Genomic DNA, 144,179 nt, shown 5'->3' on the forward strand with positions numbered 1-144,179 from the left:
CACAATCTACCCTATTATGGAGACAATTCACACAATTCACGTTCAACGTCTGAGAGGGACATTATGACGTAAAACTGTAACAAAAGTTTCGACTATAACATCTACTTAAACTGAAGTTTAATTTCATTAAACGTTATATTCTGAACGAAATTCCCAATGAAAACATTTCTTAAGGCGTGTCAGCCACCATCCGTTTTCCCAGCATCCCTTCCTCGACATGGGAGCAAAGAATAGAATACGCATGTTCTTACGTTAAACCAGAGATAGTGTTGGTCTTTGCCCTGATACACAGATTCCCTCAAAGAAACGTGTAAGGCAACCACTTGGAGGCTGTTAAAACCGCTCACTCCTGGTGTAGCCTTAATTACATTTTCATGCGAAATAACAGTCAACCGAGACGTGTCTTTATGTCGACGATGTCAGAAATCAATCTTGTAAAAGACTTCTTGTTGAAGGCACTGAGTGGACGACAAAGGGTATTAGCACCACACACCCCGGTGTCACATTGATCCAAATTCATGTAAACATACACGTTATCTAATAAAATACATATAAGACGTCAACGCCAGAGACCCACCAGTCTCGATTATCTGCCAAAAATGATTCCATTGGGTGTAAAAGGAAAAATAATGGTGAAATTTATATGAACGGATCACTAAAAATCAGTGATGACACCAGGTATTCGCTAAAAGGGTAAGCATGGCCTGCTCTACCGATCATAGCACTCGCCACTTACACAATTTGCATGAAAAAGTATATGTGTGTTGTCTACCTCCGTACACCAGTACACCTGTCGTACGACAGCGTTCTGTAAACAATCGAGTTCAGGCCAGACAATCCAGCGACAGTGGACGAGATAATCAAGAGACACTACTGCGCGTTTACTGATAATCAAGATTACAAAAATTAATTTGTGATTCACAGCTTCAGTAACTTCGAGATTTAAATATGATTTGCGGCACCAGCGTTGCACCGTCAATCCTCTGCCAGTACAAATCGCTTCAAAAAGGAACATTCTTTTGATTGAACATTTCACCAGGATAAACTTTCTATCAGGTGCAACACACATCATGGAAAAAGGATGGGCTCAATGTTCCCAGGCAATATTTGATGGCGTGTGTGGGTGAGAAATTACCGTTGGGATACTCAACGGGAGGGGTATGATAGCATTCACAATCAAGGGTGCGTCATCATTTTCCAGAACTTTACAACATGTCAATGTAATAATTATAGTATGAACAGATACATTTGATGCTCACCAGGATCTGTTGTAGATCTAATAAAGTATTCTTAAGTACACTCTAGGCAAATCATTACACCGTTCCCATTCATTACAACAAAAATGAAACTATTAAGTGCAAGGCTCTCGGGAAAATTTATGATACTAATCATGATGATATATAGATAAGGCGATACTACATAAGCTCAGTGACAGACGTTTTAAGAGTAGATGAGTTCAAAGCAGCCGTGTTATTGACCTTTTTTGCTTTGGTGAAGCCATATGTTAGGGGAAAGCAGGAAAACATGTTCTAGACGTTTTTTAATCGAAGTAAAGCCAAGTGCCGAGATACTCTGATAAATCAAGGTTTGTAATAAGAGAATCTATAAATCAACCCTCGATTATCATATCCTGGCAGTGAAAGGTCGCAAATTTGCGACGTCTTAGACCTCAGGACCACATCCTTTACTAAGAGAGAGGATAATGCTATAAAAGAGAAGTTCAACGTTGTTGTATTACGTCAGTTATAATTATTGTCACTATGATCTTTACATCTTAGGGCGGTGGTTAAAGCGCTCGCTCGTTACGCCGAATACGATGGGGAGCACGGGTGGCCCAGTCGTCTAAGGCGCCGCGATTCGCTTTGTTGCATCCCTTGTGCACGCAAGAAACATGATTGTTGGTTCGAATCCCGGTTCGCTCCGATTATGTTTCTAGGTTTGTCCTCACCATACCCGGGCTCGTGGGTTTCACCGAAATGCTAAACGTCTGAGACCTGCATCACTTCGGGCTTTCCTCCCACATTAGGCTGACACGCCGCAATATAACTGGAATACTGTTAACGTTAACCCCAACTCACTCACTCACTCATAATACAATGCATAGTGAATGTTTGCTTATTCCTGTACGTTTTTTTCTGAAGTCAGAAATATAGCTTAAGATTACCATAAAGCTTGACATTGAATTAACCAGAAAAAAATCAACGAACTACAAGGAATTATGGGTATTGCGAGGGAAAGACGAGTATTTCCGAGTTCCAAGTAGTTTATTGTTTATTCGTCTTTGCCATATAGAAATACTTAGTAAGAGGAACTTCACTGAAGTTCGCCTGTTGTTCAGAAGACAATTTCTTACATCGCGAACAATGGATGACGTCATCTCTTACTGTTCTAAAAAATGAAGCAGTGTGATAGAACCGTTTGTCGTACTAAGGGCGCAACATATGCAACAAAGCGTTTTTAAATTGACACATTTGCGTAACCATGCCTTCCGGAAACAATGGCATAAACAAATGTAATGCTGATGACTTAGGCAAATACATAAACACATTGTTCCCATGGTAACACACACACACACACACACACACACACACACACACACACACACACACACACACACACACACACACACACACACACACACACACACACACACACACACACACATATATATATATATATACACACATATATATTTACGCTGAACAATACAGTTCAACCTTTCGTATGTACAGCAGATTAATAGGATTGTGTTGACTGTTTGAAACAAACGATTTTCGTTATATTTAAAATTCGCAGTGTACGCTAACGCGAACCATTTCTAACTATGATTTATCATATTGTATTGGATCTCAAACCATTTAAGCCAATAAATGTGAGTACTATAGCAATGCTATAGTGTTGACAACCAATGTTTTGCATAGTTCGATGCTAGTTCGAAAAATGTGAATCAGCCATGTGAAACCAATGGGCACTGGTATGGGATTCGAAAAGGCAATCAGCACATCAAGGTTGAACCTGCCCATTGAGTTGTTGCGTGTTTGACCACTGGACCAACTGTGCCCTCGAGTAGGGGTTTAGTGCTTATACATCAAGGTATATGATTTGGGTGTGTTTGTGACGCAAATACATAATCTCAGCAGCAACTAGACACATCTCACATAGAAAGACCTGACACCCGTTCATACACCTGTGTAGATGTGACTCCACGACAAGCATCTCCAGGTTGTATTGCATGATTTGTATGAGTTATGAGTCAATGAATAGCGACAAATTCCTGCCATCAATATGAGAAATCTGTGTTAAAAGTGCTCTATGTGGGCATGTTATTATGTACTATGCATGTGTTTATGAATCTCAATAAATATAATGATGATGCCAGTTTTTCAGTAACATGTGAGCATATATTATGCCACCGGTCACAAACACATGCAATGGCATATCAAGTGTTTACCTGACCATACTAGGAAACATAATATGGTACTAATGAAAAAAGCAATTGCATCGTACATCATGTTGGTCACTGGCGTGTCAAATTTGGAAATGTCAACATGTCTGCCATAAGACATTACAAAAGCTTGACTGAGGACTACAATGTTGTAACCCTGATCCAATAACTTTTGAGCAAGAGTTGTAGGACACTATTTGAAATCTTCGCAGAAATAGCATGGTCGATTTAACCTCAAAGTTGTGAAATATAGACACCAAGGAGCTGCTGGATATTGATCGACATAAAGAGAACTTTCACAATTAGAAAGTTGCAGTCAACCATCTTAAAACTTAAGGCTTGTCATATCGTCTTGTGGATACTTTTGTGGCTCTCCGAATCTTCATGCATAGATCTAAATACATGTTTCTTTGGGAAAGCTTGGGGCATTCTGGAATAAAACAAGTAATACAAACATCTTTCTGGTTCAATGTATCCCCAAAAGCCTCCTCCCAGTAACTCTCGTACCTGAACACAGACATTGACCAGTCATGATGATGACCCAGCTTTATGGTACAGTTGCTCAGAATACATTTTGGAATATCTTAAGAACAAAAGCGACAAAACCATTTCAAAAATCATAAGAAATCGCTCCTTCGTCCTTTGTGCGTTTCCGACTACATCATAAGCATGTGTTTATGAATCACTATCAAATAGTGTTCGCGAAAGGGGAGTGTATCCTGAACCAGGGGCGCCCGTCACAAAGACATGCAAAGGCAAGGATAAAACGTTTCAACATTAATTTTCACCTACCTTTCGCTGTTTCTTTCGGCGTTCATCCTCTGACATGACAAAGGAGAGGTGCTTCTTCAGAAAAGATCAAACGTTTTTGATCTGAATTATCAATGTCAGAATAAGAAGGTTGTAATGTAACTATTGACGGTAACAAGACAACGTTTACCATCATGTCAACCAATGTTTGTTGTCATTTTATTATTTCGCCTTCCTCAAAGTAGTTGAGCGGGAACCTTTTCCTGTTCGGAATTTGTTTTGGGGCTAGTATATATTTGTTAGTATCATCGACTTTCAATACCGACGATATCACGTTGATCATGAGTCATCACTATTTTTTGCCATGGATGAATGAATTAGTGCAAGCCTTTGATTTTGTTACTTGGGTTTTCTCTTTCTTTTATCGTTTTGTCTCCTTACAGACTAAGAAGATTTACATCTATAAGTAAGATATCAGTATTTCCGGAACACCTAGCTGCAATTGCAATTGCTATTATACAAGTGGCATGCTATCTGGTTTTCTCCCATTTCTGGTGGAACAATGAATCTTTATGACACAATACTACTTCAAAGTTCAGTTTGTTAAAGCTGCAATAATGTAACAAGCCCTACTGTACTGATTTACATGATTATTGCATTTCTGCTTTCCGCTTTAATCCCCCTTGGAATAACAGATGCAAAATGAATGAAACTGACTAATAAATGTAATTTACATTCAGCCCATACACTATTACGATGATTGAGCTTCGCGAATGCGGATATAAACCTGCTTGTCCGTGTTTAACAGAGCAGGGATGACGTGTTCTTAATTATATCAATAATTGATATCACTCATTAGATAATGGCTTGACCTTGGAAAGTAGTTTCTGAATGAGGACCACATACCAAATGCGATACATCGTGATGTCTTTAAAAATACAACGCTTACAAAACGCATGCTTCCTTCAACCAATTATGATAATAGAAACCCTCCCTGAAGCTTTCTATAATTCCAGGTGCTTGCTTTTGTGTTCCGTGTTTTGAAAAAATAAATATAACTTTAACTTTGTTCATGGCAATGTTCAGACACTCATAACTCATGAAGTTAATATGACTGGGAAATGACCATTTAGCCATAATAAGTAGTATACGCTCTCTGTGCAAGTATTCATGCAGGATGCATAATATGCAATCTGTTCTAGAATGGATGATAATTGAAAACAACGTGTAGTCATTTTAAACTTAAAATATTGGTCACTGAGTATCTATTTCCCTTATCCCAAACACCGCTCTTTAACATTAATAATTAATTACTTATAATTGTGGTCATTGGTGGCAACAAACCAAGGCGTGAAAAGCCAGTATGTGTGACTAACGAGTTGACGACTGAATGCTCAACACAGCAACTCGTAAAGCTGAGCTGACACTAAATTTTAAGTATTTATGCACTGGGATTATGTGTAGTGGTATGTCAGCTGGCACGTTCCAGCAAGCCTAAACGTACAAGGGACAAAACCTTTCACATTGTTTGTAGCCTTTCTCTCTTCGATATTTTGTCAGTCAGGCATATAGTACGTCTTTGGTGTCTTCCCTTGAGCATTTTTTCTACGATACTGTTTTAAGATTCCAAGAATACTGTCAAGCTTCGTATATTTCAGCACGAAAAAAGCTCTACTTAATAAAGTTTCCACACACACACAATCATCTAAAACATCGTAAACATATACATATGACGACATCCATCCAGTTCATAGCGCTGCCGTCATCTTAAGGCGTCCCGATTGAAGTGGTGTGTTATCATTTATATCCGTAAGTGTGCTCATGAGACAGGATTTGCATTATCAAACAGATATGCAAATCCACCAGGAAAACTTACACACAGAAGACATTATATAAATGATTGAGAAACATTCAACATTAGATCGAATTTAATGTTATCTTATTAATATGAGTCAATATTCAGATAAATGGCAAAACGTATATACACTGAAATACTAAATTTAAACTAATCTGCCAATGTTGATAGGAGATTCATGTTCAAAGGAAACGAGAGATGGGCAATGTGGGCATGTTATTATTACAGTATATTATTATTAAGGATAGTGAAGCTTTGAATGAGAAAGGGAATAAACACCTTAAAGCGTCTTTAACAAAATGAAAGATAAAGAATAAACAGGACTTTATCTGGAGATCATGAACATTAAATGAAGTCAATATTTAGCACAACAACACATAAACTATTTTAAACATCTATATGTTGATCCTGTGTAATGCAACACCAAATGAAGATAAGATTTATCTTTATCCCGGCGAATGACGCCGAATGTTAGATGTATATGTATACAACATCATTATTTATACGATCCTTGACACGAATCTAACTGTGGAATCAGAAATAGTCGAACGGTGTGTTCTGAATGATTGCATTACAATGTAACTCCAGAAGTAAAAAGGTCCCGCAATGTTTGATAGATTGTGCTCGTGGGAAGTGCATGTCCAGTAGGGAAGTATTTTCCTGACCTAGAAACACTCACGATAAGAATAGCCTTTAAAAAAAATACCTTTTGAGGTTTGTTCAATATATGAAAATGATTTGAAGAAATAATATCTTGGTGTCTCTGGTAATCGGTTGATAGTTGTCATCAGCACAAAATCCTTCAGAAATGGTTGACTTCATATGAGTTAATAGTTGGATTGATATATTGTGCAAGCAATCGGTGATTTTCAACCATATAGGTACCATGGAAGAAAACAAGAATTTAGTATGTATTGGTTCTATACTTCTAGTGTCTAAACAACATGACTACCCCCACAAAAAAGCCGAGATAAAAACACATGAACAATTTCTAACATTGAATTAAGAATCCTTTACAAATGTTCGTCGATTGAGGTGTTACTATTATCATAATGTTAAAAATATAAAACGCAGGGAAGTGCACTTTTGGACGCATGAAGTGAACAAATTATATGTTTTTCAAGCATTCAAATTTCAATCGTAATGTAAAAGACTTCAAATGTTGTAACAATATGTGCATTTCGAATTACAGTTTGGAAGATTTTCAACAAATAGGCCTTGAAAGTTAGAAATTACCTTTTCGCGAACTCCTGGTATCATCACTATTTGATAGTGATTCATAAGCACATGCTCACAGTATAATCGGAATCGTACAATTGGCTCTGATTTGGGCAGACATTCCTTATGAATATGGAAAGGGCTTTGTAGCTTTATTAATAATGTCTACTATTTATTTCAAGATCATTGATACATGTTTTGGAATTGACGCGTGATGATAAAATGGTTTAAATGAAAAGCAGTGTTTTACACCATTATGCATTTTCATGATATACTTCCTTTCCCATTTAGAAGGAATTGAAAACATACCAAAATATCTACAAATTAGAGTTAATTGGTATCATACACCATCACTGCTTGGCAAAATCCGATAGGACTTTTCGATAACAATACGTGCATTAAAACATAAACATATATATTACATTTTTCGTTCCCCTGAAATCCAATGACCAGGTTTTATGAAAATGCATAAGTACATTGGCCCGAGGACACTATAACGTATTGAACAAATTTGGTACACTGACAAATCATGTAATCAAAACTTGTACACTTTTTGCAAGTGTAGCAGATATCTAAAAGCAAAACACTGAAGACTTAAATAACAAGAGATTAGAATCATTCGTGTGATTTTTAGAATAGGAATACGACATAGTTTCTGATTTTCGGTTTAGTAAATGCCTTATTATTGAGGTTCAGAATAATTCTTAAGAACATTACCCATTAATAAATATTTGATTTAGGTGTTATTGTAAAACATTGATGCCACATGTTATGCGGGAGTACACATATAATTATATTTCTGATGATTGTGTGTGGCAGCAATCTAAAAGAAGCGCTTATAAAATGTGTTCTGTTGACAGTCCGTACCACAGAGTGAACTCCCTTTGTGATTACAGTCCAAATTCCGACCAAGATCGTGACACCTTCCTTACCCTAAAGAGCCCCGCTGTGAGGAGTTTACATGTTTGTTTGTTGACGGTGTACATGGTCAGAAAAGCTCGCGAAAAGTCTAGAAGGCAGGCTGTATCTAATTACAAGACGGAGGCGATTCGAGGCCTTCCTTCTACGACCTGACTTGCAGGTTCCCTACTTGCCTTGTTGCCAGACGGGGTACAGACTTTTCAACCTGTTTCCAATACTAATTCCTTGGTTAAAGAACGAAGCATGAGCCTCATTCAGTCGTTGCAAATGTTCAGTTTCATGAGTACAGGTTACATTACCATTTAATGAAAATCAAACTAGGCTAATACTTCTTCTCATTCAGACATGTATTCATCACATGTATGAACTATATTTTGTTATTGGGATATCGCTTATTCCCGTCTCCTTCAAGAAGAAGACATCTTAATGCGTAACTCCCCAACCTACCCTGATGGGACATAACGAATACACCTACCACGACTATAGAAGGCCTTAGTCAACGTCTAAAAACTTAACTAAAACTTTCTCCCAAATTCTTAACTCAAATACTTTTGAGTAATTCGGAAATAAATCTCAATGAAAATACTTCTTAAGCCCTACCAGCGAGCATCCGTTTCTTTGCATCACAGTAATGCATTTGCACCGACACAAAGAAGTGTGGACAGAACATGTGTGTAATATATCCCTCCGTGCACATGGCATGTAAGTAAAGAGCAGAATACACGCAGGTTTCTATGTTCAAAGGAAATTAAACATCCGTAGTGTTGATCTTTGCCCTAATACACAGAACCCCTCAAAGAAACGGATACGGAAACCACTTAGAGGTCGTTAAAACCGATCAGTCTCCGCGTAACCTTTGTTACATTTTAATGAGAAATAACAGTGAGTCGAGACATGGCTTTATGTCAACGATGTCAGAAATCAATCTGATTAAATAGTGGATGGAAAGGTGGTCTCCACGGCACCTCACTCCGGTTGATACAGATCCGAATGCATGAATCTGCAAACATTCATGTTATCTATTAGTTAAGGTTGCATAATGGATGTGTACATGTGAATTTAGAAGAGCTTGAAAGTCATCAAACTGCTAATGTATCTTCGTGACATGACTTGACAAAAACACGCTGCTCTGTCAGTCCTGTGTAATGTACTCCAGTTGTCAACTGACAATCATAAATACACAACTAAAATTAAAATATAATATTGTATAGTAATTGGACATTTCCGTGTGTCCGCAGAGGTAGCTTTCTTTCTGGATGTAAACCTCATTCTGGTTTAATAGGATTGGCTAAACATGTTCCGTAACCAAACAGAATGTTTCAGTACGTGTGTGGGTGTGTATTCAGATCAAGTGGTAGGAACAACTATAGAAGAATAGCATGAAAGTATTCACAGTTTCAGGGTGTGCCATTATTATCCAACACTATACAGCATGTAGTAATTAAACTTTGAAAGGCTGCCTAACAGATACATTTGGTTAAAGTATGAGCTATTGCTGTGCTAGGAAATCACGTGTACGCGAACCCTTACAAAAACATTACGCCTCACATTCTTTATCATCAAAAAGGAAACTATTAAGTGCAAGGCTCTCAAGAAACGTAAGAAGGTTAGAATTTAATGATGCCGGTGACGTGAAAGAAAACCTCTTGATAGAGAAAGAATGCACCAATTATTGAGGATTCTTCACTCAAGTGGATTAGGTTAAAGCGACCTCTACATCAGGGACCTCTGTTGATTTAGTGACTTTTTATTGCGCAGACATTATTATCGGAAGTCGAAAAGCAGGAAATTGCTTAGGTAGAAGTCGTTCGGGAATTTAGAGAAACCCGATTGTCCAAAAACGAAGGTTCATAATAGGAGAGATATCTCCGAGTCGAACCACAGAATAGCGGATCCTGGCATTGAAAGAACGCAGGGAGATTTGTGACGCCTAACACCAGTGGGAACCCCTTACCTTTGAGACTTGCCAAGTTTTGAGAATGGTGCCTGGCGTTTTCCTGTACACTATGACGTTTGTAAATATTGTTTTGCTGCCAGTTTTATCTCAACCTCACGGACGGAACCGTTCCGCGAACATCTTGTGTCATCATTTTCATTTTATATGGATAAGTGAGTGTAATTTTGTCGAATTTCTCCTTCATTCGTGTTTTTACTGTTTCATCTCTTGCACCAGAGGGTCAGTAGGGTAGCCTATGAATAGAACTGAAAGAAAACTATTTATCTCCCTAGACAACAATAACTACGATTTGCCGTAAGAAGGGCTCAACAGAGCCCTCATCAATCTGAATATGGTCACAAAGGGTTTTGTTACAGCGATAAGAGACTCTTTTGATTCTGTTAACATGTTTGCGAAACCTGCCATCCCGGAAACACTGGCAACAGTGCTGATGACTAAAGTGAAGAAAACATGAAACACATGATTGATGTACCTCCATGTTCGACTGATGCACACAGCTGGATGGGTCGTACGATTGAAGTACCCAAGAGTGAAATTATGTTTCCGTATACCCCGGAGCGTATTAGCCTGTTCTGAATGCTGTGCAATTGTACGTACATGTATGTGCAGCACATCACTCGGAGTGCATACTGTATTGTGACCAGATCTTGCGACACAGACATGGAACTGAAGAGCGATTTGCAGTGGGTGTCTAAGGCCACTGCACCAACCATGGCTATATGGTTTGTTTTTTTGTATGTTTGTTTGTTGTTAAATATTCCATCTCTATGGCGGTGGTCTTAAATAGTGGAGTCTGGACCAGACAATCCAGTGGTTGACATCCTGAGCATCGATCTACGCTATTTGGATACAATGACATGCATCAACCAAGTCAGCGAGCTTGACCACCCGACCCCTTTAGTCGCCTTTTTACGACAAGCATAGTCGCCTTTTACGGCAAGCATGGGTTGCTGAAGACCTGTTCTCTACCCGGATCTTTACGGGTCCATAGCTATATGAATACCACGAGTATGGATATGGTTCTGACACTGGTAGGATCACTATCAGGTTGAATAAGTGATTCTCAAGCCCACAATCAGCTGAGTGAGTTTCAGATAAGTGAGTGAGTGAATGAGTAAAACTGTAGACACATCGGCAATTTTTCAGCCATAGTGTGACTAAAACAAGTTAGACATTAATAATATACAGTAAACTGACGAACTGACGGATATAACAAACTGATTTTTGGTCCCGGCCATTTGCTGTATATATACGGTATATATTGCTTATAACGAACTACGGTTATAACAATCTAACATTTGTGGTCCCTTTGAGTTCGTTATAACCGTAGTTGGCTGTATACATTTAGACTACATTAAAACCTGCCAACAATGGACAATAAAACAACAAGAGTATCACAGAATTGTATTAGAAACTGGTAGTGGGTGACTTAGTGTGTGAATCGGATTTAATGCCGCTTTTAACAGTATTCCAGTTATATCACGGCGTGGTAGCTTAATGTGGGAGGAAAACCCAAAATGATGCAGGTCTCAGACGTTTACCACTTTGATGAAACCCCACTGAAACCAAGACACATAATCGGGGCGAACCGAGATTCGAACCCAAAATGATAGTTTTCTGGCGTGCCAAAAGGACACAACTCTGCACAGCGAGCAGCAGCGCCTAAGACGACTGGGCCACTTGTCTAAAACTAGTATACAGCCATAACAAGATATCACTACACAAAGCAAGACATTATGCTTTACAGATCGCCAACAACCAACCTGGAAGCTGAGGCATACAGTTCTGCATAAAGTGATCGGACGCGTTTACATCGCGGGGCCACCAGTATACATGGCCCTACTATACACCTATAGTTTGAATGTCGTTATCTGTTTTTGATTCTAGCAGTATATATCTTTGTTGTATGAAACAGATAAAATTGGGATTGGGTGGTCAGGCACTGTGTCATCGTACCCCGATGTCATGGATCGTGTCTTGCACTGATTATTCCCTCACTTAAAAAAACACGTTGTTGATTAACAGTATTTGCAGACCACCGTGGCATAGCTGGACTATCGCCGACTGCCCCGTCACGCACTATTTCAGTCCTCTCAGTGTTTGTTACCCCGTGGCAATTCCGGTTCAGAATAGGTTCCCGACAATCCATGTTGGTCGTTAAAGGCGACCGAATGGATCGAGTAATCAGGCTTGGTGACTTGGTTGGCTGCGTCTCATCTCACCCCGACGGCGTGGATCGTTGCTCGCAATACCAACCACTTGATTGTCTGTTTAAACTCCATTATTCCTTTCAAATCTGTCTGTAACACATGAACCTGCCGACGTCAATATGCTAGTTCGTAGTCTAAGGTTGGTCGTCTAATGTGCTCAATCATCAAAGTATATCCTCACTCGTGAGGCCAGATCAAACATTAAATCGCCTCATACAAGCACTGATTACTGTAAGCCTTGTCTTAAGTGGGTGAACAATTACCTTGTAAATACCCCAGCAGCTGCAACACTGCGGTGTACATATAGCCAATTCCCCAGCGGGGATACAAATGTCTTTGCTGTCCTACAGATAAACATAGGCGATATGTAACAACATAGCCTGGTGATGTAGTGAGACGGTTGAGAAAGGTAAGAATAAGATAGAACGATGTAATAAGCTCTCTGTCAGAGGAGACCCCTGAAGATCCGGGTTAGAATTCACCTTCGGCAATTGGATTAATTGATCCAGATTCGGTTGTTAACAGAAAAACCTTCCGATACATGTAAATGCCACCACTATCATGTCTTGCAAAACGTCACCCACTACCACTCTCTATGCAACAAATATTAACTTCTTCCCATTAAACACATTGTTTAAACTAAATGTTTAACATTTCCAAAGAATCTGTCAGATGTATCCCTCAGACACTCAGAATTCGAATATCCCAATCACATGTTTAGTGATTTATTTATTCTATACTAAAATATACTGAACAGCATTGAAAACGAACCAGCAATAAATCTTGAAATATTACAAAAACAACTTGAGCAATGATCGATTTTGATTAGAACAGACATAGACTATTATCAGGAAAGGATTATTAAGAAAGACGACAAAGGAAACAGGAATACCACACAGTAATTACATTTACGTCATCAGTGTGAGGAAGAGACATAGGGTTAAAATGAAAAGTCAATATCTGGTATGTCCGCCATTGGCAGCAACACAGGCCATGCAACGTCTTATCATTGATCGAATAAGTCTGCGAATAGTGTTCTGTGGGATAGCATTCCACTCTTGACGTAGTGTATCTTCAAGTTCTCTCAGGTTCCGTACTTGCGGATGACTTGAGAGGCGTTGACCCAGGTAATCCCATAGATGTTCAATTGGCGATAGATGGGTAACAGGGCTGGCCATGGAAGCAGAGGCACAATATTGTTCGCTAGAAACTGTGTTGAAACACGTGCCGTGTGCGCTCTTGCATTATCTTGCTGGAAGGTGTGCATATCCTGGTGCTGATGAAAGAGTGAGATGACGTGATTTGCCAATATGTTATTCCTGTAGTAAAGGGCATTAACTCTTCCACGACAAACATGGAGCTCTGTTCGATGGTTATGACTGATGCCGCCCTCCCCCCCCCCCCCCCCCCCCCCCCCATCGATCTGACTGTACAACGCAGTCATTGTGGTAAAGTTCTCCACGTCGACGCCACACTCGCAGTCGACCGTCAGCATTCCGTAAATGAAAACGGGACTAATCAGAGAACAGCACACCATGCCACTGCCGCAATCTCCAATGACGATGCCTTTCGGCCCAACGCAGACGTTCATTTCGATGTCCATCAGTGAGTATGGGTCCAACATATGGACGTCGAGCACGTAGCCCAGCTGAGCGGAGACGTCGATGTACGGTGTCAGCGCTGATCAAACCCCGTCGGCCTTGTACGGTTGCTGCAGTCCTGGTAGCCGGAAGTGTACGATCACGAAGATGCCGAGGAACAATATGGCGATCCTGACGTGGTGTAGTTACACGACGTTGACCCGGACGTGTTTGGTCGATCTCTGGTGGTTCCTGTCTGTTGGTATCTGCTCAGTAGCCTGAGGACTGTTGAATGATGGCATTGAAACCGTTGTGCAACGACTCTACTTGACGTACCAAGTGAAGCATGCCCAAGGCACGTTCATGTTCCTCTGCTGTTAATCTTGGCATTTCCTGTGTCAGTACCCTTTACGTCTGCAGCAACAAGGGATGTGGCTTTTAAAAGTCTGTCTTTTATAGCCCTATTCTGCATGTTTCCCGTGAAACAAAACACGTTTTCCATGATGCGCACGCAATTTGTTGCGTTTTGGCGTTGTCGCTCACAAAAAAATTAGGAATGTGTTTTGACGAGCTGTTCTTCTTCATGCTTCGTCCAGAACGTCGTATATTACTCATTCAATTATATATTTTCATATGACATAAGCCCGGATAAAAATACATCCATTTTCAGGGTGGTGCGTTTTCAATGCTGTTCATGATCAGTATATATGAAAATGCGAGTAATTATGCACAATTTTTAACAAATTCTAAATATATTGTCTATGCAATGATTGTCGATGGTTGGGGTATTTGTGAAGTTGACGGATGTTCCTGGTACCTGGATGACGGAATTCCCGAGGCCTTTGAGAAGAAAACAAATCGTGGACACACCAATAAGGATATGTGATGATGGCGACCAGTGCAGCTGGTGATGACTTAAGAGAGACACTTGTCTGACCACGAACGTCTTGATATTGATTAGCTTGCTTAGTTCGTGATGCTCTTTTTTAACTTTGGTTATTCTTGGAAACAACCTGCAGCCTGGTGTGAATAAAAGAAGAGTTTAGGACATTGTTTCTCTTCACATTTTGGTTTCAGTACTATCTAGATTGAGAATTGCAACTCAAAGATCTTAATAGTCTACTCGTTGATACTGACTCGCCTTGTAACAATCTTCATTTTGTTTGGAGGCCGATTTGCCCCCATCATATCAATTACTGTCAGCAAAGTAAGTATCCGTGCTCGTCGGCATTCGTCTTTACACAAAGCTCACGCACCCTGGGGACGATTTATTGTTGTTTAGAATATAGTGAGTGAGTGAGTGAGTTAACATCTAACGTCACATCGGCAATATTTCAACCATTTGGTGACGAGTTTAGAATATATATATATATATATATATATATATATATATATATATATATATATATATATATATATATATATATATATATACACAAGTGATTTCATTAGGTGTATAAGTATTAAATATAGAAAAAACAGAGTCCAGATATTCGTGCTTGTCAAAACTCCTTTATCCACACAACGGCTCTTCAGGTGTAATGGAAATATACGCGAATCATAGAAGCATAGGTATATGTACGTTAAGAAGAGATGTTTCCAATGTGTACCAATTAATGACAAAACTAACAACCAGTGAAGTGTTAGCACACAGTGACTTTAAACTTATCACGATATGTGACGCCTTCATGAGCGTCGGTTCACACAACATACCAGTATGTTCGTTTGTGCTTCGAACCAATCTATATATTCAGTGAGTCTACTTGAACTGTTTGATACTTGAAAAGGCCTGTGTTCTAGACTGAAAAGTACATGCAGGCGACATGATGTCCTGTAAGAGGTACTTGATCCACACTGTGCATCCACTGGATCTGAGGATTATGTTAATGACTATATTTACCACAATACCTTGATACGGAGTAGGATACCTTCATTTTAACAATCAGAAAAAATAAAGAGCTGACAATCAAGAATATTGTGAAAGACAATTATCACACAAATATTGTCTTCGGTGCGGTCTGGCCAATAAGAGTAATAACAGAGATGTTTACGCTTACGTTCACTAATTGGATCAGTAAACTGAAATATGACAAAAAATGCATTTTTTCCCTGAGAACCTCTTGAGTATGTTTACAAAAACGTTGATGTGAATCATACAAAAACGATGGGATCGGCTACGCGTTATTATATTTCTTGGCACAAACCCATGAAGAAAACCGCACAAATTACAGTGTTGGTGCCTGAAAGAATACACAAAGAACATGGTGATTCCACATGATGTACACGTAGTACGTATAATATGTGTATGATTGATACAACACGTACGTTATGATTGAAAGCAAGGATAAAGGGTTTGCCTAAAAGACTGATCGACCAAAGCTATTTAGCTGTTATTCCACGTAACGACCGTGCAAACAACCAACTGTTGTATCCTATGCCTATTACATGTCTCAACACTCGTGTTCACTCCATGCGTAGTTTATGAATAGATTGTTGTTTTGTCAATGAGGCAGACTGCCCCAAACGGACACGGTTATTAATAGGTGCTTATTTCTATACATTGAAATGATATAAGTGGATGGGTGGTGTTGCAGCTATATCAAAAGGACATTGTAGTGTTTGGACCAGACAGATCAGAGTTTGAGATTAATGAGGATTTATCCACGGTGTCGGGGCGTGCTGACATCAGCCAATTCACAAATTGTGACCAATAAACACGCGATATTAGCAACCTTATCTCAATAATTACAGTCTGATTTGTACCGGCCTATAAACTTCACAGTGGGCACGGGTGGCCCAGTCGTCTGAGGCGCCTCAATTCGCTGTGCAGAGTTGCGTCCCTTGGGCATACCAGAAACCTATAGGAACCTTGTGGGTTCAAATCCGGTTCGCCCAGGTTATGTTTCTAGGTTTGTCAGCACCATACCGGTACACGTGGGTTTCACCAAAGTGGTAAACGTGTGAGACCTCCATCACTTTGGGCTTTCCTCCCACATTAAGCTGCGACGCCAGGCTATAACTGCAATACTGTTTAAAGCGTCGTTAAACCAAACTCACTCACTCACGCGCTCCAACATCACAGCAAAAGATCCCGTTATCTTATTTATTATGTGAACGTAGCATGCTTCAAACCATAAAGAATCAGCATCATACATCCGCCACGAAAGTCCCAATGGTCTAGGATGAAGAGCGAAGAGTGACATCCCGTTGCTGTCAAACACCGCCTAAGTTGTGACCCTGGTTTGTCGGTGAAAGGTTTCACTAAGAGATAAACTTGAGTCCTGAGTCACTATTGGCTCCCCTGTTAGATAAAGCATCCATAAACCCTTTCTTACTCTCTCATGGCATGTGAGTTGGGGTATGTCACCACACTTAATACCAGCACGTCAGTACCATGGCGGCGCCAGTCCCAACTTCCAATATCAAGACAACAGAGTTTTTGTTGCCGCTATTAGCAACATTTCAGCAATATCACAGCGGACAAAGAAATGGATTTCGCACATTGTACCCATACGGGGAATCGAACCAAGGTCTTCGGCGTGACGACCGAACACTTTAACCATTAGGCTACCCCCCGTTAGCTGAATGTGATCGTGGCCCTACTATACACCTATAGTTTGAATGTCGTTATCTGTTTTTGATTGTAGCAGTATGCCTCTTTGTTGTCGTATGAAACAGATAAAATTGGGATCGGGTGGTCAGGCACTGTGTCATCGTACCCCGATGTCATGGATCGTGTCTTGCACTGATTATTCCCTCACTTAAAAAAACACGTTGTTGATTAACAGTATTTGCAGACCACCGTGGCATAGCTGGACTATCGCCGACTGCCCCGTCACGCACTATTTCAGTCCTCTCAGTGTTTGTTACCCCGTGGCAATTCCGGTTCAGAATAGGTTCCCGACAATCCATGTTGGTCGTTAAAGGCGACCGAATGGATCGAGTAATCAGGCTTGGTGACTTGGTTGGCTGCGTCTCATCTCACCCCGACAGCGTGGATCGTTGCTCGCAATACCAACCACTTGATTGTCTGTTTAAAGTCCATTATTCCTTTCAAATCGGTCTGTAACACATGAACCTGCCGACGTCAATATGCTAGTTCGTAGTCTAAGGTTGGTCGTTTAATGTGCTCAATCATCAAAGTATATCCTCACTCGTGAGGCCAGATCAAGCATTCAATCGCCTCATACAAGCACTGATTACTGTAAGCCTTGTCTTAAGTGGGTGAACAATTACCTTGTAAATACCCCAGCAGCTGCAACACTGCGGTGTATATATAGCCAATTCCCCAGCGGGGATACAAATGTCTTTGCTGACCTACAGATAAACATAGGCGATATGTAACAACATAGCCTGGTGATGTAGTGAGACGTTTGAGAAAGGAAGGATAGAACGATGTAATAAGCTCTCTGTCAGAGGAGACCCCTGAAGATCCGGGTTAGAATTCACCTTCGGCAATTGGATTAATTGATCCAGATTCGGTTGTTAACAGAGAAAAACCTTCCGATACATGTAAATGCCACCACTATCCTGTCTTGCAAACGTCACCCCAACCACTCTCTTTGCGACAAAGATTAACTTCTTCCCATTGAACACACGATGTTTAAACTATCCAATACCTATAGCGATATTGCGAAAATCTTCTTACACTTTGCACACACGCAATCCCATGTTTACTAGTGTCTATTATTACTTAAAATGAAGCTTAACATGCTACAGTTCCATTCCAGTCTTGTATCCTATTCCTAACCCAACATTTCCAAAGGTTCAGTCAGATGTATCCCTCAGACACTCATATCCCTATCACATGTTTTGTGATTTATTTATTCTATACTACAATATATGAAAATGCGAGTAATTATGCACAATTTTTAACAAATTCTAATAAATATTGTCTGTGCAATGATTGTCGATGGTTGAGGTATTCGTGAAGGTGACGGATGTTTCTGGCACCTGGATGACGGAATTCCCGAGGCCTTTGAGAAGAAAACAAGTCGTGGACACACCAATAAGGATGTGTGATGATGGTGACCAGTGCAGCTGGTGATGACTTAAGGGAGACACTTGTCTGACCGCGAACGTCTTGATATTGATTAGCTTGCTTAGTTCGTGATGCTCTTTTTTAACTTTGGTTATTCTTGGAAACAACCTGCAACCTGGTGTGAATAAAAGTAGAGTTTAGGACATAGTTTCTCTTCACATTTTAGTTTGAGTACCATCTAGATTGAGAATTGCAACTCAAAGATCTTAATAGTCTACTTCGTTGATACTGACTCGCCTTGTAACAATCTTCATTTTGTTTGGAGTTTGATTTGCCCCCATCATATCAATTACTGTCAGCAAAGTACCCGTACTCGTCGACATTCGTCTTTGCACAAAACCCACGCACCCTGATGACGATTTGTTGTTGTTTAGAATAGAGTGAGTGAGTTAATATTTAACGTCACATCGTCATATCGGCAATATTTCAGCCATATCGTGACGAGTTTAGAATATATATATATATATATATTCAGATATATATTCAAGATATTCGTGCTTGTCAAAACTCCTTATCTTTCGCCGTTCAGCGGCTCTTCGGGTGTAATGAAAACTTTAACTTATTGCAGTCCTAGGCGAATATGTGTGTACACACACACACACACACACACACACACACCAAGAATAGATGTTTCCAATGTGTACCAATTAATGACAAATCTAACAATCAGTGAAGTGTTAGCACACAGTGACTTGAATGTGACACGATATGTGACGCATTCACGAGCGTCGGTTCACACAACATACCAGTGTGTTCGTTTGTGCTTCGAACCAATCTATACATTCAGTGAGTCTACTTGAACTGTTTGATACCTTGATACGGAGTAGGATACCTTCATTTTAACAATCAGAAAAAATAAAGAGCTGACAATCAAGAATATTGCGAAAGACAATTATCACACAAATATTGTCTTCGGTGCGGTCTGGCCAATAAGAGTAATAACAGAGATGTTTACGCTTACGTTCACTAATTGGATCAGTAAACTGAAATATGACAAAAAATGCATTTTTTCCCTGAGAACCTCTTGAGTATGTTTACAAAAACGTTGATGTGAATCATACAAAAACGATGGGATCGGCTACGCGTTATTATATTTCTTGGCACAAACCCATGAAGAAAACCGCACAAATTACAGTGTTGGTGCCTGAAAGAATACACAAAGAACATGGTGATTCCACATGATGTACACGTAGTACGTATAATATGTGTATGATTGATACAACACGAACGTTATGATTGAAAGCAAGGATTAAGGGTTTGCCTAAAAGACTGATCGACCATAGCTATTTAGCTGTTATTCCACGTAACGACCGTGCAAACAACCAACTGTTGTATCCTATGCCTATTACATGTCTCAACACTCGTGTTCACTCCATGCGTAGTTTATGAATAGATTGTTGTTTTGTCAATGAGGCAGACTGCCCCAAACGGACACGGTTATTAATAGGTGCTGATTTCTATACATTGAAATGATATAAGTGGATGGGTGGTGTTGCAGCTATATCAAAGGGACATTGTAGTGTTTGGACCAGACAGATCAGAGTTTGAGATTAATGAGGATTTATCCACGGTGTCGGGGCGTGCTGACATCAGCCAATTCACAAATTGTGACCAATAAACACGCGATATTAGCAACCTTCTCTCAATAATTACCATCTGATTTGTACCGGCCTATAAACTTCACAGTGGGCACGGGTGGCCCAGTCGTCTGAGGCGCCTCAATTCGCTGTGCAGAGTTGCGTCCCTTGGGCATACCAGAAACCTATAGGAACCTTGTGGGTTCAAATCTGGTTCGCCCAGGTTATGTTTCTAGGTTTGTCAGCACCATACCGGTACACGTGGGTTTCACCAAAGTGGTAAACGTGTGAGACCTCCATCACTTTGGGCTTTCCTCCCACATTAAGCTGCGACGCCGTGCTATAACTGTAATACTGTTTTAAGCGTCGTTAAACCAAACTCACTCACTCACGCACTCCAACATCACAGCAAAAGATCCCGTTATCTTATTTATTATGTGAACGTAGCATGCTTCAAACAATAAAGAATCAGCATCATACATCCGCCACGAAAGTCCCAATGGTCTAAGACAAAGAGCGAAGAGTGACATCCCGTTGCTGTCAAACACCGCCTAAGTTGTGACCCTGGTTTGTCGGTGAAAGGTTTCACTAAGAGATAAACTTGAGTGCTGAGTCACTACTGGCTCCCCTGTTACATTTATCTGACACGTCGTGATACAACTGAAATACAGATAAAGCATCCATAAAACCATTCTTACTCTCTCATGACATATGAGTTGGGGTATGTCACCACACTTAATACCAGCACGTCAGTACCATCGCAGCGCCAGTCCCAACTTCCAATATCAAGACAACTGAGTTTTGTTGCCACTTTTAGCAATATTTCAGCAATATCACAGCGGACAAAGAAATGGATTTCGCACATTGTACCCATGTGGGGAATCGAACCTAGGTCTTCGGCGTGACGACCGAACACTTTAACCATTAGGGTACCCCCCGTCAGCTAAATGTGATCGTCGAGTCAAAATTGACGCAGTTTGTAGGCATTAACACTTTTGTGAGTGAGTGAGTGAGTTAAAATTTAATTTTAAATCGGCATTATTTCAGCCATTTAGCGACGAGACCAAGTAAATATATTTACAATTTAGTTATTTATGCAAAGTTTTATTTAAAAACAAGCTGTGAAACATATTTGAGCATACTATAATTGGAAACAATATATGAAACATATCTGAACATAAAAATATGATGTATACAGTTTTAAAACACGGGCTATAGGCCACCAGTAACCAAAGCTAGGCCACCTCACTGGGGAAATGGGGACTTACAGTACCTCTGCTTCCTGCATGATACCACAGCAGGATTTACGTCATCACTTTAGCTACTGGTGATTGTGCAAAATACTAGCCAATATTAAAAAATACTCAGCAATGAGTTGGCTTAAAAACACTGGTTGATGATAGTAACATCGATTATGAAAGGATAACATGTCACACAGGGGGACAATGAACACTATTGTGAAGCCAACGAGTACAGTATGTCGCTGACAGACAGATAAGCATTATCAGGACGAATCATCGGGTCCTACCATGACTAAGGGACGCAACGGTTTACAACGATTCGTGCGCCATAGTTGTTGAAGGATTCAGTGTCCCATGTCATGAACGTACATATAAAACGTTGGCACCAGAGAATAGTCTCGTGTATATGCCAAATCAGATTCCACTGAACCTAAACAGCAAATAGTGGTGAAAATTATAGGAATGGATTACTGAAAATCAGCAATGATACCAGGCGTTTGCGAAAAGGGTAAACATGTCCTACCCTACCCGGACCAAGATAGCACCCACCACTTCAACAATTTAAAGGAATAATAATTTTAAAAGAAAGAGTTTGTTGCCTCTCGCCGCACAACAGTATTTCTGTCATACGGCGGCATGAAGCAATGGACACGTTGAATCGATCTGAATATCACTTATGCATGTTCGAAATGCGCACATAGCACTTTAAACGAAGCTTTATTTTATCTCTTTTCCAAACGCACTATTTTCCGTGCAAATCATCAATAAATGTAACAAGTGTTTTCTTACATTATTCCAGATTCCATATGTAATAAGTTGGCGGGCCGAACCGACTTTGGGGCAATCCCAGAAATTACTGGCAGCATACTGAAGCGGTTTGCTAGTTAATTCACCATGATTAAAATCAAGGTTTGTTGGCTCGTGTAATCCGCGATGTAAATTGGTTTCATATTAAAAAAGCCAATTTCTCCAAAGATCTCAGCAAACGTTGTTTACTGGATTATTTTGACTTAGTGAATCGATGCGGACACTGTGAGGGTTGCTCAAGCTTTTCCCGACTACCTCAGGATCGGTCATACATAAATAACCAACACACGACGAACATTGATCCAACGACGGAAGAAAATGCTCACGTCAGCAGAATTGGCGAGTATAAAGAGAGACTATTGAAATTTCCTCCATTTCAAATACCGGTGGTTGAGTACAGAACAAGTTGTAAAAAATCAGATGAAGAGGACACAAAACAGGCTTTGACAAACTTTCCCTCGAGATGAGCACCACGAGCAGACTTCGATCATCGGTGAAACCTGAGCCCCGTAATTAGCGCTACGTCGTTGTAATACACGCTTACCTTCGCCATCCAAGGCGGAGCCAACGCACGCGCAGAGGGTGTAAGATTGACAGGTAGGCCAGGCAGACAGCTGTTCAGCATTGAGAGTTTGCAGTGTGCAGAAGGATAAGTAATCAGAGATAGCGGGTTACCTTGTGGAGGATATGCTGTCGGCGTTATTCAGCCCAGGGCGCGATCCGGTTCATGAGAAACTCTCCATACTTCAAACCTTGTTCTGAAACAAGAAGCAGTGCTCGTGGAGCTATTATTTTCTCTCTGCCTCTCTCCGCGTCTGTGTCCGAATATAAAAAAAATACAGTTCCCGACAGAGAGAAAATATTATTCCAGTTTTAAAATTTAATAACGAAAGTCTACATTTGTGAAAAGATCGAAGACTTGAGTCAGACCAACTCACGATGAGGATAAGCCTACGGTCCGTTGACTGGATATATCTTCATTTGATTACAGTGATTGTGGTGTGCGGCTTTGGCATTGTTGGCTCAGTGGACAACAACAAGAAAAGGTGAGTGAGAATATTTTGGAAGACAGCCATGCATGCACACATTGCAGGGTGAAGTAAAGGACACGTGCCAGAAAGGTCTGAGCGTGTGTTGATAGATCCTCACTGGCTCTTTCGGAATTTTGCCTGAACGTATATCAGTTGTAATGTCGAGGCTTAATATATTTGCACTTTATCATTCATACTTCTAACAAAAGTAACACATTGATGTTAATCCTGAAGTTTCATCTCTGTTTGACTAACTTTCACCATGGTACTTATTTATTTCAAAATATGAACCTTAGGTAAGTTAATTATATCTTTTTGTACCGTAACGGAAGATTAAAGGCCTCTATGCAACAGTTAAGTCACAGACCACAGCGACCTTCAATTTTATCTTCATTATTATCAGAATACACAATCTCACCACATCTTTTTTCTACACATGTGACTAATCTCAGATTAATGTTTCATTGTATTATTATCATTTTATTAATGTACTGTTGGTAAACAGTGTCCTATTGTTAGGGTGGCTTGTGTATATTAACCTTAATCGTTTAGTCGAATACAGTGAATGATTCAAATGCAGCAGTTTATATTTTAATATCGTTTATCAGCAATACATATCATGTGTGTTTATTAGTGTAAAGATGGAACAGACGTCTTCTATCACGCATAACTAGACGCACATGGAGTCGAAAGAAAGCGTATACTAAAGCAATGATATATCGATTGTATAAAATGTGTCTACTTGCGTGTGCATCATTGAGAGAAATAAAGTGAACTGACCAGACGCCAGAAATAAGAAGGGTTGTATGTATTATACTCATATCGGAGATCGAACCTGGGTCCTTAGGCTTAACGATTGAACGCTTTAACCACTAGCCCCACATTTCCCAAAGGCTCTAAGATACGAACAGCATTCATTTCAGGCGTGAGAGGATTATTTGTACAAATCAAGTCAATTTGCCTTGCCAATACATGCCAGTTTCACTCGCGTGGGTGGTAACACTGTGAAACAGTTGATCCACATAAATTCATTAAAAAAACTCTTCACAAAACAACTTGAATAAGGCAACCGCTTTCCTATTTTTTTGTTAAATTACTTTTGATTAAATCTTCACTTACGAACACCTGGTATCATTACTATTTGATAGTGATTCATAAACACATGCTCATGATATAGTCGGAATCGTACAATCGACTCTTCTTTGTGCAGAGATTTCTATTGGATATGGAAATGGTTTTGACTCCTTACTTATATAAACATCTTGTAAAATTCTAGCGACATAATGCCACCAGCTATGTTCTATAAGGTTCAGTGAGTGTGTTGCAGAAAACCGGACATACGCGGTAAAATGCTGTTCCTGCCATAACAACGTGCATGCTATTGATTAAATAGTCCCAGTGTTTATCACTTAAGTGAATCTTCCCATACACAACGCGCTTCCTCCTTCCCCAGTAACTTAATTTAATGGCCATCCCCATAATCACGTTCTGCTAATTTTGATAACTCCTCATTATGTGCAAAGTGTTTCCTTTGAAGGTGAATCTAGACACGGAAGTGGCCACGTTCCCCAGTGTAACATAGCCTGGTTCCAGCAAGCTGTGTGCCTGTGTGTGCAGACTATTATTATCGCTCCAATCATCGACTGTGTTTATGACAGTTTTGCTCAGCATAAACCTAGCCAAGCTCTGGCGCGGCCGAACCATCAACCAAATGACCCTAAGAATCCTGCAGTCTTGCCCACAACAAGGAAAGGGAAGATGGTAGACATTTAGTATAAGTGTCTCAGTAATGCTAAAGAAAACATTGCTTTCTGACCCATGCCGATGGAAGAGATTGGAAAGGTGAACCACCTTAGGGATTCCTTCCTAAGATTAAGTCCTAATGAGAACATTACTCGCCGTAAGCCTTGGCTAGGGGCCTGGACCTAGCAGATGCCATTTAACATCATGTCGGTTTGAGATAACGTCTAAGTGTTGAGCGTTATCTAAGGCAATCGGTAGTGTAAGAGACACATATATATTTATGTATCAGTTTCATTGTCACACTTAAATGCCAATTGATACTAACATCCTTCGTGGTCTTCTCCCTTGCAGTTAGCAGCGTAGCTACTTCATCTTGCCACTGGCCATACCAATAACAATAAATAGGTCCCATCATTCTGGCCTATATGAGGCACGGCAACACGCTGGGTGTTAGTTCCAATTCTAGATTCTCCCCATTCAGAATACTTGATCTGTGCAAAGAAATAATGTGCTCGAGGATTGCATCAAATCTTTAAACGTCTACGAGTACATTGATACTACATTTATGTGTGTTTTACACCTCTATTAGCAATATTCCAATAAAATCACGGCGGAGGAATTACTCTTTGAATGTCATTGCTCACTGTTGTAACTGTAGGCGTCATCACGGTCAACGGAGTTCTGTGCGGTTGTTTTAAACGCTGGACTACCACACAATTGCCTAAAACGATTTACGTCACTTGGAGATAACAGACGAGCTAAAAGTACATATTATTCTGAATATAAACATTAACTCCACTCATTTATCCCTAGCATTTGTTTCACAAACTCAAGTTGACATGTCATCACAGATGTTGGCATTAACACTATTGCTCGGAATGACAGAATATGTCCAAAGACGTTGTTTTATATGTGGGAATTTTCCTATTTGAATCTTATATACATTTTAAAAAGTCGCATGTTGAATATTTCTCGTTGTATTGTGAAGCAATATTCATATTAACCATCTTCGCTTCGCAGGAGGATAATGTTTTTATGGACATTGATATTCAGGATTATTTGTTTTTTTTATTTTGTGTTCAGTATTCACATCAAACAGAGCCGCCCGTACCTTTGGGAATACATTTCTTAGAAGACTTATTTAGTGTTATAACACAGACAAAATTGTATTGTATTGTGAGATGCATGTGGGCTATTACAAAGCATCGAGGCTCACTGAAACATTGAATCATTTATCTTCGAGGCTTGTCTGCAGACCGCTCTCTATGGTCTCCATGCCAAAGCTTCAGCTTAGACTGAAGGCCAGAAATATGCATATTCCACGTCTCTGTGGTCTCGTTGTGTATACATGAATATATCAAATGATGACATGATGTAGAAGCATGTGCTTGTTGTTAAGTTTGGAGAAATGCAAATTGCAAAAATATCGACTTTTTTCTTCTCTTTTAAACTCTTTACATTGGTTTGTACTCCCATTAAGGTTCTTGTCCTTAAACAACCCTTAATAGGCCCAAACACCAGCAGAGGATTTACACATAACCTGATGTTTCGTCAAATCTCTATCCCCGTGGTTAGGAGATGAAACTACGGGAATAGAGAGGAATAACAAATAAATTAGTACGTAAAAGAGAAATTGTTATTTAAAAAATAAAAAGTCAAAGACTTTAGGGTGTTCATACTCGTAAGAAAGTCTATAGCTGCAATTTCATAGAATCTTCCACTCTCGAATCATCACATTTTTTATGGGGCCTTTGGGAGATTGCTTAACGGATGAGCAAGCACGACCCTGTCGTTATGATTAAAGGATCAAAGACAAGTCGTCCTAGAACCTCATAAAAATAGATAGAAGACCTGAAGCAAAACAAGTAATTTGGAATAAAGTCAGCTTATCTCAAGGCAGCAGTTTTTGTATGCATAATACATAATACATATACATGTATACAGAATCCGCTCTGCTCATAACAATGCTGTTTGAGTTATCCAGGTTCAAAGCTCTAAAGCAGAATGATCTAATTGTTTTCCTTACTGGAGACTTTGGTGAGATATGAAGCATTAATGAGACTAACGCCAGAAGACACATCGACCTGTGTAGATATGTGCCATGTATGAGTTTACCGGTGGAAAGACGCGTTTGAGAACCTCTGAGTCAACGTGGGATTGAACCGCAATGCTAAAATACTCGACTGCCAATTGCTATAACATTCTGTTTCCTCAAATGGACACGTTCACAATCTTTGATGTTATTGTACAATCATTTGTAATTACATCCAACATGCTCTCCGCATCAGTATGGGTTAAATATGCAAATAATTAATTGACTTTTCTAATATTTGAAGTTTGTAAACGGCATTACTGGAGGGTTTATGGATATCCCATTACTGTTTTTCGTGGTTCATTATAAAGAGATGATCGTCTCAAGTTCGACATATGTGTATATTACAAGTATATGATATATTTTTATAACCTTAATTGAATTTGTATGCCAATCATATTACACACATCGCTGTTATAAGAGTTGTCAGTTCATTGCATGAGAAAAAGATGATAGCCATGAAAACACACTGCATTATGTTTTACTTCTGTGCAAAAAACTATAAGTGGGGTTAGTGCGTGTATTCTTCAAAAACACGTTGAGAGTTGATGTGTCTGTTTAATCATTACACGGGTCTGTTCTTACTTGTATCCTGCATATATGGTCAATAAGTCAAAGGTCTAATTTAATTAGTGCACAATTAATCATTCGACTATGCCTGGTCTTTTCTTATAACAAGAACATGCACGAATTCTAGGCTGGAGGTGCACCAATGTTTCACAAGTTCACACCGTTCATTTTCATTATATGGACATGTAGTCAATGTGCTTTGGTCTTAGAATCGGACAAAGGTTTCACAGAAGGTGCCACGTGGTTACTGTGTTTTAGATGTTGTCAGAACCGCGTGCTTCTGAGTAATTGGTGTTTTTGAAAGCCGGTGGAAATCAGAACCAATCATACCAAGATCGATCAAGTCTCCCATCCATGTTTTAAAAACATTCTTCAACGCTCCGATATTTCTGCATAAGTGCTTGTCAGCTACCAATGATATTATGTCCTTCCGTGTACTCTCATTGCGACTGTATATTCGATATGAATTTCTATGGTGAATCTATCGATCACAAGTAATGTCCTATTTATCACCATTATTATAGCTTTTTCTTCTGCATCTGGAGCGAGTTCGTTTTGAACAAGGCGTGGTCACCTGATCATATATTGAGACGTGGGTGTCCCGGTTGTAAGCAAGAGTCACAGTGCCGTAACTGTGTTGATTCATTTTACTTTGTTGAGTAAATGAGTTCCTCTCATTAATTCCATTCGTAACAAATGGTTTGAATTCCTATTCTAATTTACATTTTGTACATTTTGGTTGGAAAACAATGCATATTATTACCAGTACTGAACATAGCATTTGGTAATTGATGTATTGTTGTATGATTGATGACAGTGTTTTACTCGTGATCAAGACTCAACATGTAATGTTATTATACGAAACAAGACTGTACATGTCGCAGTCATTTAACTCAAACAATAAAGTCAAGTATTATGCTACGATTGTACGTCGGGCATATCGATACATTCTTATGAAAGGGAATACGGTCACAGTGATGTTGGATTTTTCAGCACAGGTGCCAAATTTCGACCATTTTAGACCGAAACAGATTGCCCTGGACATCTTCGTCTACATCGTCTAAAACGAATTAGCGAGGATGATTCACATTCTATGTCATAAGCATATATGGCATTAAAATATATGTATCAATTGATTTTATAATTGTTAGAATTATGTTTATGTTTTATACAATTCACATGTAGTAAATATCATTCCGTCTCCGAAATTTTGAATCCAAAGTTACCTATGTTGTGCCAGAATAGTAAAAGCAAACCGAAAAACAATCTTATCTATAAGAATTCATCGCTGAAAACTACAGGTATTGCCTCGGTGTGAATGTACTCCGAGAGTATGGTTCCCGCGTCTCCCGTGGTAATTATCTGGAGTAACAAACCATAGTGATTGGCCTCATTGAGCTTTAGATCACCATCTGCATGTGTCAAAATATCTCAATAGGTAAGATCCATTACCCAGTGTTAAGCTACACCCACAATTTAACATTCACGATTAGCTCCATTAACCGAGCATCGGAGGCCCACTCTCACAGTCATCCCTGACAACCCCAATTTGTCAATTAGCGTAATCATTGCATCGTTCCATCATGCTTCTCCTTTATAGACACAAGCTTGTCCTTTTCTCATCAACATAACCTCTCCAAGAATTAGATGTATTCATTACAACACCTTCATCCTTCCCTTTATTCACTGTTTTCTGAACGTACACGGGGCACGGGTGGCCCAGTCGTCTAAGGCGCCGCGATTCGCTGTGCAGAGTTGCGTCCCTAGGGCCGCCAGAAACCTACGAGAGTGGGTTCGAATCCTGGTTCGCCCCGATTATGTTTCTAGGTTTGTCAGCACCATACCCATGCTCGTGGGTTTCACCGAAGTGGTAAACGTCTGAGACCTGCATCACTTCGGGCTTTCCTCCCACATTAAGCTGCCACGCTGTGATATAACTGGAATACTGTTAAAAGCGGCGTTAAACCCCACTCACTCACTCACTCACTCACACTGAACGTACACTTTAGTCACAGAGACATTATCTTGTTGTATGTCTCACCGCGTGTTTGCACCGTAGTACCCTCTAACATCACATCTAGGTTGCCCACACAAAAGATGATTAATCTTTATGGATGTATGAACACGCTCGTGCACTGACCCACGTCTAGTTTATCGTCTAGGTTCGAGCATGATCTTGGTACTAATATAATTATGTATCATCTAATGTATCACCTGTTATTTGAGTACCCACCTCACACCTCCACACTCCTTACCCCAACGGGCATTCGTTGTCTATGGTAAAGCTGTGTCATTATAATAAGTAAGGTTGCAGAACAAATGTTGCTTGAAGAATCCGAAAATATGACTTCAGTTGGGTCATCACGCATGTGTTCCTTCCATCCCAGCCTCTTTTCTCTTAGTTCATCTCTATCATTAGAGCTATCTTCCCGCGGCAACAAGGTCTTCCATCTCACTAATCTGTAGTAAGTGCCGAGGGAGTGGGAGGGATGAGGTAAGGTGGTTGAGGTGAAAGGTTAACAGGAAGCGTATGGTGCGCACCTTTCCTCACACGATACACGCTCTCAAGGCTAAGTCCTGTATAGTGTTCCCAGGCTGTGGAGCCAAGTAAATAACAATAGGTACACGAGAACAACATGTGGCATAAGTGGCTGGTTTCAGAGGGAGGAATATTTTCCTGTTATAATCATCGCCATGTTCAAGACGTCATATTTGCTTAAATGTCTCTCATTTCTGGTTAAGCTTACAAGTAGATGCATGACGTAAAAAAATTCAATGGCTATGGAGACAAATGTTAAACTACAATCAAGCATCAAATTATATAGGCAGAAAGTATATATATATAGGGACAGTAATGAAATACAAATACATATTTGCTCATGATGTCAATCACTGGATTGTCTGGTCCAGACTCGATTATTTTACAGACCGCCGTCATATTGCTGGAATATTGCTGAGTGCGGCGCTAAACAACAAACAACCAACAACAACAACAAATACACATTTAATCATCCAGGAGTAAAAACTATTTGTTCGCGACAATTTACTTTTCAATTGAGGTTTGGTAAGCAGTCAATGCCACTCCCCGAATATTATCATATGTATTACCATAACATATTATAAAACTGAATAAATAAAGTCAAATCCGGAGAGTCACTAGTCTTCGATATCCGCCGGGTCCGTGAAGGTCCGGTTTAGAACAACCCATGCTTGCCGTAAGAGGCGACTAGCGGGATCGGGTGGTCAGGCTCGCTGACTTGGTTGATGCATGTCATCGTATCCCGATAGCGTAGATCAATGCTCATGGTGTCAATCACTGCATTGTTTGGTCAAGACTCGATTATTTACAGACCGCCATCAATTAGCAGGAATATTGCTGAGTGTTGCGTTAAACAACAAGCAAGAACACAAAGATATCCGCCGAAATCGATTCAATATGCGAAATTGGCACTACAACGGGGTTGAAAATTATATGAATGGATCACTGTAAATCATTGATGACACCAGGTGCACGCGAAAGGGTAAACATACCCTGTCCTATCGGTAACACCAGCTAAACACACTTTGCATAAAAAGTTAGTTTTTGCTGTTTGACGCCACAGAAATGTCAAAAACGAGAGTTCGGTTTCTGTTAATGTGAACGTTCTCCAGGCCCTCCAGACCGTGAAGGTAATTCGATAAGTTAAAAGGGTATCCTGTCACAAATCGGAAAATCGTCACAAAAAATGACGCAGAAAAAGGAAGACTCCTCCACGAATAAGTTATTCCTTTTTGTGGAAGTTATTACTTTTTTTATGGCCTGGCTTGTGTGTATTTTTCATGCATTGCTCTTCAAGGACCGTTTCTTTTTCCGGAATGACAGTCGGCTGCCATTTTTCCAGCACTACTACTACCAAACAGTACTAACCCTGTATGATAACATCTTGCTGGAATTCATCCGTAGCATTCATCGTTTTATACTTTCACTCTGTTGTTCTTCATATATCAAAGAACGCCATCTTGGACAGGTGTTTGCAGTTCCGTTTATCCATATAATGATTCATAAAGGAATGCTATGGTTTCTTTTCCACTCTTGTCACTTCCCAAAAGATAATATGTAATATATGAGTCGTATCTTTGTTCTTGCATTGTGTCCTGGTACATGTACGTGTTTTTGTTCTCGACATATGATTAGTACATATGGCTCCATGCCATGCTACATGGCTCCATGTTCCATGCTGTGCTACAGCCTACGGCCAACGCTGTTCTCAGGATACGTGCATTCATAGCATGCCATCAACGCGCTGTCTTTTACCCAAACCTACGTTAAAAGAACAGAAGAGACAAATTGTTCCATATATCCCTAATTGTGAATTTATATGCTTCGTATGTTTCCTATTATGTGGGTTGCGGATATCAGATTCTTTTTGCCGGTGTTTTCTGTTATGACAATGTGCAACGTCCATATGGTCTCCGTCAATAGAATGCTTAACATGACAGTCAACGATGGCACAAATATGTATAGCACTCCTGACATTCTATCGTACATTACAGTATGTGTTTCGTGGAAAGAACGAATGAATTGAAGCTGCTCTTTTGCCGCATGCTGACATAGGTTATTCAGTGTACTCTCAAAGTATCAGAACACAGAGATCGAAAAAACAATGTAACTTTATATCTATTAGGGTGTTTGTAAGCAGGACATATATTTTATTAATAAAAGCGACAAAACCCTTCCATGAGAGAACTCTGCTGAAAGCAGAATCGATTACAAGATTCACACTCCATCGTGAGCATGTGTTTATGAATCCCCAACAAACAGTGATGATACCAAATGTTCGCGAAAAGGTGACTTTCTTAATGCATTATTCATTGAGCCCGGTAGACACGTTAGCAATAGGATTTTCCGAAAGGACAGGCTGTCTACAAATGTAAGGGTAATGATTAAGAAGATGTGTTTTTGTAATTAAATGTCCAGTATATGACTACTTCAGATCAAGTCACATGAGTGAGTGAGTGAGTTGGGTTTAACGCCGCTTTTAACATTATGCCAGTTATATCACGGCGTGTCAGCTTAGGTCTTAGACGTTTATCACTTCGATTATGATCACAATCACTCGGTATATACGTTCGTTCACTTGATGCCAGCATAAAATATTACAATCCGGATACACTAAGTAAATATGTACATGTACAACAACTAAATGCCCCACGACTTGCTAAAGGCAGAGTTGAGTGTACGCTTCAGAATGGATCATGAGCATGTGTTTATGAATCACTATCCAATACTGATGGTACCAGGTGTTCGCGAAAAGGTGAGCGTATCCTGTCCCATCGGTGTCACAAACACATGCAAAGGCAAGTTTAGGGTACATGTATGTTTACGTTTGACACGTATGCGTACTGCGTGCTGGGTCGCGATGTTTACACCCATTACTGATACACACGATACGAATTCTACCTTTTACTGTTGAAAAAGCATTTGATGTACCCGATTTTTGTGCGGCTTTTTTGTATCATTATCTCGTTTGCCATGTTCGCAATACACATTTTCTTCACACATCTTTTAAAGTTGCATTTCTCAGTTCGGCCACACCAAATAGTGATGTACAGTGACAAAACAGACTCAACTCAAACCAATCACAGATGGACTTTGAGGCATCGTATGCCTAATACTTGAATCCCCCATTGGTGGTAACAACTAGAATGTTTGCCCATTCTGTACTGCCCATTCTGAGTTCAATCTGGAGGAGTTGGAGTGGGTGATTTATTTCCATTACAAAGCGAGGAATGTGTGTCTAGCAACACATTATGCTTCATGTCAATACAATTGCACACAGGTAATTAGTATTATTGTAGCGTGTGTACTGAAGTCACCATGGCCTCCTTGCAAATATGTGAAGAATAATTTTACGAACAATACCTGTTAGTGCCAATCAATAGAATCTTGGGATCACAGTTTTTAATTACAACTTTGAAATGTTTGGAGAAGCTAATAAGAGTTAAATTCAGAATCCAAATTGACGTGATATCGAAAATCTATGTAATTATCACATCAATCTGTTATGGAACATTCAGAAGTATGCATAATTATGTCCCTGACAAAAATTGTTTGCATAAATCATTTGCATGTGGCGAAGAAGCAGTTCTGACTGGATGCAGATTTCATAAACGTTCTTATGCGTGTGGTTATGTTACCGTTTATAATGATAAACACACATGGAGGACCGTTAAATGAAGAGGGGTAGGGTAGACGTTGATGGAGGTGAGAGGATACTGATGGGGTAGGCGGGATGGAGTAACCAGTTTAAAGGGTTGAGGAGTTCAGCATAACTGTTTTACGTAGTCAAACTTAAATCAATCAAAATTAATTTCACATCACATTAAGAAGCTGAATTTATACTACAAGAAGCTGTCATTAGCATTGGCAGAAGAAAGCGTGTTGAATGCCCCATTATTCCCCTGTTGTTCGTATCATATATTTTCTCTCTTAAGTGATACGTGTTGTAATCATTATACACTCGTAACAAGTAAAGAACCCCACGTTAAAATGTGAAACAGCGAGTAGATAAACATATTGTTTTGTTGTGGTTGATATATATACGACCGTAGTTAAACGTTTATCCTCAACAAAATGAAAGACTGTCTTACCTAGCCCAGCATAAACAACCCACTGCACGAGGAAGAAGCTCTTTACTTTCTTGTGTTATGCGACTCATTTATTGTTTAAGTATTCCTCTTGTAATACGCCAACTTCACACGATCACTTTCTCTCTAGGGAAGGTTGTTCTCGTCACTGATGACTTGTCTCACTTCAAGACAACATGTACTACACAGGCATACAGTGATCCGTCTGTACTTGCTATTAGGAGCGATTTGTTTTGCACAGTGAAACCCCGTTAATCTGTACTGTGCCGTTTAGAACGAAATCGTCCGGATAATCACATTTCTTGATTACCGAAACTTTAATACTGCTCAATGTTACTTTTATATACATCTATATGTACGTGGTCGTTCGTCACATATGGTCGTCTCAGCTTGTTTTCCGGATTAAAGGGGTTCCCTGTTACTTTTCTGTCGTTTACATGTTTACGCCTCAGTGACCAAAATCGTACCCAATGCAAATCCCCATTTTCACTTGTACTATATGCTCGCGTCATTGTTCAGATACAAAACTTGACTTGCCTTTGCATGTGTGAAGGATGAGACCGTTGGGGAAGGATACGCTCGCCTTTCGCGAACACCTGGCACATCACTAGTTCACAGCGATACGTACACATAATCATACTCATGATATTGTCGGCATCGTACAATAGACTCTGCTCTTTTAGATTTTTAATTATTGAAAGGGTTTCGTCGCTTATATTTACAACAATGTCACCTTAACATAAAACGTATATGTGTTGGTTAGTTCCATGCATTCAACCCTAACTCATAAGAAAGTCTAGAGTGTTTAAATGAAATGTGTAAACTCCAAAGATAGGCTGTGACTCACGCAGGCAAACAGATACAAAGTCAAGGACTTCAGACAATCTCCAATGCCTGATACCGTATTCGACATAATAAGCGCCCAGGGCGCTCTCAAACTTAGAAATAGGGGGATCTTATTAGAATAAAATTTTGGTGAAAAACAACAGAGTTGAAAGATCGTAAATTTCGTAGTTTATGCTGACAGCCTGAAATGATACAAAAGAAAAGTCTGTGTGTATTATACACGACAGACACATGTATATTTTGCCCATAATTCAGGGTGCATATAACACACGAGTACTATACACGAATAAATACGTCTTCTGTACATTGATCAATCGGAAGGAATTGGTATTGTTCTATAGCCAATATATTAGCAAATATCGCCGTGGGCGCTTTTGAGAGCGGGGCGCCTATTACGTCGAATACGGTATGTTTTAAAATATCCTTGAAAACAAGCTGGTGCTGATGAGTAAACAGGATCTGTTGATGAGACATCACCATCTTGCCAGATAACAGCTTAGCGTCATAACGCAGGAGGATGTACATGATTAATACACGATATTATCATATTTCTAATCTGTTGATACCATACAACGATATCGTCACTGTATTAGATATCGGCGTATGACTATTGCACCCTTCAACAGAGAGTTTACTGGCTCGTGCAGATCCCTTGGCTTTCCAAGGCTTCTCTGAAACCAACACCTAGATAATGTATATCTTTTGATAGGACATATATTACCACTCTCAGATAGGCTTCTATTTACAAAGCCGTGGGCCCTTTGTCAGGTCTTTTTGGTCACGATATACGAAGAACAATATTCAGTGTAACTACTTTTGAGAATAACATTAATAAGTAATAAAAGCGACAATGCTATTTCCATAATCATAATAAATCTCCATTGTACGATTCTTACTTATCATATATATGTTTATGAATCACTATATTCATTCATATTCATATTTTTTCATGAAATATTGAAACGTCAGCAAAACATCAGTATTACCTTGGTCTGCATGAAGATGGGACTAGTGTCCTAGTGTCCTAGTGTTCTAGTGTCCTAGTGTCCTAGTGTCCTAGTGTTCTAGTGTCCTAGTGTTCTAGTGTCCTAGTGTCCTAGTGTTCTAGTGTCCTAGTGTTCAAGTGTCCTAGTGTCTTGGACGTCGCAACTATCTGAGCAGAGTGGCGTCCTAAAAGCGTACCCTAACCTGATTATGTTTCTAGGTTTGTCAGAACCATGTCAGTGCTCTTTGGTTTAACCAAAGTGGTAAACCTCCAATTCTTGCATCACTTTCGGCTTTCATCCGATATTAAGCTGTCACGACGTGATATAACTGAACTACTTTTCAAAACGCCGTAAAACCAAACTCACTCGCTTTCGTGAAGACCATAACGACATAAAGTTTTCGTGGTCCTTGTCGAAACCATCAATTAAATCTGTCCAGAACACATTTACTGATTGCGAAACATTTCGGCCGAACATAAAGTGAACAATGAAGTACAACATGAGATGATATTATGCAAACATCAGATTCCGGATGGGCGTTCGATTCAAAAGAACCTGTGGCATCTCTGCTCTAGCCATCTGGTAATTCTGACCTGACCCAGGAGTACTGCTGTGCGGTTTTAGGCAAGAGAAAAACAAATTGTGTGAGTGGCGGGTGCTACCTGTAGAGCAGGACATGTTTACCCTTTTCGCGAACACCTGGTGTCATCACTGATTTTCAGTTATCAATTCATACGATATTTAGCATTTCACGCCCAGTGGAATCTGTTTCAGTGAATAATCGAGACTGGTTACTCTCTGGCGTCCACCTTTTATATTACATTTTCCATTGTGTGGCGCGTGTAGAAGAAGTCTTTATTTGTACTAAGGCCACTGGCCCATATACAATACATACATTTGATATAGTGTGGTACATGAAAAAAAGGTATGGTCAGGTACAAATTTACAAATTTACAGGCTTTTCATAATTACGTCTTCTTTCATAGCTGTAATACAGGTATTTACATAGTTTTCCAAGTAATTGTTTACATGAACATGACAGGAGCGTTTTAAATTTATGCATATTTGGATTATGGCAAAAAGTTGTTGGTAAATACAGTTGTCTAATATCGTTGTAATATTCACATTCTAAAGTAAAATGATATTCATTCTCTATACTTGTTTTACATATGGGGCAGAGTCGTAAACGTAAATCAATATTTACGTTATACTTATACGCATAGTCCGTTGACACACGGGGTAAGTTGTTCGGCCAGCTGCGTATGATAGAGGAAATGCTACAGTGATGATGGCCAAGACATTCATATTCTTGTCCTTTTATATTACATTTTCCATTGTGAGACGCGTGTACGTTATACTTATACGCATAGTCCGTTGACACACGGGGAAAGTTGTTCGGAGACATTCATATCTTGTCATTTTGTTGGAGCACGTGAACGGGTATGCTTCGGACTCTATCTGGTCCAACCTACGTCGAACAGATCCTCGTACAACCAAAAGACGCAACTCGGCACAGCGAATTGGGGCATGTTTGGCAATGTGATAAAACAATCATGGCAAGATAGATTAACAAACTAAAATCTTCGTAAACCCAGGTTGATTTAGGGTGCATGGAGTTGATAAATCTGTCAAAACTACTTATGTATAACCATAGTCAAACGTATTGGTTCATCTGGCCAAACGTATTGGTTCATCCGGCATACGACATATTAATACAATATATACATCAATGAATTGAGGTGGCGGTTGTTACTGATATAGTTTCATGTATGTGAAAACAGTCGTTGTTCGGATTTTGTAAAGTAATCACTGTATTGGGACTCGTGTGGATGTGCCTTTAAGACTTTATTTTTTCTTGTTTTCTTTCAACATACTACATATCTCTACCTTCCAGAAGGCACATAACCTCCTTTTGCCCCCTAAATGTGCGATAATACAATGTACATTTCTTAGTGTGTTTTTATTTTTATATAAATGGAACAAAATTAGCGTTCTCTTGCTATTATTTCTGTGAAAGCAGGCCGCGCCCAGATAAAACGACCTGCCCTTCAGTTATAGCATCTACGATTGACACCCTCTATATACACAGTATAATCTTAACGAGAGAGTAAGATGCTAACAAAGTTCTTGCTGCCTTGGCAGAGAGGTCCGAGTTCATTTTGAGGAGATATTAATAGAGATTCCTACATTGTAAACTGGGTTAGCACACTGCGCATACACGCCCGCTAAGATAACACCAGAAGCAGTCGTTATGATAACAGTGTTATAGATGAAACATTACAGATCAATGCTATTAGGACTAATGAGAAACCACAAGCGTGCATTTACAGAAACCCTCGATTCTACTTAATCCTTTAACAAAATAACGCGAGGAAACATTGCGGTCCAGTGTGCTAGAGTTTCCATAGAGCAGTTCCAGATATTCCCCAAATCAGATAGCAATGTTTTTCTTCAAACTTGAGTCTATTCATCTGCTGGTACAGTCAATACTGGAAAATAATAGGAAAACATTGGAACTACAGGCAGTGTTTTATCAACTTTTTAGGGAGGGAAATTGGTTCGTTATTGAATCTTTGTTACCATGTTCAATCTTTCAGGATAAAAGAAACGACTGGACAGTCAGTATACAATAACAATAACCTGGTTTCATTTTGATTAGAACAGCACATTTGAAGTACAATGACCCTAAATTTCAAATGGTACTTTGTGTATCAGTTATGTATATTCTTAACAGCTCATGACCAGACAAACTGGTAAGGCATAAGAGCAAAAAGTCGATATGACACGATGTCAACCAAGTCATTTGTCTTTATCAGTTAATGTTTGTATGTAGAGACCATGTTATATTATCATACATTTAAGTGTGACTGTGTCAAGACCATTAGTTTAATGTGTCATTTTTCTGCAGTTGAATTCGAATGTCAGAATGTTTGTCATATAACACCAGAAATATGCATATATAACAATACGGTACAGATTTCCTTTAATACTTTCCTATCGACACATAACACCTTGTATCTTTTCATTACCGTGCTACGGGTAAAGCAGAACCCTTTTCGCGTACAAATGGGGTCATCACTGATTTTCAGTGATCTCTCCATATATTTTCACCGCTCTTTTGCCTTTTACGCAATGGAATTTGTTTCGGTTGATAATCGAGAATGAATGTTTTCTTACGTTGACGTCGTTAGTTCACTTCATCATAATCATAGATGGCCGATTAGTGACGAATGCTTAAAATGGATCAATAGGTCTGATAAATTTAAGGATTGACCAACCCTGATACTGAACGCCGCACTCAGAAATATTCCAGGTAAAGGATGGTAGACATTAAATAATCTAGTCTCACGCCTTCGAGAACGATGACATATACCAATTCACCGAACCTGACCACCCGATCCACTAAGTACCCTCTCACTACCAGTATATGTTGCTAGGGAACCGTTCTGACCAGAACTTTCCACCGAGTGATGCTGAACCCCGAGAAACGGTTGAAATGTGTTTTAATATGACACATAACATATACATTAGGTTAACTACCACTTTAAAACATGCTAGAGGTGTGCTGATCAAATGAACAGAAACTTTGATGACAGTTACTGTAACGGTAAAAACAGTTTGTATGAAGAAGCACATCATGCCAAAGCATTTGGAATGTTTGGTGATTACCAGGTTTCGGATGTAGGTGAGCGACAGGACCTAGGAAGTCAATGGTGGAAGGGTTGGTATCAGTTTTCAGTATTTTATATATTTGTTGACTGACGTTAGACACTCCTCGGCGGAAGTACCGTCTGAAAATAGTCTTTACGATGTCTTAGGAATACAACCTTTCTCTCACAGACCATCTGTCTATATCTTTCGCCAATAAAAGTTCGTTCTTCAAGGAAAACATACAGCAATAACACAAAAATAATGACTAAACTGTTTTGGATGAATACGATAAGAGTTTGGTTTTTTGGGGGCTGTTTTAAATATCGCCATAACTTCCGTCGACTAGGGCAGATGCTGTCATCGTTTCAGTCAGCAATGTGCATAACATTTTTAACTTATTTGACCTTAAAAGCGCCGGCCTCCTCCCTTTCCGCATATCAGCTTTTCAGGTAAGGTAAGGTACGATACATGTTATAGACTCAATGTTTGAATACCAGAACAAAAACGTTCTGGTACGACTTGAAAACTGAGTTGTGAGGTGAGGTGAAATTGGGTTTAACGTCGCGTCCAAGATTATTGCACTTATATAGCGACGTGCATGCACTTGTATGTGTGTGTGTGGCTGCTTGTACTAGTCCGGACTGATGCCGATTTATAGTGCTAGCACACTGAGATACCATGCCGCAGTTTAACATGGATACCCCACTCAGACACAGTATACTGACTCCGAGCCGACCAGTCCTTGTTTTAGCCCCTTAATGCCGAGCGCCAGACAGGGTAACAAGAAGTACAATCTTTTGACGTCTTTTTGTATGACGCGGCCCGGGATCGAACCCTGGACCTTCCGCTCTCCGGGCGGACGCTCTACCACTAGAACGGAGGCGGTCTGAAAACTGAGTTGTATGTCTTTCCGATAAAGCTGTGACATTTTGATATCCCTCAAGAAAGCACATATTATTCATCAATGAAGCGGTTGCGTGGATAGAATGTCTGGCCGGACAGCGAATCCCATCGCCGCGTCGTAACAATAGACGAACGATGGCAGTCGTCATTGATGTGCCTGGCGCTCGGTGTTAACAGCATGAAACATTGTTGAATAGGCTCGGAGTCGGTATACTGTGTCTGCGTGAGGTATATCCATGTTAAACTGCGGTATGGCATCTTCGTGAGCTAGCGCTATAAAACCGGCATAATTCCGGACAAGTACAAGCAGCCACACACACACACACACACACACACACACACGCACACACACACACACACACACATACATGCACGTCGTTCATAATCTTGAACGCGACGTTAAACCCCATTTCACCCAAATCAATCTTCTCCTCCTAACTTACCAACTCACTTGAGAAGGCCAGATGGTCCAAAAATGTGGAAGATAAGGTAGAATGGACTATAAGCATGCGTGCATACATACAAGAATGAATGAGTTGGGTTTAACGCCGCCCTGAACAATATCCAAGTTACACCACGGCGTGCAAACGTAATAGGAGATTAAAGCCCAATGTGATTTAGCCTCCGACGTTTACTGCTTTGATGAAACGCACGAACTGGCACATCAATGATCGCAATAAAGTGAGTGAGTGAGTTGGGTTTAACGCCGCATTTAACAGTATGCCAGTTACATCACGGCGTGTCAGCTTAATGTGGTAGGAAAGCCCGAAGTGATGCAGGTCTCAGACGTTTACCACTACCGTGAAACCTACGAGCACGGGTATGATGCTGACAAACCTAGAAACATAATCGGGGCGAACCGGGATTGGAACCCACAATCCAAGGTTTCTGGCGTGCGCTAGGGACGCAACTCCGCACAGCGAATCGCGGTGCCTTAGACGACTGGGCCACCCGTGCCCCTTTTATAATAAAGCAGAATGTTGCCTCATTCGAACACACGACCACAAGCTTAAAGCCAGCCTTCGAGATGCAAGTGAGTCCCATGTGCGCCCAATGCGTGCAAAACTGTTCTACTTACAAGTAGATTCCCAGCCGTGATATTGCTGGAATATTGCTAAAAGCGGCGTAAAACCATACTCACTCACTCACTACAAGTAGATTCGAACATGGTCACGTGTGTTGTCATCATCTGGAATCAGTATCTTCATAATAATTTGTAAGTGAAGAGTGTACGGTTTTTTGTAACCTTTTTGCACAGAGAATTTAATAACCATGGTCATAATACCTTTTACCAGATTTGCGCGGCGAAGAACGACGTCGGTAGATACCATTACTGATTGTTGAGGAAGTGTAATGAACTTTGTATCATATCAACGACTTAATGAAAGTATTTAGATGAATTAATTTCCTGCCAATACACATGAGATTTGTATGGTACCACTGAGCTCTTTAGTAGAGAACACAATTATTATTGTAATCTCTTTTTTACAAAATCCATGTCCGTATGTTATTGTTTTAATATTTAAAATTGAAAAATTAATAACATCTGCCAAGTTGTACAAATATTTCAAACTTGAATTATGTGTTTGACTCTTGCTAAAAATTCAAGGCCTCAGTTAAGCTTTGAACAAGTTTTATGGTAGACATGTGGTGGACATTTCAAAATTTGACACATCAGTAACACAAATGAACTCCGATACAATTGCCTATTTTGACTTGTACCATATGTTCGCGTGTTTTGTTCAGCTGAACAATTGCCTTGCCTTTACATGTGTTTGTGACGGGTGCCACCGGTGGTGCAGGAAATGCTCAGCTTTTCGCGTACACCTGGTATTATCGTTATTTGATTCATAAACACATGCTCATGATATTGTCTGAATCTACACGCTACTCTGCTGTGAGCAGATATTTCTTATGAATATGGAAAGGGTTCTGTCGCCTTTATATTTATTGGAATAAAGACACACAAACGCGGGGAAATCCACTGACTGAAGATTAAATTGATTATACGATGCCAGGATTCACAGTGCCAGGAGGAATTCCTAAATCGGCGGCACGTGATTACATGTTACAACAGGTTACAAAAGAAGCATTGCCGAGAAATAATTTCCCCGCAGATCATATATGAATGCAATGGGAATGTTTGTGGGCGACTGACACATTCATGATGGACAATTATAGGCGATAATTTATGCCATAAACTTGTGAATCGATTGAATTGGTGGCAAATTACTTCAAGCTAGCACGGGGGATATCTGTAGAGTTCTAACACAACACTGATCTGCAATGGATAACGACAGTGCTTTTAAAACCATCGGTCGTCATGTGTCTGGTTACTTCGAAAACTCAATAGATTCATACGACTTCCAGTGCCCAGCTTATCTCATAAGGTGGTAGCGTTGCACTAGTGCTAACAGGTGCTAACCTCCCTCTACGCAGTTGGTCAGACACGAAGTGGGTGTGACTCTTCCATGTGCATCTTGCATGACGTAGTGATTATAGCCAATGAAACACCGTAATTTACTTACTAAACAACGTACAGGCTGTACATGTATAAGTGATGTCAGGTACCTGATTGAATCGTTCAGTATACTGTATCGGCACTGCAAGACGATTGGAAATTTGATGAAGCGAAAGAGATAATTGCACTGATTGTGCCTCCAGATGCGATCTCTCGGGAACTCTGCTTTAAGGGATTCTGTGTTACTAAGAAGCTGCAGTAGCGTTCTAACTTCCCCATCCCAAGCACAGATGTGGCGATAATCACACCTGCCAAAGAGGAGTGCTTTTCTTACATACACAATAAATGAATGGGCTTGAGAAGATGCGACTCGATGGCTGAGATATCATCAAGCAGCGTTGTGGTTTCCCCTAGCGGTTTGTGTTTGTATATTGGTTTACGTTCCCGCTAGTTTGCCAGAACAAGTTAAAGCACCAGCGTTGTGAAGCTCTAAGGTTGCCAGTGTATCGTTTGTGATCATTTCAGGTCCTGATGGTTAACCATCACTACAAGAGGGCCTATTTCTCATAACCATCCGCAATCGGATTCTCGCATACTCGCGCACTAAATCTTGAAAGAAGTGCACATCTCAAGTCTGAACGTAGCGATAGCTAGTTCACTTCCACTGTATCACCAGAGCGTGATAACTGAACTGTGAGCTGTACCCAAGGAAGATATTACATCAGCAAGGATGGACATGCACAGACTTGTGGCGTGTGTTGTCCTCGGTGCAATGTTAATCCACGGCGTTGTATCTGTTGAGAAGAGCGTGAAGAGGTAAGTAGTATAGAGATGGTCTCTTTCTTAGTATAGCTCCCTCTACAAATACCTACTCTTTCCCGTTATCTTTGCCTATGTGATACAAAGGCTTTGGATAATTTCCTAGTACTTTTGACTTCCTTGTTAAAGGGCCGTATGGGGCTATACATCACAACTTGATTAGATCACTATTTCGATTATGCATGTAGATTTTGTCTCACCATACCGTGAATTATTTTCCCTGTTTGTTGTTGATTGTGTATGTAACACTTAATCCCTACCAGCTTTTAAGATATGAATAATGCTTCGTGATTTACAGTCTGCTGCTTATCTCATCCTGTTTCAGAAGAATTTTGTTTGTCAGAATTTGAGCTCCATCAACTTATGAGAGCATAAATCTGTGTATACCCAACCGACAGTGTGACATACGTTTCTGTAGTTTCCAATTAGCCCTTGCACTAATGCCAGGCCCCGCTGCAACTGTGCTGTTAGGTTGCTGTAGACTCGCTGCTTTCATGTCACGATGCAAGACTAAGCCTTGCTGAGCCACGTGTAATACCTCGTACAACATCAATTCTTACAGTTATCCATGTACATAACCCACATTAATTGCACTGACAACGTACCTTTTGCATGGTGAACTAACACAGAGCATATTGCTGAGCATGTTGAAATCCTTTTAGTCGGTCCTGTGCTAGTCTTGGATCCGGATCCAGAAACACGATAGCTCGGGATCTCCTTTACATTTGGTCTATGCAAAAGAACTCACCCAGCAAACCCGTTCCGATATCAGCAGCGAAACCAATGACAATACTACAACGGAACTAATAGCCGGGGTAGCGTCTGTACAAAGGTGAAGGTCAATGGAAAAAGCAAATGAGAACGTCGTGTTCAAGATTATTGCAAACGTAGCGACGTACATGTTCGCTTGTACAAGTCCGGACTAATGCCGGTTTTATAGTGCTGCCCCACTAAAATACAATGCCGCTGTTTAAACATGGGTACCCCACTCAGACACTTGATACTGCCTCCGAGCCGATCAGTTCTTGTTTTATGCCTTTCATGCCGAGTGCCAGGCTGCCTAATATCAAGTACTATCTTTTAACGTCATTTAGTATGACGCGACCTTTCGTTCTTCTAGTAGACGCTTTATCCACTAGACCACCAAGGTGGTCCTGGCGACACATTATGTTTTGTCATTCACGTGTTCTTTAAAAATATTATTTCAAAATAACATTTAGGTACATAAAAACTGTACTCAGCAATAATACTGTTACATACGAGTACAATCGTATTGCAGAAACAAGAGTAACCATGCATCATGTGGTAAAATATAGTACGAACATCATCAGGAATTTAGCTAAGGAGAATAAAGAGGCAAACAGATACCAATCCGTCTATTAATTTCAGTCTCTTAAGCACAAACCCTCTACTCTCTTCAAAACAAGAAACGCACAGGTTGTCTGTAGTTCATTGAACCTGACTACACAAAAAGTCCGGTATATAAATTGGATATACGTAAAACACAGCCATTGTTTGAAACGGCATTGTTTTCACACTTGTTCAAAAATGTCATGGAGAAAAACATTGAAGCAAAATGCACGTGCAAGTTATGGCATTCGTAACTTGTGGTAGTGGCTATAAAAAGGCAAGCATAAGCCAGTAATTTGTCATTCAATTGTCAACATTTTTCAATGCCGAGACTTAGCGCTGTCGATCGGAGCATCGCCATAGGACGTATCCAAAGAGGGGAAACGCAGTCTTCTTTTGAACGCCACTTCAACGTCCACCGCAGTACCATTTGCCGCCCTTGTGGCCGATACACACAGTTCAATTCCACTGCAGACCGTCCGAGAACCGGCCGACCAAGAGTTACCACCCCTGCACAGGATCGCTACATTCGACTGTTCCACCTACATCATCGCAATGCAACAGCTACGGAAACTGCAGGACGCATCCTTGGTTTGAGGAGGTTATCGGACCATACTGCCAGGAACCATCTTCGCGAGACTGGAATCCGAACCGGAAGACCAGTTATCGTCCCTGTTTTGCAACAGATCCATCGACAGCGACGCTTGCGTTGGTGCCATACCTTACAGCCTTGGAATTTGAGAAACTGGAGACGAGAGTGGTTCAGCGATGAATCACGATTTCTTCTTCACCGATGAAAGACATCGTGTTTATTGTCGTCGAAATGAGCGTTTTGCCCAACATTGTGCACGTGGATTCGACAATTTCGGTGGCGGTAGTGTCATGGTGTGTGTGTGTGGGGGGGGGGGGGCATATCCTACACGACGAGACCTGATTTGGTTGTGGTTCAGGGAAATTTGACAGCAAATCGCTACATGAATCAAATTCTTCAACCCCCACCTTCTTCCAATCATTGACCGCCAGAGAGAGCCGTTTATACAGATCACCGCTCCACCGCAAAAAGCTCCTGTTACGGTAGACTACCCTCATAATGCCAACATCAACGCTTTGCCCTGGCCGTCGAGAACTCCACATCGAACACCTCTGGGATGAACTTGATCGACGTGAACGTCAACGTCAGAACACGCCGCAGACACCCCCACAACTGGCCAAATCGTTACAAGCAGAATGGCACAGAATTCCGCAGGACAAAATTCGTACACATACCCAGTCAATGCCAAGGAGATGCAGTGCCGTGATTTTTTGCCTGGGGCGGTCATACGAGTTACTAGGTTCAGCGCAATCATGTGGCCTTATGTGACATGACAATGAACAGTTTTCAATGTCTTTGTACAACGACAACATGTGACTATCGAGCTCCAAAATTTCATATTTCATATTAAATTAAATATATCGACTTTATTAGGTACAATAACTTTACTAAAAATATACCTGTGCGTTTCTATTCTTGAAGAGTGTATTTAACTCAACGTAAGGTAATGGGATAATAGTATGTTTCGTATGCAATAGTTTCGAGCCTTCGTCTCCATCTGCAAAAATAGCCTATTAAGAATTTATGTCAATACATTTCTGTTTTAAATCTTTTCCTTCCTTCGAACACGTTCTAGCATTTCTACAAAAAACAGATCGAACAATAATGAATATTTGCATTCCCAGTGCAATGTCTATTTTATTGTGAACCGCAAACCGCCTCTGTAATCTAAATTACAATTTAACCTGTAAATCAATAGCCAATGTTTGTGATCCCCTGTGTTACAAGACAACACCGAGTAGCCTTTGTGGATAAAAGTATGTATCCATCATTTACATCAAGCACACGCAATCATCTGGATCCCATCAGTAAGTTAATTTTGTCATCAATATTTTTCCTGCTCCTTTAGGAAACCACGAGCAAGGAATGCAGTTCTTTCTTAACGTAAAGGTTATATTAACGCAATCTTAGTTGCTCTGGTTGTCTGTTATATTAGAGTGGACTGGAATTGATATGTGAAATCTATTATACTGTTTGAGTGGGTAGTCATATCTGAAAAGCGTCTGTTCAGTAATACTAGTACCACATACATATAGGGAGTCAATGATACAATCCTTATCCGTATCCATATCATTATGTGGTGCGCAGTACATATATAACGTCAATGTCAGAGAATACCCAGCTTCCATACCCTTATCCAACGAAACATATTCCATTGGGTGTAAACGGCAAAAGAAAGGTAAACATTATATGAATGGATCACTGAAAATCAGTGATGTTGCCAGATGTTCGCTTAAAGGGTAGCGATGACCTGCTCTATATCTTGCACCGCTATGAAAAGTTATGTGTCTGTTGCCTGACAACGCACAATAGTACTCATATCAATAGTAAGCAATACTAAGTCACGTAGACAACGGTCGGCAATACATTTCAACATGTGATGCGTGGTACCTGAGGTAATCTAATTTCTATTTCATTTATTAAGATATCCGTGACATTGTCTCCTGGCATACCACACGCTTCCAAGTCGTCATTACAATAGTGGAGCTTATAGCGTATGTCTGGACGTTATAGTTAGTGCCAATGTTAAACGGGGACATAGTGTCTGTGCCATGTGGATATTAATCATTAACTGTGATATTGCTATGCATACACAATGTGTGCGTTAGCATAATAGTAATGTGCTCTAAAACGGCTTTAATGAAAACTTACTGGAACTGCATATAAATTTATTTTTACGACCTAAATGTTATCATTGTGTATCTGTGATAAAAATAAAGAAACGTTGTTATCACTTTCAGTAACCATGGCCCACTTTTGCAAGGACATTATTGTAAAACATAGAAACACAGTATAAAGCTTCTCACAAATGAGCATGTACAGTACCGTTCTATCAACATTATAATGTATTACTTGGCTAGGGCTTAACCCAACTATAAATGATACAGACCGACTGAGTACATAACCCTAACATCTGGTTAAATTAAAATGCATCTACCAGACGTACATTTGCTATTTACGTAGCTTAAAAAGAGAAAAAAGATAAACGAACTTTTAACTACTGGTCCGTCGGATAAATGTGTGCTATCTGCAGTGAGCTGTCTTCTCATTGGCTGCTATCATCTAGACAGAGGGTTATCTGCCCTCTCGTGTTCTTCTCGCGTTAAGGAGGGTCGTTTAAATGACAATCGAGATGATAAGAATATGTTTGCCAGAACACGGTTGCTGATGTTGCTTTGAGGATTATTGGTACGTTCCACATTCCCATCCAAGCTTCCCGTGGACTCCATATTGGGAGCAGATGGGTCAGAAATGCACGCTTGGTTTGAAAATTCCACACAACACACGCTCTGTTAGATTTTGTATTACACGAAGACAGGAAAGATCAGATATGTCAGAACTGTGTTCAGGCATGAATCCGCTCCAGCATTTCTATTTTGGTATGTAGAATGCATTCAAAATATCGCCCTTCTCATTTATCACCTAGCTATCGAACATGGTCACTTTTGGCAGAGCATCATTGCTGTATTTTGTATCAGTTATGTGTTATTTTGTAAAACATAAATACCGATATTTTTGAAATATCAACCTCAACAGCCTAAAATTGGTTTTAGTATGTTATTTAACTTTTTAGACAAGAGTTCCAATTACGAGGAAATATCTGTAGTAGACACTGCTCTCTAACCTATTTACCAACATACCTTTAGAGATCCATTATTAACATTTAACAGTTTTAATACAAACGGTGACACGAGTGACCCAGTCATCTCAGGCAAAAATCGGCCGTGGTCGTGTCAGAATACCCTGATCGTAGACTCAAATATCAGATTCACTCCAATAATGATCCTTGGACTGTAATCACCTGTTCACCAAAATGGTAACCGTTTGCGGCCTGGGTTTCATGAAATTCAGACCCGTGAAGATCGGGGATAGAATAGGTCTTCAGCAACCCATGCTTGTCGTAAGAGGCGACTAACGGGATCAGGTGGTCAGGCTCGCTGACTTGGTTGATGCATGTCATCGTCTCCCAATTGCGTGGATCGATGCTCATGATGTCAATCACTGGATTGTCTGGTCTAGACTCGATTATCTACAGACCGGTGTAAAACAACAACAAACAAAGAAACACGCATCACATTCAGCTGTGATATAACTTAAAAACTGTCAAAATCGGCGTCAATCCCAACACGACCCGTGAAGATCCGGGGTAGAGTAGGTCTTCAGCAACCCATGCTTGCCGTAAAAGGCGACTATGCTTGTCGTAAAAGGCGACTAACGGGATGGGGTGGTCAGGCTCGCTGACTTGGTTGATGCACGGTCATCAATCCCAATTGCGTGGATCGATGCTCATGATATCAATCACTGTATTGTCTGGTCCAGACTCGATTATTTACAGACCGCCGTCATTATAGCTGGAATATTGCGGCGTTAAACAACCAACCAACCAACCAATCCCAACACACTCACTTACCCAATTGCTTTTCTAAATTCTGTTGCTACGGTGAACATCTGACACATCTCAGCGTACAGACAACAACACATGACTCGACATAGGAACACATATCTGTAGCTCGCTGCTGTAGATTCTTCTATCAGCTGTTGATCCCCACGGCTTCATCTGTACAGATATGAACATATGGTTTTCAATATTGGGCAACGGCATATTAGAAAATGATGACCTTCATCTGCGCTACTAATCTTATGCCCGTCTTCTTGACAGAAGGTATGTAAATTACGTTGGTACCATCTTGGTGTTTCTTTCTTGCCTGCACTAGGCTTTGGTTCACATTGGAAGGATTAAATGATCAACAATGGTCCACTGAGATAGGTCTGCACTGTGTTTGCTTTGAGGTGACAGAGTGACTGTAATGTGAGCATTGTAAAATGATGAGAGAGAGAGAGCGCGCGCGTGCGTGCGTTTGTGTGTGTGTGTGTGTGTGTGTGTGTGTGTGTGTGTGTGTGTGTGTGTGTGTGTGTGCTGCAGCCGGATTGTTTTTAAAGAGATGATAGATGGCACTACATTCTGGAAATAATCCCGACTTTTCTTTCCCAATCCCAAATTTGATCAAACATGTTATATGGATTGGCGAAATGGATTCCACATTAATAATAAACATGTATAGCATAACTATGACAGCATTTACTGCAGAAATGCACGTTACGTATTAATGACCTGTCACAATTATACCCATGAGAGGAACATAAATGATATATGTTGGTGAGCGCTGTCCCATTCACGCGAACACTCTTCAATCAAAAGCTACCTCAATTGATTTGATTACAAAAAAGTGCAACTTTCTCCAACAAAGCTACGTTCAGACTCCAGGTCATAAATAAGATGATAGACCTTTATCTCAGACGAGTAAGCATAATACCATACATTATCCCGCACTGGTCTCCCTTGAACCCATCACTGCGCTGAACCCACTATTCCTTATGTAACTTAGTCATCCGACAAATAGTTACTGCAATACACATTCAGACGCATTGACGGCGACGTCTACCATCTACATTGGGCCTCGATGAACGGGATTGCAACAGTGAAATACACGGCAACGGCAGATAATAACAAGTCTCGATTATCCGCCGAAACAGATTCCAGTGCATGTAGCAGTGAAAATAGCAATGGATCACTGCAAATCAATTATGCCCTGCACTTCCCTACCACGACCATGCTCTTGGTTTGGAGAAACAGACAGATAAAGAGGTAGTTTGAAGCAGTGGATATGCAATTAGGTATAGAATCGTGTGCAGTGACTCAGCCAATGCTAACTTTGTCGTTTTAACGAATATATATATATCATAATATGACGTGAGGTGAAATGGGGTTTAACGTCGCGTCCAAGATTATTGCACTTATATAGCGACGTGCATGCACGTGTGTGTGTGTGTGTGTGTGTGGCTGCTTGTACTAGTCCGGACTGATGCCGATTTATAGTGCTAGCACACTGAGATACCATGCCGCAGTTTAACATGGATACCCCACTCAGACACAGTATACAGACTCCGAGCCGACCAGTCCTTGTTTTAGCCCCTTAATGCCGAGCGCCAGACAGGGTAACAACAAGTGCCATCTTTTAACTTCTTTTGGTATGACGCGGCCGGGGATCGAACCCCGGACCTTCCGCTGTCCGGGCGGACGCTCTACCACTAGACCACGGAGGCGGTCTCATAATATGAACCTGCCTACTGAAGAACGAAGAAAGACGAATGTTTGGACAATGAAAATACATGCAATCTATTTTTCAGACATATTAAATTTACAGTAATGGAATTACAATACATCATACACTGAAACACATTGAAACGTTTGACTCTTGATATGTCCAGGTATGACAACGTGAATGAGGATCCAAACTCAGACAACATTATTGCAATGTTGCATGCCTTCAATTCTCACCATCACCTACCAATGTTTTGTTTTCAATCAGTTCGCTGAAAATTGTCTCAGTATTGTAATAAATAATTTCAGCTCATCAGTCAGAGACAACAGAATCATCATGAACACGGAAGGGAGGAAACATGTTAAAACATCACAAAGCTTTTATGACAAACATCCAACAAAACCTCATTGCTTTGTTTATCTTCCTTGTTTACAGGGCAAACAAACACAACGACGAAGGAACAAATGCATAAAACATGACACAAATCCGACAACTGTAACGGGCTCGTGTTTCGTGAAAAGGAACCAGTGTCACGTTGGAATACACAATAAAGTCCCTTTGTATGGCAACGCAGGCAGTAAACGTGAAGCTTGTGGGTCACGTTTCTTTGATGTCTTGTTTGAGCATTAAAAAGCATCAAAGAACCCTGTCACGAGCTGGTTCATGCTGCAGCTCTGAAATAAACATTACAGAGAATTCCAATACCGGCAGGGCAATGTTCGCGCGTCCATATTGCATACTAACAGCTGTATTATACCCTTTGTCGGTACGAATGCTTTGACACTTTACTCTGGTCGTATAATACAAGCCTTACATTCCGCGAGAAACTGGTTTCTTTTTCAGTTTCCGATGAATTATGTTTCCAAAGAGGCCAAAAGAAGAAAAGCCGTCGTATTTCGGTCAGCATCGACAGTAATACTGCAATAATGTAAGGGATCACTGCTATGGACCTTTAAAAAAATTAACAAGATTTTAAGAAAAAAATATACAGTATAAACTTAACATGTGACAAGCAGTGACATGTGACTTTGATAAGCCTCCTTATAAGCTTAACGCCCAATAAACAATCATCACGTTAGTCGGAGATGTGGATATCCATCAAACAGGCTGACAGCTACATCGATTCTAGGGCCATATATCGACTCTGACACTGATGCTAGCTGGCGGGAATGGAAGGCGGTGTCGATTTAGTCCTTTCTTGGGCACAGAAGAAAACTTTAAGCAACACATTATAAGGCTTCTTTTGTTTTTGTTGTATGTTTTTGCTCAAAAGACGTGTCAGTTGCTCGGGGTTTATGGTTCAGGAGAATCTTCGTGCATAGGAGATGGTTTCCGAGCATTTGGTGTCAGTGAAACAGAACTCTGAATTACTTTAAACATGAATTAGATACAGATGAAAAAACTGGATTAACGAACCTTTCACACATTGATAACCTCATGTTTTTATCTGACTGATAGAAAAATCGTTGGAAGAGATTGTTCTGTTGCGTCTACATTCCACAACCTTTGAGGTGCAATTGGGCATGCTCTTTCTACGAAGATTTCAAAGATCGTCATACGACTCTTTCACAAACAGTGTTTGATCAAGGTTACACCAATCAAGGCTTCAGTAAAGCTTTCAAAAAGGTTCATGATAGACGTGGAGGACATTGCCAAATGTGACAAAAATATATCCGATTCAATTCCTCTTTTTTTTGTCTTTCACCATATATTCCCGTGCTTTTATTTTTCAGATAAACAATTGACTTGCCTTTGCATGCATTTGTGACGGGTGCCACCGGTGATTCCACCTGGTATCATCACTTTTTGATAGTCATTCATAAACATGCTCATGATAAGGTTGGAATCGTACAATCGACACTGCTTTCAGCAGAGATTTCTTATGGCCATAGAAAGGGTTTTGTCATTTATTTTATTCACTGTTTATTTCAGGCGTTTGCATGACGAACAGATGACAATTCCTATGATATTAAAATGGTTATGTACAGTACCTTCCACGTTGTATTAAATTATGCATACTATTTACATCTGCATTGAAAATATTTGCTTTACAAAAGTAAATATATTATACAACCAAACCCAATAATCTGGACAGCAATATTCCCGGAATCACTAATTTTGAGGATAAATTCGGGGTACTGCCATTGTATTTACTTTTTATTATTATGTTATACATTTATATACCGTAGTATCTGCTCAAATGCGGTTTTATTTGTTCACCGACCAGTGGATCCATTTGCATTCCAGTTATTCTCAACTCCCGTGGAAGTATACAACCCGATCTGCCTACGGGCGCGAGAGGGTTTTTGCATCCACCTCACGTATCGGGTACCCATTCCCTGCTGGGTGAACAGAAGCACATTTGAACTAAGTCACTTGCCCAGGGTGACACCACATGTTTTGACACTTGTATTTCGGGTGTATGTACGTATTCGTGTGTCCACCATCTGGTCATCTACCATCAGACGAGTGGGTTCTTTTGAGTACAAAGGGTGTATGTATTAAACTACTTAAAACAAGTTAAAGAACACCCAATCCGGTGTTCTTCAATTCCATTTGCGTGGTATGTACATCGGCTTTCACTGCAAAAATCGTTAGGGTGGTTGCGGACTAATGTGGTTCATTGTTCACAAATTGTTATAATATTTTTGCCGTTCAATATGTCATCAGTTCTGTTCTCCGACAGTGTTAGAGCAAAGCACTACAATATGAGAGACAGTATTGATCAACGGAAATAATGGGTTTTTTATTTGTATATAAAAGAATAGTTAATTACAGTGAGTAGATCAAGGAGAATACTTTTGTAATGAAGATTTATATGTAGACTTCTTTCAGATATTGAATCTAATAACCAAAGCCTCAATTCCTAGCACTAACGACCATAACAGAATTACCATGAGAGAACCATTCAGTTGTTATTACGAATGATTATAACAAGCCTCTTGCTAAGGCCGTTGCACGTAGAATCACTCTACCATTACGTATTGTGTGGCCCAAACAAAACGACCTCCTACGTCTTCAGCACCGTGGGCAATAAAACAGTCTCAGATCACTCAGCCAGGTTGAACGTCATATTGTGCAAACATAATCTAATGACCGCGTATTTATTAGCCATCGTTTTTCAACTATCTTGATTCATGCAATTACTCAAATGGTAGTGTTTATTATCGTAATTGATTTGAAGTTTACTACTCGTTTTATGATTTTGCAAGGTTCACGGGTGATCGGTAGAGTGTCAAATCTAATCATTTTTTGATTAACTATTGTAATGTCATTTTAATCCATCAGGTTGGGAAACACTTAAATAATTAGCATCATTACCTTTCTCTATCGTACACCTGATGTCTGGTCCAGAATCGATTCATTACCGGCCGCCGTCCTATATATGACAGGAGTATAAGAACTGCTGTGCGATCAAACACTTACATATTATACAAATTGTGCGGCAATTGAGTGGCGAGTGCTACCGGTAGAACACGACAATCATGCTTTTGACGAACACCTGGTGTCATCATTGATTTTCAGTCATCCATTAATATGATTTCCAGTTCTATTTTGCCATTTACGTCTAATGAAATCTGTTTCGGCAGATAATCGACTGATTATTCTCTTCTTGCACTGATGTGTTATATATGTTTTAGTGTAGTGATCATAATATAACCGTAAAGTTCATGAGTGAATGACATTTATTGCAAATCGGTTAAGAATCGGCTAGAATTAGAACTATGCCGTTTTATTGACGTAAGTTGATGAATATACTGAACCATGAAACCAGAATCGTGATATCTATGGAATACTATTTTTTCATCTACTTGATTTAAGCATTATATCTGAGCATTACAGATGTACAGACCATCCCTTTATTATGGAAGCAAATGTACAACGCATATAAATGAACATGCCATCATCATTCTACACATGATGTTGAAGGTATATATTAAGACCTGGGGCGGTGGGGTAGCCTAGTGGTTAAAGCGTTCGCTCGTCACGCCGAAGTTCCGGGTTCGATTCCCAACATGGGTACAACGTGTGAAGCCCATTTCTGGTGTCCCCCGCCGTGATATTGCTGGAATATTGCTAAAAGCGGCCTAAAACCATATTCACTCACTGTAATATGTCCTGTTTCCATAACCTACCGTTCTGCTCGTTGGTAATCACATAAAAGATGACAATGGCATTTCGAGTCACATATGTTCCAAATAGCTGCCAGATGTTGGTTATCGAAATACTTTTGTGAATTGGAAATAAGGTTCGTTATCGGTAGGGCAGGACACGCTTTCCCTTTTCGCGAACACCTGGTGTCATCACTGACTTTCAATGGTCCATTCATATAATTGCCACAGCCATTTGCCCTTTGCGCCAAATAGAAACTATTTCGACAGAAAAACTAGGCTGGTTACTCTCTTGCATTGACAAATGGTATTTACCTATATGTGTTCTGCTGTCAGCGGTGTCTGCATCGCATATCCGAGATCCCTACTTTCAAAGGCTGTATGTTGGGGCATATCAACGAATGCAATATTATAATTTATTATAATAAGTGTTAAATACACTATTGTAAAACGTTTGCAATTGTATACGGCTTGTGTGATCAACACATCACCTCTATAGAAGTCCTTGCATTATCAGACTTGATACCAAAACCTAACACGTACATGTGTGTCATTACCTAGTTTAGTGAGATGAAATGGGGTTGAACGTCGCGTTCAAGATACTTTCAACTTTATAGAGACGTGCATGCATGTGTGTGGCTGCTTGTACTAGTCCGGACTTTTGCCGGTTTTGTATTGCTAGCCCACTGAGATACCATGCCGCAGTTTAACATGGATACCCCACTCAGACACAGTATACTGACTCCGAGCCGACCAGTCCTTGTTTTACCACCTTAATTCCGAGTGCAAAAACAAGTACCATCTTATAACGTTTTTAGGTATGAGGCGGCCACAGGATCGGACCACCGACCTTCCGCGCTCAGGGCGGACGTTCCATCCACTAGGTCGCGGAGGCGGTCCACGTCAAAAGGACTATCTAGGTTAGTGGAATACTGAGGAAGGTATCAGGAGGTAAAGGTAGGCAGTTCTGATTATTGCCTGATATAAAGTTAATAAACGGCTTCTCAATGTAAAATCACATGTCTCATTACATGAATTATCATTATGGAAAGTAAACATTCTTATTGACATCTTGTTATCGATACTGTCGATAGTGAGCAGTATCAATGTCAATTATTGATATCAAACTTACCATCGATACACACGATCGATTGTCACACCTCAACGTTGCCCAAACGTTTATTCTACGTGAACGCGTAATAACGATGAAAAACAATGTTATTACGTGTACACGTAGCAGAAAAAGTGCCAAAGCCATAATTCATATCAACAATGTCAAATGAGACGGAAGTGAAAAAATCATAAATCTTCATTTTACATGGTTAAGCGTTGTGATAACGGTGAGGACTGTCATGTTTCACTATTTAGATGAAACAAATTTGGAAGATAAAGGCGATGAGATTCCAGTTCGGATCTCAGTCATTTGTAACAGATATATTCCAACAAACAGGGATAGGCGATGACAAACAAATGCACAATCATACAAAACAGTGTGATCGATGACACCATTGGATTCCGAATTGGTCGAAAGACTTGTTTCACATCTTAGCACAAAGACCATCGTTAATCTATGTAAGGGTGTGATGATAGTCGTTTGCTGACATCCCTTCTTGGAATGAGGCGCTGGACACACCTGGTTATGTGGTATTCTTGGTAGCGATTTTTCTGTATTCACAACCTTGAAATTACATAATATTTTGGACAATTTTAAAACGGCAAAACAAGGTTTGCTTAAAAGTGGTATGTGCCATACATCTACTATTTTATAGTTAGGATAATGACCTTCAATGTTAACGACATCTTCACACGGGCCCTTTTTCAATCTCTGTCATTCAGATTAACGTTGTTGCTAAGGTTAGCATAGGTAGCCCTTTAAAGATGTTAACTTACGCCTGCCATACGTCTACCTTCACTACAAAGGGATACACAACCTTCGGCACCAACCATTTAATATATCCGGGGGTAGTGGTGAGGGGAAGGGGCATTCGCTGTTGTTTTCATTTTTTAATACATTTTTTTTCACGCAATTTTTCAGTCTTATATTGTTTTTCTCTGTAATGGAGGCGAGTTAATTTTGCTTTACCATCGACTCATTAAGTGTCAGGACATCGACCACGTCAGGTCTGTCATTGGACTTTTTTTTTAAAAACCCCACCCCACCCCACCCCACCCCACCCAACTCCGCTCCGCTCCACTCCACTCCACTCCACTCCACTCCACTCCACTCCAAACCGCTCCGCCCCACCCCGCCCCGCCCCGCCCCGCTCCACATCACTCCCCTCCACTCCACTCCACTCCGCCCCGCCCCGCCCCGCCCCGCTCCACATCACTCCACTCCACTCCACTCCACTCCACTCCACTCCACTCCACTCCACTCCACTACACCCCACCCCACCCCACCCCACCCCACCCCACCCCACCCCATCCCATCCCACCCCACCCCATCAATTTACCTGCTTTTTGCCTATTATTACAGTTTCAGATGCTGCAAAAAATTAGACTCTATCGTTATTTAATGTGACAGACCTTATCTATCCGATCTCAATGGTTACAATACCTAGTGCTAGACATTGAAATAAATCATCTGTTTTTGCAATTCAAATAGAGCACATGTTTAGGCTTGGATTGACTTGTGGCGAAAACAGGTTAATCTCTGTACCATCATTCAGCCTGGAGATATAAACCATTCTTGCTTAGAGAAGATATATGGGCGACGGTCTTCTGCTGAAATATGATAAACGTTATCAAACATTTTAGAATGTTCTCCAGAGCCTAGCAAATCACTGGTTTGGAGACACGCCATTACTTATTCTTTTAAATGAACAATTAACTCACGTTGTAATTCAACTCGTATATAATATAAGTTAAACGTATCTGTATATAACATAAATGTAAGTATAATATAGATGTATACGTATATATTATTGCAAATTGTTACTAGAATTAATGTGCTGTGTATAAACTTTTCTTAACATTCTTAATAATAGGCCATTCATATTGTGCTGTATTTCCACAACACACAGGGGCATGGCCCAACACCACCAGTACACAGGTCAGTGGATCAGTATGCAAGTGATTTTCATTCTCAGCTCCCTAGGTAGTATACAACTCAAGCTGCCTGTGAGTCGCTTGAGATTTAACGGTCACATAACATATACCATCCCATCCTACCGGGTACCCATTTACTGCTTGGTGAACAGTGGCATATTTTTAACAAAGAATATTGCCCGAGGAATGCGCTACATGTTCGTAAAAAATTGGTTTTGGGACTGAGCATATAGACTCTGAGTTATACATATACCGAGTAATCTGCATATACATTTGACATGAGTGAGTATGCATATGACCTACAATGTTGCACGTAATTACATGGCCTGATGAGTGTGCGTGCATATACAGACGAGTCTTTACCCATCTGTACTCAAGCCTGAATACCAGCGTTACACATGTAATATGTTGAACTGGATTTGGATACTATATATTACTTTGTATAGTGACCGCCTCCGTGGTCTAGTGGTAGAGCGTCCGCCCGGATAGCGAGAAGTCCGGGATTGGATCCCCGGCCGCGCCATACCAAAAGATGGTACTTGTTGTTACCTTGCCTGGTAATCGGCATTAAAGAGCTAAAACAAGGACTTGTCGGCTCGGAGTCAGTATACTGCGTCTGAGTGGGGTATTTATGTATAACTGCGGCATGGTATCTCAGTGGGCTGGCATTATAAAGTCGGCATTAGTCCGGACTAGTACAAGCAGCCACGCACACACACGCTATATAAGTGCAATAATATTGGATGCGACATTAAACCCCATGTCACCTCACCTTGGTATAGTAATGCTACCTAGATGTGATTCTTTAAGTGTTACTCAGTAACGCATGGGCCTATTCTGGGGGTCTCTTGGATGATGCTTACATTCATGCAATGGTTATATACACGTATGGACACACATCAGTGACCATGTTGCAGGTATAAGTTAGTCTCCACTGAAAGAACCTGACAGTTCCATTAGACAGAATAAACAGCCTGTCCCTGGCCTTGCTGGGTCGTCAGCTGGGATCTCTGTAAACACGTGTAGTCAATCTTGACAGCTGTTGTTCCAACTTTGAAGCAAACGTGGGATGTGATTTATCTTGCACCGCTGATCCTACGATAACATTTTTTTCAACGTGGATCAACTTTCTTTTGGTCGTAAAAATACTCTTTCAACTTTGATAACGATAACTCTGATAGCTACCTGAAACTTTCCTGGATACATTCTCAAAATGTTTTTATTTATCATTAGTTAATGTTTTGTGTATGTGTGTGCGCGTGTGTATGTGCGTGTCCGCGTGCGTGTGTATATATGTGTGTGTGCGTTTTTGTTTGTGTTCGTGCGAGTGTCTCTGTGTGTGTATGTATATGCGTCTGTGTATATGTAGGAATGATTTTCAGAAAATTGTTTTCATGTTTGACAGACGTCAGGTAACTGGTTCAGGTTTGAATGAGTTAACTGGGCGTAACTCCATTTTCGTCACGTACACTAGACTTGCACAGTCTCTAAGGCAATAATTGTTAGTTTTAATCATAATTCCTACATTATGTAAATGATAAGAACAAGTTGTCCCTATAAGAGACTTGAGTTCTCAGTACTGTCCACATGTGGCCTGTTTAATAATAAGTTTAATAAACCCAAAGTTAGTGAGTGAGTTTGGTTTTACGCCGCTTTTAGCAATATTCGAGCAATATAACGGCGGGGAACACATTGCACCAATGTCGGGAATCGAACCCGGGTCTTCGGCGGGTCGAGAGAACGCCTTAACCACTTGGCTACCCGACCGCTCCTAATAAACCCAACTCCACACAATACTGATGCTGAATCTAAAAAAACCATTTAAAACATTTGTCAAAACTATGAGACCTGATATGGGTTTAGGTGAGGTGAGGTGAGGTGAAATGGGGTTTAACGTCGCGTCCAAGATTATTGCACTTATATAGCGACGTGCATGTACGTGTGTGTGTGTGGCTGCTTATACTAGTCCGGACTGATGCCGATTTATAGTGCTAGCTTACTGAGATACCATGCTCAGTTTAACATGAATACCCCACTCAGACACAGTATACTGACTCCGAGCCGATCGGTCCTTGTTTTAGCCCCTTAATGCCGAGCGCCAGACAGGGTAACAACAAGTACCATCTTTTAACGTCTTTTTTATATGACGCGGCCGGGGATCGAACCCCGGACCCGGAGCCCGGACCTACCACTAGACCACGGAGGTGGTCTGATATGGTTTAACGACCAATATGAAATCATAGCATGTCAATAAGTGACAGTTACCACGAGTACAGGTGAGATGGTGACAGCCCAAGGGCCACACATGTACACGTAATCGGACCAAAGGGCCAACAACACGACCTTTAAGGAATGAATAACGGAGTCGATACTGTTCAATGTAATTTGATCAGGCAGTTTATCTTCAAGAACGACAAATGTTTGCCGTAAAACAAATGAGGCGGTTCTTGCACTGAGCATTCAGCGACGCACAAGCCATTTGGGACATTGCCGTTGTTTGAATCAGTGGGATATTTCCTGACGGACAGAAAGCTGGATGACAGGCAGGACGGCTAAGCAGCCCTATCACTGATAATTCAAGACACCTTATTTCACTCCTCCGTGGTTAGGAGAGGGGATTGAAGTCTCAAGTAATTGGTTTTCCTAAGTCACTTAATCACGTTGCTAACAGAACCTGTTTGAAATACTGTACGTAATCCAGATCGAAATAAGGTGTCAGGGAAGTATCAGAGTGTGCGAGAGAGGTTTTTAGGTGAAACGTTAAGCAGCCTTGTCCTAAGTTAATCACTAAGATGTGATTTGAATGGGAAATAACCCTCATCTTAAAGAAAGGCTTTTCAGGAGCCGTAAATCTGCTTAAATGTCGGAATTGTGTGAGGGAGGGAGTTTTGTTTAACGCGGTATTGAACAGTATAGCACGGCGTGTCAGCTTGATGTTTGAGGAAATGTAATAATGATGCAGGTATTGCCACTTTGGTGAAACCCACTAACACAGTGTGGTGCTGACAAACCTAAAACATAAATCTAGTAGGAAATACAGGATTTCAACTTGCGATCATAAGTTTCTGGTACATCAAAGGGGCGTAACTCTGCATAGTAAATTGCGGCACCTTGGACAACAACCCTACTTGTCAGAACTGTATTGTCTGTCTGAATGGTGAACACGTTTCACTCCTGAGAGAATGAGTTGGGCATTAGCCCAGTTGTGTCAGTATTATTATGGCGCGTTGGCTTAATTCAAGTCAGAGTACGCAAAACAATTTAAGAACCACCCGATTCTTTCATATTACTATGGTTAATTTATTTGTCATGTTGTGACAGCTTAACTGTAGTTTTAGGAAAAAATCGTGTGGTTCTTAACTTGTTTTGAGTAGTATATTTTGGTGAAACCAATGAGAACGAATATTGTACTGACAGCCCATGTATCATATTCTTGACGAACTCGGTACTCGAACCACAATCGGGGGATCCTGGAGAGATGTTTCTGCTGAGATGTTGTTATCTGTGACATTTATACTCCCAAATGCATCTTGCTGCTGTTGTAGACATACGTGACTTGTTTGCTTCCATGTACCACAGCTGGTTGTTCCTGAGAATATAAAGGTTGATTGGCTGTAGTATGGTACAAGAACTCAGCAAACTGCGGCGGCTTAGATTAAGGAGAAGCTCGTTCTGCCTCCTGAAATAGAAGTTTTAACGTTAGTGAGTGAGTTGAGATTTATGCCACAGTATACAGTTATGTTGAAAAAGGTATAATGCAGGTCGTCATCTGACATTACCTTGCTAAAACCCACGAACACGAAGCCGTATTTAGTAAAAATGAGAGCAAAATATGTTCTTTTCAGGGAATTCCAGAGCCTGCGTCTGATCGGCCATCGTGCCTAAACGCAAAAATTAAACGTCAACGACAGAAAATAACCAGTCTCGATTATCTCCGAAAAAAACTTGTCGTAAAAGGCAAAAAAGCGGTGAAAATAATATGAATGGATCACTGAAAATCAGTGGTAACACCAGGTGTCCTGTCCTGGAATAATATTTAATCCAAAAGACAAAGTGAACTCATCTAAAACTATATATCAAATGAAAATTCAAACGGAGACCAGAACAATGATTAATTTCAGGTAATCTAGACTTGCCAGATCATCCTTGACTTAAGTTGGACTTTCTTAATTTATTCCCTAGGGTCTGGATGACAGACAAGTTCTTCCCCAGCACCCGCTACTGATACAATTTGCGTTGGAAGGAACATCAGTACCACAAAAAGTATTCCTGTGTGCATTAATAAAATAACATCCACACTGGAAGCCACATAAAATGTCATGTTATATTTATTTAATCGCCAAATGCCATGTACCGTTACATATTGGTAAATCTTTGTGTCATGTAAATACTGTAAAATGATATGCTAATTACTATTATTATAATAAACACAGAGACCACCTGAGTGTTCAGTCATACGCTCCATTCTATTATACACTGTTTTTCTTCGGAAGTATGTAATAAATCTCGCAGCACTATGTTTTGACGTTAGTCTTTTGCTTATGTGCAGACGCACCGAATAATGGCAAGTAAAAACAAACTAAAGTACACGAGGCAAATGGCTTGCATGAGCCTAGCAGAAACTCATGGCGTGCTGCCATAGGATTTCCCGCGAGACTCTACATGCAGCTTAGAGCCTGAGGATCCGTGATCTAAACGAAATGGGTAAACCAGCATACCTTAATCTTTGAAATGGCTAGTTACACGATGGCTCCGTGATCTGACCCATTTCAACATGGAAGTCAAAGCGTAAGTACGGTTTTACGCCGCAATATTCCAGCAAGTAATTAACCTTGTTACAGCCTCTTCAAGAGAGCTTTTGACTAGATCAATCATGGTCTAATCGCATTTGAACAGTTTTTAATAGGAAAATGTGTCATACAAATTCTAAATTAAATTAAGTTAAATTTAATTTAATTAAACTATAAAACATTTGCAAACGTGGTCACGTTGCCTAAACGCTACTTATATACTGGATGATGTCAACGAGGAGATTTTGAAAATTAAGTTGAAAAGAAATAGGCTTGCACTGTGACACTGAGGGAAAGAAACACATAGACTTGAATCCATGTGGGAATCGAAACCGGGTCCTCGGCGTGATGTGGGAACATTTTAACCATTAGGCTAGGACACAACCACTAGCATGTGATATATGAACGTAGTTATGTATCCATTGTATGAAGGTATTACCAAATAAACATTGAAACGTTTGCACAGTATTTACAAATTCTGGCGAAGCTCTCTTCTGTGAAGCATTCCCCGAGGACGTGGAGTATGTTATCAATTATTGTGTAGACATGATGGGGTGGGATATAAATATGAACAGTCCTGATCATTAACACGTCTTTTAGCTAAAATGGATAGAATTATCATTAAGCCGCCCGCATGTTATCAGAAATGAGCGGGCCACTGTAACTTGATGATGCCCTCACATTGCTTGACGACGGGCCATTATCACGCCCGTTGTAAGGTGACGTCACTGGGATAGGGAAAGGTGACGTCACGTTCAAAAGAGACGTCATCTGGTTTGTTTTATGACGTTTCCATATTTGGAAAAGTGGGTCAGTGAAATTCGTGTTGATTGCAGTAAATGTTTCAAAACCGATGAAAATTCTATCCATTTTAGCTATAATAACGGTAACGCTATTTTTCAGGGCATTATCATTTGCAGAAGCCCTCAATCTTTTAAACTGCCCTCCTTCGTCGGGTAGTTAATGGAAGGCCTCAGGCCTCTGCAAATGATAATGCCCTGAAAAATAGCGTAACCCTTATAAAAGTTTCTACTTTAGCATACATCTCAAGAAGTTAGTGAAATACTTCAACATTGATGTACATGTACATTTTACACTGAGCTGATTGTAGACTCACGTCATATATAAGAAGGGTAATAAATACTTCAGTATTTTAAAAACAGTATTTTTATTTGTGTGCTATTCGGGTTATATGACGGAGTGTATAGTCATCCACGTGACGTGTGACATGGCAGATGGTGTATTCACCTGGCTACTGATGTGACACGACGGGTGGTATATTCACCTGGCTACTCGTGCGACACTGCTGATGGTGTATTCACCTGGCTACTGATGTGACACGACGGGTGGTATATTCACCTGGCTACTCATGTGACATGGCTGATGGTGTATTCACCTGGCTACTGATGTGACACGACGGGTGGTATATTCACCTGGCTACTCATGCGACACTGCTGATGGTGTATTCACCTGGCTACTGATGTGACACGACGGGTGGTATATTCACCTGGCTACTCATGCGACACTGCTGATGGTGTATTCACCTGGCTACTGATGTGACACGACGGGTGGTATATTCACCTGGCTACTCATGTGACATGGCTGATGGTGTATTCACCTGGCTACTGATGTGACACGACGGGTGGTATATTCACCTGGCTACTCATGCGACACTGCTGATGGTGTATTCACCTGGCTACTGATGTGACACGACGGGTGGTATATTCACCTGGCTACTCATGCGACACTGCTGATGGTGTATTCACCTGGCTACTGATGTGACACGACGGGTGGTATATTCACCTGGCTACTCGTGCGACACTGCTGATGGTGTATTCACCTGGCTAATTTTGCTGGAAAATCATTTGTGAAAATTGTTTGGACAAGGATGGATTGTTGCTGAACAAAACCCCAGTCGTCTAAGACGTGCTAATAATATATGATAGTTGGTTTGAATTCGAGATTCGCCCTGACTTCGGTTCTAGGCTTATCACCACCATATTCATGCTCGTGGGTTTCACCAAAGTAGTAAACGTCTGAGACTGCATCACTTCTGGCTTTGCCCCAACATCGATCTGACACGCCGTGATGTAACTGAAATACTGTTTAAAGCAGCATTAAACCAAAATCACTCACTATTAACCCAAACAAGGTCACCATTATCAATACAAACATTAAGTTATAGATCTCGGTTACACTACTCAAAAGAGTCCATCATTGCAAGATAAAGCTGAATGCATTAACAACATCAATGCTACAAAGAATACCACCCTTGTGCGAAACATATGCAAGTCTTCACTACCTTCCTACACGGGGGATCCCACTTACCAACCATGCCCATGATTGTTCCTGTACAAACCACAAGCTGAAGACCCCCTGGTTTATCTTTATAGCGCTATAATTCACAGCCCGGCTATAAAGATTTACCTTGACTACCGAAGGCAGCTATGGCTGTACAATCACCGCACTGCTGAACATCCCTGGCAGCGTAGCATGATAAGGTTGTTTTCAGCTACTTCTGTGTGTCCCTCTAAGTGCAGCGTCCTCATCTGTTAGATATGTCTGCAGATGGAGCCTGATACCGGCAATACGTCGTACTATAGGAATGGTCAAGAGCCAGGTTCATTGTTCCATTGTGCCATTTCTTGTTCGGATTCCAGGACACAAATACCGACATTCTATACTTCATCAGGGATGATGTGACATAACATTATCTGAACAAATTTCATATTTGCTGTTGATAAAGAATAATAATGATAGGCTGAACATGAATGGAGACATTTTTTCTTATCATCGTGTGATCTGACAAAGATGCTTTGTTCATAGTGGCGCATTATCACAAGATGACATAAACAAGGTATTTGACAAGAAAATGCAACTATTCCATTTATTATCAACGTTTTTTCTTATCGATCTTCACGATCTGACTCTGAACCTCACACTGGGATAGGCAGATTTAAGCTCCAGTAAAACAAATATTTCACACAAGTGAGATTACTATTTATTATTTTGAGATAAATTACATATTTCGTCACTGATTACATAATAAATATCACTCTACGTGCTCTCAAACGTGCGAGAGACGCACATGTGCAACAAAGAGAAGAGACAGATATGATTTCTTACTGTGCAGTCGCTACCTGTAGGATTCAATGGGTGTGAAAAAACAATATATGTCGGGGGCAGGTGTCACATAACGACGAATATTTGTTATACGAATGAAAAATATATGCTTAGCATTGAAATAGAGGATTAAATCACTGATAGATTAGTTCTCTTAAATATTATTCAAATCGGCATTCAAAACACGCCTCCCTCACTAACATTACAAAAGCTCCTGTATTATGGAGGTACTGCTGTCTGATCGCAGACAGTTCAAGCACCGCAGTCACAGTGACCCAGTCTTCCTAGGCGCTGCAATTCGCTGTGCAGAGTTGCGTCCCTCTGGCCAGAATCCTATGATCGTGGGTTCGAATCCACTTTTCGTCCTGATTATGAATCTTGGTTTTCAGTCCGTGGGTTTCATGAAAGTGGAAAACATCTATAAGACCTGCATCGCTTCATGCCTTTGTAATACATGATACAGACACATCAAGATATCAACTAAATACAGTTTAAAGTGGTGTTGAACCCAATTCACTCACTCATTTTCATTGCATTGGGTGTGGGTGTGGGTGTGGGTGTGGGTGTGTGTGTGGGTGTGGGTGTGTGTGTGTGTGTGTGTGTGTGTGTGTGTGTGTGTGTGTGTGTGTGTGTGTGTGTGTGTGTGTGTGTGTGGAGGTGGGGGGATGCACGGATGGCCCAGTCGGCCAAGGCGCCGCTATTCGCTGTGCAGAGTTGCGTCCCTTCGGCATGCCAGAAACCTATGATTGTTGGTTCGAACCCCGGTTCGCCCCGAATATGTTTCTAGGTTTGTCAGCACCATACCCGTGTTCGTGGGTTTCACCGAAGTGGTAAACGTCTGAGACCTGCATCACTTCGGGCTTTCCTCCCACATTAAGCTGACACGCCGTGATATAACTAGAATACTGTTAAAAGCGACGTTAAACCCAACTCACTCACTCACTCATAGCATTGGAATGCGCCTTCTCCAATTTTAAAACAAAATCTTGGTTTCATTTGAAAGAGTAAAATATAGGTCTTCGCCTATTACTCACAGGTTATCATGACCGTTGCATACGATAAGAAATTGAATAACCACGAGGACATTTTTCTGAGCTTTTAACATCCCACACAGGGGTCACTTCAAAGCCATGTATAAAAGTACACATGGCACGGTAAGTAGTCATATGTAGTCTACAAAGTAGATCTATAATGGTGAACTTCGTTGTAAAGGTTGAAAAAATGTTGAACAGAAATAACTAAAGTTGCTGAAGTTGCTCGAGTGATTCTATTCACTCCATTGCCCCTTCAAGTTTCATTCTGTCTAAGTGTACACATCCTCTTCCTGCCCGCCGGAAGCTAATGTTGTTTTTTCGTTTTGTTATTACCAGCGCTGCATGTCTGAATGCACACTGTTCAATAAAGTGTTGTCCTGAAGAGAGCGTCATACAGTCACGCATGCTGATTTCTAGATCTGATAAATGGAATTTCAGTGTTTGTGCTGTTAGATTTGTTCGATGACACATTTACATTTGATTTAATTGGTATTTGTAAAAAATGATGATCAATCCACTTTTTATGTTTAGGGCGTATATATTCGTATATACAAACCCGTGTTTGTTTCTAGTGGCAACGCAATGACATTGTTTGAGTATTGGAATTCCAAAACAGAAACGTTGTCTGGATTCACCTGACTTCATCGAACTGGAAAAAAATGACGGTTCCAAAGGGAAGTAGAATGGTGGTTCCGGAAGACAAGACATCCGGTTTCCAGACTTAATGAGTGATGGATTTAACGCTGCGTTGAATACCAATACAGTTCTAATACGGCGTGTCAGTTTAATGTGAGAATAAAATCCAAAGATATGACACTCGTGTAACCAAAGTAAAGACCAGGTACAGACTTTTCGCAGGTAAAGTGTAAGACTCAAACATGCATTGTAGCAAAGGTATTGTCCTGGTTTTGTGAAAACACTCAAGTTAAAGGATTGACGGTTTACAGTCCAATTCCGTTGTGTCGAACTTTGATTTGTCGAACTTACGGTTGTCTGGAAATAGAAACTTGGTCTCTTCGGTTTCCTTCTTTATTCATTCATCGGTTGTGTCAAACCTCGAAGTATTTACGTAGGTCCCTTTAACTTCGACACATCGGAGTACGACTACAGTGACAAAACATAAAATGTTTGTCAATGAACATACACGTATAAACGAAAATAATAACCACAGCATGCCCTTCATCAGGGAACATATATCAGCCGCTCTCACAGAAACAAGCGTTTATTCTGGGATGTAGACTTTAGGGTAATAAAATGCAGAGGTTTAATTTCATTGCGCTAAGTTAACAACCGCTGATGTTTTAGGAGAACATCGTTCGACGAGAATATTAAACCATAAAGTTTGCTGAGCCTAAAGTATCAATATTCCGCCAGGAGCATTCTGTGTATTACAATAATTTTGTTGCCCTTCATTCGACCCTAAAACACATTAATATTCTTAATGATGAGTCGAATCTGGTAGGATTACAGAAAATCGAAGTGAACAAAAATTTGAATGCCATGGACTCAGAATTTGAAAAATGAGTATCGACCAAAGCTTGGTTAGTAGTTCACATCCATGTCCATCTTGATTATTAAACCAGCCAGGACAAACATACGTATTAATATATCAACACATTATTATTACGACAAAGTGATTTCAGCATCTGCTAGTATATAAACGTTTTATTCAGTTTACAAATGTCTTTCAAATACCTTCTAACCTAATGTCGAATTCCTAATGACATATTTCGGAGAAAGACCACATTGATGTCAATAACTCAATAATATTACCATTAGCACCGGCGCACAACAAAATCAGGATTTAAATCCATTGGTTTCTTTTCTGTAAGTACAGCAAGGTACTAGCTAAGTGATACTTTCAAGCACGTTGATGCCTTAGGTAAACCAACAAGGCCGGACGACAATTTTGAAACTAAGAATTATAACAGAACCGAATCTTTGATTCGCACCCACTGATCCTTGCGGTAACAGAACGCAGCTTATTCATGCGCCTATGCGACATATGTGATAGAATGCCACTGAATGATTGATGGGGTGGGTGTAGCGCCTCTTTGAACTAAACTTCAGCGTGAGGAAAGATGAAAGTGACGCAGGTCGTTGACCACACGGGTTTGATGATGACACATCTGAAAACAATAATTGGAGCTTGGATTCGAACCCACGATCTGCCAACCCGATCCATTTGGTCTTAATAGGCTGCTTGAGACCTTTTCTAACTCGGAGCGCATGCATTGGTAGACATGAACCTATTATTAACATGAAGGTATATAATTCTCATCGACACAGAACCAGAAAAGTGGAAAATGTAGATTTTATTACATTTTAAAATGCTACATCATAAGAGTTAGAAACTATTTTGGGGGTGGCTTAATGAAATATGAACGTCTCATTACTTGTCAAGATCTGTTTGTTAAAGCATGAAGATTTGGCGAGAGACAGTTCTTGTATTACGAAAGTATACCTTTCCCAGTATACTACTGTCTCCTATGTATAGAACACGCTAAACGGCTCGTTGATTTCAATCATATTGAACATACACCCTTCAGCATTTCTATGACATGAACTTTATTAGAGAATGGTACCTGAGAATCATAACTCAAACACATCATAAGTTTGAGTTACTTTTGAGATGAAAATTGTATTTGCAATAACTTTTAGATGACCTTGGATAGTGAGCTGAGACAGTACAAACACATTCCTACATCACGAAAGTCGCCCTTCGACTTGTACACATTTTATCAATTACTGAAAGAAAAGTTCTGACGATGTTGTTCAATCCAGGGGAGAAATCAATGCATGATAATGAACACAGAAAAGACCTTTTGAAGTTGTGTGAGCTAGAATTGACTTAAACAAATTACATTTAGTCCTGGCGTGGAGGACTTCAACTGGAAAGACTGGAAGTAACATTAAGTCAATAGCATAGTTTGTTCATTAGCAAGCTTCAAGAAACAACAACCGGCTTATATCGTCAAACATGTTAAAACGCTTTCGTTGATGCAGAACGAAGTTTCTGAAACAATTATCAGTTAAAAACTTCTTCTACTTGTACATATTATCCTGGCATTTGAGGAGTCTCCGACCTTTGTGATGACATGAAAATGACACTGTTCTTATGCACGGTTCAGAACTAAAACATCCTCATGAAAACTTTACAACCGCTCTAATGGGATGAGATATAAACAAGCCAATAGCTTTCAGTGGAGATGTTTTGCACCAATGGTCATAACTTCAGGATGAAAAGTGCACGTTATTTTTTCAAACCTTTATCATCAAATCCCACAGGAAAATGCTTTCATGGGTCACAGTACACCAACAGTGGATGATATTATCATTAGGATTACTCGGTATACAACAGTTGTTCATATAAGAGTTCCATAATCGATATAAGGCTGCAGCGAGTGTGTGTGCTTGGGCCATGATCACCTGCTGAATTAACTGCCAGATTCGCCGATGAAGCTCCTGTGAAGGTAAAGAGGCATGGACCAGTGAAATTAAGAATGAAATGTGTTCGTGACGTGTGCGTTCAGCTGTCGGCTGGTTGTTTGAGTTGGTGTCTCTTGAACAGATAAGTATGACACAAGTGCATGTGTGATGCCATGATTACCCGCTGCTATCATCAGAGAACATATTTAGCCGGTGGTCTTGTTCTGGGTGACCCAAAGTTGGATCAATATGTGTAGGAGGGTTGCAGGTTGTACCGGGTAGATCAACTAGAAAACACTGTTAAGTTTCCTTTTGACCATATTGTACTGATGGTGAAGTCATGCTGATCCCATATGCGACCACCTGATCACCTGTCATTAAAGCGAGAGAGAGAGAGAGAGAGAGAGAGAGAGAGAGAGGGAGGGAGAGGAGGGAGGAAGAGAGAGATTTTCAGCTTCAAGGTCATGAGTTCATCTACATTTATCAAATTATGAATACCTACTCAGAATAATGACAGAATATATAATTTTATTAATTTTCCTCCATATATAACGGTCCCTATCCAATAAGCTCCACTTCAAACAATATCTTGTTTACTGCTCGTGTTATCCATATTCACAATGTATACATCTTAAACAGCATGTTATATAGATTGAGCATCCCAAATGGGAATAAAACAATGTCTTGCAACCAGTCATTATTATTAGATGACTGTAAGATTCAGTCACTATTTAAAACCCTGTTTGCGGACACGTTATTACCTGCCTCTCTTATTATTTCACTTCAACTTCAAGGCCATCACCTGGTACGTAATGGTTGGTAAATAGACTTGCGTTGATATGCTCTGTTTGGCCATCTTTACCTGACCCGATGTTGACATTATTGAAGAGGTTCTAGAAGAGTACATACATTTTTGTGCATATGTGTTGGTCCAGGTGTGGCCCAGCGCAAGCTGCTGTACAGAGTTACGTCCCTTCGCCGTGATAGGATCTGGTGATCGTGGGTTCGAATCCTAGATTCATCCTGATTTGATTATGTTTCGTGATATTTCAGCACAAAAAATCGGTACAGTGATAAACGTCTACGACCCGCGTTGTTAAAATTAAAGCTCATTTTATGATATGATATTAAATTTCGCCACTCTGTATATACACGTCGATTATGACTTACTCTACTATGACGTCCTAATTTATTGATCAGATAGCAACGAACACTACTTAATAAAGCAGATGGCAAAGCTAAAAGTCTCACTCCCAAATACAATGATTATGGTTAAAGCAATTTTTAATTTGTAATGTTCTGTAACTATTTAGACCAATATTAAAGTGTGGGAATAAGTCAGACGCATCTCCGAGATGAAAACCATAATTGCAAAAATTACACTGCCTTTACCCCACATTTGCATGTTTTATGAGTTAACGGGAATGAAACCACGGTTATAACTCCTCGTCAGAACCCAATGAAGTAGGAAAATGCACGTAATAAAGGGTAATGTTACACATCGTGCTTTTGAATTTCCATTCTGGCCAAGATCCAACATGTACATAAAAGCCTACTTGTTACCTAACGCAGTACAAGCGATACTTGAAGGCTGTGACGTCTTCTTCTGGTTCTCCTATTATTGCCACTGGGAGCCATCAGGCCGGTGATGACGGACCTGGCATAGCTCATAATTGCTCATACACTGAGGGGAGCCAATGTCCTCCAAAAGGATTTGGCCCGTTTGCGATGTGATCTCATTATCGCGTTGCTATTGTAGACATTTTTCAGTTGTTGCAGAGAATGAAGTATCTTTATCCGTTTGTTTAGCAGTTATCAGCTATTCATCTGTTACCATCATATTGAGTATATGCTCTTTGGCATCAGGTGCTTACGGAGCAGCCTAGTGGTATAAGTAGTCGTTCATCACGCCGAACAAAAATTGGTAGTGTTTTCGGGGGGCCGCCATCCTGTTTTCCAAAACCCGTACCGGATTTTGTTTACGATATGGGATCCTTATTCAAAGTTCTCGTTCAATTAGTAAAAGCATTTGTACTTTAAGAGAGATTTGTATGTAGATTTTAAAAATAGTTGAATTTTTTTATATATTTGTAGTCAATCCACGATGTATATGTGATCTGTTAATTCTACAGCACACACTGGCAGACTTTTCAAACGGGACGTTCCGTTTCCCACAGGAGTGACATTTAGAAAAAATAGATATTAAGTTAACAACAGATGGATGAAGTGATACCATAACCAGTTAGTGGAAGACACAGGTCGCTGAACCACATGGGTACAGTGTGATGGGTACGATGATGAAGCCCATTATTAGTGTTCCCTAAAATGGTATTGCCAAACTCACTTAGTCTTCATCATCAAAATACTGACTTATTGATACTTAAATGCAAGGCAAATCGTGAGTTCAATTCCCCGTGACACTTATCTTAACTGTCTTATCTTTAAGATAACCTTAACGCCTATTTTCTTTTGCGGTTTCCGGGATTTAATAGGTCCACAGTATACCGTGCTTAAGTACCGTTTGAGATGGGTATCGGGTGGATATAATGGCTGCTTGGTATGAACGGAACAGGATGGGTGATGACCCTCAACAATGACTTCGCTCAATGTGTATTATCCTACCCCGGTTACGTGGACCCCTGTTCACACCATGAAGCACCGATCTGGCTACTCCAGTGTCGGTTATTTCATGACGCGCCATGATTTAGCCGAAAATTTCGGACTTCACTCATTGCTTGAGCTGTTGATCTCATGGTCATTTGTAAAATCATAATGAATTCTACTTCGTGGCTTTCGAACATAATACTATTTTTGCCGCTTACAGTTTTAATGACATAAAGACTATAAACCACACAACTGCTTTAAACATTTGGATAAAATTGGATTTGACCAAAACATTACAAACGTTCAAAATACTGAATACAGTCACCGAAACACTGCAAAAGTAAAGCATAAAATGCAACTATGACACCCGTTTCACATACATCATCATCGAATAGCCATTTCTTGTTTGTTCAAGTTCTAGCCACCATCAAACAGGGGCGTATACTTTGTTAATTTTCAGATATGTTTATGATTGTACTTCTGTTTACGAATTCAGGCTTCCTTTTTGGATAACTTAAGATTTAAGTAGTACTCGTGGTATATTCTAGAAATCTACTCAGGAGATGGTCGTGTTATTTTATATTCAGTCAATCTTGTCAAATCACACAGTTTTTAATCCCAATCATGATTTCAATACTTATGATGATAACACTGTAATATTTTTACAGCCAGACATTCGTCGAACAAACATTGGTAGTGTTTTCGGGGGGCCGCCATCCTGTTTTCCAAAACCCGTACCGGATTTTGTTTACGATATGGGATCCTTATTAAAAGTTCGCGGTCAATTAAATAAAGTAAAAGCGTTTGTACATTTAGAGAGATTGGTATGTAGATTTTTAAAATAGTTTTAAAATTTTTGATTTGTAGTCAATCCACGATGTATATGTGATCTGTTAATTCTACAGCACACATTTTTTCAATAGTTATGATGATAACACTGTAATATGTTTACAGCCAGACATTCGTCGAAGAGGTGATGTTTTAAAATAGAATGTTGTACATGTTCTTTACACACAACCATGCGTAAATGAAGCTGATATCCCGCATGAAAATGAACCTGAATATCATCAGTCGTCGGAAGTGATAAAAATGAACGTTGAAATATGTGTAATCTTATTTTACACCGAGGATAAAAATGTGTCTTGGAGCATGATATTCAATTAAATAAGCGCAACCGAACGTTTCATACATTTCCTTATCACGAAGCAGGGAGCTCAAGAGTACTGAAATGCTCTGGGATTTCTTGTCGCTACACTAGTAATAGCGTTACTCCGTATCACATCACGTCAAAACGGGATCCTCACCGCTTCAGTCCCTGTCCTGTCGGCTTCACAATGGCTGAGTATGTAGTAATTCCGGGGTTCAGACAGATCGAGCCACAGACCCTTGGACATCAATCAAAGAGTTTGAGTGTCACAGACCGAGTCGACAGCCTAGGGTGGAATTTCCTCTCTTAGTCTATTGCTAATGGCTGTATGTAACCTACGACTTCTCGATGGTTGGAACTGAATCACGTTTTGTTTGCAGTTGACTTTATCGGAACACTATCTAAAATAATCGAAATTCACTGAAATTCAATTTACATTTATACATATATATTTGATCTCATTAAGATATTTCAAAATAATCCTATAAACATATTTTAAAATGTATTTTGTTTCAATTCTCGAAGGTTCACTTAAATATAACATTTAATTTAAAACTTGTGGTTGTAATTAAACCGCGTAGCCTTAGGATCCATGGAACATATTTATCGTGGCCAGTAAAGCATAGGTGTTAGACCGTAATGCCAAAGGGATTGAACCTGGGCCATAGAGTGACATGACAATATACCAAGATATGTCAGTCAACAATGTTTCACCATATATATCAATATATACTTGTGTTACTTTCAAGCCATCTCTTTTGGATTATTCCAATGGTGAAGAACAGCGGGAATGAACACCAACGCTACACAAACAGTTCTAAAACTAAACGAAGACCTTGCACTACTTCAAGCTACGTAACTGAGACATATGCAATAATCGAAACCATTACCCTACTGATGTTTCCACTTAAGTGTTCGGAGGGTGACTGGTGACCATTCTCCTTGTACATGTTTAAGAGGCTCTACCCACAGCTAGCGGTATCCTTTTGGTTTATGAGACTGGTAGACGGCATATGGAGTTCCAGTTTTAGGTACGTTGCTAAAATAGACTCCACTTTAACAAATTTAGGTGATTGTATTTTAAGTGAGAAACATGCTGGTCCAAGGATTTCAAGACCCCTGCTGCAGGATGGGTTCTGTGGCTAGGAAATCAAGTGTGGGAGAAGCCGTCGAGATATTTACAGAGGCTCTGACGTATTTGCTGCCAGATAATATAATATGGAACATCTTTTGAAATGCGAAAACGTTACTGCAGTCACGCTCCCCACTGGTAAAGCAGATAACACCCACCTATGAATGCGGAATTCTTCACGTCTGTCGTTTGGCGTTTAAATCTGATTTTGTTTGGCTTTTTGTGGATTTATGGTAATTTCGGAGAGGGAAATGCAGAAAGGGGCCCAGTATCGATTAGAGATACTGCTACCAACCTGTTGGTCATATGGTCACAGGCAACTTCTCTAATATTGACCAATACAACCTTCGTCAGTTATTACCATTCAAATCTGACGCAGAATGGATGTTCTCCAAGCATATGTCGAAACGTGGGTCAGTAGAGAAGATGACGTGAGGTGAAAAGGGGTTTAACTTCTCGTCAAAGATTATTGCACTAATAACACTATTGTGTGTGTGTGTGTGTGTGTGTGTGTGTGGCTGCTTGTACTAGTCCCGACTGATGCCGATTTATAGTGCTAGCACACTGAGATACCATGCCGCAGTTTAACATGAATACCCCACTCAGACACAGTATACTGATTTCGAGCCGTCCAGTCCTTGTTTTAGCCCCTTAATGCCGAGCGTCAGACAGGGTAACAACAAGTACCATATTTTAATATCTTTTGGTATGACGCGGCCGGGGATCGAACCCCGGACCTTCCGCTCTCCGGGCGGACGCTCTACCACAAGGCCACGGAGGCGATCAGTAGAGAAGTCAGCCAGTAATGTTGTCATTGGTAGAATGAAAAAGAGGAAACAGAAAATTGGAACAAACCTATTCTGTCCGAACCAGCTGTCATCCAAATTCTGTGTGCACAACATGAAGTGTTTTGAGTTGTTTCCACAGACAAGGCCTCACATAGCATAACCATTATATGTTAGCATCACTGCATTAATTGTCTGATCAAAGAACGTAGTGTAAGTGACATATCAAATAATGCCACATACAATGACAGTATATTAACTGAGGAAGAATTCTGAAATCACGGCGACTGTTGACTTAAATATTCCGTGCCGATCAACTAGTTTTACCATAAGAACAGTTACATGTTTGTATCAGGTTATTGCGTATTTGTTTCCGCTTCATACACAATCTCATTACACATGTACATACGCGTATTATTCACATGTGGCTCAGTTCATGCCTTTTTGAACTAACTATCTCGCAAAAAAAACACACACACATTCAGTTAGATGTAATTTTACATTTTCTGTGTACTGTATTCACTTTAAAACATATTTCAACTTCTATTCCAAGGTCCACATCATGTGTAAAAAACAGAAAACGTATCATGGCCACATCTGGTGTTTAGTTTTAGATTATAGCGTTGGGACCAAATATCCTCTACACAATAACATAATGAGATATAAGTCTGTTCAATCTTCAAACACACAGTGCTCGTCACAAAAATAAACTTTTTTTTCTATTTAATTCCACTGGAGGCTTCCAGTATCATGGACAGCATGATTACCTTGTTACTGACGAGCACAGATGGCCCAAATGTCTCAGGACCCGCAATTCTCTGTACGGAGTCGCCTTCTTTACGCAAGCCAGAAACCTATGACGGTGGTTTTAAATCAAAGATTCGCCCTTATTTTGTTTATAGGTTTTTGAGCGACATACCCGTGACTTCTTTGAGTGGCATTTAGAAGTTTGAATGGTAACTAAGACAAAATTGTTATGGATGAGCAACTTCTTTATTACAATTGGGCGAAGTTTCGGTGTAGATTCTAACACCGTTATCAAGCAAATGATGTACAAACTAGGTATGAGCATGATATATATACATAACAATAGATAGATGTTTATATAACAGATAAGGTTGATGTACACTGATTGATTAGGTAGTTTTGATAAGACAAATTTATGCAAGAGAATTATCTGTTTACATCTATCCATTGTTATGTATATATATCACGCTCATACCTAGTTTGTACATCATTTGCTTGATAACGGTGTTAGAATCTACACCGAAACGTCGCCCAATTGTAATAAAGAAGTTGCTCATCCATAACAATGTTGTCCTAGTGACATACCCGTGCTTGTGAGTTTCAGCAACCATCAAATAACTCCATCACTTCGGGCTTTCCTCCGACATGAAGTTGACACGCCGCGATATGACTGAAGTACTGTTCCACACGGCAATGCACAATAACTCCCATTGCTAGCTGTGTCTTAAGCCGACGGCTTCTCAAATACTTTCAGCAGTAAAAGATGTCGATTTGATGTGACAAATGCCCCATCCAGTCATGAGTTACAGCTCACGATAAAGGCCTCATCACTGTCCGGGGGAAGATCTAAGACCTGACCTGGATCCCGGAAGGCATTCGCTCCTACTTCCCATCTTCTATATTATAATGCCCGTCTACCGTGTGTGGATTTAGGGGAAAATAGTGCCAAGGGTTTTGTCCAAAGGGTTTCTTGTTTACCCTTCCCTATTTTCTCATCTAGACTCGATAGCTCGTTTAACATAGGTTGTTTATTTAATACCCGACATGGTGTACTTTATGTTTGTAGTCGACCGCCTCCGTGGTCTTGTGGTAGAGCGTCCGCCCGGAGAGCGGAAGGTCCAGGGTTCGATCCCGGGCCGCTTCATACAAAAAGACGTTAAAAGATTGTACTTGTTGTTACCCTGTCTGGCGCTCGGCATTTAGGGGCTAAAACAAGGACTGGTCGGCTCGGAGTCAGTATACTGTGTCTGAGTGGGGTATTCATGTTAAACTGCAGCATGGTATCTCAGTGAGCTAGCACTATAAATCGGCATCAGTCCGGACTAGTACAAGCAGCCACACACACACATACACGTGCATGCACGTCGCTATATAAGTGCAATAATCTTGGACGCGACGTTAAACCCAATTTCACCTCACCTCACCTCACCTCACCTCACCTTATGTTTGTATTACAATTTTACCGACCAGGTCTTTCTATTGACTTAAAATACGCCATCAAAGTAACAAAAGACTGTGTAATCAGGTTTAAAATAGAACCTGACAGTTACATAGATCAATAAATAAATGAAAAAACTCGTCGTACCGCAGGTGCATTTTGTGCGGTTTTGATCGTTTTAGCCAGTACATTCGTAATGCACGTGCTTAGAATTAATGCGTGGGCATAACATTTGTCTTGCAGAATGGAGGTCGGTAAACAGTGAATTGGTAAATAATCCACAGTTCAAACAACGGAGTGAAACGTCATGGCTGTATTTTAATATTTGTGATGAGTGGTAATTGTGTCGATATTTTGTAATGCCATGAGGTCCTTGTCAGGATCAGTGACATTTGCGTTTTGAAAATGATTGGTAACGACACGAGTTAGCCCTAGTTATTCACATGTTTACAGAAATGAAAAAATATTACAATGACAGGAGGTCCTATTTAGAGCCATTTGTACAGATATGGAAAAAAAGATTGCTAACGGTATGTTTGTTGTTAGTGTCAGCGACTGTTACAAGTATATAGAAATGCAAAATTATATTTGTGATTATATGAGGTCTTACTTAGTGACAGTTATTTTTGCACTGATGTAGGGACGAACATGGACGTGTGTGTGTGCGCGCGCGCACATGTGTGTGTGTGTGACTCTGTGTGTGTGTGTGAGTGTGTGTGACTCTCTCTCTCTCTCTCTGTGTGTGTGTGTGTGTGTGTGTGTGTGTGTGTGTGTGTGTGTGTGTGTGTGTGTGTGTGTGTGTGTGTGTGTGTGTGTGTGTGTGTGTGTGTGTGTGCTAGAGATACCATGCGGCAGTTGATCATGAATACCCTACTCAGTCATAATCATCTGATTCCGAGTCAACAAGTCCTCCTTGTATCCCCTTAAAACCGAGCACCAGCAGGGTAACAACAAGTACCAACTATAAACGTCTTTTGGTATGACTCAACCGGACATCGAACCACCGACCACTGCCTTATTAAACGTCGACGTTAAAACGTCGCAATTCTTGTACACCTATCCCGTCTAAATCAAATCATTTCACCTCTTCCTTTTATGGGCTTACGCATCATTTCCCCTTTCACGAGCATACCTTATCTGTCCATTGCTAGTGACATCGTAGTCTCTACGGTCTCACGATGAGTAATGAGTTCAATAAGGTCAGTCTGAAGGCCGTTTGCAGATGGCGTGATTACGTTCTCGCGAGGCTCAGCTTTATCAAAAGCATTCATACCATATTAATGATCGACCAGATACACTCGGCATTTGATCAAGTGCATCCAGTGTCTACAACATTTGTCATTTTTTCAATCGAGACGACGTTACACGTTCTAATCGCCTTCTCTGCAAGTGACGTTGTGCCGACGTCAGTTTCCATGACAAGTAACTATTTGAAAGAAATGTTTATTTATCTATTTTTAATGTGAGGGTGTCAATAATTAGTATTTATTTTCTAAATAAACAGATCATTTAATTCCCTCCACCATGAATATATCATCATATATATTAAATATATATGACGCATTTTAAACATGAATGTGTGTTGAATAACACTTTTTGCAGAAAGTGTCAAACGGTTATTGAAGTTACATTTCGGCGAGCCTTGCTGATTAGAAATTGAGTGGCTGAGTGGGGTTTTATGCCTCTTATATTCCTCGTTACGGCGGGGGAGCTCTTGAATGAAGTTCACACATTGCACCCAGGTGGGGAATTGAACACGAATCTGAGCATGACGAGTGAACGCGTTAACCACTAGGCTACCCACAGCCGCAGTTAATGGGAAATCAACGTCACTTCCCCCTAACCTATACAAACACATGTGTCGCATATAATGGCAGGCTAGATTAGAGTGTGTGACCAGGTTGGAGTGGGTGAGTTGGTTTAATACCGCTTTAAACGGTATTCTAGTTTTATCACGGCGTGTCAGTTTGATGTGGGGGGAAAGTCCACACTGGAGTATGCTGGTGGGACGCTTCTGAAGACCTTGATGCTTGACTGTCGTATATCAGCAACACTTAATAAAACACATTTCTATTTTTCAGATCTCAACTTTTGGAACTACTTCTAAATACGGCCAAAACAGGTGACCAGGATGTCAAGAACACGCCCCCAAACTATAACTCAGGTAACCGCCTGTTGCGTTCAACACGAGCAGCCATCTGTCTCTAACACTAGGCTCTGCTAGTTCTTCTCGTGCTATCTTTGCGTTGATGTTATCAACGTGCCTGAAAGGTTGCAGTGTGCGGGAACACGGCGATAACACCTATCGTTACTGGGCTGGCATAATCCCTCCAAATCAAGTCCAAAATAGATTTAACAAGTACCAGGGCAGAGGGTTCTGATGTTTCCAAGGCAATAACTCTTCTTCGCATTGCACTCCTTCGTACCCTTAGGCCTTAACATTACAACTACGTCACATGCAAATTATTTAACGGATTGTATGTATAAGAGTTTCATACAATCTAGCTTCACCACTTAACCATTGAACGGCTAACCTCAAATATATATGCATGTATATAAGTCGAGCCTTCTTGGAGCTGGTGCAAAAACAGAAGGAAGTTCAGTTATAAATCGATGTTAGGTTACCATCGTACTGTTGGTTATACAACACAAGGAACGTATTTTCTCCACTTTCTTTAATGAACGAAGATATCAGTACAGTAAACAACGGTTATAACGAACACGCTTAAAACGAACTGACCGATATAACGAACTTATTTTTTAGTCCCGGCCGTGTGTTGCATACATGCTGTATATATGCTTATAACGAACTACGGTTATTACGAACTACAATTAGTGGTACCTTTGAGTTCGTTATAACCGTAGTTCACTGTATGTCCTCGTTGTCGCATGTGTTTTTTTTCCAAATGGGTGGAACTCTTTCCCCTGAAGTCAATGAGATAAAACTGAAGTGGCGATAATCTTGTACAATAAAGTATGTTGTCGATTCGGCTAGCCCCGCGAAGTAAAACACAGTTGTATCAATGTAAAACCAATTAATTCATATTTCTAACATATTTATCACAACGATATTACTTTCAAACTAACTAACAAAACACAAAGCGCAGATATAATGAATTTATTGCTCAAACTGTCAGGCGATATTCCAAATCGGTCACTGATGAGACCATGACTGAAGTCTTTAATGTTGAGAGCCATGGAAATGCAATCCACAGCGAGTCGGTGTTCTGGAGCCGCGTGATAATATTGTGCTTGGACGATAATTACAGAGTGTTGCCTTAACTTATTACTGGCGTAAGCTCTGGTATTAGTATTTGGTGCATGCCCAAGGGCACCCGGGGTCACTGTCGATGAGTAAATAACAGACATGCAACACTGCCAGGAAGTGAAGTTGCGAAGTACACCAAATGTTTGAAATTGATTTTATTCTCGGGTTTCATTCCGACCAGCTGTGGCCGTGTTTAACTCTCTCACCTATAAAATAAGCTCATCCCCACACTTTAGTTCTCTGGGCATGCAAGGATCACGCTGTTCAATTTATCTCGATAAATCACCTAAATACGGAATGTTTTCTTAAGGGTTTTGGAATTAGGGTAAAATACAACGATGATTAATCAATGCCATAAACGATGTTTTTGTGATTATTTATTAACGTTAAAAAAATCATGTTATTGGTAATTCTAATTTATTTTGAAAAGTCCTCAGTAAAATTGAATGTTGAAAATATTTTATGTACACAGCTGTTTATAAAGCCAGATCTAGGAATATCTTAAAGGTGAGGCGTAAGGAAAGTGGGGTGTAGATCCGACAAAAAGAGGAGGGCAAGTGATAATAATAAATTCGTCTATTTACAGTTATAATATATAGATATAATTTCCTTCCTTGTGATTTAGAGTGACAAAGAAATATCTGTATGACAAGAGGGATGACTTTCAATTAGACAACTTTCCCTTCACGTCGAGCTTTATTCCACTCTTTGATGTCGACATTTTACAACTTTCGAAGTACATTCGAGCATGCTCGGTGCGGGAAGATTTCAACGAGCGTCATAGGGCAAAAGTTGTATGATCGGGATAAAAGCATTCCAATGCTTTCAAAAAGTTTATGTCAGACATATGGAGGTCATTTACACATTTGACGCATCAATGACCAAATTTCTGTCCGATGAAATACCCTATTTTGACCTTGTACATATGTTCACGATTTTGTCAGGTGAAGATTTGATTTGTCTCTACGGGTGTTAGGGGTGCCACCAGTGGAACACGGCAGGCTCACCTTCTCAATAACCACATGCATCGTCACTATTTTATAGTGATTCACAAACGCACGATTATGACATAGTCAGATAATATAATACTTTTAACAGAGATTTATTTCGATCATGGAAAGGGTCTCATTTTAATATAGATGTAGGGGTCCAGTGTGGTTTTCAAAAGTGTGTATCTGAGTGCGCGCGCGCGCGTGCGCGTGCGTGCGTGCGTGCGTGCGTGCGTGCGTGCGTGCGTGCGTGCGTGCGTGCGTGCGTGCGTGTGTGTGTCTACCACCATGATCCACCTCTTAGGTCCATTACGCTGTCATCAAGTCCAGATACAGTTCCCAACAGTTGCTGTTTACCGGTGACTCTCTATCAGAGAGACCGCCTCCGTGGTCTAGTGGTAGAGCGTCCGCCCGGAGAGCGGAATGTCCGGGGTTCGATCTCCGGCCGCGTCATACCAAAAGACGTTAAGAGATGGTTATTGTTGTTACCCATCTGGCGCTCGACATTAATGGGCTACAAAGCAAGGACTGGTCGGCTCGGAGTCAGTATACTGTGTCTGAATGGGGTATTCATGTCAAACTGCGGCATGGTATCTCAGTGAGCTAGCACTATAAATCGGTATCAGTCCAGACAAGTACAAGCAGCCACACACACAAACACACACATCGTATATAAGTGTAATAATCTTGGACGCGACGTGAAACCCAGTTTCACCTCACCTCACCTCACCTCACCTCACCTCACCTCACCTCACATCAGAGGTCGTAAGTGGAGAATAAACTGCATCGGGTGTTCAGGCTCGTTGCCTTCGCTCATTGTCTTTCATCAAACCCTAACGAGACATTGCTCGTGTGATTAACCCTGTTGTATCTAGCGAGTTATTTACAGACCACCCTGATAATGATGGAACAATGCCGACTGCGGCCTTTCACTATATATACTCACCACGGTTGTACTGGCCCTATCAACTATTCAGCTCTTAACGTACTACTATTTCTAAATATGTCAGTTAAAGAATATATAAAAAATATAAAAAATATAAAAAAATGAAATAAAGGGGGCATGGGTGGCCCAGTCGTCTAAGGCGCCGCAATGCGCTGTGCAGAGTTGCGTCCCTTGGGCACGCCAGAAACCTATGATTGTGGGTTCGAATCCCTGTTCGCCCCGATTATGTTTCAAGGTTTGTCAGCTCCATACCCGTGCAGAAGTGGTAAACGTCTGAGACCTGCATCACTTCGGGCTTTCCTCCCACATTAAGCTGGCACGCAGCGATATAACTGTAATACTGTTAAAAGCGGCGTTAAATCCAACTCATTCACTCAAAAAATAAATAATAAACCAGATAAAGGACACTAAACCTTCACATAAATTAGCGTAGAAAGGCAGCGTGGTGTTTCTACCTCAAACAACATGTGCTAGTTAAGGCCTTCTACATGGTAAACAGGAGTGAGGTGAGGTGAAATGGGGTTTAACGTCGCGTCCCAGATTATTGCACTTATATAGCGACGTGCATGCACGTGTGTGTGTGGCTGCTTGTACTAGTCCGGACTGATGCCGATTTATAGTGCTAGCTCACTGAGATACCATGCCGCAGTTTTAACATGAATACCCCACTCAGACACAGTATACTGACTCCGAGCCGACCAGTCCTTGTTTTAGCCCCTTAATGCCGAGCGCCAGACAGGGTAACAACAAGTACCATCTTTTAACGTCTTTTGGTATGACGCGGTCGGGGATCGAACCCCGGACCTTCCGCTCTCCGGGCGGACGCTCTACCACTAGACCACGGAGGCGGTCTGGTAAACAGGAATGAACATAAATCAGGGTTACTTCCGGTGGCGTTATTCATGTCGACGCGACCCATACGGCTAATAATGCCCCTTCTTTATCTTAAAGTCATAATTGATTGGATATCAATATGTGAGAACGTACCGCAAGGATCTGGTTGGTGGTATTGACACATATCCAGTATGTCTTCCCCGGGTGTCAATGTTTCTTGTATAATGGGATACGGATCCCTGATGTTATACATCATTTTGACAGTAAAAAATGAAGCTGATTATTTTTTCTGAATATTGTAGCAATTATAGGCATCTGGAACCCTTCATGAAATTCACACAGTTGCTCTCATCAATCCTTCAGTATAACTCCCATGTTGGTCGGCATCCAAGTGAATTCCTTTGGGCCGCCGAGTGTTTAGTACGTACTGGAACTAGAACTCTTAAAATATACAGTTAGGTTAACATATTTTACTGAAACTGCACCTAGTTATTTCAATTGTTCGACCAATTAATGTTGCTGATAATGTTTTTTTGCGCTCGATAGCATCAAAATTAGAACTGATGAAGATGGAGGTGAATTGCATGCATTCCTTCTATGATTCCGTACTCTGGATTTGGAGTGCTTTGAGCGCAATTGATTTATAAGACGTACTTATGGGTATTAGTAAGAGTGAGTGAGTGAGTTGGGTTTAACGCCGCTTTTAACAGTATTCCAGTTATATCGCGGCGTGTCAGCTTAATGTTGGAGGAAAGCCCGAAGTGATGCAGTTCTCAGACGTTAACCACTTCGGTGAAACCAGCGAGCACGGGTATGGTGCTGACAAACCTAGAAACATAATCGGGGCGAACCGAGATTCGAACCCACAATCATAGGTTTCTGGCGTGCCCTAGGGATGCAACTCTGCTCAGCGAATCGGGGCGCCTTAGACGACTTGACCACCCGTGCCCCCCGTATTAGTAAGAGAAATCTTTAATGAAATCAAACTAGACTAAAGTACAGTTGAAGATGTTGCATGTTGAAGTCTTTGAAAGGCATTTCGAAGTGACACATTTAAGGAATAGAATGTATGGATGTCAACTTCTTCACCTGATGCCTTAAGGAGTAAGTATATACTTCCGTAACGTTGTGTTCCTCATAATAAAGAAGTTGTCAAGAAGTTGGCCTGGATACGTCTGCGGCTGTAAACGGGACTATTCCAAAGAATTTTGTATTTATCATTTTCCATGAAGTCTTCTGCATATTCCGGGTCGTACCATGGATGGACCTCTGTGTCAAAACCACAAGCATGGCGAAGACGGTGATGAAATGATCGAGCTGCACCATCAAGTCGCTTAAGATACTGTGTTTGTGCCAAAGCTGGGAATCCACTGACAATGTGTTGGAGTCTCATTAAATTCATTGCATAATCTACATTATTTCATATTTACATTTTGATGTAAAATCACACATTGACGGTTTCGAGTGGGAAGTGACTTGTCCACACCAGCTAACAGAAAGCCTTCTTCTTCTTATTATTATTATTATGTTATTTTTCAGACACGGCAACAGATATCGAAGTTATGTTATACGTGGATAGCATAGACTCCATCAACGAAGCTAATATGGTGAGTGTCAATCATGAAAGTTACTGGTATTTCTTTTAAAGAAGTAGAAATACAAAGGACGTTGTCATAAGGGATCTTGTTTTTTACAGATATTCTTTCTTACAAACTGCAAATTTTACTTCTGACATGTTAAAGGAACACGAATACATAAAATGAACGTATGATGCCGAGCTTTCCAACTTCAACAGAAAATCTCCCCGTGAACCAAGTGTATGACCCGAGATGAAGTTTGTACTGTCTTTATCTGCATCCCCTTTAAATATCAGCTTGGATGAAAGACGCAACCATGTTCAAGTATTAAAAAAGTGTTTCCTAACATGTTCTAATTAATATCTCGTTTTAGCACGACTTATTCAAGTGTTTAATGAACAAAGTCTCGTTTTTAATCCTACTATATGATAACTTTCATAACGATTTCTAACAGCTTTGCTCATTTCTTAAATAATATAGATCCTTTGGGCCAAAAGGGTTCTTCTTATAATACCTTATCATTTGCAAGAAATAAACTGTATACTATCAAGCCATCGGTTATAAATAAACTCTTCTTAAAATTTCCAACTGCGTTTACGATATCTAATCGCAATATAAGGCACGATGAAAATTGGTGGTATGCTTTGATACTTCTCATATATTTTAGTTGTGATATTACAAAGTTCTATCTTCCCCTAATATTTACCATTTGACGTCGAAAGATAATGTTGTCTGGTTTTCCAAGGATTTTACCTAAAAACAGATCCTTCACTATTTAAAGGGTGTACTAGTTGATATACTTTAATTCAGAATCAAATTTCAATAATTTTATTAATAATAATAATACAACAAAATAATAATGCAATTATACACTAAGTAGAAATTAAAGTCGTGTTTCCAAAATATATTAAATCGAATATATTTCGTATTCATTGTAGCAAATAGGTAAAATAGATAACACAATCTGAACCAATTCATTAAATTTCAGAACGTCAAAACTCATAGGGATAGATATAAGGTTTACTTTGTAACTTTTTAACTTTAAGGAAACCGTCACCAAGGCACCAGATAAGATTTACTCTCACAGTATGTATGTTTACAGAAAGGAAAAAGAGTCACCGTTTGTAGACAATTATCTGTTGGGAAGAAGAGCACGTCCCTGATAATCCGTTAATCTGGATAGTAGCAAAATCGTCCGGATAAACGAGTCACTTCGTATGACGTGCCAGGGTGTAACGACATCGAAGGCGGAGTGTCTGGATTAACGGAGTTTCACTGTATATACGTACATGGCATATACTCATGATTTGTTTGTACTTATTTTCAGGACTTTACCCTGAGTGTCTTACTACATCTACAATGGAAAGACTCGCGTCTTGTCAGCTTTAACATTGGGCCATCTTTTGGAAATCTTACATTTCTTGAATTTGACTCTCAAAGTATTCAAAGGATATGGGTGCCAGATATATTCTTCCCTAATGAAAAAAGGGCAAGCTTCCATGACGTCATGATGGCCAATCAGATGATGCGATTGTATCGAGACGGGTTGATTCTCTACATATCTAGGTAAGAAATCCATGCAAGCATCATTCACGAATAAAACAAAGCTGTCTTCGTCAACTCGCTCATTTAACAATTTGCTGATTGGTAGCCGAGTTGTCGGTGCTGCTGATTGTCATTCAAAAAGCTAAGTAGGTTTCCTGGAATTAACGTCAATTTGAACTACAGTATTTCGGTTATATTACGGCGTTTCGTTGGTCGAAGACGTAAGCTTTGCGATTATTAATTGACTGATTGAATCTTGGTTAACGCCACATTTAGCAATATTCCAGCTATGGACGACATAGTCCAGTGACTGACACCATGAGAAACGATCTACGCATTTAGGACACGATGACATGCGTCTGCAAAGTCAGCGAGCCTGACCAGACAGTCTTGCTAGTCAAGATAAGCATGGGGTGTCGAAGATCAATTCTAACCCCGATCTTCACAAGGGTTTTCCGATTTAGTCCACTGGTGCTGAAAATGTATTTTTAGGATCAAAATCGGCGTAAATCTGCTTTTCGAAACGACGATCAACGGTTCCTGTTTTCGGTACCTATACATGTAGCGCTTCCAGCAATGTCTTTGGGCGTGAAGTCATCTCATACATGACACCTTACCATGTCCGTTTGCTGCCGGAGTTAATCTGCTTGGTCATCTGGACAAGGTATCCGTCCTCGCGGTTCGAACTCCATCATGGGACTCAGGAAGTTACACAAACATAAAAGTCGGGTTCAGTTTCATATAGCTGAACGTAACATAAATTTTGTTTCAAATGAGAATGTCAATACCTAACTCGAGTCTTCTCCTATACATGTGGTATATGTCAAAAGTTCAGCTATTTCTACCCCTAGTGTGTCTTTAGACCCCATCACTCTCGACCAGAGAGTATTATAATGATACGATGATGGTTACACTACACCTGTTAATGTAAGTCATAATTTCTTTTGGACCAGATATGGCCATCATCAAAGAACTAAAACCCTTCGACTATCCACCTCATCATAACCTATCCTGAGGGTAATGTCCTTTCACGCTGTCGTAATTAAATTTATTACGACGATTCAAGGTGCCTTTTCATATGGACCCAAATAGCCACCACACAATGAAACATTGAAGATGTTCCTGGTCCAAATTAATAAAATTCCTGATTTGATCTGTATGGAAGTCTGATAACTCCCTTTATGTTACAGCGGTGAGGCCGACATAGAATGGGCATTGATGGTCTTTCTTTCGTTTAATTTCAGGTTATCAATGACCCTGAGTTGTCCTATGAACTTGCGGTACTATCCATTCGACAAACAATCGTGTTCAGTACAGATCATGAGCTGTAAGTATTGTCACTGCAATAGATGCGAACGCTCCATCATTGCATACTGTCAAGAGAACTTGTTTACTAAGAGCAAGGGAAATTGCTTTCATCCCCTTGGGGGTGTATTGTAGACAGTCTCTCTCTCTTCGTGATTGATTAGCAAATGACGAACACAGGACTCAACGTTGCATCATTAAATGCAGGTCACGCCCTGATACAACCCCGGAGAGTGAAGGCCCTGATGATACTTCTATCCAATACAAGTCCTTTGAGCCGTCACCTGATTGCCTGCTTGTCGCATGGAAGATGTGACGGGCGGCAGTTTGCGGTGTTAACTTTTTCAGTACTGATTTGATTGATTTGCAATATTCTAATTGAAGTTAATTGATTTTGTTTTTACGTGGGTAAAGTTGATGAAGTTCAACGTGAATTTATGACTGAATACAATTTTGAAAAAAAAAGAAGAAGAAAATTTGAAAGTGAAATTGATTGAAACATTTAATGCGATAAGGTTTTAGATCTTATGTAACGAGAGTTGGATTAATTTAATTGCCTGCAGTGTTTTCTTTCCATCGCATACAAATGGGAACAAGCTTAAAAACAATACGACTCGGCGCTTAAAAGAATTTCCATCAAGATATTTCATTGAACCCATTGGAAATGGCACTTTTAATAGAAGTTTGCAACACGGGGACTTTGACTAACGAGAACATATGATCTGGTTTTATATACACTTGTAATGCAACTGTAATTGAGATTCAAATGAATCACGAATGTTATAATGTCGTTTACATACATATATGAGTTTACATGTCGGTCTATGCTGATTGAAAAAAGGGATACAAATGCGATGATCGTTAATATGCATATTTAAAATCAGCATGTGAAAAACTATTGTAATGTAGTGTTGAGGTCAAGTTTCGTCAGTACTGTAAGACGGACTAGGACTGAGGGAGGACTAGGACCGGGGGCGGAGGGTCAAGCTGCCGTTAATACATTTCTATAACTTCAATAATTTCTGTGGTGATTGTCGTTGCGTTTGTCGCTGTTTCGTGTTTGGCTGTATCGCAATATCGCATCGTACTGTCGTTTGGGTATCTCATGTGGGTATCTCATCACGAAATAGCGATGGCCCCTATCGACAACCATACATTTACAATTAGACAAATATAACAACCGATTTGTGATATGATATGCGTTATAGCCAAGCATTGAGCTTACTTCCATCAACCACTCAATTTAAAGTTTATGTCTGAGTTTGTATTTGACTGAATATTTCATTGTAAAATATTCTTAGATTTACAACTATCGCCTATGCTTTGTTTATAACTTTGTATGTGTATTATTGTAAACATATTTTTTATATAACTGTGAACAATTTTTCACGCTTTAATCACTGCTATTCACCTGCCCAACGTTATCTATCTATAGACTCTTGATTATCAGTTTGGTGATACTTTGAAGATAAGGACCATTTTGACATTTGATTTGGATGTTGCTTTAACTAACCATGATATTTGCAGTTGGATACGCCGAGGACAAGCTAAACCTTAAATGGATGAATTCGACCAACAGCGACGCCGTCGTTGTCAACGACATCGTGGAGCTGCCGCAGTTCGAGGTGACAGGCTCGGAACCAAACAGATGCAGGAAGAAATACCATCAGAGTACAGGTTATTAATAATCGATCGAGTATCTGGTCATTACTTCACCATTCTATTATGATAAATATACACTGAACCCATTCGCTAGTGTCAAAGCAAAATTATAGCCATCCAATCAAATTACACACATGAGCGAGACAAAAGCGGCGCGAAATTACTGATTAAAGAGACTGAAATGGTGACTTAACTTCCAAAACGAGGCTATGGTAGAGGATGGTTCCAACGTTTTATCAAAACAGAGTGGTGATACCCAGGATAAACGAGGATGTTGTGACTTCAGTGTCGCGTTGAACGAGTCTGACAACATCATAAGGTGTTTCCCCGAACCCGAGGGACGGTGGAAAACGAATATATCTTAAGTGAGAGAATTTATGGATGTCAACTTCTTTATGAGGAACACAACGTTTCGGAGTATATTCTTACTCCTTTATCAGGTGACCATTTTACTTGACACTGTATTTATCACCTGATAACACGTTGTGCTCCTCATAATAAAGAAGCTGACATCCATAAATTCTCTCCCTTACTTGAATTATCTTACCGCACTCCTAATTATATTGCAGGTATGTCTTATGAATGCATGCTTTGGTCCGAATCATTCGTGACCAACTCGTGTTATTCCGGGACAAGCCGAATAGCCATTTTTGCGACCGGGTTCCGTCTTAGCGCAAACGGGCATACCTATAACAATTGTCAACTCGTTGCGTAATGGTTCACATATATTTCCCCATATATTATACATATTGTAGATGCAATTTAAAGCACATCGGGGCATGCGTAATAATACAGTATGATTGACCACATTTAACTGTGTCTTGTGTATATTTTTAGATGTAAGATATATGTTAAATCAAAAATTGTTTCTGAGGGATTCTTTGACGAAGAACTTGAAATCATACGCGCATTCTGATTGGTTTGTCGTATTTTCGCACATAACATTCATCGATAGGGGGACGAGTCTTCTTGCAGGTTACGGAAAGGGGCGAGTGGTGACGAATGTGGTCCGAATCTGTAAAAATACCACAGTTACGGATTTATCCACTTCGGTCATCATTCACATTCAACGCAAACTAGGAGAAAACAAAACCTAGAGTTATTCCCCCAAGATGTATTTCATTTGGAAAATATCGTAACTATCCGGAAAATGGCGTCTTACATAATTAATTCGAAATACAACATTGCTGTTGGTATCTTGCAAATGTAATGCCAACAGTTCGGTAATACGACCTGGGGAAATAATAAAATAAAATAATGCACTTTACTTGTCAGCGGGGTACATTGAAATTAATAGAATGGGTCTCTGTGGGTTGCTGAAGACCAATTCTAACCCGGGATCTTCACGGGACTAATACCAAAACACTTATGTACACTTTAATATTGTCATCATTTCAATCATTATGACTGGACGAAATTAAAATATTACGTAAAAATATACCTGTGTAAGTTTATAACATCTATTTATGCGGCAATGTTTATCTTGTTCATAGGCGTTCACAGTTGCCTCCAGGCGAACTTCTTCCTCGCTCGCAACATCGGCTACTACGTTGTCCAGATGTACATCCCCAGCATCCTCATCGTTATGTTGTCCTGGATCTCATTCTGGCTCACCGTCAACTCAGTTCCGGGCCGCATTTCATTGGGCGTGCTTACCGTCCTCACCATGACAACGCAAAGTTCAGGGGTCAATGCCTCGCTTCCGCGTGTCTCCTACACTAAAGCTATTGACGTGTGGATGTCCACCTGTCTGGTGTTTGTATTTGCCGCACTACTGGAGTTTGCTATCGTCAACGTCTTGAGCCGCAAAGAAACCCTGTCTGGTTTCACGATACGCAATGTTTTCAGTATTCCTAGAGATTTTGAAAAAGGGGATCAACTAAAGGAGGTAAATATTTACTCATGTTAGTGAGTGAGTTGGGTTTAACGCCGCTTTGAACTGTATTGCAGTTATATCACGGCGTGTCAGCTTAATGTGGGAGGAACACCCGAAGTGATGCAGGTCTCAACAACTTTGGTGAAACCAATGCTCATGGTTCTGACAAACCTAGAAATGCTTCTTGTAAGAGTGAGTTGGGATTGTCGCCGTTTTGAACAGTACCCCAGTTATATGACGGCGTGTCAGCTAAATTTAGGCGGATATATAAAGCTGAAGCAGGATGTAGATGTGTATAACTTTGGTCAATCTTGTGCATCCCGCCTACACCAGCATGATGCTGACAAACCTAATTATCACATTGAGAGAAAGGCGGATCCTGGCACGGCTAAGGGACGCAATTCTGAGCTGAGAATGTCGGTAACACATTTGACCTCTGAATATCTATCAATACATCTTGGAATGGGAGGATTTTAGTGTTTAATATTCCTCGTTGTAGCTTACTCTATCAAAAAAAACATTTACCAATGATCTATGGAAAATGTGTTTCACCTGGTAAAACCCATTCACAATGTTACACCATTAGCTAATACGTCGATAAATACCTTCTTCAACATAGCTGTATTGTCACGTTAAGAAAGAGACGGCCACATTGAAGAGGGACCATAAGCTGAATATATCATTCCAGATGTAGACATATGTATCCAGATTTGACCAGAATTTGTTTGGCATATTGTTTGGATACATATATTTCAGTATAGAATACATCAGCGAAGAATCTTTGGTTGTACCGTAAGTAGAAACATCAGTGCCTCAGAGGTATTCATTTCGGATTTCAGAATACATAATTAGGGTTCCGACACTTTGAATATTCTCATGACATTTTTGTTTGAGACAGAATATTTGTGTAGTCAGCGATTCAAGAAATATCATTTTTGTCTGTGGTAGGAGGACTAAAATAATTGATCCCCGTCCGCGTCATACCAAAAGATGTTTAAAGATAACACTTGAAAGCTTGTTGTTACCCTGTCTGGCGCTCGGCATTAAGGTGCTTAAACAAGGACTGTTCGGCTCGGAGTCAGCATACTGTGTCTGAGTGGGGTATTCATTTTAAACTGCTGCATGGTATCTAAGTGGGCTATTAAATCGGCATGAGTCCGGACTAGTACAAGCAGACACACACGTGCATGCACGTCATTATATAAGTGCAATAATATTTGACGCGACGTTAAAAACCATTTCACCTCACCTCCAAGTGCATCCAGTGCTCGCTAAAGGGGAAATCGTGTCTTTGATACACGTGTCCTTGCACTTGTTTCTGCTAAGAAAACTGACATCTGTGTGTCTTCTCTTGCAGCAATCCTCACCATTGGACGGCGGCCCACGTCGAGAAAGCTTCAGCACAAAGCGACAAGGCAAGCGTGGGATAGTATACGCCATGTATTTAGACGTAGCTTCCAGAATCGGCTTCCCCGTGGCATTTTTATTGTTCATAATGGTGTACTGGCTGTATTACATCAACGTGGAATAACACTGGACTGGTGGACAATTGTGGACAATGGTGGACAAGTACGTCCGGATTACATGACAATGGAATATATTGATGACGAGCTCCTGTTAGAATACAATTCCTGTTGATGGATAGAGATACACGGTAACAAGGGTTGTGATGCTGTATTTTGTTATGGAGTAGAAAGAATTGGTAACCATGAGTATGGTTCAAACATTGCAAGAAGATATGGACTACAACTTCAGGTATCAGTACACAGTGTATATACCAACGACATGGCATATTTGAAGATGGATGTATAGTTTCTTGGACGGAATTCCTGTGGTTATTTGAACGACATCCGGATACATTTACAGTATATTTCGTGTGAAAGAATATGTTGTTTTAGAAGCATGCAGTTATGGACACTGCCATTCGAATTAGACGAATGTCACTTCGTTTCAGAGAAAAATAACTTACGGTTGTTGTGAAAAGGTGAAGCCCTGGCAATGAATAGCGGAGGGTATCTGGACTACAACAAAGGGATTTTCTGTTGTGAACGTTTTGAAACTGTAAAACAAAGTGTTATTCTTCCCTCGTGCAATGAACTATGTTGCTCTTTATCGTCAACGGGATATACTTTAGATGCCCATAGACTGGTTCAGCTGTGACAATCATACTTAACCATATCAACATCTTTCTCACTCCAAAAATATTTATGATATCCCATCTGTGCAATGTTGATGTTATTTAATATGATATAGCCATTTCATTTGAGTAGTAGAAAAAAGAGATGTTTCAGATAAATCTCATCACACTATTCGGCACTTCAGCCACATTGTATTACACAATTTCTCACTGTTGAATTTCCTTCTGTTAGCAATGCCATGATATGAATGATCGTATGAGTGCTATCTTGTCTTAGGCATTTATATTCTTACCATGTTATAATGTGTTATGTACTAGTGTATATATTGTTTAACATGCCAAATAGGGTATGAAGCGCCACAGTACCGGTGACTGTTCCCTCGGTATTAGGCCAGCTATTGAGACCAATCCTTCTGATCTATGACACATTACATGTTGTTTGTGGTTTCCTAATTTCAAAATCGGTAGGCATCCGTATTCTTGCTTACCTTTAACGCGCACCCTCCTCCAAATCAGTGCAGTCACTGAAGAAGTAAATCCAAGGATTATTACATAACCCTACATTGTAGAATGTTTCCGTATTCCTGAAATTGTCATAGACCTTGAAATAAATTTCCCTCTTTCGCCGACATTTTGTTTTATTTTACACTTCCTTGGCCAATCAGATATCTGCATCCATCCTCGTGTGCATGTTTTTGGCACCTGAAATCACGAGTAACCCTCTTGATGGAGATGATAATATAATCTACCGATGTCTTTAGTACGATTTGAAGTCCATGTATTTCATGGTTCTAGCTTACCTAATTGCAGTGCAGAGTAGCGTCCCCTAGTTGTACCATGATACACTGATCGGTAGTTTCAACTGAAGCCCGGATTATGACCCTTAGGTCTGTGAACACCGTGCTCGATGGTCGATGGCTCTAACCGCATCGCGTTGAGCTACGTCCCACATTACGCAGACACCGTTGTATTCTGAAGTACTATTCAATGCTGCATGAAACCCGACCAAATAGAGTTTAAGTGTTAGCCGTTAAAGTTTGCACCAGCCAAAAATCTGCAAAATAAAATGAAAACAACGCGTACCATACTTTGTTTGTTCCCTTTTCATTATCTGGACTGCTGTCTGGAAATCTGTACGTGAAAAGCTCCAATCATGTTTTCTAAGAGTAACCTAATTTAAAATCTTCATATGATTTTGAAGCAATAAGTTATGCCTTTCAATATTGTTATAGATATAACTTGTGATTAGTTATGCTGACTGACATGTACATACATAGCTACATAACAGTTATATGTCATACTATTTATTCACACAGTTCCTATGTATACAGTCCACTTACGTTTGCCATCGTATGTAGTGTTTATGTGCAAGATGTAGAGTAACAATGTCGACGTGCCTTCATGTTTCTATAGAAGCTTTAGACATATGCATATTCTAGAAGATTGAAACGTGTATGTTCGATGCAAACAGATTAAAATGAATGTATTGTGCTAATCAAACCTATATAAGATAATGAACATCCAATTTTTTTTTGCAAAGTTTGTTTAAACATGGTTTCGGCAGTATGCCCACAGTTCAAACGGGTCAATCAACTACAACTGATGTGTAGATGTAGAACACTGATCTCATATCGTTATCGTTACCTTGTTTTTGTCTTTCAGCTTATATACATAAGCTCAATACACCTGTTAGCCTTTGCAAACTGTTTTAGATCTGAGAGTGCCACATGTTCAAGTGCAAGTGTTGTTTGTGATATACACGTTACTTCATGAAAGGACCCCGATCTGCTTGGTCGACAATTGCTGCGTCTTAGCGACGGAAAACCGGTTTCAACCATTTACTATAGTGAGAATGTGTCTGAGTATAGTATGACACACCTCTTAATGAAATGTTGCAAGCGTTCCAAGGCATTTGATTGGCTAACCAAGTATTTTTTGCGTTCATGTTTCAATGAACCGAAAAAATAGGTCACGCCCCAACTACCGGAGTATTGTTTCCTGATTGGCTGATAATGGGGTGGGTGGAGCTTGTGTTGCCCTATTGAGCTGAACATGTCACTGATTCAATATCGTTGTCTAAAGATGTTAGTGTTAATGCTTGAAAAATCAATCTATAAGGTTAATGTTGTTGACATGTATTATAAAAATTGACTTCGACATATGACTGCGTTTATGGGGGTATAAACTAAACAACACAGGTATGCTACGCTGATTTACGCAAAGTGTGCCCCCTGGTTTATACGTTTATACCTCCAAAACTCAAACATTTTTAATTATATTGCATGAATAATTTGAATCATTCTTAACGATAAACACTCAAGAATACGTAATCTTAAAAGATTTAATAACATTTTGACATCTGGCATTTGAACTAATTTGTTGTAACACTATCATTTCAGGCTTGTGCCAAAGGTAGACAAATATTTATCAGAAACAGGTGCAGTAAAAAGCAGCAAATATGACAGCATCTCTCCACCATCACTTGGCACTAGACCCTTCAATCATTCACCCCACTCACTTCTTCTTGTTGTTATTATGTTAGTCCACATCTAGTGGAAATGTGATTCATGTTAAGACGTTGAATCATTGTTTGAAAGACTGTTTGAATGATCAATAAAATCACAATATTTCTGTACACAGTGTTTCTTTTTGGTAAATTCGACCGTTGACGGGAGCTGCCTGGTTCTAATCAGTACCGGGCGGGCGGGTAGCCTAGTGGTTAAGGCGTTCGCACGTCACGCCGAAGACCCGGGATCGATTCCCGTCATGGGTACAATGTGTGAAGCCCATTTCTGGTGTCCCCGCCATGATATATTGGAATATTGCTAAAAACGTCATAAAACCATACTCACTCACTCTAAATAGTACATAAGCACACGGTGATACCCTGTTTTGCATCTCTAGTTAAGTGTTGCGGCGTAAAATACCACTCACTCATGCCAGTTTGATGGTTATGCGTTCACGTCAGTCCAAGTACCATCAGTATATGTTGTGAGTGACTAGCCTCAATGCTACCTTTGGAATGAATTGTAATCTGTTACTCACTCTATAGCATTCCGGGGGCACGGGTGGCCCAGTCGTCTAAGGCGCCGCGATTCGCTGTGCAGAGTTGCGTCCCTTGGGCACGCCAGAAACCTATGATTGTGGGTTCGAATCCCGGTTCGCCCCAATTATGTTTCTAGGTTTGTCAGCACCATACCCGTGCTCGTGGGTTTCACCGAAGTGGTAAACGTCTGAGACCTGCATCACTTCGGGCTTTCCTCCCACATTAAGCTGACACGCTGTGATATAACTGGAATACTGTTAAAAGCGGCGTTAAACCCAACTCACTCACTCACTCACTCACTCACTCACTCACTCACTATATCATTCCAAGATGCTTTAGCGAGAGGTAATACACATGTATATTCAACGTTTGCCGTGTGTTCAGTGTCATGTACCATCATCATGCTACCAACAGATAAGTGAATGAGTGGTTGAGCTGGAGTTAACGCCGTTTTGAACTGTATGCCAGTTATATCACGGCGTGTCAGCTTTAGGTGAGAAGAATTGTCACAATCGATGCAAGATTCAGAAAACCTAGGAGTACGGGTATGGTGCTGACAAACCTAGAAACATAATCGGGGGGAACCGGGATTCGAACCCACGATCATAGGTTTCTGGCGTTCCCAAGGGACACAACTCTGCACAGCGACTTGCGTCGCCTTAGACGACTGGGCCACCCGCCCTTACTAAAACCAATAACGTAACGTATAAGTAAAGAAATATTACATTCCTATGTGTACAAACGTCCAAATCTTCTCCATCTTTCTCTTGATGAAATCAGTATAACACAAACAATAATGTTATCATTACATTTTTAGTGGTCTAGTGGCAGAGCGTCCGCCCGGAGTGTTGAAGGTCAGGGGTTCGATACCCGGCCACGTCATACAAATAGACGTCAAAAGATGGTACTTGTTGTTACCTTGCCTGGCGCTCGGCATTATGGGGCTAAAAGAAGGACTGGTCAGCTCGGAGTCAGCATACTGTGTCTGAGTGGGGTATTCATGTTAAACTGTTGCATGGTATCTCAGTGTCCTAGCACTATAAAATCGGACTAGTATAGGCAGCCACACACACACACACACACACACGCTACAGAAATGTTATTATATAGATACTCAAAGAGGCTGATGTTTTACCAGTAAGCTGCCAGGTGTCTCTTGTACTTAATGGTCATCAAACAGCCAGGGAACACATGTTCGTCATTAAATCTAAACAAGTATTGAACATTTAAAAAATAACAAAGAAAAGTAGCTAATGTATAATTTAAATTCGTTATTTAACGTCTACTTTATCCTTGGCAATACGACCTGTATTCCCAAGCTGTGAATCCAGAGACTAAAGTATGCAATTAACTGCCTATAGTTATGGATTTTCTTTCAACTTAAGTGTCATTTAGTGTGGCAATATTCATTATGGAACAACTTCCTGTGTCACTGGTGTGTGTTAACTGATCTCTGAGCTGTCTACACGAGAGCAAGGATTCCCCTGGCAACACTTACTGTTCTCTACAACACGTTAGCGCTTTGTCTTCTCAATACCTGAATATGAAAGCTGACTAATTCCTCTGCTCATTAACTTCACTTCTAATTTCCCTTTGTAAGTATGGATCAAACAGTGCGACTAAATGTTTGGTAACACTGGCATGTTGCCTTGTAAAGCATTCAAACTCCTGTTGTCAATGTGCTCATGTAAAAGAATTCCAGCGTGAGATAAATTTTAAATGGAATTGTTCTTATAGAATGAAGTTAGGCGTTAGGATTTAACGCTACAATTGTGCTTATACGCACCAAAGGGACGTGGATGTCGACAGCAATTATCTTCTCCAGTGTTGTTTTTCCGACATTTATTTTATGCTTGTTAATGTATTAACGAACATAAGGAACTATAACAAACTATATCAAACATGTCAAACTAGACACGAAGCGTTTGGAAATGAAGCTTTTTAATCATGAAATATGCACATAGACAGCATTTGTTTGTTTGTTTGTTTGTTGTTTAACGCCGCACTCAGCAATATTTCAGCTATATTACGGCGGTCTGTAAATAATCAAATCTGGACCAGACAATCCAGTGATTTAGAGTAAAGATGCATTAGTAGCAATTTAGCAGGGATTAAACATGATTCATGTCCAAGGTCGGGTGACGTGGGGTTTAACGTCGCGTTGCTGCACTTTTATAGCGACCCACATGTATCATGTTGGACGAGCATGTCCAATTTTGACAAACAGATAATTTTACACGGAATAAAGCAAGATTTTCAATTACACCCATGTCTGTTGCATTCCATTTTGAATGACTTGGGAACATTACTTCGATTCCAGGTTGTTGTTTTCTCCTTACTATTTACTATTCTTTCATTAACTTGCTCATGTACGAAAAATAATTAATTTGAAATTACTTTTCAATTTATTTATTATGTATATGTTTTGTAATGGCAATCTACCCGTTAACATACAGTTAGGGTTATTAAATGAAAATAAGGTTTTTCCCTTAAAACTACCCAATCCTGGTTTATCCTTCTTTATTGAATCACTTTTGAGAAATATCAACCTTATGACCATGAATCAGTATCGGGACAGACATATGTGTAAATAAATAAATAACCCGTATCGACTGAGAAAAATATGAAAGGTTTCGAAAAGATTAACCTATTTGTTTACGTAACATTGAAGATTCTATTACATCCAGTTAATTCGTCAATTTGCGCAAACATAAAACAATGACATTATGAAATATGATATGAGAATTTTTTATGAAAATGTCCGTTTATGTAAGTATTTCATGATGGCTTTGCAGGTATAAAACTCAAGCAATGGACATGTACATTGTTTCTGTTTCTCTATTGCATCATCATGTGTCTAGACATATAAGCGAAACACTACTTCAACATTTACGATACAAATGAGACAGGAGCGCACGGTGTTTGTATTACAATTCGTGTAAATCAAATTATAAGCTCTACACCAGAGACGGATCCAAGATTTTGAAAAAGCCGTCTATCCAGATTAGTCATAACCGAGAGAAATCCTGGGATATGAACCAGTTGGTGATAAGCAAGATGGGGATGGAGAAACGAAGCTTCGGTTGCGAATGGATCCTGGATAAGATGCAGTGGATAATCGATGGGATGGGATGAGCATGGAGCAGTATTTGTCAGAACCGCAACGCCTTTGTCAAATTTCTATACATTAAACCACGTTTGTAAAGCTTATCTTATGGTTACAATATTGTATTTCATGGTTCAATCATTCCACAAATATGATGGCCAAGTTATCGGAATAGACATCTGAATCTGACCCACATGTGCAGTTTCAACAGCAACGCAGTATCTACATGGTACCAGGAAAAACCAAGAACATGTTTCTCCTGTATCCGATAATCGGCTTCCTGATGGGAAGACTTATGGCGGTTTCGTTGATACTAAACATGTCTGGCTTGTGGCAGCAAAGGAAAATATGGTCTTAGAAAGCACATGCCATGGTGGATTTTAAACACCGTTTCTGAAACGTTTGTAAAGTAAATATAGATAAGTGTATTGGGCATGGGAGCACCTGTATGAGTAACACGTGTAGCTTGAGGATTACGCTTCATCTGACCTGGCTGTAGAGCAGTTCCAGGAACGACTTCAAGAACAAATCCTGCTCAGTGCACGTGGCAGGATGCAAGAGTTTCTACATGTGTAAAACAGACAAATGAACAACCAGTGCATCTTGTCTGTACATCAGATTGCTAGAGGCATCATTCGGGCATTTGTGGGGGAAACTGTTTGCATTTTGTGATCTGTTAACAAACAACTAATCATGCCACCCAAGCTGACGAAGATATATGTGCATTTAGTTACCGTCAAAAGTCATCAAAAGGATACCCAAACGTCAAACTAAAATATGTTAAACTATCCTAATACGTTTACAAGACTTTATCTGATGCATTTATTCTTTTCGATATCGAGACCTGAAAACACATCTTACTGTGTATGTCTGCAGGGATGGAACGATTAGCCCAGCTATCGATGTAGGCAAGTGTCAATGTCTAGAATGTAATCCATCGATGACAAGCCAAAATATCAACAGTTGAGATCGATACCATGCTAAATTATCCATAATAAATCAACACATAAAAGCGTAGCTGGGCATAATATGCACCACTATTTTTAATCCAAAAGCAGACACGTTCATCACGTTATACCAGAGTGACCTCCCTTTGATCCTCCACATCCACGGCAATACACAATATCTGGAGAAACCACAGACAGCATAATGAATGAAACAAGAAAATCTATCTTACCATGATAATCGCAAAAATATTTTTTGTGGTTTAGCCACTTCCCCTGAATTGCAGAATGTTCATGTTGTTGAGTGTCATTATTTCAATTGTACTTTATTTCAAAACAAGTTTGTGTCAAGTATTTTTGTATTTGCTATCGATGGCCTTTAAATAATTGAGTCTGGATCAGACAAACCGGTGGTCGAAAGCAACTATCCATCACATGTGAAAATCGCTGCATTTTCTTTTAAGTTGGCCGCTGCGAAACGAATGGAGTTCATCTGTTCTGACCTGAATGCCACGGAAGTCTGATGGGTCGATGGAAATATAATTGTACATATTGTAGAGCTGCTTTGGTACTCATTTCCATACTCCGAAGACAGAATAACATCATCATCTGTAATAAACTCTAACATTTTATCCTCCGAGCATAGACGATGTCTAATTACTCATAGATATGCATCGTATCACACGTCTTTAGGAAAACATCGATCATGTCGCTCGGTGGGCTGCTTAGATAGTGCTAACAGAAGTTTATCTAAGTTGAGATTATTTTTTTTCTCTTCGTTTCTATTCCCGGAGGACAGCTCCAACTTACCATACATTTGAATGGTCCAGTTAAACGTCATTCCGTCAATCTCGTACCATGTATTATAAGATTGAACATTCACTGGTTGATAATGTTTACGTTCTCAGACTATCTGAGTTTTCCATGAAGATAAATGTCTTGGCAAGCACCGCTTAACAGTGTGAACTGTGTTCACTGCAGACGCTTCCGAGCACCCGATGGTAGCCAGACAAAGTAGGAAGAATTTATTGAAATCAATTTCTTTTTTCACTGTAATGACGACATTACGGTATAGATCCTTACACCGTTGCCAAGCAAGACTATCATAGCCCTCAAATGAATAAGATTTCAGTTGTCCTTTGAGAAAAAAGAGTCATGCAAAATATTAAACAAAACTCTCCACAAGGTTGTATGACAAGAGGGATGACTTGAACTTTCACTTTATGTCTAGCAATATAACATCAACTCCAGCCTTTGAATGTACATTTCAACTTTTGACGTACAAAAAACATGCTCTTTCTATAAGGATTTCAAACAGCGTCATACGATTCTTGCTAAAAAAAGTTATTTGATCAAAGTAACAATATTCAAGGCCTCAGATGGCAGACATGTGGGGGACGTTTCCAAATGTGTCGCATCAACGACACAAATAATATCCGATGCAATTCCTTCTTTTGAGGTTTACCTATCTTTTCAGGTGAACAACTGACTTATTTGCATGTGTTTGTGACGGGTGCCACCGGTGGGGGAAGAAATGTTCACCTCTTCGTGAGCACCTGTTATCATCACTATTTGATAGTCATTTGTAAACACATGTTCATGACATAGTCGAAATCGTAAAATGCTTTTAGCAGATATTTCTAACGAATATGGAATGTTTTGTCGCTTCTTATCTGTAAGATTGATTCACCTTGATTATTGTTGATCAATGTTGTTATTCCAATCAGACTCCAAGTATTTGAACAGGAAATGCTAGACAAAACCGAAAATGGCCAGAATGTGCCAGTTACAACACTCTTCAAACGTTTCGCCCGAGCGACCAGCTGAGCTGTACATTACTACACAAAACTAGCTTCCCCGTGGTCGCCAATCAGTTCAAAGAAGGTGACATCGATCCTGTCGTGATCCGATCACGATCGCGATATAAGATTTTACCCTTCCGCCAATCGGTGCGTGATCATTTCGCGACCGGATCCCGATCACCTGATGCAATCTGACCGTGATCGAGGAGAAATTAAATTTTTAATAGAAGCGAAATACAACCTCCGCTTCCACATTAGAGCAGGAGGCTGCTTTCTTCCAATTCGTCTTGGGTCCTTCATGTTGTTATGAAGTTAATGGTCGGTCGTTCGCTTTGAAAGACCTCTAATGCGAAGTCTGTCCATCTAAATGAAGTGCTGTAACGGCAAATCAAACGGCAAGCATTGAACAGACAAGTATTGGTTAAACTTGCAATGTAGGTTTTGGAATTTTCGAAAAAAGTATTTAAAGATTTTTAAAGAATATTGAATAAACATTTCACATTTCATTAACCTGAAAATTGGGCTTGCAGGTACCTTCAGGTCTTGCTTGTGATTGTCCTGAATCTAAAGGAAAAGTAACAATTTTGAGAAACATTGCTTTCATTCTGGTTTGATCAAGCTGTGTAGTGTTTTACGGACATGCGATAAAGATTCAGTTTATGTTCATATCTTGTACCACTCATTCATTGTTACTCAGGAGGGTATAAGCTCTGGACCGTTTTCGGTTGGTAGTTAAAACTAAAACTCATACTTACATGCACAGTCATTAAACAAAGGGGTCAAATATAAACAAGACCTGGCCTGAAACGTAATGCCCGACACCTAGGTATTTGCTATCATGCCTGGTAGATTGCACGAAGATGCTGAAGAATAGTAAATATCACTTATAAAATTAGTATAATTCACTAAAGTCTTCTTAAACCACTCTGTAAGAAATGTTTTAAGAACGTAAACACATACAAGACATGTTTAGGAATGTGTTTCAATCCAAAACGGTTTGCACTTTTGGTGTGTTCAATCTTAACACGTTAAGTGAGTGAGTGAGTCAGTGAGTCTGGTTTAACGCCGCTTTTAACAGTATTCCAGTCATATCACGGCGTGTCAGCTTAATGTGGGAGGAAAGCCCGAAGTGATGCAGGTCTCAGACGTTTACCGCTTCGGTGAAACCCACAAGCACGGGTATGGTGCTGACAAACCTAGAAACATAATCGGGGCGAACCGGAATTCGAACCCACAATCATAGGTTTCAGGCGTGCCTAAGGGACGCAACTCTGCACAGCGAATCGCGGCGCCTTAGACGACTGGGCCACCCGTGCCACCCTAAACACGTTTAGGGTCCAGACACATGAAATGAGCTGTCGCCTCATTGCGAACACAACGAGTTTAATACACTGGTACACGATTTACACAAAATTGTAAAAATTAACCAAGGTAACGGAAATTATTGAATTTGATCCTGACACTTGTGACGCCAAGAATCTTCGAAGCACAGGTGGTAGCGTGACGGACTACAAATCAAGAGGATGCAGGATCGAATCCCATCGAGGTTTAAAATTCTTTGTGTTCATCAAAGTGTGGTTGCTATATGCCTATTGTATTTAGAAGTTGGAGTACCAAGTAAGGATACGCTATATGGATGAACAACTTCGAATCTTTATGTTTTCAGATTTAAGTTTGTGATGCTAAAATGTTGAAGGTTGAAGGGTCGGATTCGAATCTCCAAAATGGTACAATGTGTAAATCCCGTAGAGTCCTGCCCCGTCCTACACCTGGTTATCGTGTCATGAAGGGGCGGTCGGGTAGCCTAGTGGTTAAAGCGTTAGTTTGTCACACCGAAGACCCGGGTTCGATTCCCGACATAGGTGCAATGTGTGAAGCCCATTTCTGGAGTCCCTCGCTGTGATATTGCTGGAATATTGCTAAAAGCGGCGTAAAACCAAACTCATTCACTCACTCATATCGCGAAGTATGTACATGAGTAAATATTTGCCAGTCTTGATGCATATGTATAGTTCAATGATAAAATTAACCTGTTCTGACCTAAAATCATCAAAGAGGAATGAACAATTGCTTGGCCACTAGTTCGAGTAGTCTGCTAAAATATCAAAATCAGTTAAGCAAACACTGACTATCACGCTTGTGTAACCGAAAAGGACGTATAAGTGAGTTACCAACATGAGTGCGTTGCACAGAGTGTGATCTCCAGCTCCCACAAGAGTTACTAGTGAAATATTTATTTAAACTATGCTATCCATGCTTTGGTATTTTCTTGCATAATGTATGTTGGTATAAGCTTTCTCCACAGAACCAATATGCCTATCCTTGTCTGGCACCTAGTTGCGGCGTTAATCATGTTAAACATTTGCCATTTTAGCTTTGCCGCTTAAGTGCCAAGAGAGGTCAGAATTAACATTACGAGCAAGGTAAACATGATTAGTAGTTAAACAAAATATGCAGAAGTGTTAAAGTACAAACAGTAATCGATGGAATTCGTAAGAGCAAAACGAAATTGTTGAGTAGGTAGATACCTTAAATTGAATATGTTAACGATCAGGTCTTCCTGACCTCGCATTTATATATAAAAAGCCATAACATCCTCAAGATTGGTCTACACATGCATGTAGCTTCGTGGATAATTACACACGTACAGCAAACATCATGCAAATATTTCTTATTCGTTGTGTCAATGTGATAATGGAAATGCTCTAAGCTCTGACGTCCCGGGAAGATAATCTATTTATTTTTGTTTTGATAGCTTACACGACAATATGACTTTTCTCAATAACGCTTTGGTAAAGGATAATGGTTTCATCTTAACTCAATTACATTCACGTGATCTTCTGATTGGGTCTAGCTATCACATATACAGATCAGATGGTGTTAAACAACATGCTTTAATAGCAGACTCATCAAAGTTGGTCCAAAGTTACCATGACATACTGGCGCCTAAATGCGGTCATGGTGACACATAGTCTCCTCCAGAAGACGTCTTCAAGAAGGACGTACCAACTCTTTAAGGTCCTTACACCAAGTTCTCCAGAAGGACGTTAGGAACACATGTCTATTCAAATACCATGTGTCTGTCATTGTGACACATCGATTCCATAAGACGGTCGTAACACATATAGACAAAAATATTTCTCACGATGTCACACCTATTCTTCAAAAAGGAAATTTTACACCCTCTTCTAAAGGATATTGACGACACACCACAATGCCAAGATGACAAGTAATAGCAGTCTCCTCGAAGTTGGTCTAAAGTTACCATGACTTTAACAACTCATTAAGGTCCTTAAACCAAGTTCTCGAGAAGGACGTTAGCAACACATGTCTATTCACATACGATGTGTCTGTCATTATGGCACATCGAAGGTCGTAACACATACCGACAAAAATATTTCTAACGATGTCACACCGATTCTTCAAAAAGGAAATTTTACACCCCCTGCTCAACGATATCGACGACACGTCATAGCTATTGCTATCGTAACTGGTGTTGTTTTTAGTCTTTCAAAAGATGCATTATTCTCTTAATCAATTATAGAACGCGACGTGACGCGTTTAAAACTAGTTCGCAAGGCACGACAATTTATTATTCAGCACAACCTTAAGACAGTGTGGTATTAACGGAACACATTGCTTCACTTTGTTACTACAGTTTCTAGTGTTGTAATATGCAAAAGAATACCAAATAGATTACGAGGTCGTCACAGCAACAACAACATTTCGGATTGTATTCATAATGCATGAATTTAAAATACAATTGTGACCCTAGGTATGTCTTGGATGCACATTACAAGCATTTAAAACAAGTTACATCACATAAAATACATAAATGATAGTTCTGTTTGTACCTTTGGCAAGGAAGTAAAATGCTAATCGGTGCGCTTGAGGCTAATGTTTGTATCTCAAAGAAATCGAAAATTGTGGGCAACCTGAGTTAACGACTCTTTTACAAGTAACTCCTTGACATTAGTTTTAGTCGCATATTTTCAACTGCATAAATTTAGACATTAATGTGACCACAACTGATACTTCAACTCGTAAACGCCAGTGAAAACGCCCAGAGATTAGATTCACGTGGTGATTCAAGTACGAACACATTAGGAAATCTCTGCTAAAAGCTGAGTCCATTGTACGTTTCCAACTCTATCATTCATGTGTTTATGAATCAGTATCCAATAGTGATGATATCAGGTGTTCGCGAAAAGGTGAGCATATCCACTCGTCCCAAACACACATTGTCATGCAAAGGCAAGTCAATTTTTCACCTGAGAAAAACACGGGAACATATCGTGTCCAACTGGTGGCATCCGTAAATGCATTATAATCTTAATCCATCATAAAACATTACTTTGATCCGTTTACACCTAGTTTGTAAGGCCAGACAATTCATTATTCAGCGCTACTATTGGATAGCATGACTTTAACAGAACACAATGATTCATTTTGTTACTGTGTTTAGTGTCATGGAACAAATACCAAACAACATCACTGATATTGTTTAAAATCAGTTACACTTCAATTCATTTGGCAAATGTTCAAGTTTCTTCTAAAACTTGTTTGATAAACAGTTTCAATTTACAACTTCAAGGGTACGAAAACTCATAAATACACATTTTGTGGGAGTCTGTTAGCAGTAAAAGCCGTAGCCAAGTAAAGCCGCTGTCACTTGCGCGTACAGTTTATGTATCCAAGACGGTATTTTACTGGGCATTTTGAAACCAATCATGATCAGAAGAATGATTCTCAATGAAAATAGATAGTGCTTTGTATAAGATAATTAATATACTCACGTCAAATTGTTTGTTATTTCTATAAAAGACATGAACCCAATACTTTTAAAAGCTTACGCAAAGGTCACTTAGAAATAATAACGTTAATATTCTCCAATAGTTAAGTTGGAAAAAACAATTTTCAAGAGGATGAAAATAACGATTTTTTATCTTGCTTTGGAGTCGAGTGTAGTGTTCGGTCGAACGGTTGTGTAACTTGATTGACAAGGAACGCTGGCCAGGCTGCCAGGAAGATGCCAATTATAGGAACTGGACACTTCTACATGACTGGCGCTACATACCTAGCTGTCTGATAGATCAGAGAGCATCCTTCCATACATCTAGGCGGCCGCCATATTGAATGGAATAGCACACTGGCGCTACTTCACTGGTTAATTGCGCATGTAGGTCTTGCAACTTACTAAAAAGACTGTCTGTTGCACGAGCGTCACCTTGATATGCAATAAGCAAAACTGGGCCATCCTACATTGGATTCTTGGTTAATTATTAAAGGTTTGTTCCCTAACCTAATAGTAACACGGCTGCATTTTCATGTTTGGACTAATATTAACTAATTTCATAAATGCCGATATTGATAATGATAATGTCATATAAATAGTTTGTATCTTTCCGTCAGGAATACTTCAAATGACTCTTTTTAAGAAATATGACGACTGCGACCGTTCGGTAACTGCAACAAAATTGCTGGCGGTTCCAAATGTATAGAGGTTATCACGCGATTATGTTTGGGGGTGGTAAATATCCTTATAAGGAACAAACATTGTATTTCGCATACCTTGGCGAGCTAAATATATAGTGTTTATTCCTCATCCAGTCGGACAGTGACAGTAGCCAACAATAGTTCCAACTGAAACTTGTTTCTTATACAGTGGCATAGTTACATATCTGCAAAACAACAATTGCCTACACAAATTGCTTTTACTTGCCTTTTTCGGCAATCCGTCGGTCGGTCCGCAAGAGTAACTGACCTTTGTGAAAGGGAAGCTACTCTCACCCTAGTCAGTTAGACGACACGGCCACAGTCAAACGTTGTCATAGCGTTGAGAAGTGCAGTCATGATCAGATGTACTCGCAGCGAAGGCGAAGGCAAAAACGGTCACGGAAGAGTGTATACTTTGCAAAAGGTTTTCAGGAAATGAAAAGACAATTATGTAAAGAAACATAAGCAATTTGAAATTACAAACTGACACAACTATGGTGTCACTAGCTGGATAATTAATCAATTGAAGGAAGTGAGCATGCTGCTGTTTAAAAACTTCTCTTTAAAAATATATTTGTTTATACTTTAATTATTTATACACAATTATAAATACAACTGCGATCATGTGTGTGTGTCTTGGAAGCTGGAATGGTTTACAAGCGTTTCAAACAAGTTATATTACATAAAAACATAAATGGTGGTTCTATTGGTAGCTTTGACAAAGGAGCAGTATTATTGCTATTCGGTAAAATTCGCCAGGGACTACTATGCTTGCATGTTAAGTTGAGTTATACGGGGAATCTAAGGTTACAACTCTTGTATAAGTAACTCCTTGACCTGACCATCATGGCTGCAGTCGTGTATTTTCAGCTGCAATAATTGAAACAAACTCCTGAACCTAGAGATTAGATACATGTGGTGATTCAAGTTCCAACATATTAAGAACGATCTATTTGTGATCTATCCGTTTTAACTGGAGACGACCTCGACAGGTGTTCACGCATACTAAACAGACTAAACTAAGAGTTTCTTGAGTTTAAGAAGTAAACAACCTTTTAAAAAGTATCTTCACATAACCTTTCAAGCCGAAATGTGTATATGAGTAATATATGGTGATGCATTTTGAATCGTTGATGTTATTATATATAGCGGCACGATAATTTACGGACTATTTATAACTGTACTCAAAACAGATTTGCGATAAATTGGTCACTGGGTTTGTTGCTGACCCAGGAATAACATGAAGAATTCCGAGTCCGCAGGACAGGTTTATCGTGTATTTGAGCCGTGAATATATAGTTGGGATATTGCAGCTTGCTGCATTTAAGAAACTAAGACACAAACAACATATTGGTAAAAACTTTGAAGGACTTCAAGCTTGGTTATTGATGCATTGGGGATGTATTTCATACGGGTATCATAGTTGGGTTTTGAACCATAGGATTGCAGTGTTTCGGCGGCTGTCTTCAGCCTAGTATCGTTTTGATAATGATTGTAATGTTTGGGTCATGTTTTTGTGTACATTTATTATGCCTGATAGTTTACAATAACGGATTGATGACGGAATGATGACGATTGTGATTTGAAACCCGTTTCGCCCCGATTATGTTTATAGGTGCAATAAAATGTTTTCTCAAAGATGTTTACTGAACATATGTTTACTAAAATACTAACAATATTGGTTTTAATTCATTCCCTGTTTTACATCTTACATCATGTTTTTGACGACTGTGTTTAACTTGATAAACATGGTAAGCACAGTAGCTTATACAGGGCACTTGGTCGCCAGTTTTAATCAACCAACACGTAGGCATTGTCTCCCTCCCATTATTGACTAACAAAGACTTTAAAAGATGAAGCTGAAACACTAACAACAAATCAGGATGTTTAAGATAAAGTTGGCCAAATATGACATGTAATAAAAAATATTATTATTTTTGAAACGCATGTACTTTCTTTTCATTAACCCATAAGTTCCACATACATTTCAGAAAACTATTACAAATAGATGAATGTATGAAGCCTATTTCTACTTCCTCCGCTGTTGCTGGAATATTCTTTAACGTCTCACTCATCAATATTCCAGCTTTAGGACGGCGGTCTTTAACGTCTCATTCAGCCATATTCCAGCTTTATGACGGTGGTCTTTAACGGCTCATGATCACTCATCAATGTTCCAGCTATATGACGGCGGTCTGTAAATAATCGAGTCTGGACCAGTCACTCCAACAAGGATATGACGACATGCACCAACAAGGTCAGCGAACCTGCATGTATCCACATGATGCATTAATTCGCGTCTTACCACCAGCATATGTTGCTGTGGACCAGTTGCAACCCGGAATCCCCATCGGGTCCAAATAAACAACTACATGCAGATCAAATGTCGCGTTCATGTTTAAACAACAAATGATGTTAATAATGTTCCTAATGTTACCGTGTACCAGCTGCTGATTGTTGCTGAAAGTATTTGACAACAGTGAGAGGACATAGCCTCTTGCAAAGCATCTCTCAACGTCTTAGATGTTTATTGCCGTTCACACGTCTATTGCCAGTGACAAGGGATGAGGCCCGTTGGGCATCTTTGCTGACAGAAACATGTGAGGATCTTTTTGGACAGGATGAGGAATCATGGAATGCATTTAAAGCTGGGCAAAGAACTAATGTGTTTTGGGTTGGAATCGTACACACAGGAAAAAGAAAAAAATGGTTTTCTAAAGATGAATACATTTTACCATATCGTGTTCCAACAACAGAGCGAGTGGATGACTGAAGTCAAACAGCCCACCCTTGATGTGTCCGAAGTCTGAGCTTTATGTTTAAAAGCGTTTAACATTCGTCGATGACTTGTGTGTGCTATATGTAACAAATATTTGCCATTAAAAGCAAGTACATGGTTATTGTGTCACCTTCAAGAGGTAACGTGATGTTTGAGCAAAAGATGTTCATGCATTTGTATGCATATTTAAGACAAATAAGAATATGAATATTTACCACTTGGGTGACAATGAGTAGAAACTGCAGTTCATATCTTACACAAAGAGACGGCCAAAATTATCTTCATGCATAAAAACTTTCACAATCTGGGTATACTGACACGAAATTGTTCTTAAGAATTGCACCTCTTCCACCAAAGCTGTACCAACAGGACAAACTACATATATCTGGCCATGTGATTGCTTATCAATTGGCAATTAGTACAACAAACTTCAATTCACGAAAGATATCATCTTATAAATTATATGAATGGATCACTAAAAATAAGTCATGACACAAGATGTTTCCGAAAAGGTAAGCAGACCTGTTCTATCAGTGGCATCCGCCACTCACACATTTGCATTAATATTTACGTGCTTAACGTGCTTAACGCCTCACAGCAGTACTCCTGCCATACAACGGCAGCATGTCAACAATCCAGCATATAGTCGGAATCGTACAATGGACTCTGCCTTTAACAGAGATTTCTTATGATTATGGAAATGGTTTTGTAGCCTTTTTTTATCAAATTATGTTTGTGCTGGCAGTTGAAGGTATTCTGATCTTGGATCAACTTCGAGACTCTCTCTTTCCTTCTTGAACCCTGCCAAGCACCTCTTAACAGAGGCAAGGAAAGGAGCATCATCTCCTAAAGTTGACACATGTACGATGGATGGACATTGGACATACATTTCACACATGCAGTCCTTTTATATGGAGATACTTGATGACGGCGCGGTAGCCTAGTTTGTCCATTTTCATCGACATGGAATACCTAGTCACTTTGATGCCTGTTGAAACATGCTGCCTTGTTGTGTTGAAATACAGCAATGCATGCAAACTGTAAAGTGTGAACTGTACATCCTTCGTAGTTTCTTCAAGGCGCAGAGCTTTTCAGCCATCCCTCGTATTCCGTTACTTTCAAAACAAAACCCTTTTTGATGTAATAGCTTCAACGTACAGAATAATATTCACATTCAAATTACAAGGTATAAAAACAATACTATTTAAGGAACCATAAATTCGATTATCCTGGATAGAACACAGAAAATTATTAATTCTAAACATCATAAAACATTGATCAATATTAAACACATCGGTAATTTGATTATGCATGAACCACACTAATTCAGACAAAGCAGATTTTATCGGATGAAAAAGGCAAAATAGCCTAACATGTGTGCATAATTAGGACATGAATTAAAGTGTATGTACTTTGTGACCACGTGCAAATGTGAAATAGGTATTGATCAAGAAAATAAATGTTTGGGATATTTAGAATATTGTTTTACACCTTCGTGTCTTTTGATGTCTACTGTACATACACCTCTTGATATATTTGGTAAATAAAATGCAATGCTCTGTTTTTCAAACATCAAATATCGCCTCTGTGCACAAATTACCGAACTATGTGGATCTGCTTCTACATTTAGCACATTTACATCGTAAATCAGAAATAGGGAAAGAAACAACGTCTTTACTTCAGCCATTATGTATGACAATCTTGACACATTTAATAAGGGAAAGTATCCCTTCTAACTTCACATCATCCCCAAAGTATGGCCGACCAGTTCAACAACCAGAACAAGCTATATGCTGATGTTTGACAAGTTTTATACTAATCTAACAAGAACGTTGTGGAGTTGTGGCATTGGGTGACTACTATTTGTGGCAGAGTTCCAGTACTCGTTAAGCAATTAGCGAACTATTTACCCCAAGTATGTTACGTATATTCTTGTAATTGTCTTGCATAATCTCTGTTAGCAATGGTATATTTATTACATCTTTATATAAACGAGAACACGGTATTCCCTGACTGACCATCTTTATTCGGTATTACAGGGTATATAATGAAAATTTATTTTTTTTAAACATTCATTTACGTTACAAATTTGTACAGGTATTTAATCGTGTCAATGACACGAAAAGTGAAAAGTGAGCATGTCAGAAATATCAGAATCATTTATTTGAACTATTTAATAATATTTCTTTGTTTCCTTCATACGAAAACTCGCCAACACAAGTACATTAGCTTACGAAATAAGACAATACACGTTTATTGCATCGTGTGGTATGATAAAGATAGATCTCGAAAATGTGGACCTTGTCATGGCACTCCAGTCTTGAAGAAAGCAGAGAAAACGTTTAACGTCTCTGCAACTTCTCATGAGCCGATGGCATCTTGGCATCGACATCCATCTGGATGTGGACCTCCCAGGCCCTATGACGTCATTGAAAAGTGTTGATGGCTTCTGTTATTTCACACGAAACTCTAGCAATGTAAATTTAGAAACAAAAGTCTATATCCAGCTATGAACAGCTGTGATATTTTATGCAAAGATATCATATAAATAATTCTGAAGGGGTATTTATCGAACTGAAATGTACTTGGCACTGTATGCAAATAAAGCGACAAGCCTTTCTACACGATTCCAAATATAATATAACACACGAAATGCGCGACATGGAATATTAGGAATTAGGAAAAAAAAGTCTAGGATCGGCACGGTTGCAAACGAAAAGGTTCTCAGTATTGTGGAATAGATTCGTCCTGGTACAGGTCCTTATATTTGCTGAACTACGGTCATACTACCTGTGTGTATTAGGATTCGGTTTAGGTACAGTTCTGTACACAGAAAGGTACCCGGGTTACAGATACTAGTATGTAGTACACTATGCAACAACGTCCCTTCAGCATTTATAATTTGTTCTAACATCCTCATATAAACAAAACAATTTTCTGAGTAGAATGTTGTGTTAGTCGAGTTGTGACACATGATTGACAAGTAACGTTGATCAGAGAGTCAAGAAGGAACCAGCTTCATGTATACATGGAAAAGGGACACTTCTACATGAATAGAAGTACACTACGCTGTCTGTTGTTCAACAAAGATCAGGACACCAAATACAGTTAGGTGTCCATCATGATTACATGAATTGGACACGTGTGTACAACTCAATCAATCAATCTATGTTTCTTAATATTGAGAAGTTCATAGGCCTACAGTACATGTATACAAAATAGTTGAGGGCACATGTATAGAATATACATCAATTACAATGATAATTGTTCAAATAAAAAAACAAGTCGTTGAGATGCATTCAAAGATTCATAGCATGGGGAAATCAACACGGACAAATCTTTAGTTGTGACAGTAGTTCAGTGTTTATTATATAGGAAGAAAAATTAATATTTGAGGATCCTTGAAAAAATAATCATTAAACAAGTGGTTCCTAATGTCAACATGAAACGAACAAAGAACTCAAGTAAAAAGTGATAATCATCCTCCAAATAAATAAAACTACAGAGATGATAGCTTGTCTTCTTTTTAGATTTCCACAGTGTCCACTTGATTCAATAAGGAGACAACGAGAGCTGCATCTAAATCGGGCTGACGCCAATCGGTATTTCTTTAAATCTATTTCAAACAAATCATACTCTCTATTTGTAGTTCGTTTTAATACCAGAACTGTGCTTTCATTTTTGGGACAAAGGTAGAGATGATAGCTACTTTTTTCATTACATGTCTTTCAAGTATGTGTGTAATCAATAATTAATCGCTCTGGCATTTCTACATTTTGTTCAGTCCAAACACAACCATACGCAGATGAATTAATTAACTGTTAATTAAAGATGCCCAGATAGAATTACCTATTGTGATCATAGTGAAACAACAAATTGTAACATTTCACAGTGATTCATAAACACATGCTCATGATATTGTCGGAATCGTACGATCGATTGATGTTTTTGGCAGAGATTTCTTGTGAATATGGACAGGGTTTGTGGCTTTAGTTTGTAAATATTGAATTTGGAATCTGCAGTAATTTTAACAAGTATTTAATAACCTTTATATGATCAATGGGCATCTTTCACATTCACCATAGACCATTACATTTGGAGTGTTAGGTTCAACGCCGGGAAAGTTCTTACAAGCATATAAATCTTTTCAATGGCATCAATATTTATCAATCCCCACATTTCTGCTCCATGCATCAAAATTGGGCTAATTTTAGGGTCAAAGATTTTGAAAAAATGTATTATAAGTTCAATTTTCAAAGCTGCTTAAGGCTTTGAAAAATAGCAACGAAAATGGTCTTAGCTTGTAAGGCAGCCTTGTTAACGACATCTTGAGGTTGCCCTTTGTGAAAGAATTCTTCACTACGAGACGATCAACCTAAGAGACAGTATTAGGCTGAACATGCATGTCTATCTATCATACAGCATTATGGTAGGGTGTGCTAGCTTTTCTTTAGGCCACTTTTTTGTCATCATTATGCATTTCAAATGTTACTTGTTACATCAAAAATAATAATGACATTGATAATAACTATTCAGACCGAGCACTATGTGGACTATTTAGTAAGTCAAAACAACAGTAATGTTTCTGACGCATGTTAACAGTCGATGGGTTTCATAACCTAGAAGTGTACATTTAGTGCCAATATGATTTTTAATAGGAATTTACACCTGCAAATGAAATTGATAGCATTGTATACCTGTCACTTCCACCCCATTGCACATTTATCGTTAAGACTTTACGAGAGAATATATCGTTTGTTTGCACACACTCAGCGGATGAAACGGTGTTACTCGATAATAAAATGAAAACACAGACATTGTTTCCATATGTCTGTGCTGTGAAGCTTTTGGGCAGCAGGCAACGACTGTTAACATGTCTTCCCTTGCAACTGAGTCTCTCCCAATCAAGTGATGCTGAAACTCCGACACAAAATCATCATGACAATCACTATTATTATAAGCAATGTCATGACAGATGGTGGCGTTTAAATGAATCAACAAATACTCTGAATAACGACCATGTTAATATTATTGTCTGAGAAGTACATCAGTCTGTAACCATGAGGTATTTAACAACCGTGACAGCAAACAGCAACATTATCAGCTTCAACGTGTCCAGGGAATGCTCATTCCATGTGTACACGTCTATTGTCAGCGACAGTCGCCTGTCAAGGGAACTAACTGCATTATCATTCAAGAAAGACAAGGACATTAGATAGCTTTATGCTAACTTCAAGGATCTGTAGACCGTTTGGGAATATGATTTGAGGCTGTTGGCTAGAAGTAACGCTGAAGAGCGAACATGGTCAGTGTTATCTTAAGGATAGGTCTTGCCAACAGCTTCTTCATTTTGAGAATGTTTCAGTAAAGTATTTTTTTAAATGAACGACATAAGCTCCTTTACAAAATTAGTCCAAAACATTTAACGTTCGTTTTGTTGTGTTTTACTTTTGAGCATGAGATTTCATGTACTCTCAGAAAATTACATTCACCATACCACAATCAAATAACAAGCATGGCCAATAAACATCTGAAATAATGTTCTATTGTATCACAGTAGAAGTAGGGGTAAGGTAGTTGCTTGCATGATACAAGGGGTTTATCGCGAGGTATTCATTGCAATATCGAAGTTCGAAGATGAGTATGTAACATTATAGTATGCGATTCTGCCTTACGAATTTTAAGAAGCCAGATACAATTTTGACAATTTGAAATTAAACACAAATAACCAAATTATTAATAATGGTCACCAATCGATGAAAGGTAGCATGGGTTGCTTGTCGGTTCAATATTTCAGATTTTGTATTATAGTATGGACTCACATCTATTGCTTAGAAATAAAAACCAGACCACAGTAAATTGCGATCATCGACATTTACACGACGTGTCCGTTGCGAGAACCTCACAGAAGTTCTATGTAATGCCTTTTCAGTGGCTTTGTTTGTGATGGTTCTTGGAGAAGAAGTAATACCATTCACTCACGATGAACTAATGATGGTGAATTGGGAGGAAAAGGAAACCGAGACAATGAGATAATCTCCGCTGAAGTATTCTATGAAATACACTCCTTGGACTGTCGTGCCTTTACTTGTGTATTATCAGCTATCTCAATTTAGCTGTCTCCTTTGTGAGATTGTTCAATTTCATGTCTCTGTTGGATGTTAATTACGATTCTTCCAGAAAAGGAAGACAAACCAATCTCAAGTATTGTCAAAGAAAGATAGAAAACATTTTCCCTTGATAAATCAATAAAGGGAGACATGGGCTTCACCCTAGTGCTCTCCAGCACATAACTGTAATTCTAAACAGGTTCAATCGTCGGACGTTGGTGCAAAACATTATGGGGGAAAGCGATGACATTTTCGCCACTGATGAAACGACTGCAGAATGTGAATATATCCTATGAGTGAGTGAGTAAGTTGGGTTTAACGCCGTTTTGAACAGTATTCCAGTCATATAATGGTGTCAGCTTAATTTGGGAATAAAGCCGGAAGTGGGGATATTATTTTTAGAGAAAACAAAATATTGCCCCAGAGTTAAAGGGGGAAAATAATTTATCCTTAGATTTTGAAATACTAATTGTTTTTCTCAGGAGATACTGGCCATGGATGTTCTGAAAAAGTGCTGTGGTTATATAATGTGGTTATATAATACTATGCCAGCTTCTCATGCGTGTTTTTAAACAACAACTGAACATAGTATTCCATATCTAACAGTAGCAATAGTCCCAGCCCTCCAGACCGCCTCCGTGGTCTTGTGGTAGAGCGTCCGCCCGGAGAGCGGAAGGTCCGGGGTTCGATCCCCGGCCGCGTCATACAAAAAGACGTTAAAAGATTGTACTTGTTGTTACCCTGTCTGGCGCTCGACATTAAGGGGCTAAAACAAGGACTGGTCGGCTCGGAGTCAGTATACTGTGTCTGAGTGGGGTATTCATGTTAAACTGCGGCATGGTATCTCAGTGGGCTAGCACTATAAATCGGCATCAGTCCGGACTAGTACAAGCAGCTACACACACACACATACACGTGCATGCACGTCGCTATATAAGTGCAATAATCTTGGACGCGACGTTAAACCCAATTTCACCTCACCTCACCTCACCTCACCCAGCCCTCCAGGTCGTCACTGAGCTGTATTCACGTACTATCATACACATATTTCACAAGTTGTGCCAGGCACTTTTAATGAAAGATGATGTTTTTTACTCCTTATACTTGAAATGAATTAACGCGTGTGTGCAATTGTAACTCTCATATGGAGGAATAAAGATCATAATCAGAAATAGTGACTATGGCTTTACAACATGTGGTTAAGAGTTAGAGGCAACCTTGGAAATCCTCCATGACTGACTTGATCATAACACATTGCAACGATACATTTAAATGCACTGCTACCTTGCAATATCCTTAACTGATTCACTGACTGATAAATACACTTATCTCTGGAAACACTTTCGTCTAGGTAATCTAACATTGTTTCAGTGTACTTCACGATATGCATCCCACCGCTCTTGTTGTCTGTTTCAATTAGCTGATACTGAAATTCTATCACAAAATAATAGAGATTATTTGCAACTAAAGCAGCTTTTGGACAGATCAAAAGTGACATTTATGTTTTAAAAAAGCAATTGCGGTACATAAGAGTCTTATTTTATTTCACAACGTGAATGGACATAACAACATCAGCACTCCACGTCTCTTTGGGGCCATCACTTGTTTTTTGTACATATATTGACTGTGACAATAGCCAGCTAGGGGAACAACCCATGGGGCAGGTTTATGCGAACTGCAAGCCACTGTAGACCATTTGCTAATAGGATGTTGGATTACAACGTGCATGTACAGCTTAAAAAATAACTGGTACTTGTTAACTTCAGCAAGTATATATGAATGAAATATATAGTTCAGATGTTAAGGTGCTACCAGCGGAGCAGAACATGCTAATGATTTTCGCGAAAACCTGATGTCATCACTGACATCATTACTGCTACATAGATATACTTTTTATCACTAGTTTGCCTTTTAGGCTCAGTGCAATTTGTTTCAGCTGATAATTCTCTGGCGTTGAATGTATTATTTCAATTTCGATGGGATAAGTAAAGTATATCAAGCAGCCTGCTCTTGAAGCGTGATATATCTGTACTGAATCGCAAAAGAAACGTTATGCATATTTGTATTTCAGTGAGAAACTGTCATGAAGTATATATATATATATATATATATATATATATATATATATATATATATATATATATATATATACTGATTTGATAAAGTAAGTTTCACCTTCGTCGATGGCTTCTTCGCGTAATTCCTGGTTTAAAATGTATTCACATATGCACATTCATACATATTTAAATATATATTGACAAATACTAAAAATACTAAACAAATAAGATTTGCAAAGTTGTTATCACTCTTGCGTTCAAGCAGCCTGGGTCGAATAGCCCAATATACATCGAGCTGTCTTCACCTTCACATGCCAAGCATACTGAGGTGTGATTGTTCTGAAGCATTACATCCTCTTCAAAATGTCAAGAATAAATAATGCCTTTCCGATAGCTTGATCATGAGCAGGTCATTGCTCAAAACCAGACCTGACTTCCTACATCGTAGGCCACCTCAAGAAATGTGTATTGACCTACATCTATCTAATGGTACTAAAACACTCTGATTCCCGGCCCAATCAGTTTGAAAGCAACCAAGTATAAAGCGCACGCTAATTGCTACACTATAATGAGCTAAAGTCCATATGGTTGGTTGAGCAACAATACACAACCCCCACAGTTACATTAGAGTCGGATGACTGCCGCCTTCCAACTCGTCATCGACAATGACAAGAACCATTCACGTTACACAAACATATCACGTCGTTCTATCGTTCTCTCTGAAGTGAAGACGTTCAATGATTTGTAATGTAAAAGCAAACCAAATTTTCATCACAGAATACCTTTTTAGTGGAGCTTGAAGTTTTAACAGGAATGGTCATTGATTGAATTGAAACCGTTCTAAATATTCAAATTGTTGGTAATGGATATCGAATTTAAAACGTAATGCAATTTTGAAATTGACGTTGTACTGAGACAGGATGCCAAAGAATGTATAACTAGACATGTTGTCAATTTATTGGAGACACTGAGTCTATATGTGATAAAGATGCATGGCGATTGTCCGATAGACGTATTTTATATTGCTTAGTTGTGCGCTTTATCCAATTACTTCAACACGAAACTTTTTTATAGCTTCAAGTTACAGAATAACAAAAGTTAAAGTACAGCGTCTTATATGGTTGCAATCATATTACAGGCAAACTATATTTGATTATCCCTGCAAAACACACACAAAACTTTCAATTTAAGACACCATACTTCGTTAATCAATATCAACCTTGTCGGAGAATGACGTACCAAGGCCTAGTGGAAACTCAAACGCGAAAGTCCACATAAAAATGGTCTAAAAGGCTACGTTTCGTTCTGGTTATTTAAATTCGGCGTGAAAAATAATTTAATTTAGCCTGAAGACGCCATATGGGCGACTCTCGAGTCCAGTAAAAAGTGTCGTCTTTGAACAATAACAGCTAAGGAGGGGTATATAATATGACTATAGGTCAATTTGTACAAAATTATATATTTATGACTTTTTCGGCTATTTCGGTTACACACGAACGGTATCTATATTTATTTATCAATGCTGTCTTGAACAATAACAAGATTAAACATATATTTATCATTAATCTTAAAAAATAGTTCATTAATGTGAAGATATATTGCAATATTATAAGACGAGAGGCTTATGCTTAAATGCCACACGTTCTCTCAAATTCAACACTAAATGACATGAATGTCATGTCGGACGTTTCGATGACGTGAACTTGAAGTAATGTAGTACGCACTGTCACTCGTAACTGACTTTACAGCTGTAGTATTTAATATCTAATCATTAATTCGGAAAGATAAGCTGTAACCGAACTACAAAGGATGTCATTGTAGGATATTGTGAGTATATATACGCCAGGTTTGTCCCTCGTTTTGATGAACAAGGGGTACGGCTGGCCCAGTCGTATAAGGCACCGCAAATTGTACAGGGGCGGTTATCCAGGCATGTGTCGGCTATACACGCTGTTGACAAATCTCGTCATGTTGAGGTCATAACAGTCAACTGTTTCGAGAGTTCCATACTTAAGACCCGTATCAATTTTGTCAGTAATACACGCATTGAAATGTACACCAAAATTATGAATACCACTTTATAAAATGTCATGATTGTTGTCCTTAATTGTCGACAAGGGGGCGCTTTATTTCCGAGACATGAAACAACATCAGGATAAGATGGTCTATTTATCTTTTTTAACGCAATATCCATCAATATTCCAATTATATGACAGCGGCATGTAACTAATGGAACCTGGACCAAACAATCCAGTGATCCAGTAATTGATGTTAGGAACAACGAACCACGACGTCGTTGAGGTACGATGACACGCAATCAACAAAGTCACCTGACCGCCGGATTCATTCAGCCCCCCCCCCCCCCCCCCGAGACAAACACGGATTGCTGGGGACAAATATTCTAACTCGGAAAACGGGAAATCTACGGATATTGTAAAAAACATGGTACATATAGCTGTGGAAAAAGTACCGGACCCAGAGGATCTGCGTATCTGCTTCTGCAGCTGGCACATTACTTCACGGAACATCAGAAGCAATGAAATGAGAACCCTCTTTAAAACTGCCGGGCAAAAGAAAGAATACACCCGTATTCGATGGTAGCTAAAATGAAACAACAAAGAAATGGTGACTCGATGGTGATGTATATAACACGGGCATCTTAGTTGTGTTTTGGACCTGAAGTGTTCAGTGTTTCTGTGACTGTTTTCAGCATAGCGTTTGATTTTCTTTGTAATGTTTGGATCAGATCAAATTTTCCAGTGTATACTTTCTTTTGCCCGGCAGTATACTCCAACCATTATGCAAGACAATCAAGATTGGCTATGAGGACAAATGACCCAGCTTGACTTCCAGGCAACATAAATGTAAGGTCAGTCAGTCTAAATTCCAGAAAAAGACACAGGCTGTTATTTCAATAAACGTTTGGTATAAATTAAAACAACAACGCCAGCGAATTATCAATATTGATAACAGAACAAAATATTTACTTTAATGTAGTTGTGCATTCTCTTGTAATTGTCTTGCATATCTCCTTTAGCAACGATGTACGTTTAATTGATGTATTATATCTAACAGAGATCACCGACTAACCGTGTTAACCCTTTATAATGGCTGCGTTGAAATGAAATGGGGTTTAAGGTCGCGCTCGGGTGTGTGTGTGTGTGTGTGTGCGTGCGTGCGTGCGTGCGTGCGTGTGTGTGTGGTGTCATTATATATGTCTGAAGGGTTAGTGTTGTTACTTATGCCACGTACCTATCCTATGAATAGTTAAAAATGTAATTTATTACACGGACAATGGTAGACGTCGACCCAGAGTGTGACATTACTCAGGTCGACACGCTGTTTACAAACATGATAATAATCAACACAAATACGATAACCATGGGCTACCGTTAGCATAAAATTATCATATACCGCGTTCTCATTGGACAATATATGCAATGAATATCACACACTTTCATTTGAATGAACGTGGATAAATTGACTTTACTTGCTTGACATTTATGCTTATCCGATCTATAATGAAGCGGGGATTTGCCATGCATAACATGTGGCATGTTGCTTGGGGGTTCAGTCAGAAATCCTTCATGACCATGATGGACACCGTCACAAAAGACGGACAGGTCAAGTTGTGACCCTTAATTATCTAATGGCACATTTATTGTGTGCACCAAATGTGCTGAACGATAAGTCTTAATTAATTAACTTTTAACTTTGTATTTCTTTATGTTTAAAAATTATGTAAATCTGTACATACGTATACACGTAAAAGTCGCTGTATAGCAGTGTGTCTTTATATAATATCTGAAATCTGATGTCAGTCTGAGGTGTGCCTGCCTGTGTGTCTGTGTGTGTTGGTGTATGTGTCTGTCTGAGTGTGTGTGAGTCTGTGTGAGTGAGTGAATGAGTGAGTGAGTGAGTGAGTGTGTGTGTGTGTGTGTCTGTGTGTGTGTGTCTGTGTGTGTCGATATTTTTGTGTGTTTCTGTGTGTGTCTGTGTCCTTGTGAATGTATGTCTCTGTGTGTGCGTGATGCATGCTTGCGTGGGTGTAAGTAGGTATATGCACACTATATCCCTTTATACATAATAGTGAACTAGAACTGGGTTACTAAAACATGACGTCACAGAACCACATCGAAAAGAGATCTGACATGACTACTTGACAGACTTTTCATTTACTCCATACGATAATATATATAACCAAGACTTTGTACATTTGTATACAAAATAGAAGACAGATGACAAATAACATGTTTATTCAATCGAGTGGTCTGATAGAAATTAGATGAAGATGTAGACTTTGTCAGATCATTTCAGTCAGTAAAATAGTTCAACGTCTCTGGATTTGAAACATCAGCCTACCCGCTGGCACCCATTTGAATGTGGACATCTAACGTCCCATGACATAATTGAAAAGATTGTAAGTGTTAAAAGCGTTATCTATTTCCTTTGAATTTCTAGACAGTAACATTTTACCCAACCCAATCCATGATCATAAGAAATCTCTGCTACAAACACTGTCCAATACTGACTATTACGCGTTCTTATATATGTTATAATTTCAGAGCAGAGTTGAGTGTTTCGTCAAGTGGTTGTGCAACATGATTTACAAGGAACGTTAATCACACGGTCAAGGGTGCACCGACATCTTCAGAAACTTGAAAGCAACATTAATGACATTAGAAATCCTTATCTCTGGGCAACATAGATCAGCACTTCCAATGTCTCCAGGTATCCGAGGTAAAATGAATTACAAAACAGAATACAATTCTACAAACAGTAGACGGTGAGAGTGCATTGATATTATGAAATTCAATCAACTCTTAAGTTTGCTTTATCATACGATTTGATCTGAAGTGCGGCCTTTATACTTGAATAACCCCATACTTATAGTTATATGTCCATGATTGTTCCTTGTTTGAGACCAAGTATTGACGCAATGCATCCTATATTTGTCATGCAGGTTTTGACATGCGTTTTATTACAGAATCCTAAATTAAAGGCATTATAGTAACTTAAAGGCTTTTACATTCGCATTATAGTAAGGCATTATAGTACGGCTTTTACATTCGCATTATAGTAAGGCATTATAATAAGGCTGTTACATTCGCATTATAGTAAGGCATTATAGTAAGGCTTTTACATTCGCATTATAGTAAGGCATTATAATAAGGCTGTTACATTCGCATTATAGTAAGGCTTTTACATTCGCATTATAGTAAAGCATTATAGTAAGGCTTTTATTTCGCATTATAGTAAGGCATTATAGTAAGGCTTTTACATTCGCATTATAGTAAGGCAATATAGTAAGGCTTATACATTCGCATTATAGTAAGGCTTTTATTTCGCATTATAGTAAGGCATTATAGTAAGGCTTTTACATTCGCATTATAGTAAGGCATTATAGTAAGGCTTTTACATTCGCATTATAGTAAGGCATTATAGTAAGGCTTTTACATTCGAATTCTAGTAAGGCATTATAGTAAGGCTTTTAAGTTCGCAAACTGAAATTGATAACATTACTCTAATACACCATCGCACAATCATTGTTTACATATGTTCCATAGACTGTCTGTTCCAATCAGCTGAATTTCAACCAGCGTCCCCAAGTGATTGTTGATTGCATATCTTGCTAAGCAATAACGACATAACAAAGAGGCGTTTGTATGAATAATCAAATAGTCTGAATAACGACCATGTTGCTGTCACCTGACAATGAAAGCATTCTATAATCATGAAGGTATTTAACAACCGTTACAGATAACAGAAATACCAGCAGCTTCAACATATCCAGGGAATGCTCACTTCATGTGTGCACACCTATTGTCAGTGACAGTCGCCTGTCAAGAGAACTAACTGCATTATCATTCCAGGAAGACAAGGAAATGAGATAGCTTTATGCTAACTCCAAGAATCTGTAGACTGATTGGGAACATGACTTGACATTGCGGTGTAGAGTGAGTGAGTGAGATTGGTTTAACGCCGCTTTTAACAGTAGTCCAGTTATATCACGGCGTGGCAGCTTAATGTTGGAGGAAAGCCCCAAGTGATGCAGGTCTCAAACGTTTACCACTTCGGTGAAACCCACGAGCACGGATATGGTGCTGACACACCTAGAAACATAAATGGGGCAAACCGGGATTTGAACCCACAATTATATGTTTCTGGCTTGCCCAAGGGACGCAACTAGCGGCGCCTTAGACGACTGGGCCCCCGTGCCCCTTGTGGTGTAGAAATAACACTTTAGAGCCAATAATTCAATGTTAACTTATGGACGGAGCCTGCACGCACAAGAAGATGAACTGTTTCGAGATTTTTTATTCAATTAAAACGTATTGTCCATAAAAGGCCATTTACAAAACTAAACACTAGAAAACATGCACCATTGAACGTTTGATGTGAAAGAAATGTTACGTATGAACAAAGAAATACCATTGTCAAAAAGTAATAGACTTTCAATATAATTTCTTATTTATTTGATACGACTGTAAATATACGTGGTGGGTAAGGCATTATTTTGTAGTGTACTTGTTTTCATTTTAATTGTAACATTCTTTCAAATCTGAAACCAGTTTTATCTGACATTGCGATTCATTCATTATACATATCTGGACATGGTGCATGAGGAGGGGCAGAACAATGACAATAATATGTCTCTGTCCCTCCTATTTCTCTATTGCCAGTTTACATTTCCCTCTGCTTTCCTTCTAAATTATAGCAATATTTCACATCATATACATGTATTGTTCCCTCTATTTCTTCGTTTATTCTTAAATATTCGTTAATTTTTCTTGATCAGGATGATGTATTGTGCCGCTCTCACAGAAAAGCAGAAGTGTTTGGCTTAACGCCGCTATGAACAGCATTTCAGTTATATCACGTCGTGTCAGCTTGTTGTGGAAGGAAAGATCAAACTGATTAAAATCTTACACGTTTACCAATTTAGTGAAATATAAAACATCAAAGCCAGATAATAATCAGTCTTGAAACTGATTCCATTGGGTTGGTTTGTTGTTTAACGCCGTTCTCAGCAATATCCCAGCTATATGACGGCGGTCTGTAAATAATCGAATCTGGACCAGACAATCCAGTGATTGACATCATGAGCATCGATCCACGCAATTGGGATCAATGACATGCATCAACCAAGTCAGCGAGCCTGACCACCCGATCCCGTTAGTCGCCTTTTACGACAAGCATTGTCACCTTTTACGGCAAGCATGGGTTGCTGTAGACCTACTCTACCCCGGAATCTTCACGGGTCGATTCCATTGGGCATTAAAGGCAAAATAGTATATGAAAGCATCATTGAAAATCAGTAATGACACCAGGTGTTCGCGAAAAGGGTAAGCACATCTCAACCGGTAGCACCCGCCATTCATACAATTGTCATCACAAAGTAAGTGTTTGTCCGTTGCCCTACGCCTCGTGCAGCAACACTTCCGCCACACGCCGATGGCCTGCAAACATTCACCATACTCTGGTCATTCAGCATGGAATGGAACAGAGGTAAAGAATGTTTATGCAAAGATACTGAATATGGTTTCTTAGTTATGCCTTTGGTTTCCAACCTTGGAGGATACATGAGGTGAGGATATTTATTCATCTTGGCATTGTTGAAAGTTTGTTTGTTTGTTGTTTAACGCAGAACTCAGCAATATTCCAGCCATATGAAGGTCGTCTGTAAATGATCGAGTCTGGACCAGACAATCCAGGGATAAATATCATGAGCATCGATCTACACAATTGGGAAACGATGACATGCATCAACCGAGCCAGACCCCCCGAACCCGTTAGTCGCGGACCTTCACAGGTCCATTTTTGAAGGCAATGAGATCATCTATATATCGAAACTAAGGTTGAACTTCTTTGCAATCTGTCCAATCCGTGATATAACGAAAGTAGTAAAACATTCAGATCTGTATGGAAAATGAAAATGATCACCTGGAAAAGAGCCACGAGTACATTAGACAATAGGAATGTACCACTGTCACCACATTTAAAGCAAAGCAATAGGTAAGAACGACCACGTGCACATACCAAACTGACTTATGATATCCAATGATATTGTGCCATGGGAGAAGTTCTGGGATGGTTGTTATATAAATCTTCCAGGCAGCCATCACTGCAACCGCTAACAAAACATGCTCAGCATGTGTTTCTTAATCACCAAAACTCTCAATAATGTTCTCATGTATCAGTGTGATGCCAGAACGTGCGATGGTTTCCTTGATAATAAACACTTCTAACTAGTGACATCAAAAACAAGAACCCTTTAAATAGCACATAATGTTTCTAATATGTCAACATGTATTAAGTAGAGAAGAGGAGCGTATTTTCCCAGTGAGCACCTGTGTGGGTAATTCCGTAATACTGTTAATGTAAACTTGGAATTTCACGCTTCGCCTAACCTGGCTCTGAAGATACCCAAACATAACTCCCTCTTGTTCCTAACAGGATACGAAAGTTTCACTCATACGAAACGTACTAAAACAGGACATGTTACGAAATTAAGAAAATTAACTGTAATTTCATATTTGGGTTTCCTGCGGTTTTTTTAATACCACGATTCTTTTAGAATCTAAAGTCGTACTATATTTCTCTTATTTCGTTATATTTCCAAGTTGCTTTTTCGTATGTTGGTAAACCGGATGTACGTTGATATTGATACATGTAAGATGTCTGTGCGCATACACTTATAGCGATTCGAAATGCATTTTGCCGTTGCAGTTGTATCGTTACTTTATGTTAGACAAACAGAGGGGTCAGTGTGTGTGACTGCTTGTACTAGTCCGGACTAGTCCTTGTTTAAGCCCTTTAATGCCGAGCGCCAGGCAGGGTAACATCAAGGATCAACAAGTACTTTAAGGTCTTTTGGTATGACGCGGTCGGGGATCAAGCCCCGTCCCTTCCGCTCTCCGTGCGGACGCTCTACCACTACACCACGGAGACAGTTATTGAAGTGGAACAATGTTATTCGAAATAAGAAACTCTAATGAACTAATGTCATATACAAGACCGTTCGTAAACTAATGAGTAACTGGGCGGACTGTCTTAATCCCGTAATGTGTATATTGTTGACCTTTGACGAAACTTTCACCAATGGACAGTAAGCATTTTGGGTACCAACTGTAATCCATGTTATGGTGAACTTCTGACATCGTTGACGTCGAAAAAGACAGTGAAAAATATCCTAAGGACGATGAGTTAAACTTAATTTCCTTTTGGTACCTAATTTCATTTTCAATTTCCTTTCTTTTGGAAAACGTGGTCGAACAGTTTAAACTTGATGACCTGGAGTACACTTCACACAGAAACACCCCGCCTTAAATGACAGTAAATCTACGTCAATTCAATAAATATCACATTTATACCAATGTCATGAAATTTTAGAGGCGATGACAGTGGTGTGTGAATAACAAGTAAAGAATTTTAGACCAAAGGGTTGGCGGAGCAATACTTCGGTCTCCACCGTTACATTAGTGCAGGTCGACTGACGTCTTCGAACCTGTCATCGACATTGATCGGAGCCATTCATGTTACATAAAACATTTCATGTCGTTATCAAATTAATGCTTGGCCTTGCCTCTAAAAGGGCTCTTATGTGAAGTGCTGTAAGAGCAAATCAAATTGCCATCCCCACACTGTATTCGATGAAGCTGAAACATTAAAACAGTCAGTTATTGATTGCATTGGAGCCGTTCTTGAACATCTGATTGTTTATCATGGACATGATCATGCAAAGAAATGAAATTGTTTGACAACTGATCTTAAATCTCAGTCTTTGTAGTACCAAAAAATGAGGAATAAGGTTACACCCAAACACGTTTTCTAAATCTATACAAAACATTGATGTCTTATTAGTGACGATATATTGCAATTACTACCCAACATAGGTCATTATATTCACTGATGTTTCCTTTTATTCAATTATGTTTAGAACATGTTGTATACATTTTCAAAAGTAATCTTTGAAGTTTTCTCGATACTTCGAACAAAATACTTAAATACAATTTAATCATCCCCACAGGTTAAGTTTTAAAAAATGCAAATGTATCTGCTTAGGATGTTACACAACATTATGGCAACATAATTTAACAAATCATGTACTAGTATTTCCTTTGAGTCTGAAACAGAAAGAGCTCTATTTTTAAAACGTTTATTTCCCTAATTGGTCTTTGCATGGCACTTTGTTAAAGTGTAGGGGATCATATTTGGTTCAAAATTTGTTTTGTGTCAACAGCAAAAGAAAGGTGAGTTTCAGTTGAATGTATCTCCACATCTCCCTATCCCGGAATACGACTTCCAAATGAGAAAAAACACAAAGAAGCGGTAAAAGATATGTTAAAAAACACAAGAAATCTCCGTTACAAGCAGAGGCCATTGCATCCGATTATATCACATACATGTGTTGATAAATCACAATCAAATAATGATGATACCAAATGTTCGCCAGGAAAATGAGTTTCAGTTTATCAATTTTCCAAATCTCCCTATCCCGGAATACGACCTCCTACTGAGAAGAAATACAAAGAAGCGATAAAACCCTTTCCATAAGCATGATACCAGATCTTTGCGAAAAGGTGAGCAGCCAACAAAGGGTGGATAGAACTCTCTTAACAGTCTGCATTTATTAAGTACCTCCCATGCTTACAGGCGGCATTTTGACACAATTGGCTCTGTCATCAAGTATTTCCAACAGTCCTCCATGTGGACATGGTGCTAGCTTTAGGAGATTATGATCCTTCCTTTTCCATTTTTAAGAAGTTGGCAGCGGAGTTCAAGATGGGGACAGAGATCCTCAATGATTATCAAAGATCAGAAATACCGTCAACTGCCACCACTAAGGAAAATGCTGATACAATACATGATATGATTATGGAAATCGACGACTCAACATCTCACATAGCAAATATCGTAGGCACCTCTTAAGAGAGAACTGAGAAAATTCTGGGAGATCACCTGGGCATGACAAAGGTTTCAGCACGCTGGGGCCCAAGGCTCCTGCCATCTGATCAGAACTGATCCAGGTTCGTCATCTCTCATGAGAGTTTACTTTTATTTTCAAGCAGATGATGTTTTGTTAACACAAATGAGTTTTAGGTGCACCACAATCAACTGGAGGCAAAAGAAGGCAAAATCTGTTCCATGAGCTGTAAATGTGATGGCTTCGGTTTTCTAGAATTTTACAAGAATCTTACTGGCAGACTACTGCTCGAAAGGTAAGGCAATAATGGACCACATTTATGCTAATATGCGTGTGAATTCGAAGGCTAAACGTCATGGAAACTCACAAAAGGTGTGTTATTCCACCAGGACAATGCAGATGTTTGTTGTCGCCATGGCTGCAATTAATGCCTGTGGCTTTGAACTCATTAAACATCCTCCGAATTCACCAGATTTGTCACTGTCAGATTTCCACCTCTTCCCTTACTTGAAAGAGGACTGTCTGCCAAGCATTATGAAATTGATGATGACGTCATTTCTGCTGAAGAGGACGTTGAACCACCAGGAGAAAGCCTTCTACGCCAGTGGAATCCAGATGCGCTCCAGCATCGTTGGCAAAAGTGTGTCGACCTCTGTGGGGATTATGTTGAAAAATAATTAGCAATCATTAACTCCACCAACGCAGTCAATCATAGTTAGGATCAATACGTATCCGCCACCCCTCGTAGAATCCCATTTCTTCCTCTTACGACTTGGTACACCTGTAATATCACCAAGCAAATCAATAATCAGACACTCGCCTTTCATACCAAGGAAAATATTATGTAGCAGAAAAACCTTACAGTTATTTTAAGGAGGAAATATATAAAAAGAATTGGTCACACTGTCAATGACCTTTAGCAGTTCTTTATGCGACTCAATCAAGAACACATAAAAGAGAAGTAGATCGTTTGGTTAGATTACTTCTATTTTTAAAATAACAAAGTTTTAAAATCCAGGGAGTAGCGGGGATTTCCAGTTATCATCAAATTAACAAAAGCTCCGGCTCTGATCGAAAGTAAAAACTTGATGCTGACATTCATGGTAAATTCAACCCTTGGGAACAGTAATTGGCCAGTCAGTGTATGCACATCAGCAAACATTTCCTCTTTTATCAAAGGAATGCACGATTTACTTGAACAGATGACACGTTGCGAATGGACACCTGATGTGTGAGGACATATAGCATTGCAACACAATAAAGAGACAGTTTAAAGTGACATTGTTACAGGCAAGCGTGAGCAGTAATGCAGGCTCATAGATGTTTTTGGGCATCACAAACTGGAACAAGCATGTTGTAACTAAACATCTCACGGCGTTATCACATTAATGACAGACCACTCTCTCTGGAAGACTTCCCTGTGAAGTGATCTAAGAGAAAATCAAATTGTCACTCCTTCTATTCCGAATGGTTTGGGTTGAGTACTAAAAACAGTCAGCTAATGATTGTCAATTTAGAATTTCAATTTGATGTTAAAGATTGATGCCACATGGAAATTGATTCACAGTGATTCAGATCTCCGTTTTCGTTATAAATTACCTAAGAGAAACATGACAGTGTCAAAGTTGATTCAATTGTTGTCAATTGTTAATTCATAGGAGACAGTAATGTGTTCATTTTGTAGAGACTGGTTATGTATTGCAAACTGTGCCTAATCACTGCAATAAACTCGATTTATTATAGATTATTTCTGACATCACCATTTATATGTATTCATGAGTAAATGTTTGAAGTTCAAAGAACAACATAATGAATAAAGGCATATGAAGCACAATTTCCTTTGTATAACAATTAAAGACCATGTTTTGACGTAGTCATTACAAAACCCAGTTCATACATGGACATAAAATAGTTAATGTTTACCTGAATCTTCATGTTGTTTGGGGTGGTCGGGTAGCCTACGGGTTAAAGCGTTCGCTCGTCACGCCGAAGACCTGGGTTCGATTCCCGACATAGGTAAAATGTGTAAAGCCCATTTCCGGTGTCCCCCGCCGTGATATTGCTGGATTACAGCTAAAAGCGGCGTAAAACCATACTTACTCATTCACTTCATGTTGTTTGTACCTGAAGAATCCGTATAAATAAATTTATTTGAAATAATGTTGTCTATAATTGTTATTGATATACTGGAACAATTTCCTAAACTGTTTCGACACCGAAAAACCTTATCATTAAAGTTCTATAATTAAAAAAACATCTCGTTGATTTGAAATGGAGTGGTATTTGTAATGTTCATACATGAATGCCATCTTAATTGTAATATTTATGCCTACGATTTTCCTTTGAATGGTTCTGTGTATCACACAATACATAAGACAATAAATCATGTTGATGAATAGCATGTAAAGGAATATGATTGACATGGGATGTTAAGCTAGTCCATGAGAGATATGGTTATCTTAACTATAGACCCTAGAGGGAGGTAAAAATGGTTTGCTCGCCTATCTTGTTATTTATGTACAGGTACAACTTTATGATCTGTTTCGTTACCTGGAAGAGTTTTAAATAAAAGGATCTAACCCGTTAATGTTCAGTTGAAACTCACCCATAAAAGTCTCACTTTCGCTGATTTCGTTCCACGCAGGATTTATATTGCATCTTGTATGTCATCTACATTTCTTGTTAATAACCACCATTGTCGTTATATTGCAGCTGTGTATTATTCACTCTACGACTGTGAAATAGAACAATATATCATGGTAATGATAAGTCTGCAAAGAGAATAAATTATGATTGACATGGGATGTCAATGCAAATTATGATTCACAGAGTAAATTAGGAGACAGAAGTTTGCCCATGAGGCATATGAAGATCTAATTTTCATAACCTGTATCACCTGTTGCTACAGGTAATGCCTTTACCAATTGCAATGAAAAGTAAATGGGTCCCCCTCAAAGAGATGAAAGAAAAACAAACCAAGATATAAACATGTCAATCCATTAGTTGTCTTCATATTCGTATCTCATTTACTATGATGACCTAAATTATTAAACAATGAGGGAGGTTAGAGGGGTTGTTCACCCGTCTTGTTATTGATGTACTGTTAAAACTTTATGGTCTCTTTTTATACCTGGAACAGTTTTGAATAAAAGGATCTAGCTCGTCAATGTTCAGCTGAAACTCACCCATAAAAGTCTCACTTTCGCTGATTTCGTTTCAAGTCTGCAAAGAGAATATGGTGGACATAGGATGTCAATGAAAATTATTATTCATACAGTAAATTAGGAGGAAGAAGTTTGTCCATGAGGCATATCATGATTTTAATGACATAAACTAGATCCCTTGTGGCACCCTCACAAACACATGCAAAGGTTTGTCAATTGTTTACCTACAAAATGATGGGAAGATGGTAAAAATGTCAATTGAATCCGATTTTTTTTACCAAATTCCCAAGTTTTGATGCTGAAGATTTGTATAGAACCTTGCCATTCAGTATACAGGAGGAATGGACATATTTTCAGTTTTGGCTTCAAGCCAGATTTTTATAGTACTGAATTTACTCCTCAGTTAACATACGTGCCTTTTTGTGGCATTATTTGATATATGACTTATTCCATGTTCTTGATCACACAATTACTGTAGTGACGCTTATATTATAATAATGGTGAGTTTTTAGGCATTGGCAGTCGGAACTAAAAACGTTTCATGTAGGGCAGCTGGACATTTCCTCTTTTTTCTGCTCTTTCTTGACCCACTCTGAAGGATATTCAACAGATTCGCCTTCTCTATTGGCCTATTTTTGGTGCATATTTATAAGCTTCAATAACATCCATATTTATTTTAAAGTTGTGATCCCTACTGATAGCAGCCCGTTCACGATATCTTGGTTCATATTTGAAAAACTGACGTATGCTTTTATCGTCAACAATAGAGACGCCACTTGTGATTATATGACGATCAGAGTCAGCCACAGGTAGTGGATACTTGTCAATAAATTTTAATTGTCAGGACCCACAGCAAAAGACTTCTGATGGAACAATTACCTAACGTGAAAATTCTATTATGTCAATACATCCCTAAAACAGACTTTCTGTGACTCTGTCAATCTGCGACACCACGTATGCCTCATTCATCTGGTAATGGTAGTAAATGTTCTGGAAATGCTCTGGCAAGTTATCTTCGAATGGTTTAACTAAACATGTGAACAATTACGTAACTGTTTGTGAACTCTATCAACCTGACAAACACTTCACGCCAAGGGTTATAATGGTGCACAATCAGAGGAAATGCTGACAAGGCAGCACTCAGCTGAATTCCTGGAAAATATGATCCACATGATCCAGAAGGTCACGATGCCACTGCCAGCAGCATCAGCATCGCCATTGGCTCACGAAAAGCTCCCTGGGTCACTCAAAACGTATTTCACCCCCAACGAACCCAAACAAAGTACAAATTTCCCATCCAAGCCTAGTATTAAAAGGTCCTTATTACTTCATCTGCATGTATTATACAGATTACAGCACAGGAAAGCTTAAGTTGAACTTTGTGTGTCCCACCACATCAACTCATTTCAAGCGTAACTCAAGCATACAATCATAAGTCTAAAGTTTTATTAAAAGCTTTTCTGTGAGAATTAGAAAGGTGTGTGGAAGGGGAATGAGAAACGCAGTAATTATATAAGGAACATCAGACCCTACTTCAAACACCAAATAACACATATCAATACTGCCCCACTGAACTGGTTGTCTCTTATTGATAAAAACACTTCCACCAACTCAAACTTAAAACATCCAGAAAAAGTCATCACCCTTAGGAAATCGGTCACGTGTCAACTTCCGAAACTCACACAACACTTTTGAAGATGATCACCATGACACGATCAACCTAACAACCCCTTCCTGAACACTCTTGAACGTGATCACCGCGTTATGTATCAATCATCAAACAACCTGACATAACCCTCCTGACAATGGTCACCATTTGATGATATTAATCACCTTATAACCCCTTACATATCCCTCTCGCAGGTGTTCACAAGTCACGGTAAATATATATAAAACCACGAAAGATCGCAGTCTGAGGTTGGACTAATTTTATCAAACCATGAAGCTCAGCATGATTTTACGATCCTCATCACATCAACACCAATGTTAAGTGGAGAGCAGGCCTCAAAGAAATCCTAACGTAACGACTATCCTTAAATTATGTTAAGTGTACACGTTTTGACAAGCGATAAGTGAGCACTTTGTTGAACGAGGCCCAGGGGAATATTGAATCATAAATTTATGAACAGTACAGATATCGTCTATATATCTCAAGCAAGGACTACGTTCATTTTTATAATGCAACAAATAACAAAATTACTCTGAAGGAACGGCGTTTATATGTGTGTTTATCCTGACTAGAAATGCAGTTAAGATTCATATCTCAGATACACTTGTAAACAACATTTACACACATGAAAGAAGAGGTCGTTCGCCATTCCACAAGAACTTTCGAATTCAGCCATGACATCAAGTGCAGAGTGGTTTGTGTTTAATTTCACACTTTCAAGTCTAACTTGATGAATTGCAAAACCTCATCAACTTAGAGTGACCTATAAATGCTAAAGTGTGCTGATGTTTGCAATTATAGCAACCATGTTCCAAGTCACAAGTTTCAAATAAATACCGGTGCAACAGCATCAGTTATTTTGTGGCCATTCAACAGGAATCAGGAAATTCAAAGTTGAGAGCCAGGGACTTCATCTTTCCTCTGATGTAAACGGGATCGACATGCCGTGTACATAAAAATGTGTTCCTATGTGTCTCCTTGCTACTTTCATATATCATCTAAATGCAACTAATTAAGAAGGACATTTTGAGAAAAGATGACTTTTTAGCAGTATAAAAAATACAACCCAACTAACATTACTAAGATTTTACCCTCTCCATTTCACACTTCCCTTGGTATGCCTGTACAGGATATTCGCCAATACCACCTTGTGGGACAACCTTAAAAAATAATTTTTTGTTGAAAGTTCACTTTTAATTACTGCTGCATGTTTTGAATGCTTTGACGTTCGATATCATGCTTTTTCTAGCAAGATTTCTAAGCGCGTCAAACGACTCTTGCTCAGAAATTGTTTGATCAAGGCCTCATTAAAGTTTTCAAACATTTTATAGTAGGCATGTGGAAGACATTTCCAAATGTGACGCATCAGTGACAGAAATGCTGTCATATGCAATTCCTTATTTTGACTTGTACCACATGTTCCCGTGTTTTTTTTCAGGTGAACAATTGACTTGCCTTTGCATGTGTTTGTCACGGAAGCCACCAGTCGAGCATGATATAATGCTCACCTTTTCGCGAACACCTGGTATCAGTACTATTTGATAGTGATTCATAAAAACATTCTCATGATATAGTCGGAATCGTACGATCGACTTTGCTTTTGGCTTTGCTTTTGATGAATATGGAAAAGGTTTTGTCGCTGTTATTGATATACTGATATCCAATGATACTGTACCATGGGAGACATTCTAAAGAATCCCCAAAATAAATCCCTCATGTTCATGACAGGATGCGAAAGTTTCACTTTACAAAACGTACTCAAAACAGACCATCTTGTCCGTGTGAATAACCTGTAGCAGGAAACATATCACACATAATTAAAATTGAATGTACATTCAGTTGTCGCCTAAGTGTCATGAAAAAACAGTCAAGAGAATTTCAAAACCCCACAACATACACTTCCTGCAAACGAGCATGTTCTTACATGCCATACTGGTTTGATACGTAGATTATTATTTGTAATGACAACAGAGCCATAGCTTTCGTTATTTGCTCGGCTTAAAACTTTTATATAGCTCGTATTTATATTTCAACACAACTGGTATTACGAATCATAATCCTTTTCCTATACGAGTATAAAATAGCTAGATTCATCCAGTTTCGTGTTAGTATGTCATGTTTCCTGTCTCTGTTTCTTCGGAAAGAATTGCTGTATACCTCAGACACAGTGGTTCAATGATGTCTCGTATCACATACATCACTCTGAACAGATTCTCGTGACTGCCTACTCGCGGAAGGTGACTGCAGTGGTGGGTGAATGAGTTAGGTTTCACATTTGAATACATTTTCCGGCGCGTATATCACGCACAGACGGGGGGCGTAGACGTTATCCCTTGGCTGACAGACCGAGGATCATCGTTGCGTTGAATCGTTCCTGCTACTTCTGAGGGACTAGGGACTGGAATAGTCTACATAGTAAAACATCAACTCTTCGTACTGTTACGAATATTACGATCACTAGCAATTGTTTCTTATTTGAGTTTCCTACAATTTAATACCACGATTCTTCCAGACTACATTGTCATACGATACTATTTTTTTTCGTTACATTTCCAATTTGCCTTTTCGCATGTTGTCAAACTGGATGACTTCTTTGCCATAAGTGTCGGAGTTACCTTTTTGCCTCATTTCAATCTGTGATGAAGAAAGATATAGTATTCTGCGGATTAATCATGTATGTTGATGTTGACACTTGTACGATCGATGTCTGTGCGCATAGCGACTCGAAATGCATTTTTATGTTCGGTTGTAACGTAAGTTTATGTTAGGTAAACTGTCTATAAATTTTTTAATCCGAATGTGTTGTGGCAAGCTCTACCTAATGCGGTGGAGAGGCGAGGTCGAGGTGAAATGGGGTTTAAGGTCGCGTCCAAGATTATTGCACTCGCCGACCAGTACTTGTTTTAGCCCTTAAATGCCGAGCGCCAGGCAGGATAACAAGAAGCACCATCTTGTAACGTCTTTTGGTATGACGCAGCCGGGGATCGAACCTCGGACCTTCCGCTCTCCGGGCGGACGCTCTACCACTACACATCGGAGGCGGTCATTGGAGTGGAACAGTGCTATTCGAAGTAAGAAACCCTAATGAACAAATGTCATATACAAGGCCGTTCGTAAACTAATGAATAACTGGGTTCTGTCCGGACTGTGGTAAAGCCCTTCGTTTCTATATTGTTGACATTTCACGAAGAACTTTTCTTAGACTTTGCAAAGGAAACAAAACATGAAACTTTCGCCTGTGGACAGCAAGTATTTGGGTACCTACTGTAATCCATGTTTTGGTGAACTAATGGTACCGAAGACATCGAAGGAAGACTGTGAAAAAATAACCTAAGGACGAAGAAGTTGAACTTAATTTCCTTTTGGTGCTTAATTTTATTTTCAATTTCTTTTCTTTTGGAAAATGTGGTCGAACGGTTTAAACTTGATGACCTGGAGACCTTCAAAAAGAAACATCTCGCCTTAAATGACAAAAAATCCACCTCACCTCAATAAATATCACATTTATACCAATGTCATGAAATTTTAGAGGCGATGACAGTGGTGTGTGAATAACAAGTAAAGAATTTTAGACCAAAAGGTTAGTGGAGCAATACTTCGGTCTCCACCATTACATTAGTGCAGGTCGACTGACTTCTTCGAACCTGTCATCGACATTGATCGGAGCCATTCATGTTTCATAAAACATTTCATGTCGTTATCAAATTAATGCTTGGCCTTGCCTCTAAAACGACTCTTATGTGAAGTGCTGTAAGAGCAAATCAAATTGCCATCCCTACACAGAATTCGATTAAGCTGAAACATTAAAACAGTCAGTTATTGTTTGCAGTGGAGCCGTTCTTGAACATTTGATTATTTATCATGGACATGAGCATGAATAAAACTGAAATTGGTTGGCGATAGAAGATAAATTTTCGTCTCTTTAGTACTGAAAAAAGAGGAATAAGGTAACACCTACCACGTTTTTCTAATCTATAGAAAGTATTGATGTCTTAATAGTGAAGATATATTGCAATTACGACAGAACATACGTTATAATGTCCACTGATGTTTCCATTTATTCAATGATGTTTAAAACATGTTTTATACATTTTCAACAGCAATCTTTGAAGTGTTTTCGATACTTCGGTTGAAATACTAAAGTACAATTCAATCATTCCCAAAGGTTGAACAACAATATGGCAACATAATAACAAAAATCGGAACATGTATTTCCTTTGCATCTCAAACAGAATGAGTTCTATTTTCAAAACATTTTCCCCTGATTGGTCTTCGCATGGAACTACATTAAAGTGTAGGAAATCATATTTGGTTCAAAACTTGTTTTGTTTGAAAAACAAAGGAGAGTTTCATTTCCCTATCCCGGAATACAACCACCCAATAAGTACATCTACAAAGAAGCTATAAAGCAAAAGCGTAAGAAATCCCCGCTGAAAGCAGAAACAATTCCGACGAAACCGACTATACCCCTTACATGGACATGGTGTCAACTTTAGGAGATAATTATTCTTCAATTTCCATTTTTAAGAAGATGGCAGCGGAGGGGAACAGTGATCCTCGAAGATTATCAAAGATCCGATATACCTTAAACTGCCACCACAAGGAAACTGTTCATAAAATACATGATATGATTATGGATGATAGGATTATGGGTCCAAGGCTGCTGACATCTGATCAGAACTGCTCCAGGTTCGTCATCTCTCATGAGAGTTTTATTTTCAAGCTGAGCCAGCAGATGTTTTGTAAACACAAATTAGTTTTGGTTACACCACAATCAACCAGAAAAGAAACAATAGTTAAAACTTTGGAAACAAACGTCTCGTCACCCAAAGAAGGCAAAATCTGTTCCATCAACTGAAAATGTGATGGCTTCGGTTTTCTAGAATTTCAAACGAATCCTACTGGCAGACTACGCCTCGAAAGATCACACAATAATCGACCGCATGTTTGCTAATCTGCGTGCGAATATCAAGGATAAACGTCATGGAAACCCACAGAAGGTGTGTTGTTCCACCAGGACAATACGCCTGTGCATACGTTTGTTGTCGTCATGGCTGCATGGCATGCCGGTGGGTTTGAACTCATTTCCTCCGAATTTATCAGATTTTACACCGAACCGTTTCGCAAGCATTATGCAATTGATGATGATGTCATTTCTGCTGAAGAGGACGTTTTGCACCTACAGGAGAGAGTAGAACTTCAGTGCGATCCAGATGCGCTCCAGCATCGTTGACAGAAGTGTTTCGATCTCTGTGAGGTTTATGTTGAGAAATAATTAGCAGCTATTAACTCTACCAGTCCATCATAGTTAGGATCAATATGTTTCTGCCGCCCCTTGTAGAATCATATTTCTTCCTCTTACGACAAGGTAGACCCGTAATATCACCAAGCATTTCAATCATCAGACTCTCGCTTTTAAATATTCTTCATCAGGAAAACATGACAGCTAATTTCAAGAGAAAATATAGAACATATGGTGACACTATCAATTACCTTTCGGCAGTTCTTATGCGACTCAATCAAGAACACATAAAAAAGGAGTAGATCATTTGGTTAGGTTATTTCTATTTTGAAAATAACAAAATTTTGAAATCTTGTGAGTAGAAGGGATTTCTAGTAATCATCAAACTTTACAAAAGTTCAGTCTCTAAGAAAGAAATTGATGCTGGTAAATTCATAGTAAATTATACCCTTAGACAACAGTAATTAACCAGGAGTCAGAGCATGCACATTATTAAACATTTCCTCTTTTATCAAAGGAATGCACGTCTTGCAAGAACAGAAGACACGTTGCGAATGGACACCTGATGTGATGCACTGCAACACAATGAAGAGACAGTTTAAAGTTACATTGTTACAGGCATGCGTTTGCAGTAATGCAGGCTCACAAACTTGGGCTTTGGGCATCACAAACTGGAACCAGCATGTTACACAAAACATTTCACGGCGTTATCACATTAATGACAGAGACCGCTCTCTCTGGAAGAGTTCCCTGCGAAGTGATCTGTGAACAAATCAAATTGTCACTCCTTGTATTCCGCATGGTTTATGTTGAGTATTAGAAACAGCTAGCTAATAATTGTCAATTTAGAATTTCAATTTGATTTAAAAGATGGTATTTTTACAACATGACATTCGGAAATTGCTTCACATTGATTTAGATCACTGTTTTCGTTATAAATTACCCAAGAGATACACGACAGTGGAAAAGATGATTCAATTGGTGCCAATTGGTAATTTATAGTCTCGGAGACAGTAATTTGTTTACTTTGTAGAGACTGATGATGTTTTGCAAACTGTGCCTATCACTGCAATAAACTCGACAGGTTAATTCTGACATTATCCTTTGATATATGTATTCATGAATTAAATGTTTGAAGTTCAAAAACCAACATAATGAATAAAGGCATATGAAGTTCAATTAACTTTGTATAGCCATTAAAGACCATGTTTTGACGTAGTCATTACAAAACCCAGTTCATACATAGAAATGAATATTTAATTTTTAGCGCGATCTTCATGATGTTTGTACCTGAGGAATCCATATAAATTAATTAAGTTGAAATAATGTTTTCTATAATCGTAATTGGTGTACTGGTGCAATTGTCTTAACTGTATCGATACAGAGAAACTTTATCATTAAAATTCTATAATTAAAAAAACATCTTGTTGATTTGAAATGCACTTTCAATAGAGTGGTGTTTGTAATGTATAGACACGAAAAACATCTTTATTATACATTTTTATACCCACGATTTTCCTTACAATGGCACTGCGTATCACAAAATATAAGACAATAAATCATGTTAATGAATAGCCTGTAAAAAGAATATGATTGACATAGGATGTCAAGCTAGTCCATAAGGGTTATGATTATCTTAATTATTACCCGAGAGGAAGGTAAAAGTGTGTGTCCGCCCATCTTGTTACTTGGTGTACAGGTATAACTTGATGATCTGTTTCGATATATGGACAGTTTTATGTTAAAGGATCTATTTCGTCAATGGTCAGTGGAAACTGCCCCATACAAATCTCAGGTTCGCTGATTTATATTGCACCTTGTATGTCATCTACATTTCGTGTTAAAACCCATCCTTGTCATTTTATGACGTCTGTGTATTATTCACGCGACGACTGTGAAATAGAATAATTTATCATGGTAATCGAAAGTCTCTAAAGGGAATATGATGGACAAAGGATGTCAATGTAAATTGTAATTCACAAAGTAAATTTGGAGACAGAAGTTAGCCCACTCATGATACATATGATGATCTCAATTGCATAACCTAGCTGCTACAGGTAATGCCCCTATGTTGCTTTCTAAAGTAAACGAGTCCCCTTTAATGAGATGAGAGACAAAATAAACTAAAGTATAAAAATATCAATCCATTAGTGGTCTTCATATTCGTTTCCCTTTTATTATGATGATTTAATTATAGATGACATATCGCTACAGCTAATGCATTTAACATTGTAATATGAAGTTAACAGGTCCCCTCTTAATCATGTATGAGAGTTGAGAAAAAAAAGTATGAAAGTGTCAATCCCTTAGTGGTACATATCGCTGCCACAGTCATATATACATTTCACAAGTCTTCAGGTAAGATAGCATGTGTTTTATTGGACTGTCTTTTAAATGGTGTGGTTCTAAAGACTGCCACGAAAAAAAGAAAGC

General features: G+C 39.5%; 1 protein-coding gene across 5 annotated transcripts; it reads left to right on the top strand.

Annotated features, from left to right (window-relative positions):
- Positions 1–22,823: 22,823 nt before the first annotated feature.
- On the top strand, positions 22,824–95,844 carry LOC124139621 (glycine receptor subunit alpha-1-like). Of its 5 annotated transcripts, XM_046506846.2 has the most exons (10): positions 22,826–23,648; positions 44,038–44,328; positions 56,807–56,908; positions 81,347–81,429; positions 86,842–86,909; positions 88,207–88,445; positions 89,669–89,751; positions 91,257–91,406; positions 92,885–93,279; positions 94,625–95,844. In XM_046506846.2, exons 2-10 carry the CDS (start codon positions 44,243–44,245, stop codon positions 94,796–94,798), a joined length of 1,380 nt encoding a protein of 459 aa, XP_046362802.1. In that variant the 5' UTR covers positions 22,826–23,648; positions 44,038–44,242; the 3' UTR covers positions 94,799–95,844. The 5 variants fall into 5 exon arrangements, with proteins under 5 accessions (XP_046362800.1, XP_046362802.1, XP_046362799.1 ...); XM_046506844.2 differs by lacking the exon at positions 44,038–44,328 and having other exon boundaries at positions 22,824–23,648; positions 91,257–91,400; XM_046506843.2 differs by lacking the exon at positions 44,038–44,328.
- Positions 95,845–144,179: the final 48,335 nt, after the last annotated feature.

The sequence above is a fragment of the Haliotis rufescens genome, unplaced genomic scaffold, assembly GCF_023055435.1.
Source record: "Haliotis rufescens isolate VD_foot unplaced genomic scaffold, xgHalRufe1.0.p SCAF_7, whole genome shotgun sequence".
Taxonomy (NCBI): domain Eukaryota; kingdom Metazoa; phylum Mollusca; class Gastropoda; order Lepetellida; family Haliotidae; genus Haliotis; species Haliotis rufescens.

Bases quoted from the DNA above. Each gene is read 5' to 3' on its own strand.
- LOC124139621 (XM_046506843.2), top strand. From the start codon at position 23,542: ATGAGGATAAGCCTACGGTCCGTTGACTGGATATATCTTCATTTGATT. The intron at 88,446-89,668 runs GTAAGAAATCCA...GTTTAATTTCAG, and splicing joins TTGATTCTCTACATATCTAG to GTTATCAATGACCCTGAGTT. The intron at 89,752-91,256 runs GTAAGTATTGTC...TGATATTTGCAG, and splicing joins TTCAGTACAGATCATGAGCT to TTGGATACGCCGAGGACAAG.